This window comes from Poecilia mexicana, unplaced genomic scaffold (genome assembly GCF_051168715.1).
Source record: "Poecilia mexicana isolate PSO_F unplaced genomic scaffold, ASM5116871v1 scaffold_6, whole genome shotgun sequence".
In the NCBI taxonomy this organism is placed as follows: Eukaryota; Metazoa; Chordata; class Actinopteri; order Cyprinodontiformes; family Poeciliidae; genus Poecilia; species Poecilia mexicana.
In genome coordinates, this window is record NW_028263375.1 from 313,313 (window position 1) to 457,491 (window position 144,179).

Sequence of the window (144,179 nt, forward strand, 5' to 3'; positions counted from 1 at the left end):
GAATATAAATGTACAGTACAGTCGAGCAAGAAAAGATTTTTATTTACTACATTCCACTTTTATCAGTTACACACTCCTTTGTTTGCATCCATCAGTTAAAATGTTTAAAAAAAATTTATGTTTGTAGTAGTCCTGTGGCAAGTAGTAGAGGTATGTGATACTGCATACTTTGGTATTGATCTGATGCCAAGGAAATATTTGGCCAGTATCACTAATACTGATAGACACTTTTTATTTAAATTTGTAATATAATTACTGACATTTAAATGTTTCTGTGGTTTTTACTTGGAATTATTTTGTTCAAACCTTGGACAGAATTTGGACAAAGTTTATTGGCATCTATAAAACAATATCACATTAACATGAGTTGTGTGTATTTTTTCTAAATAAGGTGCAAAAAATAACCATTTGAGAGCAAATAAAAAAAATACTGAGTTGAGAAACTATAATACAAAAAGAAAATGGAATCTAAAACTAAAGTATTGATTTTAACACACTGGTATTGATCCAATATTGATACTTTGGTATCGATATAATTGATATCTTTTATCGATCCGCCCACCTCTAGGAAACTGAAAAGTTTTAGAGGTCTGAAGACTTTAGCAAGGCACCTTTATCATTAGGGAACAGACAGAAAGATTCATTACATAGATATGCTTTTATTAGAAATAAGACACATTCATATTGTGCTCTGAAAACTGTACATCAACAAAAAAGCAGTAGGGTGCATGACCTGGGGATGGGGGGTGAGGGGAGATCTGTGTTGGAGGTAAGGATGGCTTCATGGGGTTATGGGAGAGGGGGTGAGGGGGTGACAGACAAACACATATCTGAATGACTCAGTGGTGATATCAAAACACACACAGTTACATAGCGATACAGAACACTTGTAGTCCAGTACCCTGATGAGTCAAGGGAGGGGGTGATGGGTGGGTCAATGGGTGGGGGCTTATCAGTATCAGAATAATCATGTTCATATTCATAATAATGAGAACAACTATCCTCAAGCACAGTAAGAAAGATATTTATAGGCTAAAATCCATTCTGTAGAACTCTGTTGAAATAATTACAATGCTATACATCAGGACTCCAGGTGAGCCTTGTGCTTCCCCTCTGTGCAGCCTGCACACACACAAACGCACAACACACACACACACCGTCTGATGACCTCATTGGATGTCATCACCGTCAACCAATGAGTCATATATAAGTAGAGCCGCGTCCTAATGTGCTTCTCACGGCACACACGCACACACATGCACGCACACACAAGGGTCTTTTCGGTTCACTTTTCCAGACTGCCAACATGTTGAGCTTTGTTCTTCTCAGGGTGTCTTTACTTTATGAATTCTAAGTAGCTAGGCTCCTACTGGATGATACGGGCCAATCAGGGCCAGCAGCCCACATGCCCCGCCCACACCACAGTCTCTGAACTCTCCCTGCTTTTTATCCTCCGTCAGGTCAGTCCTGTTCACCTCAGCATGCTCAAATCACTGTGCCCAGATCGGTACTGAGGAGCAGATTGGGACCAGTCCAGGTCCTTAAACCCAGTTTAGTGTCACTGAGAGGCATCAGCCTCCATCAGGACAGCCTCAATATTAGCCAAGAGACACATCAGGATTATTACATGGTAACAGTTGAATACAGGGGAAGCATGGATATGCTGTTTAGAACATCTGGATGATGCACACGTAGAAGCATTCAGTCTCTTGTTATGAGTCAGCTGACTGTTGTCCGGACAATCCACTTTTCGGCCACATCAAAGTATCAAATGAAACAAAAAGAGACGCCATGTTCCTCTTCGCTCCAAACTCCATTTTCCAACCCTGTGAATCTGGTCCTCAGCCCTCCTCCGATTTAAGTCCCTGCAGAGGACTCCACTTCATTTTGTATTGAGCATGGCAGTGTGCAAGAGTGTGCGTGTGTGAGTGTGTGTGGTGACAGCACTGAAGATGGCAGGGAGCCGCGGGGTGTGAGGCCCTGGTCACACTTCTGTCTGCAGGTCCATGATCTCCTGGCCCACCAGGGGAATGGTGGCGCTGCTCTTCTCCCACTCCACCGTCTGCAGCTCCAGGGGCGACGCCGCCACCGCTTCCAGCTCCTTCCTCACCCAGGAAGGGGGCGAGTGGGGTTTGCGGATGCCCTCCCATACCCTCTTACTGGGGGTCTGCTGCTTATCCTGCAGAAAAGGACACAATGAGACAACTCACCTTATTTTATTTGAGAAACATTTGAATAAAGCAGAAGTGGCCAACTCCAGCGTCCCAGAGCTGGCATCCTGCATGTCTCAGATGTGTCTCTTTTGGAGCACAGTTAAAGTAATGACTGAATCTGGTTCTCAGCATGTCATAAGGTGCTGCAGATGAATCTTTCATTTGGTTCAGGTGGGAAAGAAGAAAACAGGCAGGTTGTCAGCTCCTGTACACTGACGGTGGCCTGAAAGTTACTTCATAATATAAACTCAATATAAACTACATCAACTTAAGGTTTCTACCTTAATTCTTATGTAAAGTGCAAGAAGACTGAATGGATTTCTTCAGTTTTTGCTTTTTGTAACTAAATGTTCCAGATCATCTCACAAATTTTACCATCAGACAAAGGTAACCTTTCAGAAAAAAAAAAGAAAAACATTTGCAAGTTATTTTATTTATTAAAGGGAAATAAATATCTACACCAACCTGGGACAATATAGTGTGGACTATAGAAATTCAAGAACAGATGAAAAACAAAGTCAACATCTATCAATTCGGAAAGTCGTTTGTAATGGTTGAGGACTCCAGAGAACCTCAGTGAGATTGGCTAAGAGAGCAGAGAGGAGGCTAGAGCAGCAACTTGTCCAGCAGTTCTCACACAGAGATGGTGCATACTATTGCTTTTACAAATTAGTCACAATCAACACATATTATGACTTTATTGTTTTTCTTACAGTTACCCCAATCAATCCTGCTGATCAAAGGGAACACAAAGGCCCATCTCACAACTCTGTGTGTGTGTGTGTGTGTGTGGGTGTGTTTGTGTGTGTGTGTAGAGACAAAATCAAAGTCTTTTTCCCCCTTTTTTTTGAAGGGTTGAGTAACAGGATGCACACTGTTCCAAACAGTGGAACAACTAGTTCTTAATTTGTTTTCACAAATACCAAGGTTGGTTTCTATATGGAATTTTACTTTGGCTTTTTCCCCAATAAAAGAAAGAATAATCTGAAAACAGGATTTTATTTTTAACTCAGTTTGTCTTTGATTGATGGTGGCAAGGAAGCAAAAACAGAAGAAACCTGTTAAGAGGCAAATACTTTTCACAGCACCATAAACTCATTTAGCAATACCTACAGACAGGATAATAAATGTATCTTATCTCAATGAAAATGGTGGTTATGGAAATTAGAGCTATATTTTTGCAAAACAAACAAAAAAACAAAAATTGTTTTCAGTGAATCAACTAAAATATGAATAATAAGGAAAGCATATGTGCTTTCCAGTAAAGGAGCTCAATGCAAGCATGAAGTGGCATGAATGTCCCTCCCTCCAAACCTCCCTTTTCCTTGTAGAGTCAATTCAACAAAATTCTACAAGTGATGTAATGAATTGGTTAATAATGAAACAGGAGAAGCAGAGAGGCAGTGCTGGTTGTTTGGTGTCATTCAGCATAATGACCATGGGCTCCTTGCAGGTTTGTAGAGCCCTAAAAACTCAGGGCGGCAGTGGGGTCACACTTCTAACACGTCAGTTCCACAACAAATATAAGAATGTTTAATATGTTGTTTTGATTTAATGTTTGATAGCCACATAAGTTGCACCAGGTGACAGAACACCAACATTTTACAAACAATTTGGGTTGACAGCTGAGGCAAATATAGACATACTGTGTAGAGATATCAGGCATAACATTATGACCTTCCTGCTAGTGTGTTGAACTCTGCTGATGCTTTCAGATCCTTGAAGTTCTGGAAGAGGATCGGTTTGTTTGTATATAACATCCCACAGAGGTCGAGTTGGCCCGAGATCTTAATGTGCTGATATTCTGTCAAATTTCTGTCAGAATCTTCGTTAATACTCTGAGCTACACTCCCTCAACTGTTGAGACAGACCTCATGGGCCAGCCTTCATTCCTCATGTGCCTCAATGGGCCTTCATGAACCTTCTTTAGTAGATATTGCACACTGCAGAACACGGACACCAGACAACATCTGCATCTGCAGGTGATCACGCTCTGCTCCCTTTCAAACTTGCTCACATCTTTATGATGTTTTTCCTGCCCTAATAATTGGAGCTTATTGTACGTTTTAGGAGGAACAGGGCTAGACCAAACCCTACTTCCAAGGGGAGGTGGTTGAGGAATTTAAATACCTCTGTGTTTATCTGGACAGCAGACTGGACTGGAGACGCAACAGTGAAGCATCTATAAGCACAGAGCAGACTGGACTTCTTGAGGAAGCCAAGATCCTTCAAGATTTGCAACAAGATGTTGCGGATCTTCTATCAGTCTGTTGTTGAGAGCGTCATCTCTTCATCCGTCATCTGTTGGGGCAGCAGCATCAGAACCAGGGACATAAAAAGGCTCAACAGCCTGATAAAAAGACTGGTTCTGTTCTAGTTCTGTTCTGGGGACGACTGTGGAACCTCTGCAGATGATGATGCAAAGAAGGATTTTACATAAAATTAAGAAAATTAACCCTGACCATCCTCTTCATGAGACTGTCTTAGACAAACACAGTATTTTCAGTCAGAGGCTTTTTACAGACTGCTACAGGAGATCTTTCCTGCCAACAGCCATTACTGTCTACAATAACTCTTTGAAGAATTTGAATTAATATGAGTTACAATAACTTTTATTTTCCCTTTGGGATTAATAAAGAATTTTTGAATTTGAAGGTCTACTTGCCACAAAGCTGTTATGATGAGATAATTAGTGTCCATTCTTCTGTCGGTCATAATGTTATGCCTCATTCATGTATGATCTTAAGGACTACTCTTAAGCAGAATGATAGTTATTTTTAATTTTATGTTGATAGTCTAAAGTTAAAAATAAAGCGAATCTGTGAATCTTTGAGAAAATTGGCATGAAAAAGAACTGAATTTATTTATCAGTATTTATATAAAATGAAAATAACTAACATGCCCTTTAAGAATCCAGAAAGAAAGATGCAATGAAATTTGAAACAAATGGGGCATATATAAGACTGTTGCAATGAACAATTAATTAATTGCATGATAAAATAAGGTCAATAATTTCCATTTTAAGGATTAATATTTTTTGAAGGGAAATTATTTTACAAAAATGTCATAGTCTATTTTATTTATGGCTGTGGTTGTGTGTGGTTTATACTACATTTATATTTATTGATTCTGGTTATGTTTTATTATTCCTGTTTCAGTGTGAAATGTTCTGTAAAAAATTAAAGCTCATTAATCTTTGAGAGAGCGAACTTGCATTATTATGCCATTATTGATCTATTACCTGAAAATGATGTCAAACAACATTATTATTTATTGCAATAATTTTTGAGACGATTTATGATCCAGCAAAATTTATCATGACAGGAATAGCCATATATGCTTGACCCCTTGCTTCCTATGACTCCTCCAGGCCTACTCTTTTTCTTTCAGGTTTACATTCTAATCTCTTTGTTGACTTGAATGGTAGAGACTGACCTCACATACACAGTTATTTTTTATTCTTCTTTGTTCTTAAAACTGCAGAAAACTCAGAAAGGTCTTAAAAACTGCAAAGTGAAGTTGCCTTTTTCAAATAAAATAGCGTGAATAAAAAATAGCATTTAATAATTAAAGGCAAAGCAATTATAATAACAATTGTGACGATCTGTGTTTTTGTGTATTTATTTCTTGGTTTTGTCTGTGTCCTTGTTCCTGTGAGTCTCTGTGATGTCCTGTCCTCCCTGTTGATTGATCTTAGCTGTGTCTAGTTTTCCTGATTACCCTCCCTGTGTATTTAAGTCCACCTGTGTCCTTTGTCTCTTGTTGGGTCCTTGTCTAATGTCAGTAGTTGTTGTCGAACATCTATGCTCTCCAGTTGGACTGCGTTAGCTCTCGTTTTCAGTCCTCTGTGTATCAATTGCTACCGGTAATTAGTTGTGTGGTATACTCTATGCCGTGAAGCCTGTATTGGACTGTTTGAGCTTTCATCATTAAATTCATCATTTTCTTCACAACCTGGGTCTCAGTGTTCAGTGTTCATCCTCACCACCTCCCATTCACCACACCATGACAATAATAATGACACAATATTTTTTTTATGTACATTTAAATTAGTTTTTTGTTAATCACTGAATGTCGGGGCCATGCAGAGACCTTTGGAGGGATGGGGGCTTGAAGTTAAACAGGGGCACACTGAACAAGATCTTAAAACACCACACAACAACATAGCAAAAACTCATATTAATCAATAATCTAATATTTTATTGGATCATATTGTATCATTGTCATCATGTGGGGACAATGCAAAGCAAATTTAATCTAGGTTTTCCCCAACAGGTATAATGTTGCTGTTTCTGCTGCTGTCAGAGCTGGAGGGCTGTGTAGATCTGAGACTGTAGTTGTTAAACAGACCAGAGAAGAGATTAAGTTTGCTATGAAATAAGCAAATTTGCTGCTTTTTTACTAAATAACCCCTAATAATATCCCACTGTTTGATCTCCATAGCAACCTGGCTGCAGAATGCTTTAAAGATCAAAAAAGCTCAGAGGGGTTAACTCTACATATTTTTCAATGTTAGTCTTACAATTCTAGATCTCTGAGATGCTGAGAGATAAATAATTTTTATTAGATTTTGTCATTCAACAAGATCTTGAGAAACATCCATGCATTTAATTTTAGTTGATTACTGCAACAGTGTTTTCATAGGTCTGCCTAAAAAAATCTATCAGACTTCTACTGAAGGTCTAGGGCCAATATAAATGATTGAATTGTGACAGAGACCACAGATATAAAACTTTAGCATTTGTTTAATGAGAAAAAATAAGTATTTAACAATACTATCAAATTTTATTTAATGGTTTCAGCAGAGATAAAAAAAAAATTACATTTAGGATTTAATTCAAAAGTTTACTTTGTAAAAGTGCACAGAATCATCTTGATAGTTTGATTGTTGTGTTACCATGGCTGGAATCTGAAGCTATCTGTAATCTTTGTGTTCGAACTTGGTTTGTTTACAAATACATCACAGCAAATAATAGCCAATAATTGGTGGTTGATTTTAAGCTTGGCTAATTAACCTGGTCCCTCTCTCACAGACTTCACTAAATCTATATTTAAAAACTGTTAGTGATGTTGATGTTCTTAGTAGGAAGCGAGGGCCCTAAATCAGATTCTGCCTAAGGCAATCAGGCTGGCCCTGCATGAAGAGGTAGTCGCTGCTCTGCACATCTCTGCTGGATGCGAGAAACTAAGGGAGTTTTTATTTATGAGACACTAGCAGGGACAGACCTTCAGGCTCTTTAGTTTCGTGACTATTGGGCCACAGAGACTGTTTCGGTTGCTTGGGTTTTATTTTTATTGTTTCAATCTGTCAGCAGTGATGTGAACCCACCTGGTAGTAATGTTAGGTTAAGGTGAAGCAGAGCGCTAACAGTGAGCAGGCGGTACTGGGGCTTTGAGGTGTGTTCTGTAAAAAACCTCAGAGAATATCTGCACTCATCCTGTGTAAACACTGCTGGATCCTATAGATGAACTGAAGGGGCAACTGCTTCTAACCTCTGGATGTGTCAAATTAAAAGGGGCAGTTTAAGAACATTTGTCACACTTTTAAGATTTTTTATTGTTTTGAAATAGTGTTTTTATTTAAAAACCATGCCTTTTCCTCTCTTTCCCTAGTTACACATTGTCTGTGTTGTTCAATAATAAAAAAAATCTTAATACATTTCCACTGGCAGGTTGTGGTTGTAATGTGACAAAACGAAACTCACTACAATCAGATCTCCACACTCAGCATTTGGTATTGATGGAAGTGCTACATATGCTCACCCACAGCTTGAAGCCACAGTTCATTTATTCTGATTCTAACAACACAGAACGATAAACCACCATGTTCAGAAAACCAAGGCATTGACAATTAAACAGGAGAGCTAATGTCAGTGTTAATTTGTGCTAATGGTTAGAGGGAAAGGGAAACATTCAGTATAGCAGAAGGGAAGGGGCAGAATAAAATCAAACTGTTTACACTCATGTTGGTCTTGTCGCTGCCGGTAGAGGACACACTCCATCTTTTGACAGCTTTGGCATCAACAGGTGGAGACTCTCTATCCTTGTCTGCACTTTGAATCTTCCTGTTCAGGTCCTGAAACATGTCCTGGTGCCGTTTCCGGGTGTGCATTATTTTCTACACAGGAACATTGCACGTTACGTACAAGTTTAATAGAACAGAGTACCATCAGTTCTACTTCTGCTTTCTCTGCACATTAAACGTTCCTACTCTGCACATTACTATCAGTTCTGGAAAATAAATGTAGTTAAAAAAAGTAGAGGTCTTTAAAACAGACATCAGGCTTTTTGGTGCAAGTTTCAGAATCTCTGTAGGAAGCAAAGAAACTACAATTACCTCAAAGTCAAGCTCTGCATAGCGTGATTTTCGTCTCTGGGGGGAGATGAGACAGAGAGATTAAAATTCCATCTAGATATTGGAGGCCTTGTGAGCAGAAATACTCAAGTGTTTAATAGTGGAGCTCCACATGAACCGCTTTAGAAAAGGTCTTCCTGGGCTTAACAGGAGTGAGTCATGGGGGACGAAGCGAGCTCTGCTGTTGGTTATTCAGACCCCGCTGGCACACGTTTTCAACAAACAGCTTGTGACCGAATGACCTTTAGGTCAGCTGTCCCAGAGAGCTGAAGGAAGGCCTGACCTTCAGGTTGCCTGCTTCCTCTGGCAGCTGCTGCCTCTCACGCCATTATGGAAGTGTGTTTTGCCCCGGAGTGAAAAGACACCAGCAGGCAGATGTCTGAGCCACTTTGTGCTGATCGGCGTGGCGTCTCATCCACATGCTGCTGTCTGTAGCGCGAGCTCACAGAGAACTAACCTTTTTACAGATGCTCCTCTAACATGGGCTTCTCAATATGAGTGGAAGCAAGCAGCTGTGGTATGCATCATCTCGGAGATGACCGAAGTGATGAAAACATGAAATGTTTTGACAACAATTGATGATACTTCTAAGTATTGGAATGATTATTCAGTTTAATGTTTGCGTCATATGATGATCATAGCTGGGAATCCTTTCTCACTCTAACGCTGTTATGAGGCACAATAAATTATTCCAGAAAGCAATTATAGAACTTAATTGTTCCTTCAGCTGCTTGTATTAATGATTAGTTTATGTTTAATAACAGATGCTGCATCATTCATGACTGATGCAGGATAAACAACAACTTGGTTAAAGTTAAATGCTGATTTCTCTGGATTATGAGGCAAAAAAAATGAGAAGATGTGATGAAAGGATGATATTTTCAGTTTTTACATTCCAAATCTTGCATATTATCATATTTCATTGAACTAACCCCACCAGACCAACTGAATCATTCTGAACACTCCAAGCATTTGGTCCACTTATTCCATCTGAAGATTTTACCTCGTCATTTGAAAAGTTTATGACAATAAAAATATAAAAACAATGTCTCATTTCCACATTTGTGTGTTCAGTCAGGATTTCAGTATAATTTGCCTTTCTCATTAAGTACATGAATTTTCTTTCTACAGAAGTTATATTTAATCATATTTACATGTCTATCTGGATTCATAGGAATATATAAATCCTCTGGTCCTTACAAGGTTACTAAAGCCAGTTCAATCTATCAGAAGTAGAACATCCACCAGATGTTATTATTGTCCCAGGGCTGCTTCATATTTAGTTCCATCTATTTTTAAATTAAGTCCAACCAGCATGATACTGCCACCACCATGTTTCAAACTGTGGGGGAGAGGTAACTATTTAACAGGGATTGGGATGTTTTTTAAATCATACATTATTTGCAGAAAATTTGCTTGTTTGCTCCTTTTTTAATATTCCAAAAAACAAAAAAACAAACAAAAAAAAAAAAGAAAAAAAACACCTGAACGGCTGTAACCCTAAGAGTGGACATAAATAAGTCTGCATATGTTAGCTAAAACAGTTTCCATTGTGCTTATTAGTGCATATCAAGAGAGACCTGCTTGTAGAGCAGGTCTCAAGTATCCACAGGTTTGATCTACCTCATGGAGATTCTGGTGATTAATCTCCAGAATTACCAGACATAGTTATTCCTAACAGGAATGTTGCGCCACCTACCCGATGTGCCGTAGCCGCCTGTCTACCTCTGGATGAACAGAACCTCTGAATGTTCTGTGACTTTACAGACACATCTGAAGAAAACCTCACAAACACTAACAGAACAGGGACCAACGTCTGAATGACCAGAAGTAAAGAACAGACTGCTACAGCTGCTCTCTCATATCTATACAACACATATAAAGCAGTAAATAATTAATGACAATTTCAAGCATGTTGAAAACTGTTGAAAACCCCTGCAGGAGGCAGGGGCTGGAAGTTACCCGTCCAGCTTGGTCATGCTGTCAGGGACTCTAGATTTCCCAAAGTAATCAACCGTACAGATTTTAGTTTCTGTACGGTTGAAACTAAAATCATATTCCCTGTTTGTGCCAGAGTCTTGGTTCTGAAAGGACTTCCAGGTGATAGGTTTAGCAATGCACCTGCATGTGGAAATGATACATTACTGCCGCCTTTAGAGAACTGTTTTACATCTGTCAACATTGCATGTCTGGTTGTTGTTTTGATGGGGCTGGCATTGTTTTTATGAATAATTAAGTTAACACTTAATAACAAAATGATGAAAAAAAACAACACATTTTCCAAAACTGGGAAGTCGTACTTAAAATGTAAATTAGATCACATGACTTTATCAATAAATCTGAAATTTAACTGATAAGACAAACAAATCTTGTCTTATCAGATTTGATAGAATAGACCTAACATGTCAGGTCTATTTTTATTATTTACTCTGTTATACTGTTCAAAAAACCAAAATCTTACAAAGTAATTTTGGTCTTGTTTCAAGTGCAAATATCTAAGTACGCTTGAAATAAGACAAAACTAACTTACAAGTAACTTTTCAGCAAGAACAAGGAGTTTAAAATCAATAATTCCTTAATATTGGTGGAAATATGTTATATAACTTATATAACATATAACATATAACTTATAACATGGGGAAAAAAATGTCGTTAGATTTTATGTTTTTGCAGTGACTAATACACCTGTTTCATTTACACAAGGTGTTCCACATGTTGTAGAAATGGAATCATCATTATTTTGTACACGGTGTAATATATAAAAAAGTTTAATTTTCTGGGATTTTTAAGTCTTACAGGAAGTGGAAATAAGTTTGTTCTCTGAGTCTATCTGAAACCCAGCCAGGTCTGGTGGTCTTACCTCCAATGAGCTCATGGACAGTGTGGAGACGGTTTCACTCTTGGACATCACCCCGGAGTTGCCAGAGTCGCCTGCATCTGCCAAGCTGCTTGTTGTCTGCGAGTCTCTGGGCATGTTGTGGAGATTGTGAGCTGGTGAGTCTCTGTCAGTACATGATACACTGACCTGGTCAGTAGGAAGGCTCTTGAGCCCAAAGCCAGGGACTGGCTCTCCAGCAGTAGAGTTGGCCAGATGGATGAGCCTGCTCTGAGGGAGCTGTTCCATGGTGACGTTATACTTGCTGGTCTGATCATCTTTCCCCTTGGCGGCCTTCTGTGTACCTGTGTTGTTAGCTGGTAGGATGATGTACCCCGGGCCTTTGCCAGTGCTGTCCGAGCTGCTGCCCTCCCCGTTCCCTCGGGGAAGTTCCCCGTCCAGCTGCTTGAAGAGCTCGCCATCACAGATGTAGATGGATTTGGCACCGGGGAGCTCGGTGCTGATCCCCTTTGCAGCAGCACCTTTCTCCCGGCGCAGAGAGAGGGTGTGGCTGGAGTAGTCAGCCACATTCTGGAGGTGAACCTTGGTCATGCTGGCTGGCATTGTGTTAAAGTTGGATCCTTTCTGAAGGGTGAGGGTCCCGGCAGAAGCCTTGTCTTCCCCCTGGAGAGACGAGCGCTTCGCTGTGCCTGGAGATCAAACAGAGATGAAGGATAAACTTACCCACCTAACGCTTAAACGATCAATAGACCTTCAACACATTCCACCAAAACAAAAGAATTAAAAGATAAAGTGCTTCAAGTCTTTATTATTGTGTATCAATATTGTTTTGTTCATCTTTGGGCTTTGACTGGGCCACTCCAACACTTTCCCATGGGTTGTGTCCTGCTCTGTCTCAGTTTTGATTCTCTAGAGCAGTGGTTCTTAACCTGGGTTCGATCGAACCCCAGGGGTTCGATGAGTTGGTCTCAGGGGTTCGGCGGAGCCTCTGCCACGGAGGTAAAGACACACTTGTGTAAAGTCGTGATGACGCGCCCTGCTTCGCCATCACTTGCTGCAGAGGATCACGTTACAATTGCTTAGCTAATCAGTGCTGCGGAGAAGCACTGATTGAAGGAGTTCCACTCTCAGCATGGTTTTGAACTTGTGTATTTAATTACTTCAGCAAAGCTCACCGTAGCTTTCGGTTTACTTCTAAATCTGCTCCTTAGTCGCATCTTTTAGGGGTTGCTACTGCCTCTAGTGGCGTGGGGGTGGTAACACAACTAATATAATTACATTACTAAATCAGAATACGGCAAAGTCTTTATTATTTATTATTAATTTTTCATTCTCTTAAGAATGAAGAGCTAATTAAATAATCTAAACAAGACCTTAAAGTGGTTCCAGTTTCTCTCGATGGTCAATCTTTTGAAACTGTGGAAAATTTTAAATACCTTGGGTCATTCCTGGACAGTCTGCTCATCTTTGCTGAAAACACTGACTATATTTTGAAGAACTGTTCTCAGAGACTCTAACCTTTTAAGAAGACTTAGTGATCTTGGGGTGACCCAACTAGACTCTAGTTGGGTCACCCCCATGTCTTGAATTTGGGGGGGAATCATATTTTATTTATCACTACAGAAGGGTTCAGTGAATGCGCATATGAAACTGGTGGGTTCAGTACCTCAAAGAAGGTTAAGAACCACTGCCCTAGAGCTTCTAAAAGGTCCAGAACTTGGTCTAGTAACTCTGCAAAGCTGCTTCTGCTGAAGAAGAGTACCACTACAGCATAATACTGCCACCACCATGTTTTCCCATTTGGACGTTATATTCTAGGTGATGTGTATGGTAGTTTTCTCTAACACATTGCAGTTTCTATCTAAGAAGAAACAGTTCAACTCTGGTCCCATCTGAGGAGAGCAGGATCTTCCATATTTGCAGTATTGCCTACATAACTTGTGGCAAACTGCAAACTTTATATCAAAGTACGCTTGAAACAAACTGCAAACTTTATATCAAAGTACGCTTGAAACAAACTGCAAACTTTATATCAAAGTACGCTTGAAACAAACTGCAAACTTTATATCAAAGTACGCTTGAAACAAACTGCAAACTTTATATCAAAGTTTGAAGTTGGATTTTCCTCTTTTTACTCTTTCAATAACAGCCAAATTTATGCAGTGAACGAAGATGAGCTGTGAATCTCAGTAGCTCCTCAAGAGTTACCACCAGCTGATCAACAACTCGACCAGTTCTGAAGTCCTTCCACTGGCTCCCTCTAACTCAGACAACATACTTTAAAATACTTCTGTTAGTTTATAAATCACCAAATGGTTTAGCAGCACAATACATTAATACTGCTGCTGTTGTATCAATCTTCCAGACCTCTCAGATTCTGGTTCCAGTGATGCAGAGCAGATGTCGAGAAGCAGCATTCAGCTTCTATCCATCACAAATCTGGAACAAACTTCCAGAAAACTGCAAAACAGCTGAAACACTTAGTTCCTTTAAATCTAGACTAAAAACCTACATGTTTTAGTCCAGTTCTCATTTGTTTCTTCTGTCTGCTCTTCTTTAAGATGAACATTTTGGACCAGCAGCCTCTCCTTGCTTAATGTTTCTTTCTTCTGTTATTAAAGCCTTACTTTATTAAAATCTTCGGTAACACTTTATTTGAAGGGGGTTGAATAAGACTGTCATGACACTTTCATAAACATGACATAACACCTGTCATGAACATGAATAAGTCTTCATGAATATTTATGACTGCTGTCATAAAGCGTCATTCGGTAAATTATGACACTTTTAATACAAAGTTGACATTATTCAAAATGTCTTTGTTATGACAACTTGACATTAACCAGGAAATCATTACTGTTTAAACTTTACCTTTAATAACATAAAGTTACCTAATTTTTAAAGTGCAATCAATAATACTTTTATAACAAATTTATATCAGTAATGATTTCTTGTTTAATGTCAAGTTGTCATAACAAAGACATTTTGAATAATGTCAACTTTGTATTAAAAGTGTCATAATTTACCGAATGACGCTTTATGACAACAGTCATAAATATTCATGAAGGCTTATTCATGTTCATGACAGGTGTTTATGACAGTGTCATGTCAGTCTTATTCAACCCCCTTCAAATAAAGTGTTACCAAATCTTCTGCTGCTTACTCCTTCTCCAAACAATGCAGTTGGAATGTTCTTTTACAGGCTATATGATTTTAAGTAAGCAGCATAAAATATTCTTAGCATATTGCAACATGGGGTATTTCATAAAATGTTTAGGTTGCTAAAATGCCTTAGACAATGCTTCAAACTAATTTTCCAAAGAGCACTCTCTGTGGTCCCTTTTCCTGTTTCACATCTCCAGAGAAAAACAAAAACAGCAATCTTGTCTCTTGTCACTTTTCCATCAGGTTTTCTCTGCAGCTCAGTAGCTTTTCTGCTCCAGATGCTGCTCCTAATATCCCGTCTAACGTCAAAATCAGACTCCTACTCCCAGCGGATTTAAGAGCAGAGCCCATATCTGATGCAGTGCTGCCAGAAGGGACTTCATTATACAGCAGCAGATTAGGAGAGACTCAGGCGGCCATGTTTATCTGCATTTAACTGCTCAGCACATGTCCAATCCACTTCCATTCACCATGATTTAACTGTGGCACACAGCAGTCAAGCTGGATCTCTTGTTGAAACACTTCCCCGAGACAAGGAAGTTATTATAACTATTAGACACAAGTGCTTCACATCTGTTCCAACAACACAGAGGAACCTGCAACAGTCAAAACAGACAGATGAGCCACACAGGAACAGCTGTTCCTAAAGCTGAATAAAAGACAAACGACAAATTAAACATATCAAACAGGAAACTTACTGGATCTGCAAGCCATATCTACGTCTTTTTCAAAGTCAGTCTGAGGATAGAAAACAGCACATGTATTGACTGTGACTGTCAGACTGCATCTTGGAAAGAACAAAAAAACAAGATGGCTGATGCTTACCATGAGCTGTGCATGACCATTTTGAAAAGATCCACCTGAATCTCCATTAGTGTCTTCCTGCCGATCCACAACACGACACTTGACCGCTTCCTGAACCTGCAGGGAACCATGGGAGCAGAGGTCACTCAGAGCAGCACAGATACAGAGGGACAGGAGGGGATTTTAATAACTGAGTCACATCAAGCCAGACAACCTAATCCTTCTAGTTTAGACAATAAAACATTCTACCCTTTAGGTTCAGATTTAATGGGGAATTTTTGCAGGGATTGTTCAGTTGACCTCTATGAAACTTCTGCCCTTCTGTGTCATGTGACCTTCTGTAACCAGACAACTATCAGTGTAGAGAGTGCTGCTGAAACACTAGTCATTCATTCTCCAGGTGTTTATGAAGCATGAAAACACTTCTTCTATAGATTTTCTCAGAACAAAACTTACAATGACATGTTATATCCTGAAATATCAATAAGCCATATAAAAACAGAATAAATATGCTAATTTTAGCCTAGCGCTTCAGTGAACTGCAGCACATAAAAAACAAAAGCAGCAAGATTTGATTTGGTTGAAGAATCACACTAATGTAATACTGATGAAAGATAGTGTGTTACTGCATTTTAAAGCTACTGTGGTTTCAACAATTAATTTTAATGAAGTACACACACTTAAACCCACTAACTGAAGTCTGCTAGTTTGGTGGTTCAGTTCAGTTATCAGATTGATGATAGGCCTCAAAATACAGTAATATTGTCTTTCACCCATATTAGGATAGCAATACCGTAAGCAATTTGGCTTAAATCAAGCCAAACTGAAGCTAATTTCCACTAACTACAGTGGGTGGTCATGTTGGGTACCTCTCTACGCAGGATGCAGTGAACCATTACGATAACAAAACCTTCCAGAGAATCAAACACAGCGAAAAGAATCTGGAAGAGGGCAGAACGCCGGTCAGTGATGGCCAGGACAGCAGACATCCATGTGAGGGCCAAGAGAGGCAAAACCACACAGGAGCTCCACAGTGACGCCCTGCAGGACATGAAGAGAATTACAGTCACGGTGTGGCGTCTACGCAAAGCAGAAGCTACGACTACAAAGGTTTTCTACCTAATGTACAACTGACATTTTATTACGTAGTTAAGATTAGTTTACTTTCACAAAGAACAATCTAACAAAAAAAATATTGAAATAAATAAGATTACTCTCTTTTTCAAAAGTAAAACAGGAAATAATCTGAATAACAATATTTTGTTCTTCAGTAACTATAGGCTGTAAATAGAAGTTCTTACCCATGCAGAAATATATTAATTTCTTTAACTACGACATCATCCATCATGTGCTATATAAGTATATAAATAAATATGTTTCTAAATTACATCTCTCACATACATGTATATTTAAGATGATTTAGTCAAACCATATAGGATCTAGTGCCACAGGAAAGAGAGGGAAGGAGTGAAGGTGAGGGTGGAGGTCAAAATAAAAGATGTGGAATGAGGCTGAAACAGAATGTAAAGACAAACACAGAGGAGGCAGAGCAGGACAGAGAGAAAGAGAGTCTGAGCTGAGGAAGTGTTGTTCCTGCCTTCCTCTGCTTATTTATGTTTCTGACTGATCCCATTTGTTCTAATGAGAGTATTAGAGATAAACTGTTCTCAGTGCAAGTGTTCTGAAATGAACTGAGCATAATCAGCACTTTCACTTTTAATTACATAATATCCAGAGGTGGAAAAAATACTCAGCTAACAGTGTAGCACATGCAGTGACAGCAGAATTTTTCTAATTAATCTATAGCAAAGCAAAGCAAACTAGAGAGGAAAAGGCCTGATATTCCAAATAACTGCTCATATCATTCTAATCAGCTGACAGTTTGGACTTAGGCTGTTAAATTCATTATCTTTATTCAATATATTTTCAATTACAGCTAATTACACATGTCTATATGTTTTCTGTGCAGCATTTCTATGATTTTACTAGCTGCCCACTAGTGTTAACCAAGGAAAGTGTTTATAGGAAAAATAAATGAAAAAAAAAAATCAATCTTAACCAATTGAAGTTTGTGAGCTAACAAAACTTAAAGCTGCCACCAATTTATGACACTTAAGAATAAAGAGCACACAAAAAGAAAAGAGGACAGTACGATGTATGCACTGTGTGAATTTTGTCCTCATTTATTAATGGCAATAGCTCAACTTTTTATGCTATTGTTATATGTAACAGGTTTAGCCCATAGAACAAAATATTACAATACAAGTCTTTTAAGGTGATGAGATCCTCATCTGAAAAAGTTCAGACTACTATGAAATAATATTTGATATATATATGTATACATTAATAAACAACAGCTAAAGGTTTGGACACACCTTCCCATCCAAAGTGATTTTAAATTTACCTTCTATAAGTTGAATAAAAAACAAAAAAGTTTTATAAATGTAGACATGGACAACGGTCATGAAAGGTCAGGTGAGCAATTTTATGTCAGTGTGAACTTGGAGTGAGGCAAAGAAAATCAACTTATAGTGGATAATTATTAGTTAAACCATTATTGTTAGCTAATCCATCCATCCATCCATCCATCCATCCATCCATCCATCCATCCATCCATCCATCCATCCATCCATCCATCCATCCATCCATCCATCCATCCATCCATCCATCCATCCATCCATCCATCCATCCATCCATCCATCCATCCATCCATCCATCCATCCATCCACCTGCTTATCCTTGCAGTGCTCCTTAGGGGCTGGTACCTATCTTCATTATCACTGTGGTACGTCCTAGACAGGTTAACCATCCATGGCAAGATATAGTGAAGTATATCAGATATTTTTCCTGTTCTTTAAAAATTTACAACAAAGATAAAAGAGGCAGACTGCAGGAAAGTCTAAAGGCTCCATAAGGCTCTGACATTTAAGTAGCCTAAATAATATAGAAGATTTCAAAAATACAAATTAAAACTGTGGATTCCTCTTTTAGCAGGTTGGAGAAAACTGGACAAATAAAAGAAGCATCTATAATAAATCTTTTTAAGCAGAATTCACAAGTCTTTTTAAGATTTTTTAAGTATGATGGTGTTTGTGATAACTAAATCTAAACTAACCCTCACTAACTTCAAAACTAACATGAGTTAGTTTGATGGTCAAGTTTGGTCAAAAATACATCTTAGTCTAGGGCAGTGGTTCCCAAACTTTTTCTCCTGGGACCCCCCAGTGGTTTACAAACTATTTCTGCCCCCCCCCCCCCTACGGATTACAAATAGCTGTCTGGTTGAATGATGTGTGTGAGCGAAGGGGGTGGGGGGTAGTTTCTTAGAGACTTCCTGTTATACTCAGCCCCGGCTTCAGACGAACAAGGGGGAGGGGGAATCAACTTTCTAGGGGGCAAAATGAATCGTAGCTGAACATAGACAACAACACCAGTAGCTTACAAGCTACTTGTTAACAAGGTTTAAGTGCTGTATTGATATTAGCTAGCTAGTCATCTTTTAGCTAACATTACCTGCATCCAACAGCTTTACTCAACTCAGTCAGTTAGTTTGGGGGAAAAACTGAAATGTTCTTTGTGTTTTGCTGGTTTGCTGCCATGATTCTAACTAGGGCTGTTGTAAACGAATATTTTAGTAATCGAGTAATCTATCGATTATTCTTACGATTAATCGAGTAATCGGATAAAAAAAAATTATAAAATGAAATATTGGTAAATCTGGCATAATACCGGTCGGTGTTACTATCAGATATCAATATCAGTCCAATTTTTCATATTTGAGCATCCCTAACAGTTGCTTTTTTGTAGTTTAGAAAACTAACCTGTAACAATAATAGCTCACTTTCTAAGTTAACCAGAAGAAAAGTTATAGAAAAATCTGAAATTATATTGAATTTAATAACAAAGAGGCAGGCTCACAAATATGCTTATAAAAAAATGTCTACAATCCATCTTTTAGTTTATGTATTCATCTTCAGTGAGTTTAATAGATTAATTAAACTCACCTTGCCACCTAACCTGTCACGCTTTGGGTTTGAAAATACGGGAAATGCCGCCTGGAGTGGGAGGAGAGGGCGAATGAACGAACGTAAGATGGGGTGGAGGGGAGGAAATGGACCAGCGGACTGACGAACCGTTAGACCGGGGGACGAACACGGGGGGAAGCAATACGGGATATTTACGACACCTTCACTGGTCACACTCAGAAACTCATCTACTAGCCATGTACGATGCGCTCCGCCACCCGTTTCTTCAGACCGGGATATGAAATTTATTGTGCGGTTCGTCGGTAAAGCTACATTTACACGGTAAGCATCAGCTACTCAGCCGCCCGCCCTGTTCAGTCTATCCGCTCACCTCAGCGCTCTTCCCGCCGTTCGCTTTCAACCAGCAGCCCCGGAGGAGAAATGCTGCCGTACTCCAGGCATTCCCCCAGTCATTTTAAGGATGCTTATTGGTTCTCCAAAAACGATAAAAAGTCGGGCATTATCATCAATCAATAAAATCCCCACGGGCCAATCTTGAAGATTGGACTTTATGCCGCTGAGACTTAGCTTTTGTCAACAACTCAGAGGCGGAAGTGAGAGCTCCGCGCAACGCAAATTAAGTCCCAGCCGGAACACGGTGCGCTAACTAATAAAACATAAATTAACGAAGCTTCGAGGCAGGTAAATTTTCCTCGAGGAATTTTAGTAATCGAGGTACTCGAATCATTCGAGGAATCGTTTCAGCCCTAATTCTAACACACCTGCGTAGTTCTGCACAGTAGCAGCAGGTCTCCTTCACTGCCGCACAGATGTAAACCCAGGGCCAGCATTGTACCGCTCATGTTGCGTTTAAAGGTGGCTCGGAAAAACAAGTTATGACATGTTAACAACGGATTAAACAGTTTTAACTGCTCATAAAAGTGACCGAGGACACAGATATGGGAAGTGCGGAAGCCCCTTCTGTATCAAATTGACAGAGGAATAACAGAGAGTCGGCCATTCTAAGGTAAAAACCCAGTGCATACAGCAGGGGTCCCCAAACTACGGCCCGCGGGCCGGATCCGGCCCGCCACGTCATTTGGTCCGGCCCCCTGAACAATGCCGGATCCGGCCCGCCTCCTCATACCAGAGAGCATTCAGTGTTTTTTTTCATATATTGTATTTTCCGGTTTCTATGTGGATTTTTCTTCAACCACCAGGGGGCTTTTGAGCAGAAGTGAAACTAACTTTCCCTCAATGGAATATATACTAGTCAGTCCCAGTCACCGTTTCACTCACGGTTTTTTCCATTTGCATTCTGGGTAAAAATCTATGTTAAAGCGCGAATGTGTCGTCGCGCCCCCCCCCCGTCGACAAGAATTTTCTGAGGTTTCTTTCTACAAAACCTGAGACCGGCCCCCGACTAGAGAAAAGAACAGCTATGTGGCCCTCGCAGGAAAAAGTTTGGGGACCCCTGGCATACAGTATTCATGTTTTTTTGTTTTTCATCCAGACGGTTTCCCGCGCCCCCCCTGCAATGGCATGGCGCACCCCCTAGGGGGCGCGCCCCACAGTTTGGGAATCTCTGGTCTAGGGTAAAAATAAAAACCTGGAGTTTATCTAGGTTTTGATTTGTTTAATTTGATTTTAAAAGATAACCTAATTCCCCACTTTACATGAAGATTCTAAATATGGTATCACATACACACGTGATCTGTAGGTTCAAATTTATATTAGGAATTTTCAAAGTTTCTCTTACATACCAGAAACTACCAACATGTTTGGAAAAGTAACTAAAAAACAAATAAAAATTTAGCATGTAAGAGTCATCACAACTACAAGACTCAAAATTGCTTTTTAAAAATAACATTAGATTGAATAATGTTGTTGGCTGGAGTCAAAGTAAATGAATTAGTTTAACAACTGATGCAAAGACATGAGTTTATCCAGGTTTTACATTGATTTATATTGACAACCATATTGTCAAAGGTAAAGGGAATGATAAATGAACAACTTATAACTTCGTATGTACTCCAGAGTCATTACTCTTTAAATCCCACTGAATTCAGGTGGGTTATGTTGTTGGGAAGAGTTTTGTGAGACATTTACTGACTATTCAGGGTTGAGCAAAGAGAAAATGGACAAATGTTGCATTGTTTTTCTCTATTGACAAACTGAAGCCATGTTAATATGTATAAATGGAGGAACTGATGGGGTTTGAGTAATGACACACATTGTTCTCAAAATGTCTTTTTGAAATCTGCACAATAAATTATGACATTCATACAAAATAAATGCATTGTAAAAAGTGTAAAAAGTGTTAAAATGACACATTTTAACAACACTTTTTATGTCTTTACAATGTATTTATTTTGTATGAATGTCAATATATATAGTAATAATGTGATATAGTATTGTAAAGAAAGTTAATATATTGTCAGTTCAATGAAATTCTCAGGTTCTAATGTGATATAGTTCTAGTTTGTTTGGTTTGGGTGTCAGCTATTTATCTCCACTCCCTACACCAGCTGTGTTGGTTTGCTGGATCAGAAACAATGTTCCTCAAGAAGTGGACTTAAGAGATCCCACATGATTCAGAAAAAAGCAACATATATGAAAATGTAATACAAAATGAATTCCTGAGAAAAACAATGGTGTAAATTAACCAGATAATATACCAAATTAGCCAGCTATTGCACTACTTGTTGATGGAAGCAAGATGTTAAAATTATTTCAACTTCACTGTTACACAGTAACATGATAGTCAATGACAGATGTTATGAATATAGTTGATCAGACCTCATGGGGAAAATTGACAGACCATAGATATGCTGTGATGTATAACAGCATATCACCTACACTCAAAAAAATGAACTTAGGGGGTTATTACATTAATAAAAGAATATCATGTACTTTTAACACAATAATTTCATGTTTTAAACAAAAACGTGATAAAATCATGTTGAACAAACAAGAAATTCATCAACTTAACGTTTATGAAATTGAATCATGTTGAGATAACACAATTCATTATAGTCAGACTGATCTTGTGCTGGAGGCGACGAGCGAGATCACGGCAGATCTCGCGAGATCATGGGAAATCACACGAGGCCCCGCGAGATGATTGTTTTTCGTGCCAGGAAAACGCCAGCTGCAGTTTAGAGAATACTAAATTCTCCTGGCAGGATTGTGCACATATCAGTGTTGCTATGTTTGGTTATGTTTCTATGTAATTGATGTACTCATGTCAGTGGCTAACATGTGTTAACATCACATGAAGTGATGGTTAGCTGGTAATTAATCAGCGTTTTTCTAACATTTGCACCATTTCCTGCTTGCTCCATGCTTGTGTCAAAGCACAACTGAATTGAAGTGGTCATTGCATTTATAAAAAAATAACATGTTTAACAGAATTATTTTATGTTTCAAAGGCAAATATGACAAAATCACGTCAAATAAACATAAAATTCAACAACCTAGCATTAATAAAATGTATTCAAGTTGAGACAACGTGATTCAATTTAGTCAGACTAATCTCCCGCCGAAGATGGTCTAGCGAAATTACGGAAGATCACGCGAGATGCTAGCGAGATCACGCGAGATCTAGTGTCTGGGAAAACTTCAAACTGTTCTTTCAAGAGAACCGGGAAGATTCCTGATTTGGATCTGCTTAATTTGAAAAAGGTAAGATTCAGTCTATTTTCATCCGTCTAAATCAAAATAAAAATCGAAATAAAAAGATGCAAATTAAAATCATCAGACTTTTAAAAAAAACATTTTTTTCTATGTTCGGTCACGTTTCTATGTAATTGATGTACTCAAATCATGCTAACATCACATGAAGCAGTGTAAGGGTCACAAAGCTGCTGTCAAGACAAAAAACGGACCCCATAAATGTCACAGTTTTGCTCCTCCTCAGGTTGTTAAAACTCCCTGGAAAACAGTTGCACTGATGTAAATTCAGCATCTGGTGCCATACAAACTCTGAAGTCTGAGGTTTAGTGGATTTTAAACACTGGGGCCAAACATAAGTCTATTTAAATGTTTTTTTATTATTATTTCATTTCAGTACTGTTATTATGTAGGTAAATGCAGAGTGGGCATTGGATACACACACACTTTTGTGGCTTTCTATCGTAATAGATTCTTCATTTATTAATAATAAAAAGTATTAAATTTGAGTCAGAGGAACCTGCGGAAACCTTTGCTGTTAGAGCTTTAAATGTGCTTGCAATGTCCACATAAATGTCCACCTTCTAACTATGGATTTCTAGTATTTTTTAATGGCTGAAACACTCAGAGGATTGTCCATTATTCCTATTACGGTAGTCCATGAACAGACTTGAGCTTTCTTATTTTTTAAATACATATATTCCTCTGCTCTAAAGATGTATTTTGTTATTGTACTTGTTTTTCCATAAATAATTGTAGTTCAAAAACAATTTTTAAGTTTATCAGTTTAATTTTGAAATGTTGAGGTTTTTGTTTTGATTTTTATGTTTTATATTTGTATTGCTTTCTACCATGTTCAATTCACCACTGTTCTGCAATACATGCTTGCATGTGCCCAGTGATTATATTCAGTTTCAGAACAGCTGAAACACTGGGTGCCTTTAAATCTCAACTTAAAACCCACCTGTTTAGAGTTGCTTATAGCTAAATTAGGCTTAGTGCGGTTTTAATGTTTTCAATGTTTTTAATGTTTTTGGCTTTACTTTTTATCTGTTTCACTGTATATTAAATGTTGCATGACTGTGTTTCTGTTTTTAATTATGTAAAGCACTTTGAAATGCCTTTCTGCTGAAATGTGCTGTACAAATAAAATTTGATTGATTGATTCATGATGCATTCAAGAGACTTGTACAAAAGTTTGAATGTTCAGATACAACTCTGCTCACGGTGAATTACATATTTTAATGTTTGAAAATCTGATCTCTTTCAGAACATCACCTGTCTGTTATCCACCTACATAAGCACTGGTGAAGGGGGTCATCGGCCATCAAGTTTTAGATTGCAGTGGCTAATGGTAAGTTTTGCCAGATGTAAAATGACTGAATCTAGTGTTAGAGCAATCATAAGGGTTCAGCTAAACTTGTATTTGGTAAGTCAGTTTTATTTGTCTTTATTTGCGTGGGGATGTGGAACTGTAAGGAGTGTTGTCTCTCTCTGTCTAGTAGATATGAGCTGCTATCAGACCTGTGCTAGCTACAGAATAGTACAGAGCAAGGGGGAAGAAGGATGAGCAGCAACATAAGATTGTGATTGACAGCACTAAAACTCTCCTGCCACTGACTGGTTGTTTCTAGCACTGGGAGAAGGCAGAGGAAATAGATTTTTCACAGTATATCCCCCTATACTGTACCCTTGTTTCAGACATAAATATTTCTTAGGTGACAGCTTCAGTTAGAAGTTTAAATAAAATGTTAAACTTAATTTTAGTCATGGTATAATGAAATGAGAATAACAATTTTAAAGATCTTTCAAATAGGCTGCAAGCCACTGATCACTTTCGTTGTGACTTCCTTTGAATTTAGCTAAGTTTTCAAGTATGTGACCCTATAGTATACTGCTGGATTTTTGCGGTTGTTCTCACTGTTTTCTGATCTGCATATGTTAAAAGCAGGGTGCATATGGAGTCTTAAGGAATTGGATCAGGAGGTTTTCACCAAGAGAGAACAAATGGGCAGATTTCTTATAGAGCTGAGGTGTGTAGATTGATTATCTATCTATGCACCAGTGTGCATTCAGGTATGCATTCTGGTGTGTGCATACCTGAATGAAGATCCAGAGAAGCTGGAGAAAGAGTACATGGTATGTTAATTTATCTTTGTGTCCACAAAAGAGGTGATTATAGTTGGAGTTAATTGGACTTCCTGTGAATTACCAATAAATTTAAAGTAAGAGAAGATCATTAAAACTCTTCTTTTTTTTCACTTGGGTACATTCAATTTTAATTTGACTTTTGAGATGCTTTTAGATTTCTCCAACAGAAAAGGATAATCATTAGTAAGATTGATATAATTACAGTTATTGTTAAGTGGGTTTAAAATGAGGATTTTTAGGTGAGTTAAACTCCACAAAAAGATCTTTGGCCTGTTTTATTTAGCCTTTTTTTCTAACAGCATTGTTTCATATGCAGACAAAAATATGAACTAACTTTACCTAAGATGTTAGTACTGATCTATTTAGAAATAACTACCACACATAGTCATGACATTTCCTCCATCCAGAAAACAAGACAGGTTCTTCATGTATAAGATGTTTGGTTTGTGTACAGTGTCAGGGCTTTGTTTGCACATAAGTAGGACTGTTTTGGAATGACAGTCTGTGTGGTGGATCCTCAGACTGTCATTTCAATTGAGGAGAACAGGCCATGGAATATGGGGCCTATTTGGGATTCATCCCTTCTCTTCATGTTTTTCCATATGAGACAATATACCGTATTTTCCGCACCACAAGGTGCACCGGATTATAAGACGATTTTTGTGAAAATGTAAGGCTTTTAGGTGCACCTTATGGTGCAGAAAATATGGTACCTTTTCTAAATGGGAAATCTTACCACTGGACTCACAATTAACACAGACAGGTCTTTGATGGACCAAACAAGTGTAAAGTTATTTTTTTATTTAATGAGATGTGAAATCTCTCCCCCCCAAAACCCCACCCTTGTTCCCATCATCAAGGTGCACAAATGGCCATAGCCGAGACTGTCTGTGGAATCTGTTATCCGACCGGAGAGTGCAGAGCCTGGCGATGCCATTGAGGATGTTGGGATTCTCCTGGACGGGGTGGAAGTGATGAACAACTTGGGCAATCTATCTTTACATGTTTTTCTAAAGACCGCAATCGAAAATTAAATTTTAACTGTTACAGTTCGCAAAGTTGAGCGAATTTACTGACACTATTTATGTTGTTAAGAATTTGATCTATGCTAAACACAGCCCAGTTTTTTCTGGAAAAACAAAACTGACCTTTTGTTGTTTATTTCAACTTTCAACTCAGCTGTTTTTTGTGCTGTGTAAAAAGAAAATGGATAACAATTTTGAAAATACAGTTCATGTTGTACTTTTTCTCATTGTTGAGTGTTCTTTCTTCTTTCAGTGTGGTCTTAAAACACTTCATTTAATAGCACTTAAGAAAATGTCTTTGAATTAACATAATTCAATCATGGAAAGATTTTCCACACGATTATATAGCTTTCTTTCAGCATGAAGCATGTTTGTTCAGCTAACTTAATTTTCATGGGTTGGATCAACTTAATTAAGTAGTGTGAAGGTATCACTGTTAAATAAGTTGGTTTCAACTAAATTTGCATTCATCTTAATCAAGTAAAGTCAATTATTTGGTCCAAAACATTGCAAATTAGTTGGTCTGGTTCTATTAAATTACATTGGGTCCAACTAAAGTAAATAAGTTGAATCAACCACAAAAGTTAAGTTGAGCCAACACATTTGCTTTAAATTGGAGTAACCTTAAGAAATTAAGTTGAGCCAACACATTTTCTTTAAATTGGAGTAACCTTAATAAATTAAGTTGAGCCAACACATTTTCTTTAAATTGGAGTAACAGAATTACATAGTGCTGAAATAAAGCAAAGTAATCAGGTGGAAAATCTTTCCATGAATTTTTTATGTTAATCCAAAGAGTTATTTCTTTCAGTGTATGCTGCTATATGTCTCAAAATAACAAACATCTATAATTTGCTGCAGTGTTTCACCAAAGTAGATCAAACCAAGTTTCTTCAATATCATTTGCAACAACATGTTTCAATAATCAGTTGTTTCCTCTGTATTTAATAAGCACTAATGTCAGCAGTGTGATCCTACTCAGGTGCCAAATTAATTTGTAAAATCAAAAACACATGCACTTGCTTTCCTGCACTCTAGAAATATGAACATACAGCTCTACAGATTTACATCTATGTGTTGACTGAGATTTATATTCCATGGTACATTTTGGCCAAAAATATATTATAGTCTACGGTAAAAATTCCTACTTAGTTTACTATACAACAATATTGTTAAAACACAAAAACTAAATTGCCAATCGTTCAAGATTATTGTTAATAATTCACTTCCTATGTGCATTGGAATACTGATGATGTAACCTCTCCTCCAAAAACATTTTAATGTCATGTTTCATGATACAATGGATTTTATCGTCAACAGGATTGATGAAAGAGTAGCCTGACCATTGCCTTGCTGAGCTTTTCTGCTTGATTAAAATCTCATTTTGTAGCTAGTCTGGGCTTTCTCCCAGTCACTTGGATTCCACCGGTAGAATTACTACTGGGTCAATCAGTGAACAGAAGGATTGGGATACTTGTGAATGATGCTTCCACATATGGAAATACACTATTACCTACACTATTACCTGTTTTCTTCTCTTGTATTGTGAACTGACAAAATGTGTGCAAAGCTGTTATCAATAAAACATTTGACAAGTTTTAAATTATACAACTTTAAATATATGGTATTTTATCTCAACAATTTAACATCTCCAGAAGTATATAAATGAAATATGTACACAAAATACTGCATAAGGTTTCAGAGTGGAATGAGAAAGTTTTTCAGTACAATCTTAGGAGTCAGGCAGGGTTCCATTTCATGACTGTTCTTGTTCCCAATGACTTCAATCCTAATACACATGGATGCAAGAAGTTCATCCTTGGAATAAGCAAAGCAGCTTATTACCTTGGCAGTGTGACAAGTAACAGACACAAGATTAGATATGGATTGTAGAATCGGAAAGGCGGCAGTAGTGCTACAACAGGAGCACCCTTGCCAAGGGACACCCTTTGCCAAGCTGTGCTGGTGGAACTCTATTGTCCTGTCAGCTGCAATTTATGCCTGACACTTGAAAAAGTACACAACTAATAAATAAAAGATTATTTTTCTTCCCACTGATGAAGCATGTAAAGATTTAGTTTGACAGGATAAGTATTGTGACTTGCTAATCATTGTCACTCAAACATTGCGAAGGCAAACAACAGAGACAGACCCGAGAACACAGGCACCATCCGAGAAGAACCAAAGAAATTTCTCAAAGCTTGTGGAGCCACACAAGCTCCACAAGAAGAAATGGTGAACTCAAAGACATTTGCCACCCAAAGTGTAATTCAGCAAACAAGGACTTAAGTCTAGGTAAATCCCAAGAACTTTGGAGATACTCACTCTGGAGTTGTTTGACACTTTTAGTTCTGCTTTGCCTTATTTTTTGTGCTAATGGTCATCAGCTGATGAAAATGTTCAATTATTTGACTACTTTATTTATTGCTTCTGTTTCAAGTTGCATTTTGAAGCTCAACACATAATTTGGGATACAGTCCTGCAGCAAGAGATGTGAACACTTGTGAACCTTTCCTCAGTTTTACAATATTAATCAGAACTATTTTTATATTTATTTTATTTTTATTTACATATTTACTTATGGTTGCTTTTCTGGACAATGGAAGCCAAAATAAAACTTTATTGAAAAGGTGTCCAAACGTTTGACTGTTGGTTTTATATTGATGTATGAACCAGCCTTTATCTGGAGATTGTTCTAACTTTAAGTTTTTATTTGCATTGAAAAAACTTGGAACGTTGATATTTGGCACATTCACATTAACTTGACAAAAATAAAAAGTTTGTTGTTTATGAGTTGCCAGCATGTCAGCATACAAACTATGAGGTGAAATGATGCATTGTAATTGTTCAGGCACGCCGCATGAGACAAATTTAGCTATTTTGGGATATGTGTGGCTTCTAGCACTGAATGCTTCAGATAGAAGTGGAAAACCAAACAGCTAACTCATCTAGTCAAAACAAGATTTTATGCCAGAAAAGCTAATATTGGAAAATTATGTTCAAAATAACAGAGTGATCAATGGAGGCACTTACGGATCACAGCAAGGCGCACACACACAAATAATTACTGTGTGTGGCTGGCCTCTCTGCAAACATGGCCTCCTTATTGACAGCTTTGTGACTCTTATGAGACAAACACACAAACACACACACGCACACACACACACACGCACACACACATACACACTTTCATTCAATCATTTAACACAGAAGAATAGGCAATTACATCACAAAATTAAGTTAACAGTTTTTGTATGAGGAACATATCAACAGCCTGACTGCAAGAGTATTGTGAGAGGGAAAAAAATGGCAGAAGGATAAAGACAGAAAAGGAATCAAGTGAGAAAAAAGAACGGCATACAGCAGAGGAGAGAACAGAGGTGAGAAGAGTTAAGGTAAAATATTTAGCGGGACTAACATGGCGTTACTGGTAGCTGTGGTGGAAACGTCAGCCGAAGAGATAACTCCGCACTTGGCACATTTGAGCGTCATATTGTACAGTGGCACTGTCATCTGACTGCAAAGTCAAATTAACACGCTGTAACATACACAAACAGATACAAATGCTCCTACACGTAGACTCACACAAACACGTGCGCAAATGAGTACACGCAGGACACTACAGACAGACACACACACACACACACACACACACACACACACACACACACACACACACACACACACGCACACACGCATTGAGTCACAGTGTTCTCACACAGTCTCTCTCTCAGGGCTGCAGACCTGCATGAGGTTTTGTGTCTGTGAGTTTAGATGTGAGACTCAAAGGGACAGGGTAAGTGGACGTTTTTTGTTTTTTTTTTTTAACCAAAATAATAAAATAAAATAAAAAAAAAAAAAAAACATTATGTGATTTTTTTCTATAAGAAGCCAATATATTGGTAATATATTATAAATTCACCCAGCATGTACCTTCTGGTTGTATGCTTGATAAACTTTAATTCAAAGGCTTCCAATAAACCCATCCAAAGTAAAAACCACAAAATAATCCTGACAGCTCGTCTACTTCATCACAAACTACACATTTCCTCCGTTAAACCTAAGGCTTAAAAAATAACTGATTTCATTCGCACTGTTGGCAAAACCAGCTACAATCCAAGTTAACTTCTTAGACAGTAAACCCCCAGTAATACTTGAGAACCCCTTTAAAAAAGGCTTAGAACTGAACATTTTAATAGTTCAAATACCAAATATACCCTAATATGCATTAATACACACAGATGGAAACCATCTTAGAACTGCCGCAGAAGCTAACATCTACAGCAGATATCAAACTCATTTTCATTTTGGGCCATATCAAAATCATAAATTATTCAAAGGCCGGTCTGTATTGATAAAACCCATTAAACTGCGAAAATATGAATAAATGGCAGGCTGAATTCAACAGGTACATTTTAAAAATAAATAATTTCAAACATATTTTCACATTAATGTAATTTGGCAGCAAACCAATAAAAACTGCCTTGGTGTGATTGATGAAGTAAACCTTGGCAGCCTCGAGAGACTAGAGGAACATATAAAAATCTATGAGTTTATGATCTACGGTTTTCTCATTTCCACTGTTGGGGGTTCAGTCAATCAGAGGCAAGAAAAATAAATACAACTCCTGCATTCACTGCTAATGCCAGCCAGCAGTGTTTCAAGTAGCATCGTGCCAATTATTCCAGCTTCCCAAGCTTCATTTTCTTCTGAATATTCTAGATGCATTGTGGATCTAGAATATATGGATTATGAAAAAATATGCAAATAGGCAGACTTTCCACAAATAACATGAAGTTATGATTAACAGAAAAATCTGGAAATACGAGAATTTGCCAATTGTGACCCTAAATTTCCAGAGCGACTCGGTCTCACTGATAATCCCACATCACATTCAACTTTTTGTTGTTGATGTGTGACAGAGTCAAAAGTTAGTAAAGAGGAAAGAGCCTGACTGCTCAACAACTGCAACTTTACACACATGCTGCGTTGTCAAGCAATATTATCTCCATAATCAGTGCACTATGTAATGTCACATCTCCTACACAAGCATGTCACTTCAGGGGTCCAGTCTGATGGCAGTTACCTCAGTAAGTTATAATGTAAGCTGCCAGAGAAAAAGAAAAAATGGATTTCCGCTAAAAATTATATTAGGTTCAATTTTAACCTGGTCATCAGTCCATCACATGTGCAGAATGTCATTAATTCTTACGTTTATGTAAAACGCAAGTTACTGTAAGTGAAAACATGCAAACATGACCGCTGCTGCTCCTCTGGAGGACGCTTTCCCTCCGATGTGCTTTAAGGCCAGTGGGCACTGCTATCTTCTTTAGCTTCATAAGCTAAAGTACACTGTCCACTGATCTGATGGGACTCCTGTCAAGCACCACATTCATAAACATTATTTCACATTATTTAATTTAAAAATAACATTCTATTTACAGGGCTGTGAAATCAGACACAGTTCCTAGGTCAATTGAAATTATTCCACTTCTATCAACAAAATATTTTGCAGATATAATTGTTCTTCAGTAAAATATATTTAGAATCTCACAACTCAGGATAACGCTGATTACAGGCTGCATGGAGGGCAAATGTCATACAATAATAATAATAACAATACTGCTGGACTTCAAGAAAAAAAAAGGAGAAACTTTAATTGTCCACTAGAGACTCGTTAATTATTTTTATCATTCATCAACTATTTACAGGATGAAGGCTTTAGCACTGTTAGTCAGACTTGTGTACATGCTGCTCGGTTTGCTGCAGCTGTGCTAATGGAGGAGGAACAATTTACCATCCCAGGAAAACCAACGTCATCGGTGGCCATGCTAACTAGTTTTAGCTTTCGTGACAGGGTCCGCTGTCACGAAAGCTAAGAATTTGCAGGGCAGTAGCAAGCAATGGGGATGGTGTGAGCAGCATGTACACAAGGATGATTGACAGCACAAAGACCCTCCTCCTGACTGATTGATTGTTTCTGACCAGTAGCAGCATATTTGCAGTAGGAACACAAGAAAGAGGCAGAGAAGCCTGATTATTTGTTTCATATTACTCTGTCAGAATATAGTGGCATGTTAAAAAATATATAAGAAACAGAAATACTTAGGATCACTGATGAGAGATGTTGTCTGGACTATATACATACATCTCATCTAGATATATGAGCTATCACGTGACCTGTAGTATGATCAGGAGGCATCACTTTTACAAACTCTAACTATATCAATAATGTCACTGTAGGACTGGTACAGACAACAAAATGACCAACATTGATAGAATATCTTCTATCTAATATCTTCCAAGATGGCCTTTCACTACACAACAATTAGAGTTGAGGGAATCTATATTTTGCAATGGGAAGACGAGATTAAAAAAAAAATCATAATTGGTTGATAATAATTGAAATAGTATTTCTAGCAACAGGACAAGTCAGTTGTTAAACATACACTAGAGGTACTGCTATTAAAAAACTGAGTTTTTTAAGCAGCAAAAAGTCTCTGTTTGGCTGAAATTTAATAAAACATGACAGCTGATTACTTTGATACAGTATTTAATAATCCAAACAGATATCTGTTTGGATTACAGATATCTGTATGTGTTATCTATACACATAACATGACAATAAAAGAGAAGTTAGACTAAACTAAATGGGAGCATAGCTTAAAAAAACATCACCTGCTGCTATAAGAGATGAATACAAAGTTTGTGGATGAAAGTGTTTAAGTTTTTTGTTGAGAAAGAAACATGTTATACTTTTATTGTCTGGACATCTGTTTTCATATTTAACTTGGTAATGGATTTCGACTTCAATGTTCACAGTGAGAGCTGACCTCATGATATAGATAGCGCTGTGCACCCAGTAGGTAGGAGGAGGACTTCAATGACTTTCACTGAGTTTGATTCTTCACTAACAGTTCACTGAGGCTTGCCTGGTCACTATACCACAGAATAAACATCAAACAAATTGTTTAATTTTTAACAACATTTTGTTCCATATTTGAGGTCAGGATCACTATTTTGATTTATTATTGCAATCAGGCTGTAACACTGAGATTCCCAGCTCAATACAATAGCTCTTTTATTCATCAGGCTCTTCTCCTGTGGAACCAGCTCCTAGTTTTACTCCACGAGGCAGACACCCTGTCTACTTTTGAGACTAGGCTTAAAATTGTATATTTTATTAATGCTTAGCATTAGACTGGCTTAGGCTATGCTGAGCTATATCTGTAGTTATTCTTCAATAGGCTTGGTATATTGGAGGATAAATTGACCACTTTTTCTTCTTTTACTACTCTCCAACTTGCATTATTTGCTGTTATTTCAACTTAATTTTTTGTTTTCTATCTAAAAGAAACAAAGAAGCTACACCTGGTCTGACATTCTGATTGGCTGTGGTATGTTTCAGGAGGAGGACATCAACTGAGATAATACACTAATTATCTCATTAACTAATTGTTCTTCTCCTGCTATTAACTTTTTACTTGTAATGAACATCAAAAATAATACATCAGTTTGTCTGTTTCTTTTTGTCCGTCTGCTCTGTCTTCTCAAACCTCCAGTAGGTCATGGAAGATTGTACTGAGCCAGGTTCTGGTAAGCTGGAGGTTTCTTCCAGTTAAAGGGGATTTTTTCTTCTCCACTGCTGGTACATGCATGTTCAGAGGGATTAATGTAAAGGCAACAACAAAACACAAGCAGTTGTCACTGCATTCTCCCCCCGGAGGAGTGGATGCTGCGAGTCAATTACTCCATGTAATTTGCTAGTTTTCTTATGTAGAAACTTTTTAAACTAATTTGAACAATTTACTCTGCTATTGTACTGTTTGAAAATGAAAGACCAAAGACTGAAATGACACTGTCATCAACAGTGTCATTTCTCCTTCTCATGAATGTTTATGACTGTTGTCATTTGGTAAATAAAGGTGTTATTATTTACCAAATGACACTTCAGTTGTAAACATTTATGAAGACGCCTTCAACTGGAATATATGCACCATTGAATTGAAATGATTTTTTGTAAAGTGTCAAGATGACATTTGTTGTGAATCGGTACTAAAGTGATTCTTTTTTTTAAAAGGAGAAAAAAAGGCAAGTCAAATACATTCATACCCATGTCAATGATCAATGGAAAAGTGTATCTTCTTTCAGTTCTCAAGAAGCTTTCTGCATGATTCTATTGATAGTTTTTATGGTTGGAAAGTCTCCTGGAAATAATCCTCATCACAGAATTTCTCTGCTATTCAAGTCTCTGGCTAGACAACTTCCACAAGTCAAGATTACTTTCAGTCAGAAAAACCATGGTGTAAAAAAGTTGATTTTAAATGTGAATCTGAAAGAGGTATGAAGAATGTTGAACCATAAAATAATTTTTAAAAACATTTAAGACATTACTCAGCGTAACTCAAGAATATTCTAATAGAAATAGAACTCATTTGAAAGAGTATAACTTTCTATAACATGACATGTAATTACCGTTGCATACTTTACATGTGCAGAGTGCTTGGTTTGAGAAACTGCCAGGGAGCAACACTAGAGAAAAGGACTATTAAACATGTGACTATTAGAAGTTGTGTACTAACTGAACATGAGAAAATAAATACTGTACCATTGTTATCATAACATTTAATTAGTTGCACCTGCAGTGCCTCCTGTTTGCATGTACAAAGAAAACTACCCAGCTCATGACCTGCTTGTAAATCTGAACTGGGTTTCTATTAGGAGAATAATCCATCAGTCTTCAACATATGTTACTTTTTACCTGAGTTGATTTAAATAAATTAAAAGCTAAATGCTGCATTTCTACTGTGGAATTATATTTTGTCTTTTATTACTGTATGGGATTATCTTTTACAACAGTATGTTAGCAGGTATTAAAGCTTAAATTAATTAAATGAGTATGAGCTGCTGTAGTAATATGAGTGCATAGGTCTAATATGTTATGGAATATTATGTATCAGAGATTGTATAGGTTTCAGGTTTTGCTAACTGGACAGACAAAATCTCAGAAGTATCAACTCCTTATTAGGAAGTATGATTCGTAAAACTGAAACTGTTAAAAGCAACCCAAAATCATTATTTATGCAGGGAGATGTGGTGGTAAAATTCCAGAATTAGTTTGTTTTGCAGCTTGAGGTGTGGCTAAAATCTACATAACTGTGAATTATCTTTTCTGTCTGATCTCCAACAGATATCATTTGCATTTTATTCAAATTAGTTGATTAAACTGCATGACTCGTTTAGTTTTTGATCTCTCACATCATGAACCTCGGTAAAGACATAAATTTGTCTTTAACACTATACAGTAAACAACAGATTGAACTTGGAAATGTGGTCCTCAAATATGATGAGCATGGTCATTATAATAAGAATATAAATGAATGGATGTCTCAACAGACATCTGCTCTCATCAGGTATATCATGAAGGTATAATTTTCACTACATATGAATAATTTCAATATATAATATGAAACAAAACTTCTGAAAACAGTGGTGCAAACTTGATCACTTTTGCGTTGGGAAATGTACCTTCATTTTTGACTCCATTTTTTATTGATAAAATATTGGTGGATAACTTAAGGAAGATCACAGATGGTTTTCTACAAGGATAACGGTCCAAAGCCAGCTGTTGAACAGGCAGCCAGCTGATGAAATGAATCACATAGTATACAAGAAGACTGTGGCTGATCAGCAGAGCGTTAGCTGGGCACAGCTAGTCACTTAGCACTGTTTTTCTGCCAATGTTTAGCCCTTGGATAACAGGATGGCTAACCCATAGCTGCAAGTAATCATACAGTATGTTAACCTCGAAGTACAACTCTGCTCTCTCTTGTTTTTGACTGGCTTCGTAGAAATGGTTCTGATTCCAACTGGACATGCCAACAACGGAAGCAACTAATATATTCCTCGCTTGGTGACAAAGCGGTGTGTCTGCTGTAAAACTATGTCCTCAAGCTAAGGAGCATATCTGAAATAGTGATGCATTGAAGGTTTTGGTAGGAGCTACCTCCACCCATCAATTAATAACGCACTTAGTCCTTTGAGGACATTGGAAACATTCTGACCAAAAAATAAAGAAGCCAGTCTCCCTGCTGCCTGGGCAACAAGAAATGTAACAGGTGCAATTTATACCAGTTTGCTGAATTCTTGGTTGTCTAAGATTTTTACCTGAAAGAAAGATGGTCTTCTAGTAGTGGAATTTAAAAAAAAAAAACATGTCTATAATTTTGGCTTTATGTTCACATGACTGGATGGAAAAAGTCTCCTTTCTGGAACTTATTTTAAAAATCTCCAAATATTTTTGACACATAGAAAAATTTTCAAGCATGAACTCAGACACTCAGACACATTATAGCTGTTCTGAATGGCTGTGTAAGACTTGGTTGGTCTTATTAATAAAGTCCTACAGTATTGTGTGATTTATTTAGATTCCATTTTATACTGCTGACCCAACAAGCCAGTTTAATCCTTAAACATTTAAGTAATACTTCAGATTACATTTTACTTTGCAAGCTTGGGTGATCATCTAAAGCTATGAAATTAGCCATAGCGAGGCAAATTAGTACTTGAATATATTTTTAGAAATTAATTCATTAGGTGACTATACATGTATGAAACCCAAACTACAGCACACCTATTTAAACATAAGTGTCAATCTTCTTCTTTTAAAGAAGACAACCAAAGGAGCACTATCAAGTGAATAATCAAGATATCATAAAACTATGCAGACCAGTATCAGATTTATATCTGGGACATTCTTATTTACAATATATCAAATAAGACCATCAGATACCACATGAAATATTTCATTCACAACCATTCTGAACCAAAGTTGTATAGAAAAGAAAATATTAATTGTACTGCTCTACTGCTGTGAGTTTATTGATAGGAAAAAGTTAGCATTTCTCTAAAAGCACTAGAGACGTCATTAAGGCATAGGCAGTGTTAGGTTCTAGACAGCTAGCAGGAGGCAGGAAAACTGCAAGACCAGTGAAATAGTGGGGTGTATAGGCAGGAAATAATAGTGAGCCAATCACTGATGCTTGCTAGAGGAATCAGCTTGTTTGGTAATTGGCAGGGCTGGTAGCCTTAGAGAGGAAAGTCGGATGGGCAGATAATTTTACCCAATCACTGATGAGATGGGAGGGGGCTTCTGAGACTGATGTGTTCCTGATTGGAGAGCCCTGAGTGAGAGAGAGGGGATTCTGTGCAAACTCAAACATGACAACTCATACACCAGAACAAATACAGTGAACAGAGAGATCGTCGGAGAAAGCAAGTACTTTTCAGAGAGAGAGAAACAAACAAAAACAATCATATGTACCAACAATGCTCATGGAGATGGAAAACTGCCGGAAGAGTAAAGGGGATCAGGGTGCATGAGAGTGCTAATAAATAACCGACAAATTCCACTAAGGCAGCCTACAAATTCAAACAAAGGTCCAACGTGATTTGGAGCTCAGTTTCATGTGTAATATGAACAAAATATATCTTATATTGTGCAGAAAATGTTTCCATAATAACCAACAGCACTGTCGGCATGAAGCATGACTCAAGTAGTTTGGGTGGAGGTAGCTTAAAGGGAGAATGTAGAACCTGGGCACCAAGTAGAGTTAAGGCACATAAGAACTAAGGCACATAATCAGACACCAATGAATGTGTGCACATTTGTGCTTTCAGCCAAGTGGATGAGAGTTGTAGCGTAGAAGTGTTTTGAGTAGTCTCATAAGAAAAGTGCTGCCAAAGCAGACCATCTTTTTTCGTGAGTGTGCTCAAATATGATGGCATGACAAATTGTTCAGCTATGACTTGATCCAATTTAGAATACTAAATTTAGTGGTTAGCCAAACACATAAAATACCTGTCCACACTTTAAACCCCAGGAATCTTTAAAGGTGGATAGTGGGATTTGTCATGGATGAGAGGATGATATCACCCACCACACCCAAACCAAACAGAAATACCCACAACAGGCCATGCATGCCCACATCCATGTAAAGGGAAAATCAGAGGTCAATTGGCCAAACATGCATGTTTTAGGATCCTGGGAGGAAGCTGGAGTCCCCAGAGAGAACCCCTTCATCGACGTGAAACATGGAAATTCCACTCACAAAGGCTCCAGCTGAGATTCCAAACCAGTATCTTCTTCTGGATCCATCAATGGTACATTCTTATAAAGATAGCTGGGTCATTATCAACCAAAATCCACAAAACGATGGACAAAACCAGCTTGACAATCAGATCATTTGTGACCTTCAAGTTAAGTAGGTGGTGGAAGTCAAGCTGAAGTCTCAATGAGCCTAGATGATGGTAGGGACGTTAGCTTCCATCAGTTGCTGACTTAATCGCATTTAATAATGAGGATCTTTACTTGAATCAAAATCATCTGTGACAAAACATTTCTGTCATACTCCTGCAAGGACATGTCACGCATTGAGCTGCCACCTGCTGTTCATAAAATAATTAATCAATGATGCCAGAGATATCCTGCACAGATATCCTGCCGGCTTAATTTAAAAACTTAAGCCGACAGATTAGATTAGAAGATTCTGAGGTTGATGAGTTTTATTATACTATACTATACACTCCTGATCAAAATCTTAAGACCAGTCAAAAAATTGCAAGAATTTGCATTTTTGCACTATTGGATCTTAAGAAGGTTCTAAGTAGAGCTTCACAATGTTAAAAGAAGAAATCAGCGTAAGAGACAAAAAACTTTGAGGGGGGAATTAATTGAAAACTGCATTTACACTGAAACATGATTTTTTCAGTTGATCAAAAGTTTAAGACCATAGTTAAAAAAAAACGAAAACCCCCCAAAACAGAAATCAAAGTGTCAAAAAAAAAGGACTCAGTAATGAGTAGCTCCACCATTCTTGTTGATGACTTCAAACAATCATTTAGGCATGCTTGATGCCAGTGTTTCCAGGAGGCTAGTGGGAACTTTGCTCCAAGTGTTGAAGATGGCTTCACGAAGGGCATCCACTGTCTGGAACTGATGTCCATTTTTGTAAACTTCCCTTGCCATCCATCCCCAAATGTTCTCAGTTGGGTTTAGATATGGGGAACATGCAGGGTGGTCCAAAAGAGTGATGTTATTCTCTTGGAAGAACTCCTTTGTCAGGCGGGCATTGTGAACTGCAGCACTGTCCTGTTGAAAATCCCAATCATTACCACACAGACGAGGGCCCTCAGTTATGAGGGATGCCCGCTGCAACATCTCCACATAACAAAGCTGCTGTTTGATGCCCCTGGTTAAATTTTTTCTCATCAGAGAATACAACTTTCTTCCATCTTTCAATGTCCCATGTTTGGTGCACCCTTGCAAAGTCCAAACGGGCAATTTTGTGGCGTTGAAGAAAAAGTGGCCTTTGAAGACATTTTTTGTTTCTGAAGCTCTTCTCTCGCAGATGCCGTCTGATGGTTATTGGGCTGCAGTCAGCACCAGTAATGGCCTTAATTTGGGTAGAGGATCGTCCTGTGTCTTGACGGACAGCCAATCGGATCCTGCGGCTCAGAGCTGGTGAAATGTTTTTGGGTCTACCACTTGACTTTTTTGCTCCATAACCCTCAGGATCATTTAAAAAATGCAAAATGACTCTTACTGCATCCGACCTCAGCAGTGATGGCACGTTGTGAGAGGCCTTGCTTGTGCAGCTCAACAATCCTACCACGTTCAAAGTCAGTGAGCTTTTTTGCTTTTGCCATCAGGAGGTCTTGACAGTGTAAAGATTTGACAGAAAATGACATGGAATCCAGATTTTTGCACAGCTTTTGGCTTTTAAACACTATGGTCTTAAATTTTTGATGAGCTGAAAAAATCATGTTTGAGTGTAAATGCAGTTTTCAGAAAATTTCCTGCTCAAAAGTTCTTGTCTCTTGCACTGATTTTTTCTTTTAACATTGTGAAGCTCTACTTAGAACCTTCTTAAGATCCAATAGTGCAAAATGCAAATTCTTGCAATTTTTTGACTGGTCTTAAGATTTTGATCAGGAGTGTATTATACTATTGGCTATTAACCATCAGTGCTTTGGTTTAAAAAAAAAAAAAAAGAAAACTACCCTTGGCTTACGTCTACTGATCTGTTGTATCTCAGTCCATTGCAGCCTGGCTTGTCCAGTCTGTGTCAATAACAAAAGAAACATTCGCCATTGCTACACCACACTCTTGAAGGCAGCTAATCCCTGTTAGTTGGCCAATACACGGCGGTGGATGGATGTGTTGACATCTCAGAGGGTAAACAGCAACAGGCTGATTTATATCTACAATGCAATCTGAGTCATTTAAAAAAACAGACTGAGGAAGGCCATTTTCATTTTGTGAAAGAGGCTTAAAGCCGAAATAGGTAATTTTTTTATTTAAAAAAAATATGTTTTTTACATATTAAAAAAAAACATCAGTTTGTCCAGACAGTATAATAAGAGTCAGATAATCTGTTAAAATATCAAGCTACTCAACCTCCTTCCTGTGACTCTACTGCCATCTGCAGAAATAAACTGCATGGTTAGAAACAACCAATCAGAGCCAGGAGGAGGATCTTAGTCAATAACTATAGTGCAGTGTCTCCCAATTCTGGTCCTCTAGGTACACTGCCCCACATCTTTTAGGTGTTTCTTTGCTTCAATCCAGGTGATTTCAATTGACAGGTGTTTGCTGAACTGCAATCAGCTGAATCAAGTCAGGATAAAGCAAGGGAACATCTAAAACACGTTCCCTTGTTGTCCTTGAGGTACACTCTCCTTGAGGGACAGTGTGCCTCATTGATAGGTGTTGCCTTGAGGACCAGGATTGGGAAACGCTGCCCTACTGTACGCACTGCTAACATCCTACCCCTTAGAACTCTGCCAGGCTACAGCTCGTTCCCCACAGCTAGCATAACATGCAAGTTCAGGCTAGTTAGCATGGCCATCAATAAAGGCAGATAAATAGATTTCCTTTAATGAGAAGTTGGTGTTCCTCCATTAACAGACTGAGCATAAGCTGAAGATGATTGACAGTCCTCCTGGCTCTGACTAGTTGTTTCAGTCAAGGAGCAGTGCATTTCTGCAGATGGCAGTAGAGCCATAGGCAGAAGAGCTTGATTTTTTCCACATATTGTTTCATATTACACTGTTATGACATGGTGACAGTTTTAACAAATATGTAAAAAAAAAAAAAAACCTTTTTTTTAAAAATAAAAGTTACATATTGGAAATTTAAAATGCTTTTCACCCAAGCTTACTTCCAGGCATTGCATGGAGAGGAAGCTGTACATCACATTTGATGTGGATCATATGGAACCAACTTGTTTCATATTTGTAGAATAAACATATATCATACAGAATTAAAAGAAACAATGTCTATTTCAGATGAGAAAGCTTCACACCTGCTCAGCAACAGTACAGCCAAATCGTAGTCTCTCACTAGGTACTGTAGCACTAAGATATTTACTGAGATGTATAGATGCAACTAAACCGTTTACAGATACGCAAGAGGAGTTAGAGATAAGGAAATTAAGCCCAACACATAATTTGTTTTTACACCCTGATTCCCTTTACTGAAAAGAGAAGAAGTAGTAGGATTAAAAAGAGGATGGTTTTACAGAGCTTTTACATCAAGAGCAACACCTGCAAACAAAGAGCAGCTGGAGGAGAATGCAACACTTCAGAAACATAAAAGAAAGCAATGAGATGAGTCATCAATTTGCTCAGTTTGTGCAGGACCAATAACCAGACAGCCTTTGTTTTTTTGGTCTAGTACACTCAGAGGATTCCAGCGTCAGATTTAGCCATTTCAGTTGACCGTTATTTCAGAGCTGAAGCCGATAACAGCCACAGTCCCCTCCATAAGCGGCCAGCCTGGTTAAAGGTCACTGTGTAAAATGAATGTGTGGTTTAAGGCATACCCCGCCCTCTCCTTTAGTTTCATATCAGTAATGCCATCTTTGGAGACCAGTTTGTTAAAAACGAGAATCCCAATAACCATGTTAACCTGCCAAAGACAAGAGGCACAGGGTTAAAGCAGAGTAAAGGCACTTTTCTTGCTTCAGAACATGCAGCACCACTGTAGTGAGGATGATGATGGTGGTGTCTATAACGTCCAGCATGCATGTAAATGGCTTGCAGAACAGACTCTAGGTAAGCTCACTGCTGGCTCTGAATTCTAAAAACTGAAACACATCTTATTAAATTTGAGTCACAGGCATTAAATAATGCAAAAAATGAGGAAAAAAAGAAATTAAAAACAGGTTTTAAAGATTAAATAAAATTCATTCTGAACAGGAAGGATGAGCAGCAAACAGAAATCATACATAAAATATGAGTGAAATCAAAGGTACTGGGAGTGATGGTGCATGGCTGATTAGATGAATTCTTATTTCAGATTTTATGTATATAAACATTTCTACATGTAATCAGACGATGGTCAGAGTGAGCCAGGCTTTCAGTATGACTGCAGAGTAACAGTGACAGGTTATAAACAAACTGATCCTCGTAGGAAGGAAGGGCCAAGGACTGAAGGAACTAAAACCATTATGTTTATAGACATCTGGTTTTGGTTGATCATGAGTTTAGAGGACTGTTAATATGTCAGTTTTCCACCACAGAATGTTGCTGGCTAAGCTGAGGCCAACCCTTTTCTCTGTGAAATAGCAACTGTGAGAAGAGAAGGAGCTTTTCTTGAGCCTTATTAACCATTTTTCATGGACATTTGCATTCATAGCAGTAAGATTAGGATTGAATTAACCTAATTTATAGATTTTTTTTACACTGACTTGACCTTTTTTTTTTTTTTTTTTTTAAATGATGTCCCTTCATCATAAAACATTTGACACACCCTCAATAACTAAAACAGGACAGAGCCACATGGATCATTTAGAACAGGGGTGCCCAAAGTCGGTCCTCGAGGGCCGGCATCCTGCATGTTTTAGTTCTCTCCCTGGTTTAATGCACCTGGATCGAATGATGACTCGTTAGAAGCCCTAAGAGGAACATTGACAAGCTGAAAAGGTTGTTACTACCACCAGGGAGAGAACTAAAACGTGCAGGATTCCGGCCCTTGAGGGCCGACTTTGGACACCCCTGATTTAGAAGGTTGGTTTTATTTTGGTGGAATCTGGTAAGAATGCAGCAGACCAGTGGTCACAATTAAGAACGGACTCCAGGGGACATAGATGGTGGCATAAGAACTGGAATGGCTGCAACTGGACTAACCTTCACAGCAGTGAGTGAATGTCACCAGGTGTTATATAAAAGTGCCCAGAGAATGGATCATTGAGAAATCTCACAATTCATTTTTGTCTGCCTTGGATTTATAACTGTCAAATGACACAAAGTATCATTCTGTTTTGCTGCTTTGATGTTCTGCTATAGCATCATTAAGGAACTGATTATGACAGGTTCCACTCTATATCCTCTGAGGTTTTATACTTCAGGATTATTCCATAGATTTTTGTTGACTGCTTATTCCATTTGAAAATGAAATCATATCATTTATAAAATATGTATTTGATGGAAATTTTAAACCGTGCAGTCAGTCATATATGTCATGTAACTAAGAGTAGTTAGCCTGGTCACTGAGCACATTTCCCCCAAAATGTTTTACAACTGGGAAGTGTAACACTGTTAAGTTGCCTGCGACATTAAATCTGAGTTCCGAGTTCCGAAGCAGATGGAATGCAACATTAAATAGTGCTTTACTAAGTTAGTATGTTGTAACTATGGTAATATTATAAAGCTCTCCACTTTAATAGGGAGTCTTTTATTATACCTTGCAGTTAAGGATTGAGAGCAAAACCTCAGCAAGTTTCGGAGAAGAAGATTTTCATCAACCTATTTACACTTTACTCTACATGATCCCAGCATTTCCAAATTTTATACAAGGATGCAAATACTTCTCTAGCTAAACAACAGAACTCTAATTCATGTTCATTAGGAACATATACATATTAACCATCATTAAACCAAATAGTAAACCTTTTAAAAAAAAGCTAAGGTTGAGATGTTTAGATTCTGTTCTTAGTCAGACATGTATCCAGACTTTACCATGAACAAACAAGTTTCATATGCATATATGCATGTAGTGCTAACAGTAAACAACAATAGCAGAAAATACTGAAATTAAAATGGCAGATAAATAGAAAGGAAGAGTGAAGAAGTAAAGAAAGGCAATGACATGAAACAGTAAAAGGTTATAGGATGAAAAATGGGAAACATGGAAACTACGAGGAGCAAAGAAAGCAATTACTGAAATGTAGGATATTAAAACAAGAAAAGATGCGAGGTAAAAAGAAAAATGAGAACGCAAACAGATAATTAAGTAAAGAAAGGAAGGGAGGGTTAGAAATAAAAGAGAGGAAAGATAATGGAGCAGGAAGTTGTAGAAAAAGCAAGAAAAACATAAAATCATGCAGACAGAGCCAAAGGAAAAGGAAATGAAAGAATATGGTGCTTTGCAATGTCCCAGCTTATTTTCTCTGAGCATTACAATATTAACAAAGAATTCAAAAAAATTAGGAATTCCCCTCATTTCTTTAATTCTTATATTCAGATAAGAAGAGAAGAGTCAGACCTTCCTAAACTGGAATATTCTGAGCTGGTCTTGATCAAAGATTTTCTAGAGTTTCAAATTCCTTCAGAGTTTCGTTTGGAAATGCCTCTCTTGTTTTCAGTCCAGACCACCAACCCGATTATTTTCAAATTCATAACTTATGTTTGTTACCAGTTAACTCTGGTCTATTCATCTCTTTCACCATTTACAATACAAACATTTTTTAAATATGGGATGGAATTCATCCTTCAGAATTACAGACTCTTTAAATGTCACTGTGATCTGTAATCCATTCATTTTGTTCTCAAACAAGCAGACCTTATTTAGCAGAACAGTAAGCTTTGTGTCATTTGGTCATTTTAAATGTTAGCTGGCTTTCCTTTTCCAACTGGAGCAATAAACTGAAAGCAACTGCTTTTATATTTATGGTTGAAGGAATGTAAGTCTGTTTTTGACATATATTGGCTGCAGCTCCAGGTTAAAGGCTTCCTGTTGTCACTTGTACAGATTTGAATTAGCTTTCACAATTTGACCACATTGTGCAAAGCACAATTGACATTTACTTTTTTAGGAGAGTTATAACTTCATTATAACTTTAATTCCTTGCCATTATTTTTCAGTTGAGCTTTAGTTATAGAAAACAAGATTTTCTGTACAAAAACCTGAAGAATATTTTTTGTAGATTGTTTAGCATCATAGTTCTGTGACATGGAGCTGATGTTGGGAATGTTTTGTTTTATGAAATATTCAACCAGCAATTAGGTTTAATATTTCTGAATTCTTACAGTAAAAGTTGTTAAAGACAAATCAATATAGACAAAACAGCCTGTCAAAAATTTCAGCCAAGATTTACCATCATGACCGACCTACAAAATGATGACTGGTACTTAGCCAGTAAAAAGCTCCCAAGTCATATATCCTGGAGAACTTAGTGGCCAAGACCATTTTAAAAGCTTTGAATATAACCTGTCATCCTAATTTCCATTTTAATGAAGCATTTAATGACAGATTGCGTTTAAATCTCTGACCAATAGCTTGCTATGGTAACTTTGTGCAAAAACTTGCATCCAAACAAAATGCAGCATTCAGTTTCAAAGTGATAATGTGTTACATGGCAGTGATGAACTTTGCTTTGATGCAGAAGCTTTGACAGTCAAGAAACATATAAAAAGATAAGAAAATACCAAGACTACAGCTGCAGCAGGTCCAACAAATGCATAGAGAAGGCCTCCTTCCAAAGACAGCCAGCAGCTTCCAGAGAGCAACAGAAGATAGAAAGGTGGAGAGAGACAGGTGATTGGAAGAAGTGATGTTTGGGTCGATGGAAGATGAGAGGGGCAGAAATATGGAAGGTTGGAATGAAAGGGGTGTTGGCATGACAAGAAGGAGGGAAGTAAAATATAGATGAAACAAAGGAAGAGAAAGGTTAATTATGCTGTAAACATAACCCTTGTCTCATGTGTAATAACCCAGCATTAATATATGTATAGAGGAGGAAGTTCACACCATTAACCCATAAGAAAACACGCTTACTAGTTTGGTGTTCCATATCCTTTTGCCTTGGTGAATCCCACTGAGATGGCTACAACAAGTGCTGGGAGACCTGGGAGGAAACAGAGGACTGGATGTTCACTCAGAGGAAGTTAAACAGCCATGAAGAGCTGAACAGTAGGCAACAATTGGAATCCCCACCCCAGCCGAGACACAAGAAGCGCTTCCGTATGATGCGGTTCCTGAGGCGACCGGTCACGGCCATGTATGACTGCCAGGCCTCAGTCAGAACCCAGCAGAATGACGACAAGAAGAAGAAATGAAGGAATGCTGCAATCAGGGTGCATAAAACCTGGAACAAGAAAGGGAGACATAACACACTGAACATGCCTACTGGGTTGCAGTGTCAAATAATACGGCCTCTCATTAGATCTAACCTTGTTCCTTGTTTGGGTCTGTCCAATGAGAATAAGGGCATTGGAGGAGATGATGGAGAGGCAGAAGTTAATGAGGATGACTGAGCGCTCCGATCGAATGTACCTGCAGGAAGCAGAAAAGAAGGAACCCTGGGATCCAAAATCGACAGCTCCAGTTTAAAGGTTTCTTTAAATGCTATTAATGACTGATGATGGTGTACACTGAGTTCCAGCTGCCAGCTTATTGTGTCTCTTCAAGCATCCAAGTGCATTGTTAACCTGGGAAATTAATACAAGTTGTTGGTCTTTCACTATAAAGGGCTGAACTGCAGGACCCTGCTATAGGAACTATTAATCCCATAATGCATCAACCTATTTTCAAGAGTTTCACATCATGCATGTGGCATCATGTTAACAAGAAGCCATTCTGTCTCTTCTACGGCCGTCACTCACAAGGGTGACATCGAGGAGACACTGCACACAAGCCTTGACCCTTGCTTATTCATAATTCTGCATAAGCAATCTTTGAATTATACATTCCCCAAAAGAGACATTGTGTCTGGCTGTCTGAGAGAGAAGACACACAGTCATGCTCAGCTCCAGTCCACTCGTGAGAAGTGAATATTTACTGACGATGTGCCAGTGGAACCTACACCCTGCAGCTTAATGCCTGTTCCAGACTAGAGCTGAGGGGACAGCCGGTGTTCCAAATGAGCATGTGCAAGGCACACATACAAACTGCAAACTGTTAGCCAAGCGGCTAACTTTACCCTGGTTTTCCCCACCAGCACTGCTATTAAAGCAGAGGTTCCCAAACTGTGGGGTGCGCCACGTAGGGGGGGGGCGCTGTGCCATTGCAGGGGGGGAGGGGTTCACGGGAAGTCGTCTGGATGGATGAAAAAAAACAAAAAAAAAACATGAACGCTGTATGCACTGGGTTTTTTACCTTAGAATGGCCGACTCTCTGTTATTCCTGTCAATTTGATACAGTAGGGGCTTCCACACTTCCCATATTTGTGTCCTCTGTCACTTTTATCAGAAGTTAAAACTGTTCAATCCGTTGTTAACATATGGTAACATGTTTTTCCGAGCCACCTTTAAACGCAACATGAGCGCTACGATGCTTGCGCTGGGTTTACACCTGTGCAGCAGTGAAGGAGACCTGCTGCTGCTGTGCAGAGCTACTCAGGTGTGTGTTAGAATCATGGCAGTAAACCAGCAAAACACAAAGTTTTTCCCCCAAACTAACTGACTGAGTTGAGTAAAGCTGGTGGATGCAGGTAATGTTAGCTAAAAGATGACTAGCTAATATCAATGCAGCACCCTAAGCTTAACAATTAGCCTTGTTAACCTTAAGGTGCTGTAACAAGTAGCCCCCCCCAGACAACTATTTGTAGCTGTCTGGGTGTGGGGGGGACAGAAATAGTTTGGAAACCACTGGGGGGTCCCAGGAGAAAAAGTTTGGGAACCACTGTATTAAAGAAACCACCCTCTGACCACAGAGCTAGGCTTAAAATGTTTATCAGATATTTCTTGATTTTTAAGGATTATTCAGGTAGCTGAATGGTGCATCTAATAATGTGGCCATTGACAGCATTATTTTATTTAACCATTATTTTACCAGGAAGTCCCTTTATATAAAATCTCTTTTTTGAGGGAGAGATATAAATTTGATATTATAATTGTCTATGTATTATAACAAACTATACAATATTAGTGTGCAGTTTCAAAAAATGGTTTAATAAAACAAAATGTGATGGGACGTTTCAATCTGTTGAGTCCCTGATCTGGTATTAACACTTGCATCAATAACAGCAGTGATGTTTTTTCTTTGCAAGGATTAACTTACTTCCACACAGACACGTAGATGATGATGAGAAGCAGCAGTGTGAGCGAGGATACTCCACAGCCAACAATCAAGGTTACAGATGGGAGCTGCATCTTATCCATGTTCTGAAAGAGAAAAATGTACAAGAGGGAAAATACAATATAATAATCATAGTAGCAAAGCAGTGGCTTCAGAAGTTCCCTGCTTGCAACCTGTTCCTTCCTGTGAACAGTCAGGGGTTGTGTCAGGAAGAGCACAAAACATCTGCCATCTCTATGTGCCACAGCTGGGGACGCTGGCGCTATGGCAGCAATGTGGAGGGAGGTCAGGACAACATTGATATAATACCTATAGTGTGTTTAGGGGATATTGTGAGAGAAAGGTTTAAATATCTGCAATCTTTGAGGTAGGCTTGTCAAAAATAATTGATATTTGATAAACATACAAAACTTTTATATTTAGAGATTTGTGTCAAAACCAATTTAAACTGAAACGTTCCATCTGTCCACGTTGGCACACAATTTAGAACAGCTGTTCCTCAGACACAAAGAAACTCTGACCCTTGCCATATTAACGTGTCGCCTTGCGCATGGACAGAAGCAATGTCTGTTTTCATCCTTCATTTCCTTTAGCTGTCACCTAATGTTTTTCAACATTAGGTGACAGGCGTGGTGACGTGCAGCACGTGAACGAGAACTACAGGTGGCACCCGGGGTGTCTAATAGCAAGTACTTTCTTACTTTTACTTAAGTAAAAATGGCAATGTGGTACTTTTACTTTTACTAGAGTACATTTTTGTCTGTTTATTTGTACTTTTACTTAAGTAAATTGAGTACTTTCTACACCACTGAACATGGGCAACAGCCCAGGGCAGCATAGTGTGGGGGCCGGACCCTCTGCAATCAACTGGCGGATCTGAATGTGATAAGTGCTAATTCAGCTCCCTCAACCTCTTTCCAATTCCCCTCCCATATTTTTTTTTTTTTAGTTTTTTTTTGTTTGTTATTTAAAGGTCTTCCAGTTCCAGCGATAAATGTAGTTTCAAAATTAGTTTATTTACCCCTGAGCGGGTGTATTTGCATTGTTAGGCTACTTTTATGCTATCAGTTAAAAATGGTCTCAAAATGACAATATTATCATTTATATCAAAAATTTCTGGCACAATTAATCGCCCAGCAAAATCTGTTATTGTGACTGGCCTAAGCCCAGGTAACAAAAAACAAACTGCTCTGTGGCACTTATATACACACAACAGTGATGAAACGGAAAAGCTTGGTTTCTACTAGTGCCACATAAATGAAATCTCCCCGTTTTCCCCTTAGGTCCAGCAGAAAGGTGTGCAGTGTAGCAGGTTTTGCCCCAAGGTTGCATGGGGGCTTGAGCAGAATTTGATTTAGGGGTCCCTCTTCCTGCTAAGAACATCAGCACCACTAACAGCATTTCAATACTGATATGGTGGAATCAGGGAGACCGGGCCAAGTTTAATTGGCTAAGCTTAAAATAAATCACTGTAGTTTTTCTTTTGGTAACACCCTGTGGTTTTTACATGTATTTAGCATTTTGATGTATTTGTTGTTTATTTTTTCTTTGTGAAGTCCTTTAAATAGCCCTGTTAGGGTTGAAATGTGTTATGCCAAGGAGACAATGAAGTAGAAGCAGAGCTGATCCTCAGTTGGTCAAAAAAGACTTTACTACAAGACATGCAGATGGGACTGTGGACATTGTTATTAATGCTGTTGACAAAGAATGGATAATTTGGCTTCTTTGTAAAACAGCTTTCTCTATTTGTTAGGCTGTGTCCCATTTCATCACCAACAGTTGTTTTATGACTCATCTTACTGCGAAAATTGATTTTTTACAAAGATTTATTGGCCACATTATGCTGTTTTTGTTTTTAACAAAAAAAGTGCAGCTTGCCATTAGTAATGAGTAATTAGAGAGACGCTAAGTTTCTCTAAAGAGACCTACAATCTGGCTCGTCTTCTGAACACCCAACACTGGAACATTGGTCACTTCAGTATGAGTACTGATGCATCAGTACTCTTAAACATATTCAGCTCCTATGAGGATATCTCACTCTACATGGGGTATTGATTTTTTTCCCCCCAAATTGGATTGGACTAGGTTTGTTACAATAAAATTTTTTGCTGAACAATAAATTGTTCCAGAAGTTATTGTGACAAATTATATCATTATTTTGAGCCCACTTTCAAGCGCTAAAATGGTAATGGCATAAAGCAAGAACACATTCTCATAGATCAATAAATTTAATTTCTAATGAACGTTTAACACTGGAATAGGAAGACATCCAAAATAAGTAAACAGAAACAACTCCATCCATCCATACATTTTCTGTACACCCTTGTCCCTAGTGGGGTCGGGAAGGGTGCTATCTCGGGCAAACGTTTCGGGCGAGAGGCGGGGTACACCCTGGACAGGTCGCCAGTCTGTTGCCGAGAAACAACTATAATGAATTATGTAAACAAACTCTGTAAACAAAATTGTCCTTTAAAAAAGGGGTAGCTGAGATCAAAGCAGCAGACTGAAAACTTGGTTTCTACTAGTTTTTGGTAGAAAGGGAGAGAGAAAAGAGAAAAATAATAGATGATAAAAATTGACTTTTTTGAGCTTGAATTAATCTATCATGCAATTAATTGATTTATTTCCACAGGCCTAGTTTGGAGTTAGGGTTAGTTGGTTGAAAGTAAATTTTTCTACTGGGTTATATGAGAGAAGAGCATGTCAGTTCACCATAAATAAAGTGATTAAAAACTCAGGCTGCATGATATCTTGAAAATATGTAATTGTGATTCTGTGGTGAAAAATTCAATTTAATATTTTTGAGAACTGTTATATTTTTACCATTACTCATTGTTCCCATCACTCTGTGAGCTTTTGTATCTCAAGCAGCTACCGTAAATAAAAAGTTAGGTGAGAGCACTTAAGAGTCCATCCAAGCAGTGATTGCATGTTGCACACATTGTTGTTGCAATGGTGGATTAAGTGACAACAGCGAATCATTTAGTCCAACTTAACACCACAAAGACTGCTCAGCGAGCATGTCACACTCTGCAACCTTAAAATTAAAATGACCAAGGGTTGCAACGAGAATTAACTTCATTCCACAAGTACTCACAAGAACCCAATCTGTAGCTGCTCATCTCTAATGCTGGGCTCTTTCCCAGTGAGTAAAGTCAGGGTGAGGACGGGGGCAGCTGTAGTAATAAGATCTGCTGTTGTTCACAGGTGGAGGATTGAAGGACGTGTGGAGACAGGGACAGGCAGGCAGCCATGCACCCCTGTGTCCACCACCACCCTGTCTAGCAGGAGATCAGGAGATAATTGGCTGAGTTTATAGTATGCCTTGTATCTCAGTTTGATATGTGTGTGGCGGCCAAGTTAATTAAATCCCTCTGATTAATCTACACTACTCTAAAAGCAAATGGGTGGAGGAAAAATTGTGAGAGCAGTGGGATGGAAAGATGTCTGCAGAGACAGACACACTCTTAGTTCTGCTCATCCAGCGCTGCCTGGCTGGTAGTCCAGAAGTAGGAGCATCAGCAACCACATTATTCTACAGAAGCAGAGACAGGCAAATGTTTAAATGGATTATAAGGCATACACTGTGCTGCCAAAAGTATGTGCTCACCTTTCTAAATCACTGAATTAAGGTGTTCCAGGCATTCCATGACTACAGAGGTATAAAACCCAGCACCTCTGCATGCATTCTCTACTGATATTTGTTATAAAACTGGTCAGTCTTAGGGGCTCAGAGAATTCTCACCTGGTACCATGACATGATACCTAGGCCTGTCACAACGACAAATTTTGCTGAGTGATTGTCTCAAAAATTATTGCGATAAACAATAACATTGTTTGAAGACCATTTTAAACTGATGTAATGGTAAAGACATAATAATGTAAGCACATACTGCCAAAAATAAATACACATTATTTCCAGAAGAACACTTAACACTAGAACTGGTAAACAAACAAAACAACCAAAAACAAAAATAAAATGAACTCTCAGTCTCCGTTAACAAAAAATGCACTTGAATAAAAACTAAACATAAAACCAAAGTGAAAATGAAAACTACATTCAACCAACAGAGTGCAGCTTATGAAGTCTGTATACTATATTGCCCTTCAATAATCATTAGATTTAGATAGAGAAGATGGGCATATACAACTACGTGATGCAATAGTTCACTCCTCCCTTACACTAAGGAAATGAGAAAGGGGAGGGGGTCAGTGGAGAGCACAGGAGTTGAGGCTTTTCTCATCAAGTGTCATCAATAGAAAGAGAAAAGGGCAGGAAGAAATGATAAAGCTGACAAATTAAAATGAGGTTGACCATTTTCATTTATCATTTATTGTTTATTGCAAAAAGCTAATGATGTCATCTGTGCAATAAGTCAAAAAATCTCACCACTATTTATGCTACAGCAAATAGGTCAGCAGATAGTGAGTAGAAGTCACTGTTCTTTCTGCAGAGTCAATATCTACATATCTCCAAATTGTATGTGTCCTTCAGATTAGCTCAAGAAGCTTGCATATAAAACTTTATTGAATGGGTTTAAATGGTTGAGCAGCAAATTATATAGTAGGGTGCCCCATTGTTGACTCATGGTTGCTAAAAAACCTTACCAGACTGACTGATTTTAGTGACATAGTTAGTGTAAAATATTGAGTAAAATGTTGTGCTACATGACTGGCTTTATTTTCACTTTTTGACACACAAAACTACAAATGAATCGTCCTTATTGTCTCTAGGTGCATTCTGGGTAAAGCTTGTCACCAACGTCATCGTCAGTCACTTGGCAACAAATGGCAAACTAGCAAGAGCATTTCTACGAACTACGTTAACATGTTTTGAATTTGTGTTGTTTCATCATTAGTGACCAGTAGCCTGATGTTTCTGTTCTTCTCTTGGTTTGTTGTACTTCATGTCAGATGGACTTCAAAATGACATAGTCGCTCTCTGTGGTGATGAAACTTGTTAGCCCGCAATAGCGGGCTAACAACACCGCTCATGATAAGCTTATCATGATAAGCTCATGATATAGAAATATTATATTTGTTCTTTGATAATGTCTTATACTCTATATGTATTGCATAACATGCTTTCATAATCTGTTTCATAACCTGATCACGCTCCGAGCTCATGCTAAACAATGGTATCACGCTCTGAGTTCGTGACAGGCATTGTTGTACACGTCTTAAGCGCGTGGACAGTGGCCGGTTGTAACCTAATCATGTCACTGATCACGCTCTGAGTTTGTGCAAGGTATTATTGGACACATGGACAATTGAATGGTCATTCTGTGTTTCATAACCTGACCACGCTCTGAGTTCATGTTGTACCTTGAGATAGTAAGAGGTCATTCTGACCTGATTCGAACAATGGCTGGAATTTGTGGTCATATATGAAATGGGAAATGGCCACACTATTCTTGGAGAACCTGCCTGGGAGAGAGGAAGTGGCTATCCCTCACTCTCACGCAAGGATGTTTGTTAAGGAGTATAAAATTGGGGGAGTTCCTCATCTTGGCAGAATCTGCCGTGGGTCGCGTACGGACGCCCGGCCACGTGATTGCTACTCTGCCTGGATCGACGGCTCTCCGATCCTTGTGTCAAGGTAAGAGCGATAGATATATTAGAGGACAATATATAGCATCACGTATCAGTGTATGAATGATTGCTTTGCTGTGCAGCATTGCTTTGCTGTAATCTGTGGGGAATAAAAGACACATTTATTCTAGCAGACCAGCGTGTTGACTCATTTTTGTTGCCGATCACCTCCGATCCTGTCTAAAATTTCACAAAACATCATTTAAAGTTCATAAGTTAAATTATCATGAGCTTTATTATTTGGGCCCAGTCATTAGCCCCGCCCCCTGGCCGATGCCATCTTGTTCCGCTACTGGGTCACATGTTTGCCTGAGGAGAGGAGGCAGCAGTATGGCGTCTTGTCTGGAGCTTATTATAACAAGGTAAGTTCCATGTTAAAATGATCACATTTTTGACTATTTTTTATGGAGGCATTATTTTTCTGTTTACACAAGAGTATCGATTCACAAACAGTACATAGTTTGCTTAACGTACGTTTATTTGTTTGGATATCACGGTATATACGACTGTTTATTATCTTAACCGAACATTGAAACTGTCAGGACAATCTGGAGGCCAATTGAGTTAACATTATTTAGCTGCGGGGTCATTTTCTTTAAGTTTTTGGCTGTAGACTGCAAAATGGGGGAGTGGCTATGCTGGACCATTGGCTTGATCTATGCCACAGGTGTCAAACTCCAGTCCTGGAGGGCCAGTGTCCTGCAACATTTAGATGTGCCGCTGCTGCACCACACCCTATTACAATAATTAGGTGATAAGCAGGACTCTGGAGAACATATCTACACAATGAGGAGGCAATTAAGCCATTCGACTTTGGTGTTTTGTACCTGTGGCACATCTAAAAACTGCCAAAATGTTTTTTTCTTTGTCAGTGTGTCATGTTGGTGACTAAAGCTTGTTATGATGACTTCAACACATTTCTTCAGACAGGCTGGCACGACTTTTAATGCTGTCCAAAATTTTTTCTATAAGCTGACTAATTTATTTAGTAATTATTTCTGACTTATTTATGCTTTATCTTATAAACCAGGTGGGCAGAGTAATGTGAATGAATGACGGTGACACACACAGGTGAGTCTGATTAGTTTTGCTCACACTTCTTTTTAAACATATGCATTTATTATCGTTTCTGCTATATTTCTTGTTTTTCCTTCCAGGCTGGAAGTCTTCCTCCTTCATGTTGGTGAAAACAAGAGCAGCACCAAAGACAATTCACCATCAGTGATCACAAGACCATCCATGGCCGCTTCCAATGAACTTTCAAAGCACACTTCATCTTCAGTGCAAAGTACCATGAATGTATGACCTTTGTTGTATATTGCTGTCAGTGCTGTTTGATGTTTTGAAATAAAAATAGATTACATACTGCAACTGGTGCTGGTGTGTTTGTAGCATCTAATGTGGCATCTAATGTCTTTTAAAATGAATTTGGGGATTATTGATGGCCAATAGTTTCTGGGGAAAAAAAGGTTTTAATTGCTCTAGTGGCTGTTACTTGGTTGTAAATTGACAAAAAAAAGTGAGTAATGAGAGAAGGGGAAGACTGGAAAGCGAACCCACAACAGCCGCATTGAAAACTAGAGCCTTCATATGTGGGTTGTGCTTAACCCCTGCACCACCACAGCACACCCTGCCAGTAGTATTTCAAAACTCGGATTTCTATGTTAATATATACTTTACACCATTCTGTGTTGGATTAACACGTTCATAGTGTTAACTTTTGACAATATACACTAGTGTTGGGTAGATTAACACTGAAGTGTGTTTGATTTCAATTACTGTGAGAGTTGATTCAACTCTATCACAAATAACACTTTCAAAAGTAACTTCTACACCATCCAGAGTGGACCAATATAGACACTTTCAAAGTTTTGAATTTAACTCTGTAGGAGTTGATGGAACACTTCCAAATTTGCTGTGCAGGGTTGGGACGCAGCACAGCTGAGCTGCCGTCGGCTCATATTCTGAGACAAGAAGGAGCAACAGAGAAAGTGGAAAAATCACTCACTCTCTTTGCAGACGTAAGGACCAACAGCAGAGCAGTTTTAAAAGACAGGAACTTAAGAGGAGCCTGGGCTAAAGGCTCAAATGGAGCTTCAACCAGAGCGTGCAGGACCAGTGTTAAATCCCACAGAGGAGCAAGTGGGCATGACACCTGTCTGCTTCTGCGCACACCTCTCAGAAACCACTTCATCAGCAGGTGGTTGAAGACTGTTCTGTCACCAAAAACCCTCATGGCAGGAGGAAATAGCTGCAGCATATGTTTTAATGGTGCTGAAAGCTAAATTTCTGTCCATCAGCTGCTGGAGAAATGACAGGACGCAGCCTAAAGGACATGAAATAGGCTCCACCCTCTCTCCCGTGCACCAGCGTTGGAAGGCTGACCATTTTGAAGCATATAACGCTGTGGTAGTTATAGCACTGAATGGTGCACACCACACGTTGAGGGAGACCAAGCCTCTCTAGGTGCTCCCGTTCAGCCGCCAGACCCAGAGACGCTGGGTGGCTCCTGATCGCTCCCCCAGCCTGGGCCTGGGAGAGCGCATCCTCTCTCTATGGCAGCTTCCACGGTCGACCTGACACCAGCTGTTGCAGACTGGGAAACCACGCCGCGTTCTTATTCTCGGGTGCCAGGATTATCGACAGCTGTTCCTCTTGAACTCGGTCCAGGAGCCTTGGAATCAATGGAACTGGGGGAAACGCATAAAAGACCGTCCCTGGACATGATGTCTGCTCCTCTGTTCAAGACGCTGGGGCAGCCCCGGCTCCAGACAGGTTTAACAGGATGGGGCATCGACTTATTTTGTGGGGCAAAATGAATCGACATAGCTGAACATAGACAACATCATCAGTAGCCTACAGGCTACTTGTTAAGTTTAATGTGCTGTATTGATATTAGCTAGTCATCTTTTAGCTAACATCACCTGCATCCATCACCATTACTCAACTCAGTCAGTTAGTTGGGGGAAAAACTGTGCAAATTTCTTTGCGTTATGCTGGTTTGCTGCCATGAGTCTAGCAGCTCCTGCGCAGCTCTGCACAGCAGCAGGTCTCCGTCGCTGCCTTGTAAACCCAGTGCGATCGTCTTAGCACCCATGTTGCAGGTCACAAGGCATGTTAACAGGAGATTAAACAGTTTTTACTACTGACAAAAGTGACAGAGGACACAGATAAGGGAAGTGTGGAAGCCCCTACTGTATCAAACTGGTATAGGAATCACAGAGAGTTGACCACTCTAAGGTAAAAACAACAAACAGAGCAGGTTTACATGCGCCCCGCACAGCAGCTGTCTGGTGATGTTTAACAGCTTAGTGGAGCGCACACCTCCCTGGCGATTTACTTAGGCTGCTACCACTCTGTTGTCCGTGTGGATCAGAACATGTTGACCCTTCAGCAGAGGAGCAAAGTGCTGAGTCACCTCCAGCACCATAAGGAGCTCCAGCACATTTATATGAAGAGTCATGTCATCTGGCCACTGTGCTCCAACCACCTGAGACAGACACATTCCTCCCCATCCCAACAGGGATGCGTCTGTGAACACCGATAGGTGTGACATAGGTCTGCTGAGGGGGCCTCCCTCTGCCAGAATGCTGGGCTTCCCCATTTAGTCAGATCGGCTCCCACTGAAGGAGGAACAGAGATCATGCGCCTCTTCTTGCGCACAGGATCTATGCGCAGGCGAGCGAACCATCTCTAAAGGCGTCTCATGTACAACAAACCCAGCGGAATCACCACGTGAGCCACTGATATCATCCCCAGCAGCCGAGTGACTGACGGAGCTGCCACTACGCTGCGAGGCCTGACAAAACAGAGCTCCGCTGTCAGAGCCTTGATTATTGGCTGTGCTAATGGGGCTCTCATCATAAGTGAGTTCAGCTACACTCCCAGATAAACGATCATCTAGGATGAAATAGCCAAATTCTTTTTTACTACTGACAAAAGTGATTCTTTTCTCACTCTGCAGTAGGCAGAGTGAGAAAGTATGGTGCACTCTTTCTGCTTGGTTACTTCTTGATTGTTGCTATTTGGTCAGTTTTTATAATTGAGTGTTGCTTATCATTACCGCATTGCCTTAATTGCTATGCTTAATGGTGCAGACAGTGGTGGTTTCTGACATAGGCAATATGGGCAACCACCCAGGGCTTTTTTTTGTCTGGGGAGGCATGAATCCTCCGCGGATTGTGGCACAGAGAGGGAAGCAAAGCTGAACAAAGAGTTTGAATAGATAATGATATTGGTTCAGTTTATTTCAGCTCTAAGTATTTAATATCTGGGTGTTTTGTTGGAATGTGGATCTTTCAGATCAATTTAAGAAGAACTTTTGATCATATTTCACTTTTTATTGTATCATGTAGTGCAGAGCGTTGGTCGTTGTCTTGACTCGGTCTCAATCTCCCTCGGTCTTGGTCTCGACTCGGTCTTGGACCCTAAAAGTCTTGGTCCTGTCTCAACTAAGACTTTTGAGACAGGTCTTTAAAAAGTCTAAAGACTTGGTATCTCTGATCTTGGTATTGACTTGACTTGGTTAGGTGGTCTTGACTACAACACTGACTTAAACTATATCAATACAAATTTTGTAAACAGTATGATGGCCTGAAGCCCATAAACCTCAGCAAGTCCGATGTGTTTGTTGCTTTTACAATGTAGGCTAATTGGCTAAAAAGTTCTTCAGCAAGCACCAGGTAGTTGTGCAGCAAAGCTAATGATGTATGAGGGCCGCACTGGGATAACTCGGGGAATTTCAAACTGTCCGACGCGTGCTTCAAAAAACTCCAGGCTGCTGCTTTGTTGTTGCAATCATTTATTTATTCCACTTTTATTATCTTACTTACGATCTTACACAGATTGACAAATACTGACCAGGCCAAACCATCCAATAATAAACGGCATTATAACACGGTCAACAGAAATTATGACCACCCCAGCGCACCCGCTTCCTCAAACATAATAAGCCAACATGCCAGTATGGCTCCCATTCATACCTTTAGTGACAGCCACGCCCACCTCGATACACCACCACCCAAGTGTCAAAGCCTTGTGCTCCTGTCACCTCAATAATTATTCATTTAATTCATATGGCTCTTACACCAGGAAACACCAGGTAGCAAATCTGAAGCAGCATGAAGAGGCATACACAGGCTCACTGAAAATAAAATGACATTTCTCAATCCTATTCCACATGACCATCCATACAACTAATACTGGAAGAAATCTGTTTAGGGACTTTAGCCACCAAGTGCAGGTCTTTTATTAATTGACACTGTAAACTGGACACAAGCAGAGACAATGAAGGTATAAAAAAACAACACACCACAAAATGAGAGAAGGAAAGTTAAAATAACAGTAAAAGTAAAATAGCGTGATGAAAAAGTGTGAGACTAAAAGGAGAACCAAAGCAACAGAGAGGACAGACTTTGGGGTGTTTGTCATGCTGGGGCAGTAGCAGTATAGCTGCAGACAGAGAGGCCAGGTTTACAAGCTACTGTGTTGCAGCAGGAATAACTAGCATGGTGGTTATGACTGGCTCACTACATAGCTAGCTGTGGGAGATGGGGTAGAGGTATGAAACAGCCTGGTAGATGCTTACTAACATCATAACAGGAGACTATTTCACTGCTCATCACTGGCAATAATGTTAACATCACACATGTAAATAGGTATCTGCATGTCTGTAAAGGAGGACAGGTTACATTACAAGTATTCACTTACAGTTCGTTCATGTTAATATGATGACATGCTAACAATGTGATGTTTACCCAAGGGTTGGAGGCTACCTCAAAACAAAAGTAACATGGAATGCTTTAAATAAAAACCCTGTCTTTCAAACTAATTTTTCACACAATATCATAATAAAAAGGATGTACAAGTAGAATCATATTAACATATTCTAGGGCAGCCTCTGTCAAGCTCTAGAAGTGTGTTGCGGACCCGTTTTACTGGGTCACTGCTTTTTTCTTGGCAAAGAATGCTAAGGAACAAAAAACATAAATGGAGTCTCATCTATTCCCAATCCTTACAGAAGGTGGCAGTAATGTCCTGTAATGCAAGCAGATAACTATCTTTTCACACTGTAGAAAAAGACAAGTTAAGTTTCTTTACATACTATATGTTAATTCACAAGGGAAGCACAGCTGCATCGCAGACAACGAGGGATGTCTGTGTCGTACAGACATCCCTGTACAATGCAGGGATGTCTAATAAATGCACAAATAAGGGGAAAAAAAAGCCAAGTAAACTAGTGGGACTATCATATGGCCTCATTCTGACAGGCAAGCATTACTCAGTTCTGGTGCTCCAGTGTGATGAACAAGTATCCTTACTTAACCACTCAGCTGTAAAATTCCTCCAACAATTCATCACTCCCCATCTCTGTCAGCATGTCCTCTTGGCTCTGATTCAATTGAAAAGAAAACCCCACTGCTTTCATTTGTTCAAAATATCTCCCTGGCTTTATAGCTGACCATTACTTTAAATGATCAGTTATTGATATTTAACTTTAATGTTTAAAATATCCATTGATTACATTTGGAAACATCTGTTCTCTAAATGCCTCTATGTGTATCAAAACTGGATTTTATAGTTTATAGTATTTCTATTATAGAATAATTATTGGTGTAGCTACTTTATATAGTGGCTTGCAGAAGTATTCATACTAGGGATGCTCCGATCAGGTTTTTTGCTGCCGATTCCAGTACCGATCATCCATGAGGCCGATCTCTGCCAATCGCCTGGAATGGCTGTTAATTTTTCCCTTTAGGTATACATGATACTATGTTATCTGGCAAAATGGAAAAATTATCTGGCAATAAATTAATCTAATCTATAGACATATATTAATACATATCTAAAATCTCTTCTTTTCTTTTTTTAAGTTACATACAGCTTAAGCATATGCTCAGTGTGAGAGTTCACTGATTGGTGGAGGTTGAGCGGCATTCCATCTGTGAAATATTACTACAAGTAGCGCGTAGCGGCGGTTCAGCAGAGAGAGCAGAACCAGTGTCTTACACCGCAGCTCGAAGACTTGAATTATTACATGGTGAGTACAGGTCCAAATGTCCCCATTCACTCTGAGCGTTATAGTTCCACACTATAGGATTTGTTGCCTCACGCTTGCTCAGTGTGAAGGAAAGAGGAGATCAGCTGCACACGCAGGCTGCAAAGTGAGATACAGGTGATCGGCCTAGGTGATCGGCAACAAGAGACAGTGATCGGCAATCACCTATCATACACTTTTTCACGGAATTCGGCCGATTACGATCGGTAGCCGATCGATTGGCACACCTCTAATTCATACCCTTTGAAGGTTTCTATATTTTGTCACATTGCAACATACACATACAAATGAAAATATACATGACTCAAAACTGTTTTTACAAATTAAAAACTGAAAAATGTGGTGTGCAACCGTATTCATACAACCCATTTACCCCTTCTGAAGGAAACCAGACATATACCCAATCCAGAATATATGGCCAGATCTGAAAACTGCTTCACAAACACTCTCCATCTAATCTGACTAAACTTGAGCTGATTTGCAAAGAACAATGGGCAAACTTTCAGCCACTAAACATGCAAAATTAGATTGTTAAATAATAGATGAAATCATGCAAATAGATGGCAAGTGTGCTTCAAATTTGGATGAGAATGGAACTACCTGAATACTTTTGCACACCACACTTTTCAGTTTTTATTTATAAAAAAAAAAAAGTTTGAATCATGTATAATTTTCTTTCGATTTCACAATAGTATACCACTTTGTGCTGGTCACATAAAAATTGAATGAAATGTATTTATGTTTGTGGTTGTAATGTGACAAAATACAGAACAGTTTTGCAAGCCACTGTATGTTACACTACTTTAGCAGCAAAATCATAAGCTGTTATTAAACAATACAATTCTAACTATAATACAGTAAAACCATTCATTTTAAAGGTTATAACACAAGAGTCATACATCAGCCCAAACCTATAACATGTTGTTGATAAGATTGTAAATCTGAGCTGTTTTATAGTTTGTAACATTGAAAATCTAAATAAACGTTTGGTACTGATATTGTATCAAAATTAGATTGTTAAATAATAGATAAAATCATGCAGATAGATGGCAAGTGTGCTTCAAATTTGGACCACAGGTAGCAGCTTGGTTAAATGTTACCACTAGTAGAACTTTTAGTGGTACCATCTTGTGCATTTCACTCAAACCTAAGCAAACAAACAAACCTATAAATGGGAAATTACTAAGGCTGAAACGATTCCACAAATGATTTGAGTACCTCAATTATTAAAATTCCTCGAGGAAAATTTACCTGCCTTGAAGCTTCGTTAATTTATGTTTTATTATTTAGCGCACTGTGTTCCGGCCGGAACATTATTTGCGTTATGCGGAGCTCTCACTTCCGCCTCTGAGTTGTTGACGAAAGCTAAGTGTTAGCAGCATAACGTCCAATTTTCAAGTTCGGTCTGGGAGGATTTTATTAATTGATGATAAAGCCTGGGTTTTCATCGTTTTTGGGGGACCAATAGGCATCCTTAAAATGACTGGCGCGATGCCTGGAGTACGGCAGCCTTTCTCCTCCGGGAGCTGCTGGTTCAGAGTGAATGGCGGGAAGAGTGCTGCAGGAGTATTTATACAGGTGAGTGGATAGACTTAACACGGCTGGCGAGTAGTTGATGCTTATAGTGTAAGTGTAGCTTTACGGACGAACCACACAATAAAGTTAATATCATCCCGGTCTGAACAAATGGGTGGCGAAGCGCATTGTGGCGGTACATGGCTGGTCGATGAGTTTCTCAGTGTGACGAACGAAGGTGCCATAAATATCCCGTATTGCTCCCCCTGTTCTTACGCTCGTCCCCTGGTCTACCGTTCATCTTTCCCCTCCTGACTTACATTTGGTTGTCCCATGGTCTATTTCCCCCACCTTCACCCTCATCTTACGTTCATTCATTTGCCTGCCTCCGACTCCAGGCAACATTTCCCGTATTCGCAAACCCAAAGTTTGACAGGTATGGGGCAAGGTGAGAATTCATCTATTAAACTGACTGAAGATGAATACATAAACTAAAAGCTGGAGTATAAACATTTTTATAAGCGTGCTTGTGAGCCTGCCTCTTTATTATTAAATTGAACATAATTTCAGATCTTTGAGCTATTATAATAGGTTAATTTTCTAATCTACAGAAAAGTAACTGTTAGGGAAGCTCAAATATGAAAAATTGGACTAATATTGATATCTGATAGTAACACTGGTGTTGTGCCAGATTTACCAATATTTTATTTGATTTTTTTTATCCGATTACTTGATTAATCGTAAGAATAATTGATAGATTACTCAATTACTAAAATATTTGTTTACAACAGCCCTAGAAATTACACTGATTCGGTTTGTGAGCTATCTATACTATTACAGGACAGGACTAAAAGATTAATGGTTACCTATAGGCAAGAGTGTAGGAACGAGTCTGTCATTGGGGGGGACGCATATTGGAAACCTGACAGATCAGTAAATAGCTTGAGCAGAAATGTCAAACAATTATGCCATCAACACATCAGTAACGCGTTACTCTAATCTGACCCTTGTTTCAGTAACAAGTATTCTAACACGTTACTATTTACAATCCAATAGTCAGATTAAAGTTATGCAGTATAATGACTGTCATTCCAGGATGAACACTCACTTTAGCATTTGCCTCACAACTAGCAAGCTAAATACTCTGGTAGCACAGAGCCGACCAGATTCTGATGTATCTTAATGCATTGATATAAATCGACTGGCAATTGAACAGGTTCTACTTATTTCTAAAACCAAAGTAGAAAACAGCTCATAAAATAAGACACAAGAGTTTTAAACTCAATACAGCAGTTTGACCAACAAAAATAAAATCTAAACAAGTTTTGTTCTTCTTGAACAAAATATCTCTAATCTCTCTACATCAGTGCAACAGTTTGATCTACAAAATAAACAAAAATTATACTTTTCACGTCTAACAGACACCTTAGTTCTGTCACTGTTAACTCAGTCTCACTTTCCAGCCCTGCATTCAGTAACTTACCAAAGATTCATGAAAAACACTGAAGCAAAAAGACTAAATGTTTTTTTTCTCCTGTCATTTTCAGCCGCAAACATTTAACTAAAATATCTACGGATATGTGTTTCTGTCTCTGCCTCCCTCTGACTCTCTGCAGCCTAATGTTCCTGCATGGATTCATGTATTTACAATAGACACTTTAGTAATGTACAGTGTCAGAATGTGAACTAAATATAAAAAGTATATTTTTATCATACAGAATGAGAATTCAAACTTAATTTTCAGATGTATACATTATTATACATCGCAACTCTATTTACTGTGTAGCAAAAATGTTCACTAATTTATTTTTAAACCTCTCCTCAAGCACTTTTCTTATTGTCTTCTAACCATTAACCTTATGGTGTGGAAATAATGAAAAATATTGAAACGTTGAAAGAAATCAACCTGACATCAGTCTCCTCCTGTTCTCCTTTCTGGTTCTATTATAATTAATATAATTTTTATATCTTCACATCCTGAAACGCCAACTGGCTCTCCTATGTCTTCCCTGACCTGCTCCTCTCATAATAAAAATAGTTTAGTTTATTTAAAAATTAAAAACAGTTAATACATATTTCAATAAACTAAATGAAGATCTCACCAGAGCTTCTTCACCTTTCTTCAACATCATTCTAGCACTGCTGTTCTCCTAAATATATATAATATAATATAATATAATATAATATAATATAATATAATATAATATAATATAATATAATATATAAACACATGTTAAGTGGTCGAGTATGATCAGGTGTTGCTCAGTTTGCTGCTGTTTCAGTCTAAATCATTGTGACTAGACTAGCTAACTGTTAAAGTTAGCAGTACAATTTTGGATATGTGACTATCCCAGAATTAAAACTTTTTAACCAAAAAGATTTAGTTCTATATATGAAAGTAAACTGACAACAAGATGTTATAAACGAGCGATATTCAACATTCCTGACAGATCGTTTACCTCCTTCAAACGGAGTTTCTGACTCCGTTTGCTGCTGCCTTTACTCTGAGCCGTTCAGAGGGGGGAGGGGCAGGAAGCGCTCTGCTGAATGCGCTGTTGTGCGCCTTCAAAATAAAAGCACGCGAGTGGAAGATTTTAAAATTCTTCGCAACTGCGGTGAAATTATTGGGGGGGACGAATGTGGCTCTCTCCAATATTGGGGGAGACATGTCCCCCGCGTCCCCCCCGCTTCCTACGCCCATGCCTATAGGTTAATTAGTATCTGTCACATCCAATTGCATCATCATGTTGAAGGCAGAGAGACATGACACAAGATATTCAGCTACAGATCCTTATCTGTAGGATATCCTATAGTGCCAACCAGGACTAAACATAGGCTTCATAAGTAGAATTTTAGGTTAAGGAATTAACCCCGGTTCTCTGAAACATGAGTGAGGTATCTCACTATAGGACACGCCTCCCGCGCCTGTCTCCCAGAAGTTCTATTACGTTACGCTAGTCCTGACTCGCTGGTAGAAGTGACGTTGGCTCCAGGAGCAGGGATTTCCTCCCAGAATAAATGCCTGATATCATGCAAGAGATCTTCAGTCTTTTAAGCACACCTCTTCCTCGCTCCAGGAAAGGAGGGTGATCTGGTGAGATACCTCACTCATGTTACAGAGAACCGGGGTTAATTCCTTAACCTAAAGTTCTCTTTCAACATTCGTTTCGGTATCTCACTATAGGATATGGAGACTCCTGTATTGCCAGATAAGCTTACTCGAAGACCAAAAGATGCATCCTGCAGTTATCCAAGTGTGGATCCCATGCCCAGAACTGTGTAAGTCAGAGTTGGTGCGCTGACATCCAGTCTATAGAACCTAGTGAAGGTGTGAGGAGTTGCGCAGCTAGAAGCATCACACATGTCCTCCACAGTGATGTCAGTGTCTTTGTTAATGTCAAATTTCCCATATTCTCAAACCCAAAGCTTGACAGGAATGAGGCAAGGTGAGAGTTAATCTATTAAACTGACTGAAGATGAATACATAAACTAAAAGCTGGATCATAGACATTTTTATGAGCATATTTTGAGCCTGCCTCTTTATTATTAAATTGAATATAATTTCAGATTTTTGTATAACTTTTCTGCAGGTTAACTTAGAAAATGAGCTGTTATTGTTACATGTTAATTTTCTAAACTACAAAAGAGTAACTGATAGGGAAGCTCAAATAATGATATAATAATGAAATGATATTGACATCTGATAGTAACACCAATGTTATGCCAGATTTACCAATATTTTATCATCAAATTTTTAATGTGATTACTCGATTAATCGTAAGAATAATCGATAGATTACTTGATTACTAAAATATTCATTTACAACAGCCCTGTCAAGCTAGTCGCCCCAACTGGCTTTAGCCAAAGGGAGCTCTCCCTCATTGGTCGCGGCAAGAACCTGTGGAAGGGGACTGGATACCCCCAGCACAGGGTCCACCTCTGAAAAGCTAGCTTGGCGCGCTAGCCTGCGTTGATGAGTTTTAACAGAGAGCTGTGCTCAATGTTTGCAGCTCGCTGGTGATGCTAACCCGTCCTGCGCATGTTGCTGCCCCAGACACGAAGCACAGACAGAATGGGTATCTGCCCCAGCAATGGTGTTGCCACACGTGCATGTTTTAGTCCAGGGGTGCCCAATACATCGATCGCGATAGACCGGTCGATCGCGGAAGGTTTTAAGTCGATCTCGGCAGGTGACAAACTGAACGCCGCCAGGACGCTGAGACCAGCACTTCCTCTTCTGACGGGCTTATCAAAAATATTCACTAAGATCTTAAACGTTTGTAGCTTCATTAAAAAAGAATAATTATAAAAAAAAAATCAACGAAACGTGTTAAAATTAATAATCTCAGTAATTATTGTTTGAACAATGTGTTGCGCAATTCAGTGCGTTTCGGTCCCAATAACAGAAAAAAAAAAAAGAAAAAAAAAAAAAGTGACTCAAAGACCGACTGAGAGCAGAGCAGGACCGCTGTGTTCATGAGAGGCTTATTAATAATCAAGAAATAAATATCAAGCCTGGAAACCTGATATTGTAACGAACTGAATGTTGTGTTTTTAATGTAATCTCTGCTCGGCTTGCGGGGCGCAGGCGGTTGCCACGGGAACAGGTGTGCTTAAACTACAAAGAGACAGAAAGTAAAAAGGTAGGAGTGGTTTTGATTTGATCGTCTGTTCGGGTTGTTTTACCTTTATTTACCTTTGCTGTGGCTCATTACACCTGCTGTAGTTTCTGAACGTTCTATAAACAACAAACTTGGACTAATTACCTCGTTCGTTTGTGAGCATACGTCACAACAAACATGAAATAGGACAAATATATTTCATTAAGTTTTAACAAATTCTACTGCGATAATTATGTGAAATCAAATTAATTATATCCCGACTTCCGAAGATTTGCCTTTAGCTTTTCTGGGCTCTTTGGTTAGTTTCTCATATTGAGGTCAGCAAACCAAATTTCAGATCTACCATGACTGACTGACACCTGCTGGCCTCAGGTTTGCAACCAGCTTCTGACTGAGAAACCAGTAACCTCCCAGTGTCAGAATCTCACTGAGGAAGAAACTGCGTTAGGTTTTCTGTCACTTTATTATTTCTGCTATAACTGATGCATATTCGCATACAAAATAAGTCAATAGAGTTTAATTTGTAATTTTTATGTCTGTGTCATGAGGTAGATCTCAGGCGGCTGGTGAGAGAAAAAGTAGATCTTGCTCTCAAAAAGTTTGGGCACCCCTGTTCTAGTCAGTAGTTTGGTCCTGTTTATGGTGAGTCCAGGTCCAAGCTTCATGACTATAAGCTTTGTTTAAAATCAAAGCAAAAAGGCGCAGCTAGTTTGGTGACTAGCTGCAGCTGCTGCTGTTTGGTGACAGACCAGTGGTAGAAGAACTCAGAACAACCAAGCACAGCTATTGAGAAGCGTTCGGCAACTGAGTTGTTAGGTCGCTCTGTTTACAGTTAAGCTACCTCAATAGTTACCATATTAGCCGTCTTAGAGTTGCTTTCTGGGAGCGAGAAGAGGTGTTAGACTGAAGATATCTTGTGTGATGTCAGGCATTTATACTGGGAGGAAGTCCCTCCTCCTGGAGCCGATGTCACTTCTACTGGCCAGTCAGGACTGGCGTGATGTAATAGAGCTTCTGGGGGACAGGCGCGGGAGATACCAAAACAATCAGGATTGTAAATAATGTGGGACAGCGTGGGGACACGTGAAGTCATTGCTTCTAGTGAGATACTCACTATACCAAAACATGTTGAGAACATCTCATGGTAGTGAGATGTTTTGGTATCTCACTACCAAATCATTCTTTCAAAACAAATGTTGAAAGAGAACTAACAAAACTGTTCCAGATGTGAATGGGAATAATGAGACTAATTCCCTATTTAATGCTCTATGTAGTATGTTTAGCGGTGCATCTGTTGCTTAGCCTGAGCAACAGGATCTGTAGGAGTATCAAAAACGTGCTCTAAAGCTTTCTAAAAAATACATACGTCTCAAGGAAGATTATAAATTACAAAGCAATGAGGGAGATGTGATGTAGTGAATGAGTGAGTGAACATTACAATAAATACAAGAGAAAACAATACAGACTGTGCAAAAAAAGGAAGAGAGACTGGTAATACATAAAACTAATTCAGCTGCATGAGCACCACAGCTCTCAAACCGCATTTAAACTGAAGCTATCAACTGCAACAGAACCTATAACTCTAATTTGATAAAACTGGCATCACTGAATCTTGCCTAACGATGGATGATGAAGATTCGAACACCTGAGATGCTGGGCACTTGAAACAGAAATTGAGAGTGGTGATAGTCGGAGAGTCAGTTGATCCTTAGAGGTGAAAAAACTAAACCAAGATTTTGATATTAAAGCAAAACTAATGTCCTCCATAGTTATGTAGTAAAACATCAAATTTCCCTTTACCACCCTTTATCCCAATATACCTGCAGCATTCAGAACAAGAGCACATTAAAATTGGCTCACATGCTTCAAAGTTGTAACAGGACTTTATGTTCTACAATGTTCCTTCATTTATCATGTTTAGGCTCTCGTAAGATGAGTTTATCAAAACACCAAAATATAACGGGGTAGAAAAGATCACCAAAATTACAGTTAGGCAAAAAATATCAGAAAAATGTCTAACTTTTGAAATCACAAGTAATTTAAAAACATCTTCAAAGTGACTAATACATGTGACAATGTTTTGTGGAAGGTTTAGAGATACTGGGTAGCTCTCCCCACATTTATTAAGCATAAAGTGTCCAATCAAAGATGACACTTATTAGCTGAGTTAAATGTAAACATTAGATAAGAGAAATGAGAGGAGTTCATCTGCAAAGGAGAAAAGAAATTCACAATGACTCACAACATACTGATGGAATGTTTCAGTTTGAATGTCAGTGGGACAGTCCCAGTTAAGGACAGTCACAGTTAAACAGACCCTTGGTGACTTGAATGATTTTTGCTACCAGTTGTAATGTTGAGATATTTTGTATTGGAAAAATGTCATAGAAATAAAAATAATGTCAAGGATATTTTAGTGGTGTTATCAAACCATTCCTTTGGAAAACTGTAACTTGCAGGAACAGATTTCCCCACTCCACAGATAGTTGTAAGAGTAGATGCAAAAAAAAAAAAAAGAGGGAGGGAAGGAAGATGGACGGACGGATGGAATGGATTAGGGCTGAAACGATTCCTCGAATGATTCGAGTACCTCGATTACTAAAATTCCTCGAGGAAAATTTACCTGCCTCGAAGCTTCGTTAATTTATGTTTTATTAGTTAGCGCACCGTGTTCCGGCCGGGACTTCATTTACGTTGCGCGGAGCTCTCACTTCCGCCTCTAGTTGTTGACAAAAGCTAAGTCTCAGCGGCATAAAGTCCAATCTTCAAGATTGGCCCGTGGGGATTTTATTGATTGATGATAATGCCCGACTTTTTATCGTTTTTGGGGAACCAATAAGCATCCTTAAAATGACTGGGGGAATGCCTGGAGTACGGCAGCATTTCTCCTCCGGGGCTGCTGGTTGAAAGCGAACGGCGGGAAGAGCGCTGAGGTGAGCGGATAGACTGAACAGGGCGGGCGGCTGAGTAGCTGATGCTTACCGTGTAAATGTAGCTTTACCGACGAACCGCACAATAAATTTCATATCCCGGTCTGAAGAAACGGGTGGCGGAGCGCATCGTACATGGCTGGTAGATGAGTTTCTGAGTGTGACCAGTGAAGGTGTCGTAAATATCCCGTATTGCTTCCCCCCGTGTTCGTCCCCCGGTCTAACGGTTCGTCAGTCCGCTGGTCTATTTCCTCCCCTCCACCCCATCTTACGTTCGTTCATTCGCCCTCTCCTCCCACTCCAGGCGGCATTTCCCGTATTTTCAAACCCAAAGCGTGACAGGTTAGGTGGCGAGGTGAGTTTAATTAATCTATTAAACTCACTGAAGATGAATACATAAACTAAAAGCTGGATTGTAGACATTTTTTATAAGCATATTTGTGAGCCTGCCTCTTTGTTATTAAATTCAATATAATTTCAGATTTTTCTATAACTTTTCTTCTGGTTAACTTAGAAAGTGAGCTATTATTGTTACAGGTTAGTTTTCTAAACTACAAAAAAGCAACTGTTAGGGATGCTCAAATATGAAAAATTGGACTGATATTGATATCTGATAGTAACACCGGTATTATGCCAGATTTACCAATATTTCATTTTAGAATTTTTTTTTATCCGATTACTCGATTAATCATAAGAATAATCGATAGATTACTCGATTACTAAAATATTCGTTTACAACAGCCCTAGAATGGATTGACAGATGAATTGATGGAAGGACAGATAGATGGATAGATGATTAAATATACCATTCCAAGGAAAAAAGTCAAAAGTGTTTTTAAAGATAGATGAATGGATTGAATTGCTAAATGCATGAAATAATTTTTAAAGGCCTGGGGATTTTTTTTTTTCCATTTTTATTCAGAACTGAAATATACAGCTCGGGGAAAAATTAAGAGATAACTTAAAAGAATAAGTTTCTTTGATTTTACTTTTTTATAGGTATATGTTTGTAAAATGAACATTGTTCTTTACAGACAGCATGTCTACTGACAACGTGTCTTCGAAATTCCTAGCAAAAATTTAGTATGTAAATGCATGCAAAATTTCCATTTTTAGGAACCTAACTAAAACGACATTGATTTTTTTCCCCCTTTTTTGACTGTTACAGTAAAAAAAAAAACGTTTACTCTGCATTATAAATGCAAGAGTTAGTTAATTGCCACTGAATGTTTTATTTTTGGGCAAGGCCAACCTGTTTCATAGTCTCATCCTTGGGCCATAAGCAGCATGACGAACTGCATGCTTCCTGCTATGTCTTTAAGAAAGCCTTGGTGCCAACGCTGTTGCCAGGGCAACTGGTGAAAAACACTTCTGAGGAAATTTCCAGTCTAATAATAACTAATTGCAGCGAATGAAGATTCCCTACAAAGACACTGCCTTATTCCCTAATGGAACTGGGACACTTTAGAGTTTACAGGATTCTGCTGGGGTATTCTGCATTCTTCTCTCTGAGCCTAACAGCACAGGAATGAATCATGCTGTGAGGCCATTGTTACCCATGCATGTTGTCCCATGCATGTTACAGTAAATAAAGATATGTCAGCATATATCCACATTCAATAAACATTTCTCGTTTTTTGGATGTGTTCGTATCCTTTTCAGATTACTGAACTGCCAGACAAGACGTTCCCTCTTGGACATTCTCCAAGGGGCCTGGTAACCATGGAGACACCGTTGATCGCTTAGTATGTTAAAACACGTTATTCTGGACATCAATACATGGTATGACATGTAATAAGGCTATTAAATGGTGTGGGGTGGGTGTTATTTTCATTTTTGAGATTAATGTAAATCCTACTCAACCTGTTATGTGTGTGAATTAATACACAGGTTAGCCAAGTGCTGTCCTCACCGCGTGCGTTTCCTCTTGGATAGCATAAACAGTTCCATAAAAACAGATACCTAGAAAAATCCTTTGTCTTGGCAATCTATAATACCCTTTATCTGCACGGCTTTGGCATGGCGAGACAGAGAGGAGAAAGGAGAGGGAGAGAAGCAGAGAGGGAGGATCTGTTTATATGAAAGGACAATAACGCCCTTTGGGAGGCAAAGAGAAATAAAAATCAACCCAGAAACGCGAATAGATTCAAATAACAGCCCGAACAAAAACACAGTCTGCGACACCTTCAACGTCAAGGGAAGTCAAGGCAGCGTTGCAGCACTTACCATGTCGGGGTTCAGCCGTGCTAAAATGGCGAAGGTGGACAGTCTGTCACACACGCATTTGGTTCTGAATGAGTCGACGAGCACGGCTCTGCAGCCCCTGGCAGACCAAGATCCCAGCAGAGAGGAGCTGCACGAAGACAAACACACACATACACGCACACACACACACACACACACACACACGCAGAGAAAAGCGATGCGGTGAATACAGAGCCAGGAAAAAAAGAAAAGACGGCGCGCGCGCTTCAAATCCCACCGCGTTTACACCGCCTTTTTAATCCGTTTTCCATCTCCGCCGGCTGGGCTGCAGCAGGAGCGGAGAGGAGAGCCGAGTGAGCGCGGCGTGAAGCGGCTGCTGAGCGACACACTGTAAATTATTAATATTATTATCAAAATAATAACGATTATTATTAATGTCTAACTATTGGATATAGAGGACTTTAGATATGAGGACTGTTCTTAATTAGTCTTCTCAAATTAATATTTAAATTCGTGTCTGTCTTTTCACTTTCCTGATTTCTTTTTAAAATGCACCAATGTGCACTTGCGCACCACCAAACAAGCATGAATAAATAAAATGCTACAAGCACCTGGAAGAAAATGCCCAATTTGGCTTCAGTTTGGTCCATATGCAGACCAGAGGGGAGTTTATAAATGATTTGATTATCAAGGAGCTGGCAGGTCTATGGCAGAAGAGCAATAGTGCTCCTGGCAGTTGCCAGAGATTGAAAGTCAGTCATTAGGGTGAGTGAAGGTCATCAGACAGATGATGGATAATTAGGCAGCTTTACCAATAATTGTTTTGTTGAAATTGACCCTCACTCAAACAGATCTGGCTGTTTTCAGACTCATTTTGGGATGCACCAATTTGGAGTGTGGGATCCACTCAAATTCCAGCTAGGTCTTAGATAATACACCAAAGTTTAGGCTAATTTATATAAATTTGTTTTGTTTTTTTTAATGTAGATTAAGAGAAAAAACAAATAGGACATGATCTAAACTTGTCTGACATCCAAAACAGACCGAATAGGAACAGGGAGAAGTATTATTATATGTCATCTTCCTAAGTTAATTACTGCCCAAATAAAACCTAAACAATACCAGTACCATTCTCAATTTTCAAGTTTCCATATTACACAAGTAAAGATAAGCAAGAACAACCAATGTTCAAATTTCATGTGACAGAAACATTGAGCAGCTTTATCAACCTGTTTCTTAAAAATTGTTGAGTTTTTGGATTTTTCTTCCCACCCATCACCCAAATCATAATTCCACAAGTCAAAATACACAAATCCCATTTTAAATTTGGTGTACTTCCTAAGACAGCACCCCTGTCTCTGCCACTAAGCAGGTTTTGTTGTTACCGGGAAGCAAAGAGCTATTGGCCTGAACATAATTATAGCCTTACTGAATTTGATCAAATTAGCCAGATGCTTTAGAACAGGGGTCACCAACTCCAGTCCTCGAGGGCTATACCATTCTGTAACTTTTAGATGCGTCTCTGCTCAAACACACCTGGATCAAATAAACTGCTCGTTTCCAGCCTATTGCAGAGAGGAATGAATGCTGGTGAGGGAATTCAGACATTTTGGAGCAGAGGTGAATCTAAAAGTTGCAGGATGGTAGCCCTTGAGAACTGGAGTTGGTGACCCCTGCTTTAGAAGCAATGACTTCATGTGTCCCCACGCTGTCCCACATTATTTACAATCCTGATTGTTTTGGCATTTTTTTGTAATATGTACAATAGCTGTAGGGTTGAGCAGATGTTACCCCGGAGAACCACTTCCTTATTAATGTCAGAAAAACTGAAAAAAATGCTGATTGACCCCGAGTCTGACTATAGGTGCCAACTTCCTGCTTATTGATAAATAGAAAATAAACCAGGTTTTTGGGTTAACCACCAGCTTACATATTTAAGCAATTGGAAATTATCATCAGATTTGATTTGATGATAAGTTCTCTTTGCATCTAAAAACTAACTTGTCTGATACAAAGTGCAGTAATGCTGATAGAAAGGTCCAGTAACTCGTCCCTGCAATCTATCTATGAAGAGTGTCATCAGACTTGTATAACCCTTGTTTGGAGACTAGTAGATTTAAATATTAATTTGTTCCTGCATCCATCAGAATAATAAATGAGGTTGATATAGAGTTTACTGTCATGCTGTTGATGCTCTGGTTTGATTTGTTGGTTTGTTTACTTGTTCATATTTTATTCTGCAAGGTGTAATATGTGTTTTAAGTGAAAAATATGTGTATTTTGGTTTTTGTGGTGTCAGCATGATTTTATTTTTTGTAGTGTATTTAATTATGGTGGCACTGCCACCGTGGCAGTTTCATAACAATAATTATATTATTTGATATATGCGCTTTATATATCAAATTGAAGTCTCAAAGGGAGCAGTCTAACAGAAGTGAGGTTGCCATTTTGCACCATCAGTTCTTCTGACCTACATCACCAGGCAAGGCAGATGAAATGTCTTACCCAAAGACACAAAGAACAGGGGCAGACAGACCAGGAATTGTACCGGCAATCCACAGATTGCCGGTACGATCGGTAATAAAGACGCTTTAAGAATATGAATCATATCTCCACACAGTTTTCCATCGCTTGAGTTTATAAGCAGAGAGGGTTTAGGATGTAGTTAGTTTTGCTTCTTAGCAGCAGGCAGCGACTCAGTGCTGACATCAAGCACTGAGTCGCTGAAATCCAATCTATTAGGACACATAGCAGTTTTTCTGTTGAAGTGATTAAGTCTCTTTGTGAGGCACACAGGAGCTTGCAGACACTCTTGCCCTCGTTGTTTAATTGGATAATTTAGGTGCTGGTCCAGCAGCCCTGCATGAAAGGATGTCCTCTGCCAAGTAAAGGTCACATGGATAAAGAGCAATGTGCCAGCACAGAGGAAACATAGAAAAGGTCTCTTAGAGGAGTGAATATGTATGCTTTGATACAATTCAAAGATAAAGAATTTGGGGGGAAATCTTTAATCGTTGTTGCAGTACCATGTGGCAGGTCGTAGCCCAGTGTTGCATCATTTTATGCGTCTTAATCTGACGCATGGATTTGGATGTGAGGATGGTCCCATCCCATCATTGTTTCATATGGGCAACCAAAAATATGGTGAAAAAATAATAACTTTCAAAAGTATTTATACACAATTATCTTTGTTCATATGATGTGTACCTGGACTTCTTTAGTGCTTCCAACACAATCCACCTGTCTGCTCCAGTAAAAGCTGACCAGGATACGAGAACTTCTTCAATGACAGAAGTTCTCGCTGTCGTTTGGTGTCAAATCTGTTGCAGATTTGACACCAAATCTGTCACAGATTTGGTGTCACAGGTCAACACCAAATCTGACACTGTGATCAGCAGCACAGCACCACCGCAGGGAACTGTCTTGTGATCTCTCCTCTTTTATCCTTTACAGCTCAGAGTTCTCATATAACTTTGAGTCATATCACATCCAGACAACATGGCTGTCTTAAGGTTCATAGGGTCTCAGGAAAAGCAGTATAGCAGTTTGGTAAATAACTTTGCCACCCAGTGCTACACAAACCATCTGCAGTTCAACACTAACAAAGTGGCCATGATCTTTGGGAGTTTCACACCAAGTTTATGACCAATTTAGTTTGTAGGAGAGATGAGGTGGACACGATCAACACACAAGTACCTCAGGCAGTGAATGGACAGCAAACTGGACCAGACAAGCAACACACGACTGTCTGTGGTAGCCAATGTCCTTTTCTATGCAGTGGTGTGATGGGGTAGTCGCATGAAAAAGAAGGAAACATCCATGCTGGAAAATCTTATCAGTATGACTGGTCACGGGGTCAGCACGAAGCTGAAAACTGCTGACAGTGGCAGAGAACAGGACACTTAAACTACTGGCCATTATGACCAATAGAAACGACTGATAGAAATGCTATTGCTAACTTCCAATCAGACAAATAGAAATGCATCTTAACCTTGCACCCAGAAGTGTAGAACATAACTTGTAAAATGTCATTTGAATAGAATTTTTGCAAAAATAAATAAATAAATAAATAAATAAATAAATAAATAAATACAAAAAATAAATTATTTAAAAAAATACAATTTTAAAATATATAGTCTAAAATATTTTTTAAAAGAAATTATTTGAAAAAATAAAATCTCACAAAATAGCAAACTGCATAAATCATAGGCTCAGCTACTGAAGTTTTATTTTTTAAATCCATTTTTTCACAATTTAATGTCTTGTAATATGTTCTTTGCTTGCAATAATATTGGAACAAATTGATCTCCATAGACCTTAAAGCCCTGGCATAGAGGGAACCAAATATAAATGCATGCCACACTTTTCAGAATTTGTGAGAAAAATGTATCATTTTGTGTAAATCTGTCACGTCTGTCACATAAAATCATTCACAATGCAGTTTGAATAGAAGACTTTATTACTGTCACTAAATATAGTGACAATAATATATTCATTCATTCATTCATTCATTCATTCATTCATGCATGCTTTAAACATTAACAAACCACTTAATACTATGAAGCAAAATAATAAAATACACATGCTGCATTAAGAATGAATAATCCATAAATGATGTCACAGGTGATACACTTTCTATTGTCAATTTTAGAAAAACAAAACAAAAGAAAATGTAATTAGTGGTTTGTCACTGCATTGGTTCAGAATCTACCCATATCCAATCATTGTCTTAAAAAAATCAGAGCAAGGAGAACATCAGTCCAAACCTTTATGTTTATGTCTAAGTTCTCACATCTTCTTGTCACCCCTCAACTGAGATCTTGCTAATAAAAATGTATGAAATCCCTAAAATCCTCCACACAATCAGTTACCTTTGACAGAGAACACAAACATCTCCAAGGATAACATAATCAACATTACGCAACATTTTAAAGCGTTAGACCTGCCAAAGCACACTCTGTTACAACCCAGGGCTGACACCACATCAAATGCAGCTCAGGTTTTTAGAGCACCTTAGGCAGGAAAAGCTGCAAACAAAACCAGGCAGTGATGTCAGGCAGACGGACAGAAAGATGCAGCTGAAGTTCTTGTTATCGATTCCGGAGTGAAGCAGCAGCATGCGAGTGAAGGCTCGAGCAGTCTCACAGCTCTTATCAACATGACAAGGACGACTCCTCAGACTCCAATTTATTTTCCAAATATTAACTCATTAATCATAGCTGCCGACTGAGATGGATTTTAATTTTACCCAGAACATGTCTTGTTCCAACCCCCAACCCAACTCCCCAACACAAGATTGGATTTTTGTCCTTGTTTTGTCTCTGACGCTTTCTCTTCCACTGCCCTACCTCCAAAACTTGTAGTAAGCAGTGACAGCTGGAAGGTGACTGCAATCAATAACATTCAACAGTCACCAGGTTAAGTGTGAAATAAAAGCTTGTATTCAGATATTGACCGGTAGTCCAGTGTTTTATGCTTAACATAAGTTTAACTTTATTCTCTTATAAGTTCTTCAAATTGGATGAAGACTTGTCTTCAAAATAAAACAAAAGAAAAAACAGGCAGAGCCAGGATGATCAATGCAGGGTCTTGGTGAAATCGTAAGGGTCATATTGACTACAGTGGGATGACAAATGATAAAGAAGGATAGGTGGGGAAGGAGAGGTAGTAAATAAACAGCATTGAAATCTCAATTTCTCCTTTGACTTTAGTGTTGGTACACCTGGATGCATCCATCCATCCATCCATCCATCCATCCATCCATCCATCCATCCATCCATCCATCCATCCATCCATCCATCCATCCATCGGTCGGTCACTGGAATAAACCCAGGAGAGGACACCAGTCCATTTCATGGCGACACAGAGACACACAGGACAAACAACCACACACTCACATCTAAGGGCAATTTAGAGAGACCAATTAAATTAGTGTTCATATTTTTAGACTGTGGGAAGATGCTGGAATACCCAGAGAGGACCCACACATGCATGGTGTCATAACAAGAAAAAGGAAGTTAAAAAAAAAAAACCACAATGCCTTTAGTGGAGCATTAATGGTAATTTCTGTCAAGAAGTCTGTTTGGATGTGTAGTCAGACCAGGTGTGGTGTGATTGTGATGTGCTTCACTGACACAGGCTTCTTTCATAATTTGATAACAGTAATTTTTAGCCATTGCTTATGTCCAGATTGAATGCTTCTGCCTTTTTCTGGTGAAGAATTAAGATGCATGTCTAACGTCAGACCGTTCGAACTGCAGACACTTTGAAAACTATACATATCCGAATTAGTTCAACAGGTGGAAGTAGCACACATTGTATTTTTTGGGATGTGATAAGACTGGAACTGGGCCATGAAAAAGTCAAACATGAGTCTCATATGGGCAAAAACATGGATTTGAATCACATTTGCCTGCAGTGACCTGTCCAGGGTGACCTCGCCTTTCACCCGTTGACCTCTGGAGATAGACACCACTGAGGATACGTGTGTTGGACAATGGATGGATAGCTGAGCTGGATTTGACACAATGTCTCTGGGTTTGGGTCGAGTTGGATTCTTTAGCCCTAGTCTAAACTCCAATGTATAATCTGTGTTGATTAAAAGAAATCCTCAAATAGTTTTAAACCCAACTTTAGGGAATTTTTTTAATTCCCTAAAGTTGCATATTATATGATCAATTTGTTGGGGAAAAAAAATAAACAATCAGATGAATCAATAAAACATGACATTCATGTCCGGAAGTGGATGTAAACCTCTGGTTCCAGATGCATGATTAACACAAAGTCTCACTGCACAAAGGCTGTGTTTCTTCCAGCATGCTGGTCCCCACTCTGTCATGCATACTCGAATCTGTTGTCTGAAAGAAGCAGAGCACTTAGGAAGAAGCGGCAGAAGAGCTGTGCTTTGAATCTGCCCACAGAAGCAGTAAAATTGAACCATTTCACGTGCTTCTTTTATTCTCTTTGTCTCCTTTATGCTCTCTAATTGCTTCTACTCTTTCAGCAGATTAAATTGATAGCAATTGTGTGAAATGTGTGTCTGGGAACAGAAAAAGGATGAGTTCCCTAAGAGTTCCCTTTAATTATTCATATTGTGTTAGTGATTGAGCAGTGACAGCTATGGCTGAGTGCAGCTGCTGAACTGGCCAGCACATCACCTTACCCAAAACTGGACAGGAGTAATAATACTTGTCTTTGAAAAAAAATGGAAGCTTGGTGTCTGTATCCAAAATTCTCAGCTCAAAAGTACTAATGGGCCTGAAAAATATAACTTTTAAAAACTAAATCGCCAAAAAAGCTGAGTTGTTTATATTTTTTAACATACTCAGCAATACGCTAAGTATGAACTCTCTTAATCATGCAAATAAAATATTCAGATTTGTTTTTGTATAGGAATGAGATAGAAGATCCAACACTTCAAATGTTCTTTCTTTGTTAAATTACAGATATTCAGTTTTCTTATTTCGATTGATGAAAACTGAAAAAAATATATATTTTGGCTATTCTAAGCAATAAAAACTGGAAGTACATCAGTCTTGAAAACATTTGTATTTACACAAGTTTTAAGACAGCAAGTAAAAGCGAATTTGGATGCACCAGGAGTCCTTTAGAGCACGAGTCAAAGACTAGATGTGCTCCAATTCACCATCAAAATAAAAGGAAATCCTGCACAATGCTGCAAATTGCTGCACAAAATCGGCAACACAAATGGCTCCAGGACCCCACTTTGAACACTCTTCCTCTCCACATTCAAAACAACCTGCAATATTTTATAATTTTATCATAGCATGTCCCCAAAACTTAAATTACTCAAAAAAAATGATCAGTGAAATAGCTTAAAAATATAAAATATTTTAAGCTAATGAAATAGCTTAAAAATATTTAAAGCTTCATAATGATTCTAAGACAAGGGACATTGGTTCTCTTTCCTCTGTGGTAATATTCCAAACAAGAATGTTGCAAACAGAATTTATTATCAAATATAATGTGAACTATGACAAGATGGATTCATGTTATATTCACTAAAATGTCTGTTGTGTAAGTGAGATAAAAATCTGTAATGGTTTTATCATTTAGATGGATTTAACATCTAAATGTTTTGCAGAGGAAAAACTTTCTTGGCCAAATAAAACAACCTGCACAGCTGTACAGTAGTAATATACACATACGTATATTACTCATCTGGTTTCAGGACATATGGTTAGCTTGTCTTTGGTTAAGAATGCTTGTCAAATGGCGTTTTGATTAAAAATCTATAAATTCCGTCCTGTCAGGCAATGGGGCCTGGATAATGCTGGTGTTAAACGGTGTTAAACGGTGTTAAATGTTTAACACCGTTTAGTTTTTGTTCGTTTGCTTTTTTCAAAATCTCTTTCTCAATTCAATTCAATGTCACATGCTGTTCTTCTTTTTTTTCTTTAATAATGTAAAGCACCTTGAAATGCTTTGCTGCTGAAATATGCTATAATTTGATTGATTGATTGATTGATTGATTGATTGATTGATTGATTGATTGATTGATTGATTGATTGATTGATTGATTGATTGATTGATTGATTGATTGATTGGTAAGACTTTCACAGTAATCCTCATGTGAAAGTCTTGTGATATTTATATGGTCAGGCTCTGCTGAAATGTTCTGGAGCTGTAAGATGCTTCATAAAAGCAACAGATTGATGAAACAGAATCCCAATAAAAAATGACCAAGATGTCGTCCTTTAGGATCTTTCAACATCTCTAACAGGACTGGTCTTTATGTAAATCACCCTGGATTTACTGCAGGCGTCTCTGCTTTGTTGTGCTGTACACTTTGCTGGCTATGTTAGGAAAATCTGACTAAATAGCACAGATCATCAGGACACTAGTGAAGAGGAACTGTTCCTGACCGTCCTGATTTGGAGCAAGAACATTGTTGCATCAGAAACTGCCAGCAGACTTCCAAGCCAAAGCTGACAGTTTCCGTATGTTCGTTGAAAAGCCGACAACTGAACACAACATGTCACCAGAACCTTTCAACAACATGGACAAGATCTTCCTCATGTTAGACAACTTCAAAAAGGATTTGACAAAGGATTTGCCAGAGTGACTGGCAAATCCTTGTCTCTGTTCATGATACATTTTTTGGCTTACACGAGTTATAGTTCGGAAAATTTGGTCAATACGGACCTCTTGACATGGGAAGAGTTTACATGGGTTAGTCAGTAAAACATAACGTTAACTCAAAGGTAACCAAATGCACACAATTGAGACAGTAGGAGCAAGATATATGGTTATATCTCCCATGAGAACATTGGAACTCACAGGGTACGGTAGGTAATCAGCAACAAAGAGGAGATTACCTGTCGCTCTCATCCCAGGATATACAGGTTTGGTTGGTAGTGCCCTACAAATGAGGAACAGAGAAACGGAATCATCACAATGAATTTAAGTCCAACTGGGCATGCACTTTGAAATCTGAAAGGACTTTAGAACAGACATGAAATTTTTTACTGACGTTGTATAGGTGGGAGAACTCGACCACAACAGGTGTAGAGAGGGAAGCAGGGAGGGGCTTGATTGTCACTGACAAAAGCTTAGAGTTGAGGATAGTGTTGTTTCTGCAAAAAAAAAAAAAAAAAAAAAAAAAAAAAACAATAAACACCACAATAACCTGAAATATCCAATTAAAAGTGCACTAATAACTTATACACTAATGGTCACCGAACTTGTTCTTGTTGCTAACTTATGAGTTTTCCTCCTGGTTTCTAAAACACCAAAGCAGCTATATATAATCAACCAGATTATAATTGAGAATCAAAAATAAAAATCAATGTTTTATTGCTGGTAGTGACAAATAATGTTTGTGTTACGGTAGGTAAATGTTTATTTTTTAAAATAATATTACTTTTTACTTCCTGATGGTAATAAATGCTTTTGTAGTACATGATTTCAGGGTCTGGTTTTGAAAAGATTGATGGAGCTTTCTAGTTTCATGTTTCCAGACATTACAAAATCAGGCTTGTTTTGGATTTTTATCACAATCACAACAATCACACTAAAGCGATGCTATCTAATATGGAAAGATTATATGAAAAATAATATTTCTATATTACATTCAGAACATATTGAAAGAAAAATTATATTCTGAGGTGGGTCAATGGGTTATTTACCCACAGACTTTGAACTGTGAAATAATATGCTACACAAATAAACTTAACTTGAGTTGAAACTTGACCAAACAGGCTGTTAAAGAGGGGACCAGACCTCCAGTGGAAAGTTCAAATGTTTTAGGAAAAGTAATTTTCTTCTCCCCAAATCTGAATTGCATTTCTTTGCAAAAGCTTTTATGAATTTTAGTTCATTTGTTGTTAGGTTATTTGCTCTTTACTTAGTATGCATTGCAGTGTTTGCCTTCATATGAACTATCAATCATGTTGCAAAAGACTATGTGGGAAAAATGAATTGCTACTGGACGCATAAAAAACAAAATAACCAAACATGGTCAACAGCCCGTAGTTGTTTCCTGCTCACTCACATCATCATGGTGTCCTCTCCCCACAATCAAACTCTCAGCTCTTAGAAGCACAATCAGTCAACTTAAACATTTGTGTCATCTAGTTTCTTGCTTCAGACTCATGTCATTTTCTCTGAGAGTTACATTAAATGCAGAACAGGAAAGAGGTTAGGAATGAAAATGCAAAAGTAAAGATGAGAAATATAGAATGAGGCAGAGGACTGAAAAAATGACAGAAATCAAAAGTTTAGCAAGAGCTACAGTGGAGGGGGTGAACTTGTATTTGTCTCATTTCCCTGCTGCATATGTTACCAGTATATTATATGCTTTCAGCACATTATCATAATGGACATCGATTTCCAAGTGTCAGCACAGCTGTATGTAGCTGGTTAGACTCAGAAACTCATTTACATGTATTTATGTTCATTAACTTAGAAATATCTTCCCGTCACATTTGAAGCTACTTAACTTTACCACAATGTAAAAAAAAAAAAAAAAAAATGTGACCAGGAGATTTTCATGCTATGTTTAATTTAGTCACCATTTTGTTAATCCAAAATTGAAATTGTCCACATTTTTACATTAAATTTCAAAGACATTGAAATAAAGTAGAAAATAAAAAATAAAAACATATTAAAGTCTTAGTTGAAAATTCCTTCAAATTTCTACAATGAATTTACCCTTTTTTATTTTTACAGATTTCTTTTGCAGTGCAGTAACAGAATTTTCTATTATAAAATATAACCTAAAGCTTTCTGTATCCAAATCATTGTTTCCAAATAGCTGAAACTCATCCAGGTAAGTTCAAAGTACTTTTCAACAAATCCTAAAATTATCCCAGTGTTTAAAATGTCACAGTGGTTCATGTGAACACCATTCTTCATCCTTAGAAGCAGCATCATATTTTCATAAGATGAAAGTCCATCCCCTTTAGTCTTACCTTTGCAGAGACAAAATGCTACCCAGGTTCCTGTAGAGAACAACGCCAGTTACGAAGGTCGAGTCATCGTCTGCTTCTGTGTTTGGGAGGAGCAGAAGTGAGGACATGGTGAGCTGGCAGGTCAAAGTCATGAAAATATTGCTGATGCATTCTGAATGGCTGAGTGTGTAGGAGAGAGCAGGTCAGCCATGCTGCCTCTGCGCCTACAGCCAAACAACACGTTTCAGGTGTGAGGTACCTGAGACACACGTGTCAAGGACACCTAAATAGATTTCATCATTTTCATAGATTAGTAAATGAATAGGTTGGTTTATTTGCATGTTCAAGAATCATTGTTTGGTTTCATGTTCTTTTCCAAATGTGGCTACTTGTGATGACTTTCATGAAGAAGGGACTATCAGAGAGCAGGATGGCTGCTGAGATTTAGCTTTTAGCATCAACAGAGCTACACTGCATGTATAAACTGAGTTAAGGTCAGAATGTTCAGGAAATTAATTAGAAAATGTTCTGGAACATGCATCAAATACTGTTACAGCTGAGTGTTTTAGGAACTTAACCATTTCCAACCTAAAAAACTAACACTGCTGCGCTAATAGATATCAGCTGATTTAAATTAGAACTTCTGAAACTTTTTTAAACTCACTAAATAAGATGTCGATCTGTCCACCATCCATGAGGTACCGTACTTTTAGACTTTTCTGTGTGTGCAAAATGCTTCTCCAATGGTGTGTTATCTAATGGTTGCAATGCCAAATCCATTGTTTCCATACAAAACTCTCAGGCTGTACATAATATTGTACACCAAAGCCTTGTTTAGGTTTTGGCAGTGAAATATATATATTTTTTGTCTTAACAATTTTGTAACTTTTTATAAGTCATAAAAGATACATTTTTTTTAAATTCACACATGGCAGAAACTCTTAACACACACATTACGTTCATCCTATCATTATATGATTCAGCATATTCATAATTGTCATAATTACTAAGTTTTGTATTCTTAGTGCTTGGAGTTGATCACATTTTGTTGGCTTCTGTTTCTCCATTTATTGTTTTAAAATTGAAAACAGGTTCTCAGTGGAGTAAAGATCCTGACCACAGGTTCAAAAACTTTAGTGATTTTGGAGCCAGTTTGTTCTAACTATTCCCCTGATTCATGCTGCTCCATCATACTGGAAAAAAACAGAGACCATCATCAAACTAAACTTAGATCAGTGGTTCTTAACCTTTTTTGAGGTACCGAAACCCCAAGTTTCATATGCGTATTCACTGAACCCTTCTTATTCTCCCCGCGCCAACACACAAAATACTTTGCAGTATTCTGATTTAGTAATGTAATTATATTAGCTGAGTTACCACCCCCATGCTACTAGAGGCAGTACCAACCCCGAAAAGATGCAACTATGGAGCAGATTTAGAAGTACACCGAAAGCTACAGAATTTGGTAAAAACGGTGAGCTTTGCTGAAATAATTAAAGACACAAGTTCAAATCCATGCTGAGAGTGGAACTCCTCCAATCAGTGCTCCTCCGCACCTCTGATTGGCTCAGCAATGTAACGTGATCCTCTGCAGCAAGTGATGGCAAAGCGGGGAGAGTCATCACGACTTTACACAAGTGTGTCTTTACCTCCACGGCAGAGGCTCCACCGAACCCCTGAGACCGACTCACCGAACCCCAGGGGTTCGATCGAACCCAGGTTAAGAACCACTGACTTAGATGATAAGAGGAAGTCACTTATAGAAAATTCTAATGTTATGCCACCATTTAGGAGCCAGTCCACTTCTTTAAAATGTTACTGTGTTGTTATATTCACTACAAAATAATTCAATCTTTCGGCAAGGAAGATTTTATAATTTTTGTTTTAAGGTTCTGACTTCCAAAGAGACAAATGGCCAGCCTCAGAGTAACTGCCCTGGCAGGATTATGTCCTCCCTGGGAGCTCAGGCTGCTGGAGGAGACAAAGCTGAGAGAACAGACATGACCCAGAGCAGAAGCCCAGGCTGGTTCCAACAAAGTAAACAGCATCCAACCTGACCGGAGGAAGTCCTCTTCCTGTTCTGATGAGGAGGTTTTCAGGCATCAGGTTGAACCTGATCTGCAGGTCCTTCTCTCTTTGAACCGTTGCTCTAAATTTGTTCAAACTTTACCTTATGACAAGTATTTAGAAAATCCTAATTATTTCCAAAAAACCTAATGTTCAGAGAAAGAGTCATCAGTCAAATCTATTTTTCATTAAAGGGTTCTGATGTCCTTCTCCAGGAGTCATTGGGTGGTCTACCACAGGACAGCACAGATGTCCTGTAAAGCAGAACTATTGTCTGATCGACACACTCATACCTAAAGGACCACTTTAGAGAACTCAGTTACCTAGTGGTGACAGGATGCTGGAGTACCCTGAGAGAAACCATGCATGCACAGGGAGAATAGTTCTACCAACTGTGCCACTGTGCAGCATAAGACCTTGAACTTGCTGCAGGACTTTCTGGAAAGAACTGGCCATCTTCTTGTCTAAGGCAGCTGTTCTACTGCCTCACTGTAGATGCAAATGTGTCACACCCAACTGATGCTGAGCAAGTTCTCCGGAATGGATACCAGGTTCTCCAGAGCTCTCCTTTGCAGTAGAAGATTCTAAAACATTTTTCACTTCAGTTATGCCTCCCAAATTGAATTTTTTGATGATCCAAAAGATATTCCAGCTGTAGGTTTGTTGTGTATGTATTTAGATGCAAAGAAAGGATGTTGAATCCCAGTCTGTGACTTCAATTGTCAGAGAGATTTCAGTGTCTGTTCTTAAAGTACCAAAGGCAAAAACACAATGAAATGGGCTTTGAGAAAAAAACTTTCACACAAACAGGATATATGTGACTGCTCTCCACAACAATCCAAAAACAATGTGTACTCACATTTTAAGTGAGTACACACTCACTTAAAATGAGTGTGTACTCACACTCATTTTAGAACCAGTCCAAACACTGGTTCTGTTTGCACCATTCTTTGACTTACCAAAACAAAACCTATTCAGAAAACTCCTCCAGAGGTCTCTGGACACTGTGCAGTTTAGAGGCCCACACTGATATGAACTGCTACTAAACATGGCTTTCGCTTTCATAAATTTCCCCATTTCAGAGCAGCATGAAAGGAGATTTATCAAAACTTGACAACTGGACTCAACAGTAGCACTGGGCTGAAACGAGACCCAAACCGTAGGAAAACACGCCTCCATCTGTCGGGCCATCTGAAGACATCCAACTCTTCTGCTCCAGTACAGCCTGGAAGCGCACAGCAGTGTGCCAGGCAGTATGCAGAGACAGTGCCTCCCAGGCAACAACTGAGCTCCCATGGGCATCACAGGGGAACCAAGCAAGATGTGTGGGAGTGTGAGGGGGATGAAGTATTATGTGTCCTGCTCATGTACTCTCTGGCCACACCAATTCAATGTGCTCAGCCAGATCGAGTGTGCCCAACAACAACTAGTCTGGAGGGATTCTAACCAATTGGTTCAGAAAGGAAAGACCAAAGGAAAGAACAAAATATACATTTGCTTATTCAGAGCAAGCATAAAGCATATGGAATCAACACTGAAATAAAAAGATCTATACCAGTATGCACCAATTCTTTGTAGATTTATAACAAAACTTTAGGTAAGTGAAGAAATTATTTCTAAAGCAACAATGCATGTTATATATTATTTATATATGTATATGCATATAAAATATACATGTACATATATATTTATGTTAGTATGATAAAATGGGCTTTCACTTTACACACAGAGTACCAAAATACATTTTATTAAGAAATTAAGTGAGATTTTATTTATTTATATTAGGTTAGAAAGTGTAATATTTAGATATGTTTCTTATCATTTAAACAGATAAATAAATTGTGAAACTCCAGTTACCATCAAGCAACAGATGATTAGAACTTCATGTTTTTTTGTTTTTTTTAAATACGGTTTTGCAAAGTAACATACTTTGCTACATTAATGGAGGTCCATCACCATTTTGTTAGATTCCTTTTAAACATCCCAAAAATAAGATACCAAAGCCGTTTCATCAATGTGAACAAGTGAAAATCGTATCCTTGATGTGCTGGCTGATGGTGGAATATTACTGCTTGGGAGACACTTCCCTCAGTCAGCGAGGAAATTACCTTTAATTGCACCTGATTGGATCCCCTTGACTCTTGATTAGGAATGACTGGCTCATTAGTATCCTGCTTGTTTTAAAGACCCTCAACACTCACTGATAAACACCCAAAAGTGCTCTTTAGCACAAGGAACGGCATGGGTCAGCAGATGGGAAACAAACTGCCGGTTTGTCAACATAGAAAGCTTAGGACTTACCAAAACACACTTGTTTTTCAAGAAAGTTGTAAAAATTGAAAACTGCATGCAGAAAGATCCAGTCAGTTAAAAACAATATTTTTCTGTGAGGGAGTAATAATTCTTCACATATATTATTGACTCTGAGAGGTACAATTTGTGTCAGTAACTGGATGTTAGTTAGTTTTATGGATACATTTAAAATGACTGCTTTGGGGTGTTGCACAGGAAAGTAATTAAAGTTGCTAAGGGTCTAATTACTTTCCACTGAAAGAGTAATTTCACAATCAGTTGTTCTGGAGCACTCAATGCAAACTATCAGTGGTTAGTTTTCTGCATGGTTTTAATTTTTCCCTGTTTTAACATGCCACATTTAAATGGAGAGAATCCACCTTATCCAGCAGCCTAAAGCAGGATTAGTGGGCTAATGAATTGACACACTAACTTCACAATCTTCTGTAACCAGCGACAGGAAAGTTATTTTGAAAAAGTAACTTGATTTCTGATTACTGATTACTCTTAGACAAAGTAACTTAGTTACTTTACAGATAGCTTGATATTAAAAGTAACAGTCCTGGTCGCCTCAACCTAAACATGAGTCAGTAGTGTTTAAGGCCAGCTTCTTGTACTCAGCTTCACTTACTGATTTTTGTACCTAAGTTCAGCTTTTTTCTGTTTGGGTAGTGGTTGTGTGGGAGAGCATGCCTTGCATGTTTTGTCACAGCTTTCTGCTTTACACCACCTGTTAGACTTGCTTTGTCAGTTTGACTCAAATGTCTTTTTCAAATTCAATGTTGAACTTTTGTAGCCAGATAGCTTGGAAAATTGACCTAATACTACAAAACCTGACAGTAGAGAAATATTTACAAATGACAGGAAAAAAAAAGTCACAATAAATATAAATTCACATTAGTTGACATAAGCCTAAGAATGTAAGTACAGTACAAAAATAATTGAAAAGTTATTATTTTTCCTGTTGTAATGTTTGTCTCATCTTATTCAAGCAGACTGTGATCTGTACATCAGCAATAGCTCGTAAGCTTATTCTGGGATTGATGGATAGAGGCTCCATCTTCCACTAGCGGGCTTTGACACTCTGTCCTTTTTGCATTAAGTTGCTGCATGAGTGAAGTCCTGAAATCTCTTGTTATTCTGTCTCCCCTTCTTTCAGAACTTTGTCACAGAACAGAGGGAACAACAAACCTTGATGCTGTCATTTTTAGCAGACACCAACGCAAAATAATGCTTTTATTTCCAACATGCTTCTCTTTCCTCCCTCCATTGTTTACGTTTGTGTTGCTGCATGATATTACACATGAGATGTTTCTCAAGAGGAAAGCAAAAATTTATGTTTTTACTATGTAAAATGACAAAAATAGTAAAGTGTTAGATTATATTTTACAGAAAAAAATGGGTCTTATTAAAGTAAGGCATTGATGACATCACTGATCATAATATAACCCTGGTTCTCTTGTTTTCTGAATCTCTTAGCATCATAATTTATCCTCAGATTAGAGGTCAGGACCAGGAAAGCACTGCTTCTCATCCAATGAATGTCCTGAGAAAATAGAATTGACAATTTGGACTCAGGTGTTCCAATTATTTTAAATGTTCTCAGGTGTATACAATCCGTATACAATCCAGCAAGTGGGGAAGCAGACTGCTCCTAAAAGAATGGGCTGTTTTTAGGAGCTGAATGATGTCCAGTGTAATAACATGGCAGGATGCCTGTGTAATAAAGCAGTTTATTACATTTCCCGGAGTTTAGTGTTGAGGGACATAATTGTACTCCATAAAGTCCTGACCTAACCTGATCAAACACCCTAATTCTAAATTACAGCAAATAATGACAGCCAGACTTCTTGCCCCACATCAGTGTCTGACCTCTAACATCCTATTCAGGAAAAAGGTCAGAAATCCCCAGAAACAGACTTGTAAACCTTGTGGAAGAGTTGAAGCTGTAAGCATATTAAAAAGGTTGTAAAATTATGTGTTATATGCTTTTACTGAATATTCTGAAGTTTTTGTGTCTTGAAGCTGAAGATTGACCTTAATTCTATTTCTCAATTAAAGTTCTTCTCAAGAAATATAACCACATCATGCATCGTATTGTCCGAAGTGCTCCACATTGAGCCTGTACATGCGTGGTCACACTCACTGCTCTTGTATAATATAAAAGAGAAATGAGTGAGATTAATTACCAGAAGATAACAGATATTGAATATTAATCTGCACTTTTGGGATTTTTTTTTTTTGCTGGGGGACCAGCTTTGCTCCTGCCTCCTTGTTGTGATTGGTTGCTTCATCTCAACACTGAGTTGATATCTAGGGGTAGCAGCATCACTTACTGCTACATGTTAGATTAAGTTCAACCAGATGGGCTGAACTGCTGTAGTTCAGGGAGCTGTCATTGTTGTTTTGCTTATGTAATTTAAACCTTTCCAGAATATTTTTCCTCCAATTTATAAGCTGTGAAGACTTATTCTGGAAAACTTGAAAAAATACAAATGGAGTGTATTCTTGCTGAGATTTCCTCATTAAAACTGAGTATTCATTATGTAACAGACTATCAAATAATGACCCTACACACAGAGAAAACCCAGGATCTAATGAAGGAACATGTTTTTATTAAATCTAAGAGAAGTTTAATCAGTTTGTGTTTATTAACAAACATGTACATGGGATTTTCCTACACATTAACAGTAACTTTGCTTTAAAGTCACGTTTGGATAATTTCCTTTGTGTGTAAGCAAGAATAAGCTTCTGGATGCTGCTATTTGCATTTCAGTGTCATCAGATTGTGAAGGCATGCAGGCATGCTTTGTATTAATATCTTTAAAAAGTCACTTTTTGAAAACAACAAGCCTTTTTTTGCAGCTGCTGAACAGCAGGTGACGTAGAATCCCTCCATTCTCCTGCATGTTTTATGTGCAACATTAAATCTGAGCGTCTCTCTGTGTGTTTATCTAAGTGGGGGGCTTTGCTCTGCAGATTAATAGCTGTAAACAGTGTTTTACAAATTATCTAATTGTCACTATGTGTCTGCTTTTCTGTGCTGATAAACACACACAGAGAAACACACACGTAGCCGTTCTGTTCTCAAATATAGGGTAGACTGTATTTGAGAAAAAACTCAGTTAAACTCTGTTATCAGATTTTGAAGAATGTTTGGAATTGACATTTTTAAGAGCATCTATCAAGCAGCATTTACCTGGCTTTCCAGTGGACAGGATGTTCTTTGGGATGCTGACTCGGTCCTCAGAGTTCCGGGCCCAGTCCACCATTCCTCTCCAGCCCTTCATAGGGAAGTTGAAGTCAGCCTGATCCATCACAGGACGCTTATGGATGCTTAAAACTGTAATCGACAAAATAATGACTGAAACACTTACATGGATTATGTGAGTATGTGAGGCTTCATAATTTCAACATTTGCTATAAAAAGTAAGCACTCGCTCTTTCAACACATTATTAGCATTATTGTTGAACTGAACTGAATCATAACATCTCCTGGGTGCAAGCTGTATTGAGTCTGAGCTTGAGACATAACAGCCTGATTCTACCCTGTCCACTTCTGGTATTTTGGTGAGAAAGATTAAGTTTTTTTTCTGATAAATGACAAAGGTTTTTTCTTTGTCTTATAGATTTATTATTTATCCTCTAAACGTATTTAGAGGGGACTTCAAGTTTTCGTCAGGCACTGTAAAAACTTGGGGTAGGCTATATATCAATGTTGTCAATAGGTCAGAATACACAGCGAAAATAAGCCAAAAATATAAAAAAAATATATTTTATGAATAAATAAATAAATAAATAATAAATATAAGAGATCTTTGTTTGAAAGAAGCTATCGTGACAAACAAACCTGTTCTGGACAGATCTGATAAGTTACATTCTTCACAACTTGTCTCCTTTCAAGAGAGTGACAGTAAAAACGTTTATGGCAGTGTGGAATACACTTGGAGGAGGTGGAGCACCCTTTACATAGCACGGTTCATGTTTAATGTGTAGGAGGAGTAGAGGTCAGCCAGCCTGAAAAGACGTAGGTGGCAATTTGGCTCCAGACATTGAAGTAAGCATGACTCTTCTGATGCCTCAATCCCACATGTACTCTTCCAATCAAGATCAAGTTTTTATCTGGAGGTCACAGTGCGGCCTCTGTGAGGATCATTTCATGTTCATGCCTTTTCAAATGAAAAGTTGGACAACTGCAGCCAATGGGTAATACAGGAAAACAGCAGGGAGTTGTAAATTTGGATTCAAAATCTCAAACAACAACAAAACAACACAATTCCTCACCATTCTGCTTGTATAGCTATTTCCTGTGATAAAAGTAGGAAATATTATAAAAGTGAAATAGTGCTTCTTCCTAAGAAAGAAAATATTCCTGAAACAAGAGGAAAATGAAAACCAACATTCTAATCTAAATCAAACAAAACTTTCCCATGAAATCACAGATCAGCCAACATTACAATAGACAGGTCACACATCAGATCACTCCTCTGATCACAAAGCCTTTCCATTTCAACACCAAAGTGTTGTTTTAACACACCTGTTCATTCCATAACACACAAAAAGCAACACTCAGCCTATCACAGTGATCCACTTAAGCCAGTGATCCACTTAAAGAAAACAATTGAGTAAACATTTTATGATGTTTTGATATATTAAAACGCTAATATTGAAACTCATGCTCAGGTTCACTTTGTCTTGAGACTAAAAAATATTTATAATCAATTTGTTACACATGTAATAGGGTTGGGTTAGGGTTAACCCTAATTGATTAAAATAAATCAATTTATTTTCATAAAAATACAACTTATTTTAGTGAAAATAAATTGATTTATTTTCATTAAAGCCACTGCTGTTAGCTCTATCATTGAATGAGTTCTTAACTGCACAATATTGTTTCAAGAATTTTGTTTTAAGTCAGATGATATTTTAATACAGAAGTCTATTTTTAGATAAAGAAAAGCAGCAAAAAGAAGATGCTTTTGATAGATATAATGCGTGAAGATGAAGCTAACCCAGGTTATCGGTGACTTCATACATGTCACGGAACTCTTTCATCCTTAAGCCGATGACATCCACAAAGTCCTCCATGAGACGGAACAGCTCCTTGATGTTGGAGCCCAGCTGAGAAAAACAGACACGAGAGTTGGAAAGAAGGAAAAGATTAGGAATATGAGAAGAATATTCTGAGCTGCTGCTTAAGTGTAAAACACACAAAGTACTTTTTCTTTACAGACAATGTCCCACTGTTGCTTGTTGATTGAGAACCATGCTGCGTCTCACACCAGACTGCAACCAGCTTTAGCTTCACTTGGTACAATTCTTTGCTTTAATAGTTGTATGCTTCCAGTGTTAAATTATAAACACTGTTCAAAAGAAAACACATAAAATTCACCAACAGTTGTTTTGCAGCATCAACCATTTCGATCCTATCAGTGCTTTCTGTTTTCAGTCAATGTCTCTGATGCTGAAATAGTTTCCATTTACAAAAATATGATTTTGCACATCCTAGTTTGCAAAACTTCATGTGAAGCATAAATATCTGCTAAATGCCTGAGCCTTCTTCATCATTTAACCCTTTCATAGTGGTCACTACAGTGGACAGCTATCTAAAAGCGATTTTCTTGTGATTCTTGTGGATTTTTATGTTATAAATGCACACAGACCACTGAAGTGGACACTAATGCATCATGAAATACACTATAACTACTGGCCATCAGCTACAAATGCAAGAAATTATTTTTGTTAAATCCAATATGGCCAACAGACAAAAAAGCATGCCAACTGACCCTGGGATTTCCGACTCTGACTTTCAAGTATGGGCAACAAAAGGCATATCTGTTCTTTCTGATTTAATGGACGGGCCAAACTTGATGTTATTTGATCAGTTATTTACCAAATATAATGTTCACAGACATGATTTCTATCGGTATTTACAGGTGAGGGACTACATTTTGAAGAACACAACAATTCTCAGCAACCAAAATGTCTCTGATTGTGAAAATCAATTATTTAAACCAAAAATTATAAGTTCTATTAAGACCTGTTATAGTTTATTAAAAGAATTAGGGGTTACTAAATTGACTGCCTTAAGGAGACATGGGAAAAAGAGCTAGCCATGGAGATCAGCAATGAGGCTTGGGATGAAGCTTGGGAAAACGCAAGCTTCCCAAGGTTGCGTTTTCCACACGCAAGCTTGTTGAACACAGAGTTCAACGAGGGAGGAAATTACAACACTTAAACACTTATTAAGTGTTTGTAATAAGATTAAAGCTATTCAACTTAAAATTTTACATTGGGCCCATATATCTCCACATCTGCGTCATCAATTTAATCCAGACCTTTCTCCGCTTTGCCCCAAATTTAAAATAGAGGTGGGTAATCTCACTGTCTTTGGTCCTGTAGAAAAATTCAACAATTCTGGTTCAGTATAAAGAAAGAGTTGGACAAGATCTTCTCCGTTAGCGCTGAGTGTAATCCAATGTATATGTTACTGGGAGTGACAAACAACAGCCTTAAGAAGAATTGTGAAAAACATCTGTACAGGATGCTTACATTCTGCGCTAGAAAATGTGTCCTCTTGAACTGGATAACAGATAAGGTCCCATCCACAACACAATGGCAATGGACTGTCCTTGAATATGTGTCATTGGACTTTTTAACCAGTAAATTACGCAATAGAGATGATATGTTTCATAATATTTGGGATCCCTTTATATTGTATACTGGTCTTGATATTTCTGCTATTTTTTCACATAGCCTTACATAATATATTGCATTAATGTGTCTGCTTTATTTACTTCATTTATTTAATTATTATTATTTATTTATTTATTTATTTTTTGTTTGTTTGTTTTGAGCCGGTGTATTGTAATGTTAATGTTGTTGTGTGGAAAATGTTTGTTCTGTCTCCCTATTTTGTTTTTGTTTGTCTTTATTAAAATGGAAAAATAACTATTAAACATATGTTAAAAAATATATATGTAATATATATATATATATATATATATATATATCTAAACTTATATATTCTGCAACAAAAAAACAAAAAACAAAAACAAAATAAGAGTTATACAAGTGTTGTAAAATGTCTTGAGTTTAAACTGAGCTTAAACAAATGATAGTTTATGCTGAATTTTTTGGTCGACTTTTGCTTTAGAAAAATAAAAAACTGGCTTATGAAATGGTTTAAGAAGCCTAGCTGGTTTATTAAGTGCGTATCCTCCACCTGCATGGTGACAATCCTGGCACAGCCACCTGTGTACTGATGGATGCAGCAGATGGGAGAGTGGGCGTTTGCCTTGAGTCAGTTCCTCATTAGCTAAAGCTATTTCTATCTTCTCGTCTGTCCTTTCTCCTCACAACTGTCTGTCTGAAAAGACACAGGTGGGCTGTTCTGACATTGTTTCACTCATCAGCTTCAGGATGTCATCACTGAACACAGAGTTCAACGAGGGAGGAAATTACAAACAAAGCAGAACTGTTTGAGAGAGGGAGGTTCTCACCAGTTGTGCTTCTTCCCATCTGTCCCGGTTCTCTTCCATCAGCAGATTGCTCACCGTCTGCACAAAGTTCTACGAAACAAAAATGAAATGTTTTTCAATCGCTCAGGTTGATATGGTTGTATTTTTGAAGTATGACTAAGGTTTATGCCCCACTATCTGGTCCTGCTTGGCATTCCAAAAGATAATAACACTACCTTCAACAATGTCCAATTATATTCCTACAGTACACAATCCTGAAACAAAAAGACATACTAATGAATGTGGACCAACCTTAAGCTGGTCAAAATATATAATTCTTTAGCCACTTTGTCCCCATGAGAAGTGTGTTTGTATTTTCTTTTTGTACTTTACAACATGCATCAAATCCTATCAGATTTGTTGTAGGCTACTTTGGTGATTATAGCGTACTGAAAGACAGGAAAACCTATTAGTTTTTTTTTAGTTTTTTTTATCTTCGTGCTATACTGAATCAAATCTTGCTTGGCAGACTGATACAAGACAAACTGAAACCAGACATAAATTTAAAAAAGATCAGGAAAAACTAATGAGGTGGATTAGCAGAGCTCCTCAACAACTGATGGTGTCAGAAGAAGTTAGTGTGGATTATCATCTCTGCTGCCTAGATAATGAGTTGTTAGCATGTCATAGCAGTCATGAAGCTGACATACAGCAACAGTGTCTTCAAATTGAGGCTACAGAGTTGTTCCAAGATAGTCATGAATGAATACTTGGTGGATATGAGTTACAAGAATAGTTAATAGTTTTTTTAACTGAATTGAATTATAAAGTACAGAAAAATAAAATATTGACTGTTGGTGCTTTTAGATTTGCCATTTGTGAATGTTTAATTGGCATAATAGAAATGGCTACATTCTCAATTAATAGTCAAAATCCCACGTCTCCTAAGGTTGGAAACCTCAGGCAGTAAATGGCCCTTACCTCTAACATCTTGCAGAATTCAAACAGAAACACTCAGTTTATTTTTCCAATTTTTATATATCACCCCTGGGACTAGCTCCCTGCATAAATGAGATGTATGCTCAGAAACGGAACTAAAACACAAGATAAAAGAACCCCAAATAACTAAACATGTTTCTCATTTAATTCTAACTCTAAGCATATCTACATCCAGAAGTGAAATGTGAGAACACCTTGAAATTACCCTCATGTCTGCACTCGTGGGGCTGTAGTACGCCCTCCTGAAGATCTCTGTCATGTTCTTCAGTACGTCCAGGATAGCCAACAGATCACCGCTGTAGCTTGTTCCATCATCAGATATCATCCTCAGCTTGTTCATCACTTCTGAAACTCCATCTCCCACAAGGCCACGCTGTGCTTTGGACAAGTGTTCCCGAGTCTGATGGAGAAAGTTTCTGTTAGTTTATCTGTTATTTCTTTCAGGGGCATCTCACATAACCTCTATAGTTAGTGATTTGTAAAACATAGGAGTTTTTTATTTTATTTTTGAAGTTTATTGATGAACGTGTCAAGTTAAAAAAAATTACAGTAATGCCATAAACAATAAACGTTCAAAGGAGTGGGTAGAAGTACAACGTTATTAAAACCCACCCCTTATCAAGCAATGAAATATTGCACAACAAAATTTTGTCATTAAATGCTACCATATTGTCAGTGACACCTGTGAGAATGTGACTTCATCTACTGAAGTAAGTGTAAGTTAGTAAGATGAAGCCCAGATATAAACATGCATGCTTTAAGTTACCATCCTGTTGTATCTCTGTTTGAAACTCTTACTTTGAATTAAAAAAGGAAGTAGTTCTAGAGTTGCCATATTAGTCTGATAAGTACATAGTAAAATAAAGAGAAAGTTTTGGGTACTTGGTAGAAAAATAAATCTCTGAGAAAGAACTTTCAAATAATTTGTGAGCACCATGAGAGTGTGGAGTGTGGAGTTTGACACTCCTGGATTAGACGACTCGTCTAATCCAGGGGTGTCAAACTCCAGTCCTCAAGGGCCATGTCCTGCAGTTTTTGGATGTGCCACAGGTACAAAACACTGGAATGAAATGACTTAATTACTTCCTCCTTGTGTAGATAAATTCTCCAGAGTCTTGCTAATGACCTAATTATTCTATTCAGGTGTGGTGCAGCAGAGGAACATCTAAAAGTTGCAAGGCAGTGGCAGGACTGGAATTTGACACCTGTGGTCTTAATCATTTGATGCTAATTGCATTAAAGCTAACATCTGCTTCTGGGGATCCTATTGGCTGTAAACCCAAGGCCTATTTCACAGGTTTTTATCATGGCTGCACTGCCCTCACTCTCCTGTAGATTAAGAATTAAAACACCAAATCAGAACTGGATAACCCTACATGAAGCAGATATTTCTTAACAATTTAAAATGTATGCACATTTGTGGAAAAGAAACAAAGGGACCATTTCAATGTGTTGTTTAAAACACAGTTAGTGATCTGTGAAAGCTTTATTTTTTTAAACAAGTCAAATGAAAACAGATTTACTGCTTACTAAGGTTTGTATATTGCGATAGTCATTGGAAATGCATTTCATATAGGTGGGATTTTCCCAGTAGGCAATGCCCTCCTCATCCAAAGAGCAGCGACGCAGGATAACCCCTGTGTGGAGGAGACACAGAAGTTTAGCTGAGCACTGAGGACTTTGTCATGCAGTTTCTCTAAATAGAACCTTGTGTGAATGCATGGAAGATGCTCACCTACGGCATTGGAATCACATTGTACTGCTGCTGTATCCCCGGCAGGAGTCATCTTCCACACAACCTTAGAGAAATTGTCCTCATCACATATCTCATGAGGTGCTGTTTGCAACAGAAAGATAAATAAACTGTCAGTCACACTAACGTGAGAAAACATACATGCACATATCAGATAGGAATGTTTCTATTCAGTCACCTGGGCATCTCTTTTCATTGCAGTGACGGATTTGTTGTCTCTCTCCAGGACAATCCTGTCCTTCGAAAAAGGGCCCATAACAAACCCTGTTCCTCTGCTGCATCCCCCCTCCACAGGTTTTTGAGCAGCCTGACCACAAGGACCAAGGCTGCCACTTCCCATCCACTAACAATCAACACAACATGAAATGTTGTTTACTACAGTAAATTCCAGAATAACATTTCAATTAAATTAACTTAAAGGGGCAGAATTATGTATTTTCCAGACAAATAATGGAATTTTGCAACACAATCTCATAACTATCTGACTATATATACATATAACAAAGAAAATTTGGCTTTGTAATTTAATGCCTTCAAAGCTAACATCTGCTTCTGGGGATCCTATTGGCTGTAAACCCAAGGCCTATTTCACAGGGTTTTAAGCCTCTGTCTCTTTAAACATGTCTGCTCTTTGCTGAAACTCCACTTCAAGCAAGTCAGCAAAACTTCACTCCTCTATTAACCTTACACTGCATTGCTACTTTTCAGAGTGTTTGTAATGAGCTCAGCAGATGTGCAGTTCCACAAAGTGTTTGCTAATTGCTGCTGGCTAGTCTGAAGGAGCTGAGTGGGGCATCGTGGGGAGGCATGCACTGTGAGGCAGAAGCTTGGGAAAAGCAGCTCCAAGGAGGAGCTGCATCTCAAAGGCAGTGTTAGTTCCACACAGCCGTTTTACATAGCAGAACAGTTGCTATGGGAAATTAAAGGACTTCTCAAATATTCATAAAAGAATCAAGGCAAAACTCCAGGCATATTTTTGATGAGAGAATAACATTCAAGGAAATGTAGGGCTCAAAAAAGTTAATTTTACATTACACTGCTCCTCTCATAGATTGAGTTTAAAAACAAAATACAAACCATCAGAAGGCTAAAACTTATTTTTAATTGGAAAAGTCTGTATGTTAACTGCAGAGTGAAAGACACATTCTGCAACAAATGATCATACCTGGACAATCCCGCAAGAAACAGTCAACCGTCTCCAGCCACTCTCCCCTGCACTCCGAGCCCCCATAAGAGGGGCCGTTGCATTCCCTGGTTCTCTGCATCGTCCCATTGGAACATGTAGTGGAGCAGGAGCTCCAGCTGGACCACTCATTCCAGACCCCATCCACTGGGAACCGGCAGGGCCACAGCAACAGCGAGGACAAAGAGTGTAACCAACCATGATGTTTATAAGCCGGGACATTATTCACAGCTAAGCAAACTGAGAAGGTTTGCTTGACTGTAATCTATGAGGATGTCTACATTACATTATCATTATCGGGTCATTGGTTGATGGGTCATGCTTACCTGGACAGACAGCTATGTTGCAGAATTTGGTCTGCTTCTCTGGTCCGTCACAGGGTTTTCCCTCAAACTGCGGCGGGGAACAAGTTCGTGTTCGGGCCCTGTAACCTCGGCCACAGGTGGATGAACACAAACTCCAAGGTGACCACTCATCCCATGTGCCGTGAACTGCAATCAGAGCAGCTATTGTGTAACTTAGAAGATAGATGTACAGACCATCCATTTTACAAATTGAAACTAAGAAACATCACAATAACAGGTGACCCATCTGTTACTGCACTGTGGGTTTGGTTTAATGGAGAACATCCAGACTATTGCTTCTAGGACCTCCCACTGCTGTCTGTTTCCATGAGACCCTGAGAACACTTTGAAACTTGATCTGCTGATAGAGTGGCTAATAGAGTGGTATCTAGAGGATCTTCTATGGGTAATACATGGTCAGGGAGAGGACTGAGCACTGAGAGGAGATGGGTGCAGGTGACTTTGGGGGTTGGGAGGGATCTGGTGGGGGTAAGGGAGAGGCTTACCTGGACAAATTGCTGAGGTGTTGCAAGGTCTCTGCTCTCGCAGTGGCCCGCTACAATGGGTGCTGTAGGAGGAGGACACACAGAAACGAGTGCGACTCTGCCAGCCTTCCCCGCAGGTGGCAGAACACACACTCCAGGATGACCACTCCTCACCTGAAGTTGATTCTACTGAACAAGATGGAATAGGTAAAGGATGGAAGGATTGGGAGGAAAAGGAAGAAAAGGAAAGGTCCATAACTGTTTAACATGCAGGATGCAGCCTCTGGGGCCAAAAAAGAGGGGCTGTGGTATTAAAAGGTAAAGTATGTCCGTGCCACATTTCAAGGGGCCGCTTTTATCGAACACCTAAGATTTCATAAATATTGAATAAAGTTGTCTTCCTCAAAGACAAATGTGGTTGACAGATGGGTTTTTCTCATGGTAGCTTGAACCTGCTGTCCTTTAAGATGATCGGTCTTCTAAACAGCACAGCTGATCATTCTAAAGGACAAGATACAGAATTGTTTAGGAGCCTACAAGTCATTCTGTAAATACCGTCCTGTCTTGTGGCAACAGGTAAAGGCTAACCTTCTTTGTCCAAATTCACACATGGCTCCCCTCAGACAAGGGACCCCTGAAATGGAGCCCAGCATTGAATCTGCTTGTTCTTTGTTATATGTCAGGCTCGGATGTCATATCCTTTGCATTGACTCTATGCAAAAGGGAATGCCATCGCCTTAGGATATGTCATTCATACTGTTACAGTCAGAGACTGCCAATGAGATGGGTCACTGAACCAATTAGAGAAGCCTGAGTAGTCACAGGCGGGTTGGGAGAAAAGAAAAGCTAACAGGAAGTGAGAAGCTAAGCACTTTAAAGTGATGCCTCACTCAAAGTCAAAACACTCTGGAATAATGTTTAACCTCCATAACCGACAGATAGCTGCAGGTTTGCACTTTGCCATCTTGGATTGAAATTTGTATTTAAATTAGAGCTGAACAACCTTTTTAGGTAAATGCAGTGTATGAGTGAATCAAAATGAAGTTCAACCATCAGTTTCAAAACATCATCCCAAAACTGTTCACAGTAACCAGCAAAAAGGAATAGTTCAGCAATTCTGGACATCTGTTGTTAAGTTCTATGTAGAAGAGAAATTAGAAGCAGCTACTAGCATTAATAACGCTAAACAGCATGAGGCTAGCGTACTCTCCATATTAGAACTGTCAAGCCTTCTGTGTTGCTAAATGTGTGAACATGTATTAATCTATAACTATAATATAATAAATTAAGTCCCATAAAGATTATAATAATGTGCTCAAAAATAACTTCAACTGGGCAGCTAAATGATGCTGATGGGATATTTACTTATTGCAGTTCTGTTCAGATTTTGCATTTGAGTGGCAATATGGTCATATTTGGAATCAGATCGAGATAGAGGGTACTGAAGTAATGATTGCTCAGAACATGATCTCTGGCAAATGATGTTAAATTTCATATCAGTCATGAACATTGTTATTTTCCAGACAGTAATAACTGCTGCTGAATGTAATGCAGAGACACAATAAATGGTCACTCTGCTATGTCGACACTACAACCTGTTAGCTGTGTTAGCGTACATAAATGTGTTGACTGCTTGATTTTACATGTTTAAAAAGTTACTTGAAATGCTGTTGCTGCTTTTACTGTAAAGGTTTTTAGTAAATAAAGAGAGGCGAAAAGCAAGGGCGCTGCTAGGAATCTTGGGTCCCCTGACAAAAAATTAAATTGGGACTCCCCCCCACGCAGCTGCTGTTACAATTTCTTGAGTACATCTTGCCCATCAAAAGCATCACAATTTCAAAGGCTTGCAACTGCCTCGATTTATTTGGTCCAATACCGATAACTAGTACAGTATTTACTGCTCATGAATTTTACGTGCAAGAGTAAAATTCAGTATGCATACAGTCTACATACAGTATGCAAGTAGGTTGCTTAAATTTTTACTATTAATTTTAAATTACTTAAATGTCTCCCCATGAGCAACAGTGATAGGCAACATACAAAATATACACAAAGCAATCCAGACTTCTCAAAAAATGCTATATAGTTGCATTTTATTAAAGCTGCAGTATGTAACTTTAATAAAAAAAGATGTTTTCTCCATATTTGTTAAAGCTGTCACGATGTCGTAGCAGTTTGTTATGAGGCAGATAATCTGTGAAAACAATCAATCTCCTCCCTGAACTACCATTGCTAGCTAAAGTAATGCACCATTCTGACCAAAACAACCAATCAGAACCAGGAGGATGTTCTTAGCACTGTCAATCAACTTCATTCACTCACTGCTAAATGTGCTAATGGTGGAGAAACAACTTATTGTTACAGGAACATAATTTGTCTGCCATCGCTGGTAGCTATGCTAACTAGACTGAGCATTCACAACAGTCTGTGCTAGCTGCAAAACGGCACAAATCGAGAGAGAGAAAGGATGAGCCATATGAGATTGTGATTGACAGCACTAAAACTCTCCTGCCACTGACTGGTTGTTTCTAGCACTGGGAGAAGGCAGAAGAAATAGATTTTTCACAGATTACAACTCATACCATACTGTCACAACATAACAGTTTTAACAAATATGTGGAAATTTTTTTTTATAAAAGTTAAATACTTCAGCTTTAATTTCACTTAGGAGAGGATGGGTCATGAGGGATGTGGGTTAGAGCTGTTGCTGACTGACTTACCTGTTGTTAAGTGGTAAAAGGTACAAGGGACAAGTTAAATATATGAATATGTTGGTAGTTTTTTTCCTTAATTCATTAAATGCTAGTGAAATGGAGGGAAACAGTAGTCTGTAACTACGCTAACTATGCTAAATGGTTGGTAATCTCATACAGTCTACTCGCCTCTCGGAGAAAAACTTGGTTATAAATTGACAGTCTTGCTCTTTTCTCTCTCTCCCATTCTCTATTTTTCACTTTTGAAAACTTGACTTTATTACTTTTCTTAGCAGCATAGTAACTGCCACAGTTGTTCTTGTCTTTCACTGACTGCTGTCACTCTCAAGCCCTCCAAGCAGGAACGAACCATTTTATGCATATCCAGGAGGGTTCAGAGCAAATATGGATGTGTGTTTTTTTTATCTGGGAGTGGGAACATTTAGTTTTTACTGCCCTTTTGGTCAATAATAAATTGACCAAAAGGGTACTTGGGGGCTAGGAGGGCTTGAGCACCTGCCCCTTTTGCTCCTTGCCCCCAAGTGCCCTTTTGGTCAATTTTTTATTTATTTTTTTGGTATTATTTCGTAAGCCCTCTTTTGACACATAATATGTACTAAAATTATTTGGTTTTGTGTTGGGGTTTTTAGCCCTCCGGTCACCTTTGACCTTTTGCCTGTGACGCACGACGCAATTGCCTCTTGCACAGTGAGATAAGATGGCTAACTGGAGCTTAACGTAGAAAACGTTCCAGATTACAGAACTGTTTTTGGTGAATAATAAAAAAAAAAACGTTTTTGGTGAAGAAAGTGGAGTAGACTTGCTACTTGCCAGATGACGGAAAACGTTGAATGTTATTCCATTTCTGTTTCAGCACTTAGTAGTGGTTTAAGCAGAGAGGTAAGGAAATACAACAGACACTAACAGGCCTCTGCGTCTGTCTTTCTCTGAAGAACTACTGAGTGGGAGGAGACAGCCAGGTGAGGAAAAACTGTTCTTATTGATTTAGTATTTTTATCATACATACATTAGGCTGTTGTTTATGTGCTATTAGCTAGCTGCTAGCTATCGACTTTGCTAGCAAAGCAAGATAACTAAAAAGCTTCTTCCCTGTATCGTTAATGATCGCAGTCATTCTTCAGTATTGCTTATGCAATAGGGGGCACATCGCCTGTCCAAAACTTATCATCTCCATAATGGATATATGTCCTTTGGTGCAAAATGTTGAATATTTCTGCTTCAGCACGGAGTAGCAGTTTAAACAGAGAGGTATTTATTCTAGAGGCATTTATTCTGGTGTTAAGTAAATGTATCTTAAAGGAGAATAGCACTTAAATAAAAGTCCAACAAGGATATTCATTTAGAATTAAAAATAACTCACCCTGTGAACTACCATGATAGATATAATGTATGCAATAAAAGTTTGTCGTTAATGAAGGGGAAAAAACTCAATCCAGACTTTAGGTAAGTTTAGGGTCTGGTTCGCAGAGTATGAAGTTAATTTTTTTCTCCAATTATTCAATGAAAAAAAAAACAACCTAACCTCAGTTAAGTAAAATAAAATTGTAATAAAAACTTTTGGAATTGTAATTATTTCTTTTTTTTAACAAAAAGTTTTGTTTAAAAAACTTTTTTAAATTAAATAACTCATTTTTTTCTCGTGAACTTAAAAAGTTATTTCCCAAACAAACTTTTATTTGCACAGATCAGAAATCTTTTGTTGCGATTTTAGGCCCTGTCTCCGACATCATGTGAGAATCACAAGTAAAACTTTGAGTCAAACAAAAACTTAGAATAGCAAGAAAAGATTTCTGACATCCGCAAATAAGTTTATTTTACAAATAATTTTTTCACTTCATGAGACAAAAATGTGTGATTTTAATTTTAAAACAAGTTTTTTTAAGCAAATCTCAGTAGGCAAAACATGACACCAAGAGAACTATGAAACAGTGTTCTGTTTCATTCAGTTTCGCTATGTTCAGTCAGAGTCCATGTTGGAAGTAAAGCCACAGATAAATAACCAAAGACTATGAATAACAACCCTATGGAACACAAAACCTATGACAATAAAACACCAAACACCCAGACATCATGACAGTGAGAACTTCTGAACTTTGAGTCACTTTATAGTTTATAATCACTTCATTTCTGAGACTTTCTAAGCTGTGATATTTAGGTCTGAAGATGAAAAGGTCAAAGTAAGTTATTAGTTAGAAGTGTGATTGCACACACTAATGTGATGTGAGTTAGGTCAGTAAACATAAAAAAGGAATAGCTATTTTTGGTTTAAATCTCTATTGCCAGAAAATATCTCTGCAAAGGGTCTTTACATTCAGGCCTGCAATGTTTCTTTTTCAACATGCACAGTGTTGTAGTTTGTTTTGTAAATGCTTTTTTATATTTGAATGGATCTGTGTGTTGATGTATGTGCATAGGGTGGAGCATATGTACATGGGGGTTTTGTACACTTTAGGATTTACTTGCTTGATCTTTTCTTGCAACACAGAATTTCTATGTTCTGTAAATGCACGGTAAAGTAACTATTCTTTCCTTGTATTTACATGTATCGCTGCTATAGTAATAATATAGACTGAAGCTGAAAAAAAAAAAACCAGTCCAATTTGTTGAAATATTCCTTTATGTGCATTTCTTGACTTTGGTGCAGCATCACTTCATCAGAGAGCAGCGATTCTGTTTGATTTCATATTTTACAGAGAGTACACAGTGTTCTGTTTCATTCAGTTTTGCTATGTTCAGTCAGGGTCCATGTTGGAAGTAGTCCACTGTGGACAAGGCACTGCTGTGGGAGATTTTGATAGATGTGTGTTTGAAGTGTGTCACAGCTCTATGTTGTAAAAGTAAACTGGTCACCCAAGCTGCCACAGTGACTGATGCATGGGATCCCTCTGCGTCCCGTTGTCTTACCTTCCTGAGGACTCTGCTGTCCACTGCGGGGGGGCTTGTCTGTGTCATCACGCTTGGGGTTGTCCACCGAGCGGAGAGACTGGCTGCGAGAGAGATGGCGACCTTTGCCTAAAGGAGGATGAGGCAAGGCCAGGAAGGGGAGGAGGGGCGGTGTTAGCAACCAGAGCTCCTTCATTAATGGCTTATATTTGGGGCACAACCGTGACGTGATTGGTCACCCAGAACAGCATCAGCCAAACTTGGGACTTGTGTTGTGCTGTTGGTGTTTATGTGCTGTTCCTGTGTGCTGACAATTTCTTTCAGTTGTTGTATAATGCTGTTCAGAGTCTTAAAGTGCCTCTGATGGTATGACTAAGTACAAAAATACACTTAAACCCATCACAGCTGCAGCCATGACTTATTGCTGTGAGACAGAGAAATGCATCAATAGTTCTGCCCAGATGAAAAGAAGCTTTAAGCTGTCAAATGAAAGCACTAATACTTCTTGGTAAATAGTCTCTAATAAATAAAGCACTCAGATGCTCACTGCCTGAGCCACTTTAGCCATTTGAGTATTTTAGGATTTTGAAATAATCAGGTCTTTGCATTATTGACCAAAAAATCAGTTGACCATGCAGGTTTTCTTATTTTCATCGATCAAAGTCCCCTTTCCAACATGCACTCCTTAACTCAAAATCCTGAATCACACGCATAAGATACAGAACAGAATAAGTTAGTAGGAAAGGAAGGGTAAGCTTAGAATGTCTTTAAAATGTCCAACGAACACATAGTTTCATTGGTGGACAGAACCAAAGCCAATGGGAAGAGCTAACCTGTGCATGACTGGGAGTTGCAGGGCCGACCTTCCTCCACTATGCCCTCACACAGGAAAGACTCCTCAGGAGGCGACTGGCAGGTCCGAGCACGGGTTTGGATTCCTCCGCCACATTCACTGCTGCACTGCCCCCAGTGGCCCCAAACACTCCAACCACCTGCAGACACAAACACAGCCAACAGAAACAGTCACTGTTAAAACAATGCAGTACTGTCAACACTACATGTGAGCTAACTGACAACAGCTTTTATAAATAATAACAAAACAGTTTATTTTTCATGGAATGATTAAATGTATATATACAGTATGTTCTTACACTCTGAAGCAAATATTGCAACACAAATTTGCAACAAACTGTGTAATGTTTCACACAACACAGTGGTACTGTAGAATGGGTTTTGCTATATTAACTTATATTAGTCATAAGACAAACTTAAAAACAATGAAACATGCCTTTCAGCATTTTTTACAAGAAATTAGACCCTAAATTCACATTCTTGCTTGTCTAATCTCTGATATTCTTAAACAAATTCCTGTGCAATCCTGCCTTCATAGTTTATAGCCAGTAAATAGAGTCCTCGTGTGTATGCTTTTCTCCACCTAAATACAGTTGTGAAGGTTTCAGCAATTTATTGGACAACATTAGTGAACAAACCAAGGAACAGAGCAGATAGGTTAAATGAAGGATTAGGTTGAGAAACTGCAAACCTACTAGAGCATGCCTGTCCACCAAAACAGACAGGAGAACATTGTTTAGAGAATCACGGAAGAATCCTGAGATAACTGTGGAAGAGATTCACAGCTCAAGATGGAAAATAAGACAAAAAGACAGTTCTTTTGACCCTTTTCCACTAGAACCTACTCAGTGAAGTTCATGTCGACATGGTTAAGGTAATTTTCAGTTATACTTGAATATCAGCTCTGTGTGAGTGGGGTCATCCTAGCAGAGTGGTCCCACGATGTGAAAAGCAATGTGGCATTAATATTCAACATAAACGCAACACAAGTACAAAAACGTTTGCATCTTGTCATTACCCTACAAACCACACCTATTCGCAGTGTTGCTATTTTCCTTAGCACACTTAGTATTGCGAGTTTTTACAAATGTTAGAACTGATAATTGTAAGGCAGTTGCTCTTGAGACACAACCAACTCCACCCCTATCCATTTGGTGACTGACTGTCTCCTGATGTGTTTCCAGTCAGGAATCCCATGTAGGTACTGAAGAAAGGGGCTGGCACTACATAAACATAGCGGAAACTGAATGGAGCTGAGTCAATCTGCATTGATTAGATGCTAGGGGAAAAGGGCCATTAGTTTTGGACTATACAAATCTGGCCTTAAGAAAAAAGTGACACAAAGACAGCAGTGACTGCTCTAGTCTAGAATCTGATGTTTGAAAATCAGAAGGACCTCCTTTCAACACCTGAAGTACAAAGAAGACTGAGAAATGTAAATCACTCAACTGTCAGAACACAGTCTCTATTCCTGAAAGATTGGGAGCAATTATTTCCAGAGTTGTCAGATTGGGACTTCTGGATGTGCAGCTGTTATGTCAGTGTACATATTTCCTCTAATTTAAAAAAATGCTGTTCAATCAGGAAAAAAGGCAAATATATTTGCCATGAAGAGATTTTATTTAAAATCATGCATTAAAAAAAGTGTTTCTGAGGAATACCCACGCTAACTTCAGAGTGGTAGCATGGGTATTCCACTATGAAAGAAGCCTCTGTGATAATGCTAATTATCAAGGTAATCACTTGATAATAGACTCTCTTCATTGCACACACAGCCTTAGATGTGAGAACACATAACATGTGCAAACTGGTTATATAATGCCCCTCTATATTCCACAGAAGTACATACCCTGCGATGTTCCATTGCCCAACATTACCCACACCAGCTGAGGTCAGGTTGAGAAAATACAGGAGGTACAGCTGCCATTTATCATATCCTGGTGTTCAAAAACTATCAAAGAACACATAAAGAATTTCTTTTGTTGCAAAGACATTAAAGTAATCATCAAAGCAGATTGAGAGGATAAGGCAGTGTGTGAGTAAATACTTTGAAAAGTCACCTGCAACAGCATGAAATAAGCATTACAGACTGATGGTATCTTGCAGTGAAAGAGTGTCTGAGGGGAGATTTTTTCCTCTAGAACCATGGTGTGATGAATGCCATTGTCATCGTCAAATTCCCTGTTTGGCTATTCTGATTTAATGCTTGCCATTAAGATGTGTGCTGATATGAGGAGGACGGAGCAAAGTGCTGCTGAACGACTCTCTCCCCGCCTGTGTCCTCCATGCTCATAAATGTTTAATGGCACAGACAGATGCCTTTAAGCCCCCACAGGCAACGACAAATATGTATTAATCTGCATGAATAGAACATGAAGTTGGCCCACATCCAGACGCACACAGTTTTAATTACTCACAAATCAATTTCCTTCAGGGGTGAGGCTGGGATGAGAGAGGCCACTGTGAAGAGCACTCGATTCAGTGCAAAGAGTCAGACCTACACACACACATGCACGCCCACGCCCACACACACGCATGCACACGCACACACACACACACACACACACACACACACACACACACACACACACACACACACACACACACACACACACACACACCCCCACACACACACACACACTCGCACGCACACACAGACAAATCTCTGCTGCAGCTGTTTGTCATCCCAACATGCCAGAACCATGAGTGTAATATGACTGATGGAAATAGAACACCGTCAAAAAATGCATGTTTGAAAAATATTTCTTTTAGAAATATTATTAATGTATTATTTCAAACTATTAAGCATTGTGTCCATATAGTTAGCAGATTACTATTTGTCATGTACTTTTTAATTAATCTGTATTTCTTACTGCAACTGGAACACAAAAAAGTTGAAATGGTTACCGTGCCTAACAAAGCCATGCTAGGCATGTTAATATTGTATGTAGACAAAATCTGTCCCAGCCAATGAAAATACTGCTATCTCTTAGATCAGTGGTGCTCAACCTTTTCAACACAGAGAGCCATTCTTGACCTCAGTCTGGATAATAAACTCATGTACAGCCACAAATGTTACGTTGTCTTGATACATTTCTTCTAGAAAATTGGTCATTCAAATTGGACAGCCAAATCAGAACCGTGGTTAAGTCCAGTTTTTATCATTTAAGGCGATTGGCATCAGTGAAATCTTTTCTTTCCAGGCAGCATTTTGAAACAGTGATCCACGCTTTTATTTCGACTCGACTAGATTACTGTAACTCACTTTATCTGGGAGTCAGTCAGTCGCTGCTCTCACGTCTGCAGCTGGTTCAGAATGTTGCTACACGGCTTTTGACAGGAACTCGAAAGAGAGAGCATGTGACCCCTGTCCTGGCCTCACTTCACTGGCTGCCTGTATATTTTAGGATTCATTTTAAAATTCTTATGTTTGTTTTTAAATCACTGCATAATCTTGCCCTGGCTTACCTCTCTGAGCTTCTTCATCCCTATATACCCTATCAGTCTCTCAGGTCTGCAGATCAGCTGCTCTTGGAGGTACCGAGATCAAGATGGAAGCTCAGAGGGGACAGGGCTTTCTCTGTTATGGGTCCCTAGTTATGGAACGACTTGCCTTTGCACATTAGAGAGGCCCCTTCACTGTCCACTTTTAAAGCTCGTCTTAAAACCCATCTATTTTACTTGGCTTTCAACTCCAGCGGGATCCAGTTTTAAATTGTATGTTTGTTTGTTTTTAAACTGTAAGAGTTTTTACTTTTTTTATTTATTAATTTTATTTTATTTATTTATTTTTTTATTATGTTGTGTTTTAATGTACAGCACTTTGTATCAGCTGTGGTTGTTTTAAAGTGCTTTATAAATAAGCCAAAGACGTTCCACAAAGCCACATGTGGCTCCGGAGCCGCAGGTTGCAGACCCCTGACTTAGACCTTTTAGAACTACAGGGAAGTGTGATGAATTGGGTACATTTGCATACATTTGTGGTCATTTTGGTGCATATATCTTTGCAAATCCCACAATGCATTGAAGATGGATGCAGCTCAAATAGGTGTCCAGCAAATGATGCGCACGAGTGTTCTTTAAAACTGCTAATGTTAGGAATGACTTTATATGTTGTGGAATGTCTTTCCATGTTTTAGCATAAACAGAAAAATAATTTCTGACCAGAGCAGTTTTTAAAGTCAGGGAGTGGTAAGTGTCCTTTGGTAACAGACCTACTTGATTTCCTAGATTGTTATGTAGCAGAAAGAGCTACATAACTTACACCATGAAAAACCTGAAAATCCAATGTAATACCGCTGTACAAAACATGATTTTCAAAAGTTAAAGCACGTGAAGAAGAAAAAACTATACAATGATGAGTCCAGCCAGGGAGAATGTTATGCATTTTGAAGTCCCTATTGTAGATCCTGGCTATGGGTTCCAAGATTTCATTGGTAATAAGAGAGCAGATAGAAAGAGAGTACATGGTTGAAAGTATTACGACATGAAGATAAGTGTTCAATAGACAGGTTTGAAATAAAAAGTAAAAGGATTTGATAAAATGAAATATCTTCTAGGTGAGGAAAATTACACTACAAAAATGCATTACACATTTTTTTTTACTTTAACCACATCTTTTTTCACATCTATGATGTTTTATCTCTCCTTCTGTTTTATCTATTGTGTCTTTGTCTTATATTTCGTAAAGCACTGACTGTAAATGAAAAATAGCTGCTCAGAAAAAAAACATATATGCACCATTATAAATACTGACGTGTATACCAGTGGCCTCAGTGCATTCTTTTTGCAGAAAGAATGCACTGAGTAACACACACAAAAACAGAGCTGCCTTTGTGTGTATTCATCGCAATCTAATCCTCACTGGTTCCCTTTTATAATGGTGTGTGAATGCTAACACAGGAATTTGTATGAGGGCAAACATTTTTCAAAGTTAAAAAAGAAGAAAATTTAGAAAGCAGGAGGAGAAATCTTACAGGAACATTGAGTGTGACTTATTTAAGCTCTCACTGCAACAAGGTGCATGCTAATGTTTTGTTATTCATTCTTTTGTTATTCATTCTTATATTTCTATCTGATTGCTCTCACTTTACTGAGTTTTTGACCAAAGCTGTTAAATGCATCCCTGGCAGCTGAATAAAGATATAATTATTGAAAACTGAAAATGCCCAACTTTAGAACTACTGCTTGAGATAAGTTGCCTTAACATCCTTTATATCTTCTATAGGTTATTTAATTTTCTGCCACGTAATTTTTACAGATTCTACAGAACCTAAGTAAAGTTTCAAAGTGTAATCAGTTGCATATTTGGCCAACCCACAGATGCTTTTATAGCTGAATGCATGGTTACCAGTTTCAAAGAGCAATTTTATTCTTAAATAAATAATATGTAATTTTCTCTTCATGGAAGAAAGGAGGCATTCATATTGATGTGAATATGTACATCTGTTTTAGGAGGGTTAATGTCATCTCGTACTCCAGAATGACCTTCAGCTCCTCTCCTCAATCTGAATTCTGGTCTTATTGTGAATAAAATAATTTTAAAAATTGACAGATGTTTGGAACAGAGAACATCACTCCTTCCTTCAAATGAAGGTTTTAGTAAGGCAAACAAAAAAGACTTCAGGTCTGTTTAAAGAGAAGAGTTTTTGATATGACAATGATGGTAACTTTTTTTAATTTTCCTGCCTCATAAATACAGTCTTGGAGAGGGTAGAAAAATGTTAGGGGAGTAATGGAGCTTTGTCTTCCCAGGTCTGCAAGGATATTTCATTATATTCTCAATTTAGAGGGGGACTTTTGTTTGAGCACCTCGTCACAGGAGCATCTCTCCTCTGCAAGGCTTAAACTCATCCTCCATCCTTCACTTTCCACAGTCCCTACTTTATTTTGATTATCAGTTTTTGTCAAAACACACTTTCTTTGCAGTGTCTGCGTGTGTGTGTGTGTGTGTGTGTGAGAGCATGTGTGGTTGCACGGTTCACTGGGTGCATGTGAGTGTGTCGACGAACTTCCTGAAAGTCACCTTCATCTTCTATTTGGAGCAAAAGGATGACTGCATGGGCATCTCTTCTTACAGCTCCAGTTTCTGTACTTTTGATCAATAGCCAGCACTTAGTGCACATACACATGCATGCACACACACACACATGCACATACACAGGGTTTTAGTGGATAGCATGACTGCAGATTTATGACTGAGGAATGTGTATGTTTGTGGAGCTGTTAGGGGAGAAAAGAATGGTGAAAATATGATGTTTATGGCCGCTGTAGAAACAGGCAGCCAGTTGGGGAGGGAGGAGCTGCAACTGAGGGGAAATGTTAAGAAAGACGGAGACATGAGGACTTAGGGGGAGAATAATGATGAAAACATGAAGCACAGGCAGAAATGGGGTGACTAGTTCACACAAAGCTGTGTGGCTGAATGAAGGATAAGGCGAATGCTGACACCCAGAGGACAGAGGCAGTCAACTGCACAGCAGAGATAACAGGCAGTGAAAGGAGGAAATGGGGGAGGGGGAGCTGCAGGGGGGAGCAAGATGAAGGGAGACAGGAACAGAAAGAGGGGAAAATGTGAAAACAGATAAGATGAGGAGGAAAAGGGGGTAGAGAGGGGAGGATAAGCTTGACTTCAATGGCACAAAATGTTAAAGTCGTACACAGATGAAAACGCTCACGCATGAGCATCCTTACCTAAAAGGGAACAAAGATTTTTTTTTATCTGAAAGTTTTTTTGTAATCATTCAAAAATATCCATCTGAATTGATGAAACTTATAGTCTCCTCCGCGGGCAGAAATGTACTTCTTTATATTATACTCTGTAGCGGAATTAACATTAATTTATAATCTTCCTGAATAGCAAACATAACAGTTGCAATTTAACTATTACAGTTTTCCTGTTTTCTATAGATGTAAAAATCAGCAAGGCAGTAATTAATTTAAATTGAAATTCTCATTTTGAAGATGAATTTGATTAAGGTCAAAATTTAAAGACATCTCACTTAAGAAAATAGCACAAAATGAATAAAAACAAACAACTGTCCTCCAATGTGTTTCAGTTTATTTCACGTTAACATGAAGTAAAATGTGTGTTCCCAATTAGAAAACATGACATACCGTATTTTCCGCACTATAAGGCGCACCTAAAAACCTTCAATTTCCTCAAAAGCCGACAATGCGCCTTATAATCCGGTGTGCCTTATATATGGCCCAATATTGAGCCACAACAGGTCTAGCAACTACGGTAAGCAGCCGCCGACTTCATTTTCACCCGTAGAAGAAGAAGCGCGCGGTACATGCTGGGATAGTTGTCAGAACGCTGGTTTGTTAATAAAGTATGACTGACCTATCTACCTACCGACTGTCATTTAGCACCACGTTCTCCACGAACATGCTGTGCGCAAACGGAGAAGGGTGACCGTCGTCCGGCCACGCCCTGGCCCAGTCGCGGAAGGCTCTCCTTGCCGACCAGTAGGACTGTTTTGTTGACATTCCCTTTAGTGCAGCTCCATCTAGTGGATGCATAACGTAACTCCAGCCTCTACTGTAGCATCTATTCTTTGTGTCTTATAATGCCTTATATATGAAAAGAAGTTTTAAAATAGGTAATTCATTGAAGGTGCGCCTTATAGTGCGGAAAAAGCGATAAATTAAATGTTCAGTATTCGACGATCATCTGTTATGTTATTCTCTGGGCATTTGTTGTGTTTATTGAACACCATTTAGTAGCTTTTAATCCACAAGGTGTTGCAAAAAGTACAACTATATGGGCACTTTGCTTTCATATTTTCCTCAAGCTAACCTTTTTGCTCCAAGGCAGCTGCACCATCATCCAGTCCATTTTTCAAAGAACTAACAATATTTCTCAACTGCTGCACAGCATCAGATAGAATCTAAACATTTGTCACACACCTGATTAGAAATAAACAGAACGTTCTTGGATTTCCCTCTAATGTGCATGCAATTCAAGTTAACCTGAATGACTAATCTGCAATTCTTCTTTTGCACTTTGACAACTCCTCACTACATGATTTAAATTTTAATAAAAGTGCTATTTCAAGACATAACTTTAAAAATGTTATTTGGACTTTAAATAGTATTTTAAATATTAATTTTAAGGGACCAGCATTTCTTTCCAGACACATAGTGCCATTTTACAGCACAATTAACTATGTTATATTCAGCTGTCATGAAAATACCGCATATATATGACTGAAAAGAAATGTCAATTTCTTGACATTTCTTTTCTGAAATGTCAATTTTTTAGGTGATTCAGCACCTTAAAATAGGGCCTCTATAGACAGTTACACCAGGTGTTTGCTAATTGTTGCTGGCTAGTCTGAAGGAGTTGAGAGCTGAGTGGGGGAGCTGTGGGCTGGGCCTGCTCTGTGAGGCAGAAGCTTGGAAGCTTGGAAACTGCAGCTCTGAAGAGGAGCTGCACTTTGAAGGCGGGGCTAGTAGGACCACCCAGCCATTTTGGACAGTTGAATGGTTGCCATGGGAGATAAAGGATTTCTCAAATATGCATGAAAGAATTAACCCTCCTGTTATGTTCCGGGTCAATTTGACCCGTTTCAAAGTTTAAAAATTAAAAAAAAATAGAAGTATTTTTTCTGCATGAAACTTTTTCTATTTGTCTTAATAGGTGCACTCTATGTATAAAATGAAAATGGTTCATTTTACACACTTGCAGCCCCCCCTACGTCTATTTGTTACATTGATACTGTTCCGGGTCAATTTGACCCGGCATACAAGTTGAAGGGTAAAAAGGTTAAAAGAATGTCCAATTCTATTTGTTTCCTTGCACCTATGAGACATATTTCACCACACACATACACACACACACCACACCACGCATACATGCACACACACACATACACACACACACACACCACACACACACCTAAACACGCACACAAACCCACTCTTTCACTATTCTCTTTACTTCACTAGGAAGCTGCCAGAAAGCAGGTGTTCATGCAACTTTTGACAGGAACCTTTTCTGTTCCTGTGGACAAACTCCACCCACACTGAGTGGACACTCAGCAGAAGTGGAGGGGGGGGGACATAAATACTCTCTGCAAGGGAGTCCTAAACGCATTACACACTGAAGGTACATGTAATATCGTCACTGTTGGAGATCAGGAAATGAGCAGCAGGGAAATAAAAAGATGACAACCATGGAAGCTCTGGAACTTCTTGTTGATCATGCCAGGATGGCAGTAACTCACATCACAAACATCAAGTCAGTCTGAGCTACTCGTGCCTAGTGCAATACAGAAAATCATTGTTGAAATGACAAGTCTAAAAGGAAGGCGAGTTTTTGGAGAGAACTGGAAGGAGCTGGACCAGATGCATTTACATGCATATTTGAGGGGGGTCCTCATTCTGACCAGAGCTTTCAAGTCAAAGGATGAATCAACAGCCAGTCTAAGGGATGCAGAGACAGGCAGGGTAATATTTCGGGCCATAATGTTTCTGGAGACTTGTCTCCAGAGTAATCTGATTTGACAATCGATGGACAAGACAAACTAGCAGCTAATAGATCAGTGTGGAACATGTGGGTTGTGACTTCTCCTGTCCTATAAAACAGGCCCCAATGTCACAGTAGATGGAAGATTTGTGGCATTCATAAAGGTCACCGCTGGCATTCAGAGGTCGCTGCTCATTTACACTATATATGCCTTCCACACCAGCTAAATATGACATAAAAATCTGGGCAGCATGTGATGAAAAACCCAGTTATGTTTTGGACATGCAGGTTTAAACTGGAAATCCACCTGGAGGATCATCTTCAGGACTCATTTGTCTTGATTTTAGTCAGCGGGTCAATTTGACCCAGGGCAGAATATTGTCTCAAGTTCAATTATAAAGATGACCCCTTCAAAAAAAAATCTAAATGTAATATAAAAAAATTTACAAAAAATCACTTTCAAAGATACTTAGTGTTATTTTGTGTTTAGGTTTTTCAGTGGCCATAAAAAAAATGTAAATCACATTTTTTTATGTCCGAATGAGTAAATTGTTGTCATTGATCCTTTATTTGTGAGGAATAAAAAAACATAATTGCACAAATATTGATTGAAATGGTTAGTATAGGAGTTAATAATCAGACACAAAAAAGATTTGGAGGATTTTTTTGGTTTCTGACACTATAGCATGACTAAACACTCCCCGGGTCAAATTGACCCGCGAACATTATTGCTGTACCTCAGAAACGAACATAACAGGAGGGTTAAGTCAACACTCTATGTTTTTGATGAGGGGAAAAAACATAAGGTAAAGCTAAAAATTAGCACTAATTAGGATTAGTTGGCCTCCACTGACACTTCACATTGCACCACCCATCTATCCTGATTGGAATATTCATCTCCTGCTCCTCCAATCACAGAAGATACCCATCTATTTAAATCCCTACTGAGCTGTCAATATTGTGATTTGATCTGAACAGTTTGTTTCTTTATTTTGAAGTGTCTTGTGAAACCTTTGGCTTGACATGTTCGCTTACACTAATTGTTTCTGCCAGGTTTCTTTGTTTTAGTGCAGTGGTCCCCAAACTTTTTCCTGTGAGGGCCAAATAACTTTTCCCTTCTGTGGTGGGGGGCCGGAGATTGTTGACGAGGGTTGGGGGGGGGTTCGTTTCTCGATTGATTTTTACCCAGAAAGCACATGGGCAAAACCCATGAGTGAAACGGTCACTGGGACTGACTAGTATATATTCCACTGAGGGAATGTAACTTTAACATATTAATTTCTCATATGTTAACATAAAGGCTCGTTTTGAAGTATAAGCTGCTACTTACAGGCATTGCTTCGAAGAATTCGACCTGGAATCCGGCGTTCATAACAGACACGTGTGTTTAACTGCTCTACCGCTAGCAAACAACCGTACTGATTAAATAACATAAAAGTCAAGCAGATGGCAGCAATGCACCCCACAATTTACAGGACACACTTCCTGCTAAAGAGCCCCCTGGTGGTTGAAGAAAAATCCACATATAAACCGGAAAATACAATAAATGAAAAAAAAATCTGAACGCTCTCTGGTATTGTTCAGGGGGCAGAACCAAATGTGGAGGCGGGCCGGATCCGGCCCACAGGCCGTAGTTTGGGGACCCCTGTTTTAGTGCATAGTTTAGGTCCTGCTTGTTTTTTCATTTTGAGAACTGAGATGGTTTCTGGATGCAGGCCCTAGTACATGATTGTAAAAAAAATGTTAGAATTAGTTCTGGTTGACCTCCTCTGGAATATTTTTGCCCCATCTAAACTGACAGTTCTTTTTGTGAGTCTGGTTTTGGTCCCGTATTTTATAAATGTAATTTATACCTATTATGGTGCCCTTCCTTTAGATTCCCCCCCTTTTCCCTTTCACTTCAATAATATCTAATACACCACATGTACAAAAAGGGCCACATAACTTTTCCCTTCTCTGGTGGGGGGCCGGAGTCAGTTTGTAACAGAAAAAGTGTGACGATTGCAGAGTGTCTAAATGTAAAAATTTATTGTCTTCCAGAAAGTACAATCAAATAACCCTCTCTGGGTTCTTCACAGAACAAAAGTCAGGAAATAAATAATAACACTATTAATAAAATAAATAATAACCAAATAACCCTCTCTGGGTTCTTCACAGAAAAAATCCAGGAAATAACACTATTTATGAAATAAATACCGTATTTTCCGGACTATAAACCACACCGGGCTATAAGCCGCAAATATCTCTGCCGCTCCAGGTTGTCCACAACGATGCAACAGCAGCAGACGGGGGCGGACACACAACATTTGAGTCATAACAGGTCAATTGAATATCACATTTATTAGGGTTGAAAAAGAAAAAGTTGCCAAGTTTAGATTTAACTGAACTGATTACAGAAGTTTCCGAATGGTAACTGTAACAGTAAAAGTGCTGATCCTTCGTGTCTGCTAGCATGTGCTAAATGAAAATGGGTGCTTTCTTCTTCTTCTTTAGATTTCAATGGCAGCTTGCATTCATTATTGTTGCACTACTGCCATCCATTGGATCCTAATATCTATACCTCAACTTCTTATAATGATCCCAGTATTATTTTAAAAGAAAATGAAATATCTTCTTTTTCCCCTCAATGCTATTTAACTGATCAACAACATTCTCAAATTTCAATTCCCTATTAAAACCTAATTACGTTTTAATGGGCCCTTTCTTCTTTTATTTCCAATTTTGACTTCCAATGATTCACTTCCTGCTAAAGAGCCCCCTGGTGGTTGAAGAAAAATCCACATGTAAGCCGCACTGGGCTATAAGCTGCATGGTTCAAAGCTTAGGAAAAAAGTAGCGGCTTATAGTCCGGAAAATACGGTATATGAAAAAAAATCTAAATGCTCTCTGGTATTGTTCAGGGCGTCGGACCAAATGTGGATGGGGGCCAGATCCGGCCCGCGGGCCGTAGTTTGGGGACCACTGCTGTAGGGACTGCCTGGTCAAACATTTCAGCTTATTGTTTGGCTATTTGTCATCAACTCCTCTGGTTTGGTTCTCCCTCACTGTGAATGTAATTTGCAGAGGAAGCCATGGCATAAATATTGCTGTCAATTTCGAACAAATTCCTTCAAAGCTGAGGCTCAATGTGTATGAGTCCTGCTTAGATATGTTAGTGTTGGCTGCTTGTTCTGTAGAAGTGATAGGTTTTGTCATCTCAAATACGGCCATCAGTTGGATCAGTGTCTCTTTAGACACGATAGGACACTTATCTTCAGAAAATGTGCTGCTCACTTTAATCCCTCAGGGACACTGCTGGAAAACAGAAATGATTCGAAAATATCTTGAAGAAAAAAGAAGCTTTGTGTTAACTATGCCTTTACAAAATGCTCCAGCAGTAGATCAGTTCAGATATTACATTTGTTGAATTAACATTGAAGAGATAATATTAGTGTTTTCAAACCTTTTTCAAAAAGTTGTGGTAAAAGTTGATAATTTTTTAAGTTTTATTTTTTGTCATAACATGGTCTTACAAAAGAGTTGAAATTGCTGGACATAACATATCAAATATATCCAAATCCAGAATGACACAATCTACAACGATGCTCAAGAGAGCTACATATAAGACCTGCTTTAAAGACACAACAATTTAATTCTTATCCAGCCACAATATGAAACAACTCAGAAAACCCAGACAATAGAGCTCCTGCCACATTGTCTGGCATGCATGTTGATGTAAAAATTAGGAAATTAAGCATTTGGGAAACATTAAGCCTTTTCTGTCAGACATTCAAAGCATGACTATTGCTCTTGATGCGTCCCTTGATTTTCTTTAATGTGCATGATTTGAATGAAGGGCGTAGAATGTACCTGGTTCTGCTGTATTGGCATGATATGGGCAACATGGGCAACCACCCCTAGCAGGGGCATTGCCAGGAATCTTGGCCCCCCTGACAAAACATTTAATTGGGCCCCACCTCACGCAGCTGCTGTTACAATTTCTTGAGTCTATCTTGCCCATCAAAAGTGTCACAATTTCAAAAACTGGCAACTGCCTTGCTTTCTTTGGTCCAATACTGATAACTAGTACAGTATTTACTGTTCATGAATTTTACATGGAAGAGTAAAATTCAGTAAGCATACAGTCTGCATACAGTATGCAAGTAGGTTGCTTAAATTTTTTCTATTAGTTTTAGATTACTGAAATGTCTCCCCATGAGCAAGTCATAGGCAACATGCAAAATATACACAAAGCAATCCAGACTTCTCAAAACATGCTATGTAGTTGCATTTTATTCAAGCTGCAGTATGTAACTTTAATAAAAAAAAAGTATGTTTTCTCCATATTTGTTAAAGCTGTCACGATGTTGTAGCAGTTTGTTATGAGACAGATAATCTGTGAAAACAATCAATCTCCTCCATCTCCTTCCTGAACTATTATTGCTGGCTAAAGCAATGCACCGTTCTGACTAAAACAACCAATCAGAACCTCTTAGCGCTGTCAATCAACTTCATTCACTCACTGCTAAATGTGCTAATGGTGGACAAACAACTTATTGTTACAGGAAAATCGTTTATCTGCCATCACTGGTAGCTATGCTTACTAGACTAAGCATTTACAAGCTATGCTATGTGCTGTTCTGTAGCTATGCTAGCTACAAAACAGCACAGAGCAAGGGGGAGGAAGGATGAGCCATATGAGATCGTGATTGACTGCACTAAAACTCTCCTGCCACTGATTGGTTGATTTTAGAGAGCACTGGGAGAAAGCAGAGGAAATAGATTTTTCACAGATTATCTCTCATACCATACTGTCACAACATAATAACAGTTTTAACAAATATGTGGAAAAAATATATTTTTATAAAAGTTACATACTGCAGCTTTAATTTCACTTAGGAGAGAACAGGTCAGAAGGGACTTGGGTTAGAGCTGCTGCTGCTGACTGATCATCTGTTGTGAAGTGTGGTAAAAGGAACGAGGGACAAGTTAAATATATAAATATGTTGGTAATTTTTTTCCTTAATTCATTAAATGTTAGCGAAATGGAGGCAAACAGTCTGTAGCTACGCTAACTATGCCAAATGGTTGATAATTTCATACAGTCTACTCGCCTCTCTTGGAGAAAAACTGGGTTATAAATTGACACTCCTGCCTTTTTCTCTCTCTCCCTCTATTTTTTGAAAACCTGATTTTCTAACTTTTCTTCGCAGCATAGTAACTGCCACAGTCATACTTGTTTCCTACTGTCTGCTGCTGAACAGCATCACTCTCAAGGCTCCAAGCAGGAACGAACCATTTCATGCCAGAGGTGGGGGGGGCGCAGTTCAGGGCAAATATGGATGTGTGGTTTTTGGTCTGGGAGTGGGAACATTAAATTTTTACTGCTAAAAACAATCTTCAAAAATACAATCTGATTAATTTTGTAATTGACAGGGCTCAAATTTTTTTTCTTTTAATTTCTATGAACAATAAATAAATAAATAAATCGTGGAGGGCCCCATTTTGGTCAGGGCCCCTAGAATTGTCATCACTTTTCCCCCCTATACCGTGCCCCTTACCCCAAGTGCCATCTTTTGTGGAGTGTCATCAGTTCCTCAAGTAGTTCCCTTCAGCCCCCTCACAACCACAGGATCTGAATGTCAATAGTGTCTTGTGCAATGCACTATAACCTCCCTAACCCCCTTTGTGGTGGGTCGGGGAAAGGAGGACGGGAGGGGTGGCGTTCTGTGTATTAGGAAGGATTATGTTACTTTTCCCAATAAATCAGCTTCTGTTTTTACATATTTAATGACACATCCATGGCTGAAAGTCACATGATGTATAATGTATAATGTGGTTAGATTTATCACACAGTCAGTTTAAGCTTATAGCTGCTCCAAGCATCCAACATCTTCCTCTACACAGAAAGAATAACATAGCATTAAGCTATGTGACTTTTTTTAGGGGGGATGGAGTATTGCTGTAACATCTTATGATGGACAGAAATTGTTTATTCTTTCACCTCCATATTCTCTGCTTTTTTCAGCATTTCTGAGCTTCATTAACTAGTAACAATTTGGCATCCAACATCCAAAAATCCCCATAACAACACAGAATCAACACAAAGCAAAACTGACAGTATCTGAACGAAAACCAAACTCAGTAAAACATCTCTTAAATGATATAAGCTATAATAAAGACTGAAGAAAATGTCCAAATGTTCTGACTGCCTTTCTGATGACAAAGAGGCACTAAAAATAAAAGTGCTCCATGTAGTGCAGCTCAAACTGATGTGGTTTTGATAGAAATGTGACTCAGAATGTTTCTTAGCCGTAAGGCCAGCATGTCAAATGGCAGCATGGTTAAAGTAGCATGTCATCAGTCTGTCTCAGTTTTCAGGAAACTCTGAAAGTTATGCTGCTGCTTTTCTTCATAGTTTCTATGTACTATTTTTCTCTTCATCCTTCGGTTTACCATCAGTAAACCGAAGGATGGTAAACTGAAAACGTGGCCCATCATGGGCAGCTCTTCAGTTTCAGGTGCAGGTCAGCCAGGCAGACATTTCAATTCTGAAGATGGATGTCGTACTTTAGAGAGAACGATAAGAAAAGGTTTGAAAGGTCTTTCGCTGCAGGAATCAGATGCTTTTCTTACATTTTTTGCAGCCTGACTGACAGCTCACAGCAACAAGGCTTTTAACAGCCATCTCCATCTTTAGCCCAGATGGCTGTTGATGAAGCCTGTGCTCCCAGATCACTATGACAAGTTTCCTAGCTCAACTCCATTGTGCTGGTCTGCTTTAAAAAAAAAAAAAAAAAGAAAAAGTTTAGCACAATTAATCTGGGTGGCCCTGCTGTGAACTTATCTTTGGATTTTCCACTGCAGTCGAAGCACTGAGCTACTCCAGCTTCAGATGGATATTGTTTACCTGTTGTCTTCCTAGGAGAAACCCGCGTGCCAGGCATCAGGCTAAACTGTCCCTGGGGGAACTCCACATCTATTTTTTCTATGAATTTCACTAAGAGCCCCCGGCCGCCATTCTCTGGGTCTCTCTGCGGCTTCTTCGTTCACCATGAAGCTGATGCATCATTGTTATACATGTTTCTCCAACTTACTTTGGGGGCATAATAAACTGCTCCATTAAAAAGGCGTACAGCCTTTGCCAGTATATGAAATATATTGAGAGGTGTCCAGGGATCACTAACCTGTAAGATCCAATGGCGCACACACGCGTGCACACACGCGCACGCACACACCCCCACACACACGCACACACACACACACACACACGCACACACACGCACACACAGGTCCCTGAGCAAAGCAGTTTATTCTTCCCACGCTGTGCACCTCTCTCATACATCACAGGCCCTTGTCTCCCCACACAGTGTGGGATGGTGACTGCATTGTGACTCAGACTTACAGACACAGTTAGAGAAACAACGAGAGAAAGATGAGGATGAGGAGGTGGCAAGGGTTTCATTCTGGTGGACCATTAAAAAGGAGCCTCTCACAACACTGCTGACGAGGTAGCCAGGTATTCTGTGTGGGAATAATCTGGATGAGTTTGATTTAACACTACAGTCTTGTCTACTCTCTGGGGAAAAAAAAGTTATGTTAAAACATGTAGATTCTTTTCATGAGACTCTTAAAGCCACGCTTCTCAAATTGTTGTATAAGTGGTTTTTGGGGTTTAGTGGTAAGTTTAAGATATTTGCTATTTATTATTTGCTTGGTAAATATAATTAAATGACTTCCAACAGTGGCGAAGATGAGCTCTTCAAGTAAGCTGGTCTTTCCTTCATCAGAAGCGTTTCCAGAGGAACTGAAACAGACATCATGTAAACAGAAACGTGTTGGTGATTCTTTCGGTTGCAGCGGAAGCAGTTACTGGAGCTAAAAATTAAAATGAATCTGAACCTAACTGTGTTTCATCTTCAAGCTAGAAAATCATAGAGATTTGCTAATTAATAAACAGGGAGTTTTCACATCCAATGGTCTGGTAGACTCAGTTTGAATGGGGACAAAAATTGCAACATTACATTTTTAACTAATGTGGTTCGCTTTCACACTACACTGTGTCAAACGAACCAAACTCTTTGAAAAACCTGTTCCTAACTTCATTCTTCGGAAATTGTAGATAGAAATGGAGTAGAATCAGGTTTTAGAGGCTGTAGAATTTGTTTTTGGTAAAAAAAAAAAAAAAACACAAGCCATTCTCCCTCTAGAGCAGTGGTTCCCAAACTTTTTCTTCTGCGCCCCCCCATTGGTTTCCAAACATTTTCTGCAACCACCTATGGAGGTGTGAGGGGGGTATCGACTTTTTTGGGGGCAAAATGAATGTACGTAGCTGAAAATAGACACCAACATCGGTAGCCTACAAGGTACTTGTTAAGCTTAAGGTTCTGTATTGATATTAGCTAGTCATCTTTTAGCTAACATTACCTGCTTCCAACAGCTTTACTCAACTCAGTCGGTTAGTTTGGAGGGAAAAACTGTGAAAAGTTCTTTGCGTTTTGCTGGTTTGCTGCCGTGATTCTAACACAAACCTGCGTAGCTCCGCACAGCAGCAGCAGGTCTCCTTCACAGGTGTAAACCCAGCGCGAGCGTCGTAGCGCTCATGTTGCGTTTAAAGGTGGCTCGGAAAAACAGGTTACAACATGTTAACAACGGATTAAACAGGTTTAACTGCTGATAAAAGTGACGAACAATTAATTGAAAAATCTGCCCATGATGCAATGAACTAGAATTAAAAATAAAATCTGCTGCTTTTTCATGCCTGTTACGATGAAGGTACTTGTTACATCAAGATGTGATTCTTCCCCCCAGTTCGAGGTCAGTAACCAAACTGAAGCATATCAGTGAGACTGCTCATGTGAAGCCATCTCTCCCCAAAAGGTTGGATTTACCTGGATCATTTCATTCCACTGAAGCATCACTCCAATTACACTCAGGTTGAATTATTCACATCTTCAGATGCTTGCTCAAGCAAATTAATTCAAAGACACCTGTGGGATTCTCTCAGAAAGGTAGGAATTTTCCCATATTAACCTGATTAGGATCCCAATCACAGAAACATGCATGTAATCAATATTTGCTGATCCTGATTTCTTGATGCAAATAAGGCCATAGCAGGTAATATTCAAATCAGGCTTATTCATGTTAAATTTTAGTGAATTTCACAGAAATGTTTTAATCACCTTAATTACCTGCTGCCTTTTGAATTCTTTACAGCATCCTACAACATATGCCTTTGGCTTCAAAATTGTCAGTTCTGCTCATTATACACAGCTCCAAATTTATTTCATAGGGAACCAGTTGCTTGTTTTTCTAAATTGGCTTGCTTGTTAAGTCACAAATTCTGGCAACACAGACCCCAACAGTCAGCCCAAAACAGAGAGGCCGCAGCAAGACACACCAGAAAAAATCTGATTCATTCTGCTAAAGGGATCCCGACCCACTCTGGATTTTAAATGAGCACAAACAGCAATGCTGTTAACAAAGCTTAATGTATCATCAATCAGACAATGATGTGTATTGTGGACAATAACAAATGATTAATAATCCATCTAACAACTGTAAACAGCATCATTGGAATTTTTTCCTACTTTGAGTCTGTAATGTTTCTATCTGCATATTATTGACATTACATAGACAGATTTTAAACTCTTTGGAGAAAAAAACAAGCATTCATGGATTTATAGAACACAATTGATGCAAGATCAAATCAATCAATAAATGCCTTTTTCCACAGAGGAAGTAAATAATAAACAAAGAAGGAGAAGGTAAAAGCCCAAAGTCAACTGATTAAAATAGGTGTATATTTTTTAGTTTTATGTACACTGTGTAAAAGAACAGTTTGGTTTATCCATATTTAAATATAAAATCTTACATGTATAAAGGGAAAATCCTCTCAAAAATGTATCTGCCTCTGAAAAATCCATGTGGAACAAATTACTCAGAAATAGTTTCCAGGAAGAAAATAAGTTAAAACAGTTTAAGTCAAGTTTATTTGTCTGGCATATTTCACCGTCAAGGCAGTTCCACAGTCACATGACTGAGAAAAATAGTTAAGCAAAATATCAAATAAATGTTACAAGAAGCAAATTCATGAATACCACAAGTTTCTTTTACTTATATTTTTACTAATTAATTTATACTTCACCATAAAATATAATCCAGTAGCCAATTATGAAACAAGCAATAAACATTACATTTTGTTAAATGTCATCATCAAAGTCATCAAGAATAATATTCATATAAATCAAATATATTAACCAATGTATTAACCAATGTTCCAGTTATTATTAATAAAAGGTAACTACACAGTTCAATTTTTAGCGTAGATTTAAGGGAACTCAGTGCTTTGACTATTTTGCAGTTTTCTGGAAATTTGTTCCAGATTTGTGGAGTAAAAACAGACTTCTGCTTCTCCATGTTAAAATGCCTTCAGCTTTAAAAACAAGGCAGGAACTTAAAAAGCAATTTCTCCAGATCCTACAGTATTGCAAATAATTTAGGTAATTTATAAACCAACTGTTCAAATTACATAGACTGCTGTTACTGTGTTTTTTTTTAACCTACATTACAATTAATATAGAAACTCTCTCATGTACTTGCTCTGTACTAAATTATGTACAACAGTCTTTCATATTTAAAAAGTGTTAACTGTCATGTTGCCTCTCACAGGCTGCAATTGTTTTGTTTGTATGTTAATTTGAAGATCATGAAGTGTGAAGAACAACAAACTTCAAATAGTCCAATTTGCTGTCACCTGCTGAAAGCTGGCTAACGCTGGTTGTTGTGTCAGATGCTGATGTATTTTATTTTTTTATTCCTTTATTTAACCAGGTAAACCCCATTGAGATCTAGATCTCATTTTCAAGGGGGACCTGGGCAGAAGTCTGCAGTACATAGCAACCTGGTTACAAAACAAAATTGATTAATACATATACACAATTGTATGTATGGCTGGTAGGGGGCACTTGAGCCAAGTCTGCATATAATTCCATATGAAAGGACTAACATGTCACATGACTGAGAAAAATAGATAAGCAAAATATCATATAAATGTTACAAGAAGCACATTCATAAATACTACAAGTTCCTTTTACTTATATTTTTACTAACCCATTTATACTTTACAGGCTTTATGTAAACTTGCTGTTCCTTTTGAAGTGAAACTGTGTTTTTCCCGAGTTTGGGAACAAGGTTCACTCATGAGAACACACTCATGTTTCCAGTCAACAGAGAATAGAATATGTTTTCAGCTACAGGAACCTAACAGAAGAATTGTTGACTGACTGGAAAAAACTCGCTCTGACTGTCACGCTTCGTACACAACCTCACAGTTTACCACAGTGTCCTTTGCAAGTGGCACCTCAGACAGTGCAGTTAGTGTAACTGTTAAGCTCATCCATGTGGCAACTGAAAAGGTCACATATGAATCAGTACATATTCTGACAGAAATTAAATCCTGAATTTTCATATCTGAGAAATAACAAGTCCGAACGTCATCAGTCATCACTGATCCATTTAACAAAATTGAACATAAACACATTTAGCAATACTGCAGGAAAAATAAATGCATAGTTGTTTTTTATATATATATACATATACAACAGAAAAATCAGTAGCTATATAATATTGTTATTGTCTTGATTAGTGCAAAATCAACAAGTAAAAGGAGGAAAAGGCAGGCATATGAATAGGAAAAGAAAATTCTAATTATGCAGGAAATAAACAGAAAGAAGAATGAAAAGATGGATGTTTGGATGGATGGATGTTTGGAGGGACAGACGGACAGACAGACAGACAGACAGACAGATAGATAGGGGGCCTTTATGTACATAAAGAGTCCTTTATAAAAGATAAAAAGGGGCTAAAGTCAGTTGTTGGAATCTAATGATTCCTCACTATTTTAATAGTTCAGAAACTAAACATACTTCATTATGTTTTGATAGACAAAGTTGAAATTGTATCAGCATTACATTCACGATCTTTCTTATCTCTGTTTTTGGGAGTGCATTTCTAAAGGAATGTCAGCATATTTCAGCTTCCCAAAACACATTTTTCTTTTAAATACTTCAGCTATGCTCTGCAAAAAAAAAATCCATGAACAGAATTAATTTCCCTCACTAACTGGAAGCTACATTTCACAGAAAATGATCACTGAATGATCAGTGTGTAATATTTTGCTGCTGTAAAAAAGGAAGTGCTGCTGATGTTTTTGAATTTCCTCAGTGTCGGTCTTCATGATGCTTCACCACATCTGTGATTCTACTTGTCTTTCTGGTCACCCATCTGACTACTGGATAAGGATTCATCAACATTCTGGGGCTTCTCCTGCCTCACAAACAAAACACCTCCAAAGAAGACTTTTGCTAATGCCTTTTGAACCAAAGAGTTGTCTTGCATGATTTCTTCAGATGGACTTGGCAACTTCTTTGACTTATTTACTTCCACCTCCATCATTCTGCTTTAACTGCCAGGCACTGTTGTTCAGCACAGGTACTGCTGGGGGGTGCAGGAGGCTAGAGGGTCATTGAGTGTCACACAAGAATATTAAATTTTTATACCTATAAAAATTACTGTGTTAGAGGACTTGTGGCTCTTTTATTAGTAATTATGTAGAAAATTATTTAAAAATTAGTATCTAGGATATTTTTGAAATGGGCTGGTGACCAGAATGGTCCACTTTTAAACATGAATATCCTTAAGTTCATGCTTAAGGATGAAGTTATGACTTGCCTTCAAGACAAATGTCATGGAATCCAATGTTTTTCTGGTCAGTGAACACACTGTACTTGAACCTTGTCGGGCCAATGCAACCACGACACCTTGCATTGTGGAAGCTGCTCCAGAAGGAAGGAAGTGAATTATTATTCAGTGAAACATTTAAAACTAAAGTCAGAGAAAGCACAAAAGAGGTAAAAAAAAATTGTGAAAAGGAATTTTATGTAGAACAGAGGAGTGTTGGTTTTCTTTTCGCTGTGGTGGCTACTTTTAAACAGGGAGTGATCTTCAAAATATTCCAGCAAAATTGTGCTGATTTCTAGTTATGAGCCATTAAACGCTGACTGTCATGGAACATGCTGGATCTGGAAATGCAGGCAGCCTTTTTCTGATGCTTAGGATTTTTTCTAAAAGTATGTGTTTGCCAGAGAATACACTAACAGACTGATGATTATAGTTAATACTGCTAACATTACTCACCTGGCTACTCTCCTAACAAGATGTGAAATTCTACAACAAAATGTAAAGTACTAAACATTGTGCCACACAGTGTGACATCATCTATTCGTACAGTAAAAATTAATGACACTTTTTATATTTCCTAAGAAAAATCAGAACTGGCTAAAATCTTCTGCATTTTTGAGGTTTTGTAGAATCAGTAGATCAGAAATACGCCACAAATCACTTATTGCTCCAGCTTTAGTACTAAAATAACAAATAATACAATATCAACAATTAATATCAAGAATTGTGGTTAAGACTCACATTAAACCATAAGGAATTCAGGATTCTGAAACTAGAGAAGGTTTGTTACCTTGTAGCATGTTTGCTTTTTGTTTGCAAGACACTGAATAGATCCAATAAATGTGAGCCAGCCTCTGCCACAGCTGAACTCCATGAAATGTAAGAAACAAGATTAGAGGTATCTGAGTTCTTCATGCTGATTGTTTAAAATCAGAGATACCTGGAGTTGTTATAGCACAACAAGGAAAGTAACTGCTTGCTATATGAAACAATATGTTTTACATCAGCAGAAAGGCCCAGGATGGTGCTCGCTGTTACAAAGCATTTAAAACTGACAGACTGCTGGTCTCGGATTCTGCACTGCACCCCACTTATATACATTCTGTGGGTGGTGCTGGCTAACACCACAATTTCCATCAAACAAATGTGCTTCAGAATGAAAATATTCAATGAAAGACAACAAGGTGTGCCACAATACAATGTCTTATAGTTAAACGAGGGGAAAAAAGAAAGGAGCCAAGTCTCTTGAGATGCTGAATTCAATTTCAGCTTTCATATTTTAAACAAATATTATACTTTTCTGAGGCTGATATAGAATGCAACAAAACCGAACATGGAAAGCAAACGGTGAATCCTCTGGAGAGGTTCTCTGGCAGGAACTCAGCACTGACTGCTGGATGGTCACATCAGAAATCACATATTGGAACTCCTTGCTCTTGTTCTGCTTTACCTGCAAGCCCGCACACAACATGTTTATAGTTATGCCGAAATCCCATTCAGGAAATCCTACACATTTAAATTCTTTAAAATATCCCCTATTAGCATTGATGGTGTTGTTATTTAAATAAACATGTTTTAAACAACAAACTATGTACTGTGTGCAGCCCTTACACAGCAATCAAGCATCTGGTTTTGCATTGTTTAATTAGTATCTTTGATTACTCATTGTCTGAGATCTGTATAAGTCTTGATTTTGATCAATACAATTGTCCACAAAACAACAATACAGTAACATGTTATATGAACACAAATAGGTTCTTAGGTTTTTTTGTTGTTTCAGATCAGAGCCCTGTCATAACATAGCCTGGCTTCTGTTCTTGTTGACTTTGGTTTGGCACATATACTCTGGTTCCATGTTTATAGACTTCTGACACATCTAAGAAACAACTTAATAGAAGATCTTTGACTTTTGTCCGTTTTGGGCAAATATGTATGTGTGTCTTAAAATACATTGGAAAAGAATGAACAAACTGATGTGGAAATGTGAGTAAAACACAACGAGGTGCCAATCGTCTACCTGTCAGGTCTACCTGTCTAGAATGTTTGTATGTTTCTTATTAATTATCTAATCAGCAACTGTTGATGCATGTTTTTTCCTTGTAAGCTATCTTGCTGTAAATAACATTTTGTTAAAAGACATGAAGAGAGTCAGTTGGATGAGCATTACTTCCAACAATTGACAGGCTCACAAACCCTCCTATGACATTATTGAATTTAATCTAACGCAGCCTGCAACAATTTTCCAGCTTCTTTTCAGAGAAAATTAAAAAAAATCAGAGGATTAAACTGCACAGAGCCAGTATTAATGCTGTGCCCAAACAAAAGAAATGCAGGAAAATGACCCAATTTCAACTACTTAATTATAAAACCTTAGAAGAAAATATAAGTCAATTAAGCTCAGTTTCCTGCTGTCTGGATGTCCTACCCACACATTTCTTTAAGAAAGTCCTGCCTGTTGTTGCTAATGGTCTAATCCAAATAGTAAACTCATCGCTCTCCTCAGGTGTTTTTCCCCAGGCTTTGAAAACAGCAGTCATCAAACCACTGATAAAAAAGAACAATCTGGACAAATCACTACTGCAAAATTACAGGTCGATTTCCAACCTCCCAGTCATCAGCAAAGTTATTGAAAAAGCTGTTTTCAAACAATTAAATAACTTCCTAACGATAACCAACTGCTTTGACTCTTTCCAGTCTGGTTTCCTTGCTTACCACAGCACGGAGACTGCCATTGTAAAAGTGTTCAATGGTATCCATGTAAATATGGACTGTGGGAGAACCACATTGCTGGTTCTGTTTGACTTCAGTGCAGCTTTTGACACTTTGACCATGACATTTTACTGAATTGACCGGAGAGTTGGGTTGGATTCTCCAGTCCAGTGCTCAACTGGTTTGAATCTTACATAAAGAACAGGGATTTCTTTGTTTCAATTGGAAACTTCTCATCAACAAGGTCAAAGGTGATATGTGGGGTACACCAAGGTTCAATCCTAGGACCCCTCTTATTCAATATGTATATGATCCAACTAGCTCAGGTTATAACAGGAAATAAGATTAGCTACACTATGCGGATGATACACAGTTCTACATCAAAATGTCACCAGGTGACTCTGAACCCATGCAATCACTGAACAGATGCTTAGAACAGATAAACAGGTGGATGTGCCAAAACATTCTCCAGCTGAACAGAAACAAAACTGAAGTTACTATTTTTGGACCTAAAGAGGAGCTATCTAGAGTCAATGCGCAGCTTCAGTTATTACATCTAAAACCTAGCAATCAGGCCCGAAACCTGGGAGTAGTGATGGACTCTGACCTGAACCTTCAGAGCCACATAAGTCGGCCTTCTGTCACCTGAAGAACATCTCCAGGATTAGAGGACTTATGTCTCAGCGAGATCTAGAGAAACTCATTCATGCGTTTATCTTTAGTCGCATTGATTACTGCAGCAGCGTCTTCACAGGTCTGCCCAACAAATCAATCAAACACCTGCAGCTGATCCAGAATGCTGCTGCTCTCATTCTCACTAAAACCAGGAGGACAGAACACATAACACCAGTTTTAAAGTCACTAAACTGGCTCCCTGTGGCTCAAAGAATAGACTTTAAAATACTATTGTTAGTTTATAAATCACTGAACGGCTCAGCACCACAATACATTAAAGATCTTCTGTTGTATCAACCTTCCAGACCCCTCAGGTCTTCTGCTTCTGGTCTGCTCTGCTTCCCCAGAACCAGAACCAAACGAGTTCAGCTTCTATGCACCACAAATTTGGAACAAACTTCCAGAAAACTCTAAAACAGCTGAAACACTGAGTGCCTTTAAATCTTGACTAAAAACCAACCCATTTAGAGTTTTATTTGAAACGTAATCAGTTAAGAATTTAATGATGGCACTTGGCTTAATGTAATGTTTGATTGTTGATTCTATGTTGCATGACTTTGTGTTTTCGTATTTGTTATGATGTAAAGCACTTTGAAATGCCTTGTTGTTGAAATGTGCTACACAAATAAAATTTGATTGATTGATTTGATCAGTTGGATGTCATTTTAAGACAGGAGGACTCCTCCATAAACTTCTGCACACAGTGGCGTTCACAACTGCCTACGCAAAGCCATAACAAATGCATAAACCAGGTTAAAGATGCATTGATTGCATGCATTTTAAAAAAGGCACATTTCAGCAGCAGCACTGGAGACACTTTTTTCATGTTGCATCAATTCCTAACTGAGTTTGGTGGATGAAGGACATGTTTATTTCTTGAATGATTGATATGTTTCAGAGTCCTCATAAACTAAGCACTAAATACGGTTTGACTTTGTTTATACAATTTAATGTAGGAAATGCACATCTCTTTATTAATTATGTTTCATTACCTCCATACAGTTTTGGATCATATAACTTAAAACAAATATCACTTTGAGATGGACACTTCCAGCGTCCATCACAAAGTTGCTGAGAACATTGTGACAACATTATGTAAGACCGGGAGATGAGGCCCAGCCTATCATTTCCAGGATAGAGGATCCAAAAAGTCTTGGCTGAATGGACGTTTCTCCAAAGTTGACAGGAATAAACTGTTCTTCAGGCTCTCTGTGCGTGGGTACAGCTATACTGACACTGGGAAAGCATGCAATATTGTTGGTAACGTGAATTTATTCTATCTTCAAATGTTAGCAGCTTTTAATTTTAGTGCTGCCTGTGGCATGGGGATCAAAACTTCCACTTCAGTCTCTCCACAAAGGCGAGCTGAGGAAAGGTGATAAATGTTGGCTGATGTCAGTAACTACAAACTGATGGAAATGTTTAACCTACACCTAGCAACACAATCAAAACATATTTGTCTACCATGGCGAAAGCACAGGAATGACATATCATTCTTTTCCTATGGTTAAAAGAAGAAGATTCATCAGTTTTCTTTCTGCAAAAACCCATTTAAAGACATGTTAAAATCTGCATAGAGATATAGTTTGATTTAAGCTGCTGAATTTAACTTTTATTAAAAATATGTTGTTCAACCTATGTGGTAACACTTTATTTGAAGGGGTGTGTACAAGGCTGACATGCCACTGTCATAAACATGACAATGCACCTGCTAGGAACATGAAGGAGACTTCATGAACGTTTATGACTGTCATGAAGTGCCATTTGGTAAAAAAATGACACTTGTAATAAGATGCAGTAAAAGTTACATTAAAAGTCCATGAAAAGTGTCAAGTTTGCATTATTCGGTAATTAACACTTTTAATGCAAAGTTCCACCAAAACCTTCATTAAAACTCCAATAAAAGTGTCAACTTAAAAACAAGACATCATTTCATTTCATGACATGTTATGTCATGTTTATGACAGTCATAAACATGACAATTTTATGTCAGTCTTATGCACACCTCTTCGAATAAAGTATTATTTGAAGATGTATAAAATATGTACATTTTTTGTGACAGGATAATATGAGACAGACAATCTGAAAAAAGATGGAGGTTCTCTACCTCCTTTCAGTGCTACTATAGCCTCCTGAAGAAATGCACCATTCCTGGTCAAAAACAACCAATCAGAGCCTGCTTTCATATTAAAATTTGACGTAGTGACAATTACTGAAAAGTGTGGTGCACAAAAAATGTTAGATGTGTTAAATCATGCAAACATGTCATATGTGCAGTGACATATAGATATGTCACTGCACATGTTATCTTTTTGGTGGATGGTGGTGCAGGGGTAAAGCACAACCCACATATTGAGGCCTTAGCTCTTGACGCAGACATCACAGGTTCCAGTCCTGGCCTGATGGCCTTTGTCTTCCTCCTCTCTCGTTACACAATTTCCTGTCTAACCACTATCAAATAAAGGGTGCTCAAGTCAATAAAACATTTTTAAAAAATCTGACTGGCTGTTCACTGGGCACAGCAGCATGCACATTCCAAGTCACTCGATGTACTCTCATATTAGTAAAAATACTCTGAAGGCTCCGACTATGTGCCCAAGTAACAATGACAACTGTCCCTGCTTATAATAGACTACTACTACTACTAATAATAATAATAATAAGACATTTTATTTAAAAGGCATCCTTCAGGGCACACAATCTTGTCTCACAAAAAATATTTAAAACATTTAAACATTTAAAGAAGAAAATAAAGATTTAGAAAATGACCTGATCAAAGTGAAAATCTAGGACAAACAACAGTAGGACTAAAAGGGTTAAACAGCTGATTTTTCAGATGGGATTTAAAGAGGCAGCATGCCAGACAGTCCTTTGGAGAGAGTAAGAAAATCAACTTGCTGTTGAAGCCTGTTCCACAGTATGAAGGAATCATGTGTTGAACGAGGCCAATATGCCACTGTTTGTTAGGCACATTTCTGCACCACATAAAAGTTGCACGCTTACAGAATGGAATGCTTTTTATTTAGAAAGGTGCCTTCATTTACAGCAATATAGCAATATTAGTGCAGCCAACAGCTCCAATCATGTTAGAAAATCGGCTCATCACTGCAAATTGAAGTTTCATTGCTGCCTGTTCAGCTGCAGTGTAGGGGAACTTCATATATGGGTAACATACAGATGTGACTGTCTCACACTGCTGGTATGATTCGACTGAGGGATGACTGGGAATTGGCTGATGTCTACACCGACATCAGCCAATTCCCACTGAAATGCTCCAATTGCAAGGAATCCCATCACAGTGAGAACTTGAACTGCTCCTACTAGTTTCCCTCTGTTCACTGAATTCTGAGCAGAGCTCCAGGGTGATCGCTCTGAGCAATCTGAAGAATCTACTAAGTCAGAAATCATATAGAAATCACCTGTATGATTTCTGAACACACACTCCCTCCAAATCCTTCCTTTGGAGATGTCGTTCAGCAGAGCAAAGTTACCATCATTTCACATCGTTTTTACACACACCTTGGTGCTGTCTACACCTTGTCCACCTTAAGAGTCACTCTACCTGACCTGTTTGGAGTTAATCTGCTAAATCCACACCATATTCTTTATTAGTGAGAATGACAGTACTCCACAGGTAACTTACATGCACTTCATGTGCATGGGTCCACAGATCAAAGCACATTTACAAGCGACAAAAACTGAAGAAATTTACTATTTGAAGAAATTTACTATTTACAATATTGTAACATTCTCATTGATGTTACAATATTATATGAGGCTAAATGTGATTCTGTTCCATCACATGTAATGTTTAGGTTTAAACATTAAATGATTAAAATCATGAAAGAACATTGCATTTGATGCTCCTTGATGCAATACCCATTACAACGGAAAAACCTAATCTTCAATATGTAAATAGTTTAACTTAAGTTTTGAAAATCCTCTTTCATTTGTAACATTTTCTGTTTTACTTTCCGCACACTGTTAGTTTGTGTGACAATTCTTTTTTTTTTTTTATTCTTTTTTTCTGCTCAGTTTATCTTGTTTATCTATTCTGTTACTAATGTGTGGCTTGTCATACTGTTTTCTTTGAATTTTCAAAAAAAAGATTAATTCTGCCTTTTAATTCAAAATGTCATGTGCAGCAATGAATTGTGGACAATATTCTGAGCCAAAGTGTATTATGTTGTTTTGCCTTCATGCAAAACACGTGAATCTAACCTGAGAGAGGAAGAGCAGCAACTTCTACACTAATCTATAGGCTCCTCTTCATAGAGGTTTCCTACAGGTGTGATAAGCCATAGATGTTATCTCCAGCTTATTTGAAACTAGACATGATTCACAGAAGCAGAAGCAGATGTGGGTGTATTGGCTGACAGACCGAGCTGACTGAGTTAATAAAAATCCTGTTTTATTTTTTTCATCCTGAGTTTTCTCTCTCTCTCTCTTTCTCTCACACTGTAAAAAAAAACGGCCTCATTTTACGGTAAAATTCTGGCAACCAAAACTGCCAGTTTATTACCGTATTTCTAAAATACGGTAAAATTCTGGCAACCAAAGCTGCCAGTTTATTACCGTATTTCTAAAATACGGTAAAATTCTGGCAACCAAAGCTGCCAGTTTATTACCATATTTCTAAAATACGGTAAAAAACTGGCAGCTTTGGTTGCCAGAATTTTACCATATTTGCTAAATGCAGGATTTTACCGTATTTTTAAAATACGGTAAAATTCTGGCAACCACAGCTGCCAGTTCTTTACCGTATTTGCTAAATGCAGGATTTTACCGTATTTTTAAAATACGGTAAAATACCGTACTTCCTAAAATATGTTAAAAAAAATAAAATGTGGTTTTGCCGTAGGAAATACGGTCATGCTGCCTGAGGCATAATATCTACATGAGTGAAAAACACATCCAGACTGTATGATATATTGACATTTTATTGTAAACCCTCCCCCCCCCAAAAAAAAACTTATGGTAAATTACTGGTCACTGTTCCTACCAGAATTTTACCATACAAATTATAGTACAACACACAAGGAAGTGTAACTTGTCAAGCATTTCTATACAGAAAGTTATAAAGAAAATAATTTCAAATAAAAAAAAAATACAGATTACGAGTAATCCACTTAAAGAAACAATTTCTCTTTACAAAGTCAGTTAAAAAAAAAACTGATTCTATTTTCTGTCCAGTTTCCTCACGGTATTACTGAGATCTGGAAAACAAAACAAACAAAAAAAACAGTATGTGTCCACATAAGAGATAAGCTATTGTAGAAGAAAAAATGGTGATAAAAGGATTCTTGTTCTGGGTTGAGAGTCACAAGTCACTGAGATCAGACTTTGCTCAGGATGGTTGTAGTCTTCCCAGTCACAGGTTGAAATTGAGACTCACATGTTGTCGATCGGGTGTTTCCTCTCTGCTGGAAAACAAACAAAGAAAAAGTTAGAAAGATGCACTACATGAACATCTTATTCGCTTAAATGTTTGTTTCACCTTTGTTGACTTGCATATGGACACAGGTACTTCAACCAGGTGGTGTGATGATTTCTGACTGAAAATTCAGTAGTTAAACCTTTGTTTTTTGTCAACAGGTGTGATCCTCTCTGCAACCAGACAAAATACACAAACAAAAAACATAAATAAAAACAAATATAACTTTTTTAGGCAATTTATGAAATAGATACTCACCATTTATCCGAGTCTCATGAAGCCCAATAAGTTGTCTTCAACCATTTATGTAAGTTACATTTCCTGCAAGCTAGCAGAAACAAAGCTGTAAATGTGAACACTTTTCATACAGGCAAACAAATAGATACAGCTGAGACAATTTATGCTACGTTAGTTTTTCTCAGTCACTTTTGGTGCATTTCTCAAGTCATTGTTGGCATTTACAAAACAGTAAACGCATTTCTCAAAACAATTTGTAGAAACAGGAAAAATAGCATTTGTTTGCTTTAAAAATCCTTAGTTCAGCTCTTAAAATTCTGTCTGTTAACATATCAGTGACTCAAAATAATAAGTTATAGTTTCTCTATGTACAGATGAGACAGTCAAATTGATTAGTCATGGGAAGAGACTACAAAAGGATCATTTACGCCAGTGTTTATCAACCCTGGTCCTCAGCGCCCCCCTGCTCTGCATGTTTTAGATGTGCCTCTACTCCAGAACAGCTGATTCAAATGATTGGATGACAATCAAGAACTGCAGAAGCCTGTTAATCAGATACAATTCAGGTGTGTGGCAGAAGGGAAATACCTAAACCTGCAGGACAGGGTGGCGCTGAAGACCAGGATTGAGAAACACTGATTTACGCTTTTGCTATAATTTATTGATGATTCATGGTGATTCAGAAAGAAAAAGACAGAAATGCAGAGAACAAAAAAAGTAGAAAAGGAGCCACAGGACAATCTCCTCATGGAAAACTGTACAGTGCTGTAGAAATTACATTACATTTTAATTTCCATAGTCACTTTGTTCCTTAACTCCACTGAGGAATCTTTTTTCCTCAGTGGGGTTAAGGAATGAACAGTAGGGTGGGAGGACCTCCATCAGCATCATGTTGTGGGTCGCAGCCATGTCCTGATGTTGGACTGATGGAAACTGTCAGATGTCTTCAGCCTCTTCTTCTGCTTTCCTCCCAACTATTTCCTCCTCAGCCTCACTCCTCTTCTTCTCTCTGGCTGTTCACTCTGTCCAGATACTTGTTCATCAGTTCTCAGACATGTAACGTTGTGTTGTGTTCTGGCTATATAGAGCATATTGTTGCCAACTGATGGTTCACAAGATGCACCTCCAATCTGTTTCAGAAAACTGGTTGATCATTGGTTGAGCTAATGGTTCATACACTGACCTGTTAGAGAAACTCAGGACTCACTTGGGAGCAATTTACCAATTCAGGACAGATTTAGAAAATAATAGAATATAAATTAATTAATATATGATTCACATTATGACAACTTTAAGACTTATGCATGTTAAGACTTACACAATGAACTGATGCTATTTTGGAAGTTGAGAATTCAACACAGACACGTTGTTGTCCTGTTGTCCTCATTTTCTGTATACACCCTTTATCCTCCGGGTCAAAATGACCCGCCTTCACTAAACCCCCAATATAAAGCAGCTTAATTGAATTTTAAACACCAAATTCTATCTTGTATATTGTCACTCACCACAAAATGTGTGAATACTTGAGTTTTCCCTCTCCACTTGAATTTCTATAGCTTAAGAAAAAAAATGTGCAAAATGAGTTTCGAATGCATTTTTATTCATCACAGTGACTAATTTTCTTTTACTTTTCTCCAGTGAACAAGAGGATGTACAATACAAAAATATGAAAAATAACATAACCCATTCAACTAATTGGCACATGTAGGGCAGTATGCAAGTTCACAGCCTTTGCAGATATATTTCTTACACCTGCAGCACACAGTATGTGTTTTACAGTCTGAGGGCAGAACTGACATCTCTTCCTCTTAGTTGGCTTAGCTGGGGAAGTGGCTGTGGTAGATGGATCCTCAGGTTGATCAGGAGCTGCTGCACTCTGAATAGCTTTCACAACTGCTGCTGAGGCTTCTGTGCGGGGGACATGCTTCCTTCTTTCAATGAGTGGAGTTACAAGTGCCTTTCCTAGCTGCTCCAGGAACACCCTCCTCTTGTTGTGCTTATGAGACATCCAGGTTGGGTTGATCTCTATCCAAATCACAAAGGCATTGTAGGAGGACACATCAATGATGTTGTGGAAGATGACCAGGGGCCAGCGGGCAGTCATTCTTCTGCAGCTATATGCTCCAATCACCTTATCTAGGTTGTCCACACCTCCTTTGTTTCGGTTGTATTCCAGGATGATGATTGGCTTCCTGTCCTCACGGTCACTATTGGCTTCCTGTCCTCACGGTCACTAATGTCGCCGTCTTTGTGCAGTGTGCTCAGAAGAACTACATTCTTGTTTTTCTTTGGGAGGTAGGAAACTAGAGTGGTGGTGGGTGTGAAGGCAAACTTTGAGGAGAAGACCTCTCTCTCCTTTGACCCAAGCAGTGCAGGTGGGAGCTCAGGCTTGTTCTTTCGAACTGCACCAACCATGGTGACCTTCCTCTTCAGGAACTGCTGTCCGAGTTCATAAGAGGTGAAGAAATTGTCACATATCACATTGTGACCCCTCAGTCCCTCTGTCACATCAAGCACAACTCACAACCCCTGGTTCTTCTCTGGGCATCCACTGGTTGACTTCTCAGTATAGACTTGCATTTTCCAAGCATAGCTTGATTCGGAAGCCACCCATGACTTGATCCCATATTTTGCTGGCTTGCTGGGCATATACTGCCGGAAAGGACAACAACCTTTGGACAAAAGACATTAGCATCAGTGATTAGTATCAGTGTCACAGAAAACAGTCAAAGAAATCAATAGTGAAAATCACTTTTATTACAAATATGAAAATAGATTACCTCTAAATGGAACCAGTTGCTCATCCACTGTTACATCAGGCTCTGGATTGTAGAGGTAGGGCAACCGCTCCACCCACTTGTCCCATACCTCTCTTATGGCTGCAAGTTTGTCTGTCATACGTCTTGCTGGTCTTGATTCACGGTCATCAAATCGTATCAGTCTTGAGTAGGTGTGAAAGAGTTTGAGTGGCATTGTGGCTCGGAAAATTGGCCTTCCACTCTCTGCTCACTTCTGCTACTGATTGATCTGAGACACAACTAAAACTTTGTAACATTTTGTGGTTTGTAAATAACTCTGTGACCTTGATTTCAACTCCATTTGCCTCACGGGTCATTTTGACCTGAAGACCATCTTTGTACCTTTTTTTGTACAGCTTACATGGAAATGAGAATAAAAGCAACACTGAACTTTTTCTATTGTCTGGGCCAATCTAGGAAAAGTCTTAAAATCTCAAGTTAAAAAAATTACATTTAGTGGATTTATGGGGAGGAGGAGTTAACACAGTGGCGGGTCATTTTGACCCGAGGACAACAGGAGGGTTAACATATTTTGATCAAGACGATAAAAGCAAATTACAACGGGGGGAAAAGCATAGAAGTGTACATAACCAGCTACATGATGTACAAAAGCAAAACTTGCAAAACTAATTTGTTTGATGTGCAGAAGTGACACAGTAATTTGAAGATTGAACAGGTAGTTTTAAGAATTTCAATTCTGTTCTGAGAAATGGACCCGAGAAAAACTGTAAAATATTAATATTTAAATTCTCTTATCTTAAAATCCTTCAACTGTCATGGACCCAGTGACTTTAGTGCAAGTATTTTGGGGGTGAGAGTCAAGAGGTCAAAGTAAAATATTAAATATTATCTCTGATGCCAAGCTTTATACTTCTAAGTATTACCAAAGTATTGAAACAAAAGCTAACATGTTCTTCAGAGATTTAACTTGCATGCATGAACATTTCACACTCAAAGTAATTCAAATTAATTATTGAACCAAACTTGGAAAAAGTTGCTTCTGCCATTAACAATAACTTTAAGCACATGTAGTCTAAAGTAGACCAGAAATATAATCTATGCAGCCGTTCCTACAGAAACATTAATGGAAGTGTTGCATCTGTGAAGATTAAATGTTCCGTATAGTAAAAATATATAGCTGCAGTGCATGTACATAAACAGCATGGCTCAGAAACTACACATTTCTTTGTCAGTTGGTTAAAGTTAGCTAACTTCAGTTAAAACCGTGAAAGGGACTCACCTGTGATGTGTTGCCCTTCTCCTCCTGAACATGCAAAAATAGCAGAAACTTGATTTCAAAGACAGTAGCAGCATTTTGACAAGGACCAGGCCTACTGGGCTCTCAGCACCCTAGTTAGCAACCTTAGTTAGCACAGTGACTTTACTGTGTTGAGTTCAGGACACCACTACAGGAACAGAGTTAAAAGAATCTTGCTGCTGATGCTGAAGGATCAAGCAGCAATACAAACTAGATAATTATTTGTTTACATGACAAATAACAGTCTCCATTTACTGTAAACCCTGCTATTTATCACAATAACAAAATGAAAAACTCTCTAGACTATTCTCTACTAATAGCACAATATTTAAAACCAAGTGTGGGATTTGTGAAACTTCAATGATGGGTGACTTTACAACTTGTATGATTTTGGATAACACTAGAATTGTTCTTTATTGAAGTTTCACAAATCAGATAAAGGTTTTACAAACTGGTTTTACAGTTTTACAGTAACTGCTGGCATTGTACAATTTTTTACCGTAAATTTACTGACTTTCTTTGCAGTTTCGACTTACGGTAGTTCCATGTAATTTCTACGGTAATGCAATGTTTTTGGATACGACGGTCAAAAACTGTTGGTCTTTTACCATTTCTTACCGTAAATTTACTGACTTTCTTTGCAGTTTCGACTTACGGTAGTTCCATGTAATTTCTACGGTAATGAAATGTTTTTGGATATGACGGTCAAAAACTGTTGGTCTTTTACCATTTCTTACCGTAAATTTACTGACTTTCTTTGCAGTTTCGACTTACGGTAGTTCCATGTAATTTCTACGGTAATGAAATGTTTTTGGATATGACGGTCAAAAACTGTTGGTTTTTTACCTTTTTTTACCGTAAATTTACTGACTTTTTTTACAGTGCACCTTTCAGTCATTAATCTGATCTGGTAATGGTATGGATACCATCTGTGTTGGTATCTGACCCAACACAGATGCACATTCCAAGTCACTCGAAGTACTCTCTATACTATAAAATGCCCCAAAACATTTGTTTTCTCCAAACAACCTTCCAAGTCCAGCTTTATCTGTTCTGTAACAGATAATGGGGCTTACTGGGGAAACGATTATGGGTCTTATTTCCGGCGCCCACCGGAAGTAGCAGTATTTCACTGTAATTTATAGGGTTTTTTGCTAATCTATATTTATGATAGAAGTTACATCTCTCTTTTTGGTTACAGTACAATATTTAGTAAAACTTGTTTACGGAAGCACCGTCTGCTATTAGAGAGCTACTCAGTACAGAGGATCGTAATTATGAGTTTATTCACGGGGAGCGACAGGAACATGATTATTACGTTTTGTAACGGAATGACCGTGACTTAGCAGCGCTGCGAGCAGTTCGTTTCTCTGAAAAACAGACAGTAATAGAGAAGAGAAAAGCAGAGAAACTGGCCAGAGTCTGAGCTGCTGCTTAGCGCCGATAGTGTAAAACACCAGAACTACATCATATTAGCTTGGTGTGATGTGAATTTTATTTTTTGTTTAATAATAAAGTTCATGATCTTTAATATCATTATCATTATATTTGGGCCAGCAATAATTTTATAAAAGGCAAAATAAAATATCTGGGTTTATTTAGTCCATCACAACCAGAACCTTGAGGTTCTCCGTTGCTGAGTGTCGCTGCAAATCAGTGGAGAAGTTTAGTTTGTGGCTGCAGCAGGTGTGTTTTGAACGTGCTCCCAAAACATAAGCAGTAGTTTTCATCTCCTACCGACGGATAAGGAAACAAAAATAATTTGGCTAAAAATTCTAAACTTGAACAGAGAACCCAAAATGCTCTATGTGTGCTCATTTCATTGTGTGGATAGAAAGCCAAGGGAAGAAACCCGCATCTGCATCCGAAGCAACTGCATATGCTAGTACGGGTTATTTGCGGCCATTTCTTCAAGTTGCCATCCCTCCTTGCAATAGCTGTAGGTAGTGGTAAAACAATATGACCACATTTAAGCTGTGATGGCTGGTATTCCCACATATTTTATAGCCTTCAACCTCTGTGGAAA

At 38.4% G+C, this 144,179-nt stretch overlaps 1 protein-coding gene across 1 annotated transcript; it reads right to left on the minus strand.

Moving 5' to 3' along the window:
• Nucleotides 1-643: 643 nt before the first annotated feature.
• Nucleotides 644-108,047, minus strand: adgrb1a (adhesion G protein-coupled receptor B1a). Its single transcript, XM_088006704.1, has 30 exons — nt 108,014-108,047; nt 106,832-106,990; nt 106,020-106,127; nt 100,423-100,587; nt 99,894-100,063; nt 99,555-99,723; nt 98,568-98,732; nt 98,372-98,473; nt 98,167-98,273; nt 96,842-97,036; nt 95,680-95,748; nt 93,190-93,298; nt 91,377-91,520; nt 83,840-83,915; nt 81,901-82,003; nt 81,746-81,789; nt 72,429-72,555; nt 48,469-48,572; nt 46,641-46,743; nt 46,405-46,555; nt 46,246-46,315; nt 45,897-45,963; nt 42,071-42,156; nt 16,243-16,414; nt 15,395-15,490; nt 15,268-15,307; nt 11,429-12,093; nt 8,551-8,586; nt 8,224-8,331; nt 644-2,179 (listed from the first exon to the last, which is right to left on the minus strand). The coding sequence occupies exons 1-30, from the start codon at nt 108,045-108,047 to the stop codon at nt 1,985-1,987; spliced, it is 3,939 nt and encodes a 1,312-aa protein (XP_087862830.1). The 3' UTR covers nt 644-1,984.
• Nucleotides 108,048-144,179: the final 36,132 nt, after the last annotated feature.

Excerpts from the sequence above, each read along its gene's own strand:
- adgrb1a (XM_088006704.1), bottom strand. The coding sequence starts at position 108,047 with ATGGGATTCCTGACTGGAAACACATCAGGAGACA. Across the intron at positions 106,128-106,831 it reads CAACTCCCAGTCATGCACAG|GCAAAGGTCGCCATCTCTCT; the intron begins GTTAGCTCTTCC and ends ATCCTCCTTTAG. Across the intron at positions 82,004-83,839 it reads AGCATTTTGTCTCTGCAAAG|AAACAACACTATCCTCAACT; the intron begins GTAAGACTAAAG and ends TTTTTTTTGCAG.